The 144179-nt window shown below is 30.8% G+C and overlaps 14 protein-coding genes, 1 long non-coding RNA gene, 1 other non-coding gene and 2 pseudogenes across 17 annotated transcripts; 7 read left to right on the top strand and 11 right to left on the bottom strand.

Moving 5' to 3' along the window:
- Positions 1–4966: 4966 nt before the first annotated feature.
- On the bottom strand, positions 4967–5677 carry LOC112705317 (protein C2-DOMAIN ABA-RELATED 7-like). Its single transcript, XM_025756151.1, has 3 exons — positions 5567–5677; positions 5370–5465; positions 4967–5275 (listed from the first exon to the last, which is right to left on the bottom strand). Exons 1-3 carry the CDS (start codon positions 5675–5677, stop codon positions 4967–4969), a joined length of 516 nt encoding a protein of 171 aa, XP_025611936.1.
- A 6468-nt stretch (positions 5678–12145) lies between these two features.
- Positions 12146–12865, bottom strand: LOC112705318 (protein C2-DOMAIN ABA-RELATED 7-like). The gene is made up of 3 exons (XM_025756152.2): positions 12749–12865; positions 12546–12641; positions 12146–12451 (listed from the first exon to the last, which is right to left on the bottom strand). Exons 1-3 carry the CDS (start codon positions 12863–12865, stop codon positions 12146–12148), a joined length of 519 nt encoding a protein of 172 aa, XP_025611937.1.
- A 2754-nt stretch (positions 12866–15619) lies between these two features.
- On the top strand, positions 15620–16227 carry LOC112705319 (uncharacterized). The gene is made up of 2 exons (XM_025756153.1): positions 15620–15927; positions 16038–16227. Exons 1-2 carry the CDS (start codon positions 15620–15622, stop codon positions 16225–16227), a joined length of 498 nt encoding a protein of 165 aa, XP_025611938.1.
- A 379-nt stretch (positions 16228–16606) lies between these two features.
- LOC112707234 (cyanidin 3-O-galactoside 2''-O-xylosyltransferase FGGT1-like) lies at positions 16607–18336 on the top strand. Its single transcript, XM_025758904.3, has one exon. The coding sequence runs from the start codon at positions 16867–16869 to the stop codon at positions 18247–18249; it is 1383 nt and encodes a 460-aa protein (XP_025614689.1). The 5' UTR covers positions 16607–16866; the 3' UTR covers positions 18250–18336.
- A 2987-nt stretch (positions 18337–21323) lies between these two features.
- Positions 21324–22889, top strand: LOC112707235 (cyanidin 3-O-galactoside 2''-O-xylosyltransferase FGGT1-like; annotated as a pseudogene).
- Positions 22890–23723: 834 nt separating this feature from the next.
- LOC112707236 (mannosyltransferase APTG1-like) lies at positions 23724–25434 on the bottom strand (annotated as a pseudogene).
- Positions 25435–25904: 470 nt separating this feature from the next.
- LOC140173067 (uncharacterized) lies at positions 25905–26643 on the bottom strand. Its single transcript, XR_011864807.1, has 3 exons — positions 26346–26643; positions 26121–26254; positions 25905–26040 (listed from the first exon to the last, which is right to left on the bottom strand). It is a non-coding gene; the product is annotated as an uncharacterized lncRNA (long non-coding RNA).
- Positions 26644–42120: 15477 nt separating this feature from the next.
- LOC112705321 (protein C2-DOMAIN ABA-RELATED 7-like) lies at positions 42121–42860 on the bottom strand. Its single transcript, XM_025756154.1, has 3 exons — positions 42750–42860; positions 42553–42648; positions 42121–42429 (listed from the first exon to the last, which is right to left on the bottom strand). Exons 1-3 carry the CDS (start codon positions 42858–42860, stop codon positions 42121–42123), a joined length of 516 nt encoding a protein of 171 aa, XP_025611939.1.
- A 1146-nt stretch (positions 42861–44006) lies between these two features.
- On the top strand, positions 44007–45724 carry LOC112707237 (cyanidin 3-O-galactoside 2''-O-xylosyltransferase FGGT1). Its single transcript, XM_025758906.3, has one exon. The coding sequence runs from the start codon at positions 44307–44309 to the stop codon at positions 45675–45677; it is 1371 nt and encodes a 456-aa protein (XP_025614691.1). The 5' UTR covers positions 44007–44306; the 3' UTR covers positions 45678–45724.
- A 7073-nt stretch (positions 45725–52797) lies between these two features.
- On the bottom strand, positions 52798–57530 carry LOC112707238 (homeobox-leucine zipper protein ROC2). Its single transcript, XM_025758907.3, has 7 exons — positions 56281–57530; positions 56090–56191; positions 55475–55675; positions 54191–54368; positions 53657–53934; positions 53419–53514; positions 52798–53278 (listed from the first exon to the last, which is right to left on the bottom strand). The coding sequence occupies exons 1-7, from the start codon at positions 57097–57099 to the stop codon at positions 52901–52903; spliced, it is 2052 nt and encodes a 683-aa protein (XP_025614692.1). The 5' UTR covers positions 57100–57530; the 3' UTR covers positions 52798–52900.
- Positions 57531–85031: 27501 nt separating this feature from the next.
- LOC112708416 (uncharacterized) lies at positions 85032–86749 on the top strand. 2 transcript variants are annotated; one of them, XM_025760574.3, is made up of 3 exons: positions 85032–85723; positions 86032–86073; positions 86447–86749. In XM_025760574.3, the coding sequence occupies exons 1-3, from the start codon at positions 85289–85291 to the stop codon at positions 86585–86587; spliced, it is 618 nt and encodes a 205-aa protein (XP_025616359.1). In that variant the 5' UTR covers positions 85032–85288; the 3' UTR covers positions 86588–86749. The 2 variants fall into 2 exon arrangements, with proteins under 2 accessions (XP_025616359.1, XP_025616360.1); XM_025760575.3 differs by lacking the exon at positions 86032–86073 and having other exon boundaries at positions 85130–85723.
- Positions 86750–98975: 12226 nt separating this feature from the next.
- TRNAG-CCC (transfer RNA glycine (anticodon CCC)) lies at positions 98976–99046 on the bottom strand. Its single transcript has one exon. It is a non-coding gene; the product is annotated as a tRNA-Gly (tRNA).
- Positions 99047–100078: 1032 nt separating this feature from the next.
- Positions 100079–106960, top strand: LOC112707239 (protein disulfide-isomerase 5-4). The gene is made up of 15 exons (XM_025758908.3): positions 100079–100318; positions 101029–101119; positions 101302–101396; positions 101866–101923; positions 102571–102755; positions 102872–102929; positions 103354–103394; positions 103543–103617; positions 103930–103986; positions 104590–104656; positions 104774–104917; positions 105210–105431; positions 106147–106299; positions 106379–106456; positions 106545–106960. Exons 1-15 carry the CDS (start codon positions 100278–100280, stop codon positions 106620–106622), a joined length of 1443 nt encoding a protein of 480 aa, XP_025614693.1. The 5' UTR covers positions 100079–100277; the 3' UTR covers positions 106623–106960.
- Positions 106961–107199: 239 nt separating this feature from the next.
- LOC112707240 (early nodulin-like protein 9) lies at positions 107200–109721 on the bottom strand. The gene is made up of 2 exons (XM_025758909.3): positions 109369–109721; positions 107200–108042 (listed from the first exon to the last, which is right to left on the bottom strand). Exons 1-2 carry the CDS (start codon positions 109571–109573, stop codon positions 107429–107431), a joined length of 819 nt encoding a protein of 272 aa, XP_025614694.1. The 5' UTR covers positions 109574–109721; the 3' UTR covers positions 107200–107428.
- A 14405-nt stretch (positions 109722–124126) lies between these two features.
- Positions 124127–129682, top strand: LOC112707241 (uncharacterized). The gene is made up of 11 exons (XM_025758910.3): positions 124127–125162; positions 125913–126008; positions 126576–126679; positions 126967–127229; positions 127526–127648; positions 127881–127969; positions 128139–128244; positions 128416–128513; positions 128720–128980; positions 129147–129230; positions 129325–129682. Exons 1-11 carry the CDS (start codon positions 125058–125060, stop codon positions 129337–129339), a joined length of 1344 nt encoding a protein of 447 aa, XP_025614695.1. The 5' UTR covers positions 124127–125057; the 3' UTR covers positions 129340–129682.
- Positions 129683–130560: 878 nt separating this feature from the next.
- Positions 130561–133585, bottom strand: LOC112707242 (COBRA-like protein 10). Its single transcript, XM_025758911.3, has 2 exons — positions 132438–133585; positions 130561–132265 (listed from the first exon to the last, which is right to left on the bottom strand). Exons 1-2 carry the CDS (start codon positions 133426–133428, stop codon positions 130842–130844), a joined length of 2415 nt encoding a protein of 804 aa, XP_025614696.1. The 5' UTR covers positions 133429–133585; the 3' UTR covers positions 130561–130841.
- Positions 133586–134719: 1134 nt separating this feature from the next.
- Positions 134720–138230, bottom strand: LOC112707243 (DDRGK domain-containing protein 1). Its single transcript, XM_025758912.2, has 8 exons — positions 137849–138230; positions 137614–137722; positions 137198–137304; positions 136775–136876; positions 136522–136680; positions 136310–136366; positions 135628–135664; positions 134720–135153 (listed from the first exon to the last, which is right to left on the bottom strand). The coding sequence occupies exons 1-8, from the start codon at positions 137966–137968 to the stop codon at positions 134948–134950; spliced, it is 897 nt and encodes a 298-aa protein (XP_025614697.1). The 5' UTR covers positions 137969–138230; the 3' UTR covers positions 134720–134947.
- Positions 138231–141380: 3150 nt separating this feature from the next.
- Positions 141381–143577, bottom strand: LOC112707244 (protein translation factor SUI1 homolog 1). The gene is made up of 5 exons (XM_025758914.3): positions 143334–143577; positions 142659–142747; positions 142238–142443; positions 142106–142159; positions 141381–141606 (listed from the first exon to the last, which is right to left on the bottom strand). The coding sequence occupies exons 2-5, from the start codon at positions 142693–142695 to the stop codon at positions 141562–141564; spliced, it is 342 nt and encodes a 113-aa protein (XP_025614699.1). The 5' UTR covers positions 142696–142747; positions 143334–143577; the 3' UTR covers positions 141381–141561.
- Positions 143578–144179: the final 602 nt, after the last annotated feature.

Consider the following 144179-nt stretch of genomic DNA (forward strand, 5'->3'; position numbering starts at 1 on the left):
CTACAGATAGTGGAAGAAGGGGATGCGGCAGAAGCAGGGGTGGAAGAGTTTGATGACCCTATTGATGTGGACAGCATCGTGAGAAAGCTCCAATCATCACCATCTAAAGAAGCTGATGGGCAAGAAAGTGAGGAGGATGAAATGTATAAACCTCATGCGACTGACTCGGAGACTGTTTTAGATGAGGACTGTTCCAGTGTTGATGAAAAAGATGAAAGGGTTAGGGGAAAAAGAAGCATGAAAGGAAAGGACAAGGTTCTGCCAAAGAAAAATAGCAGTGTGAAAGAAGGAACAGGGGTAGAGTAAAGTTGAGTTAAAAACAGAGGTGGAGTAAGGAGTGCAAGTGGTAGTGCTGCCAAAGGTGATGGGCCTACTGTGAGGACCAGAGAAACTGCCAAGCCCAAAGAAATTGGGCCAAGAGAAAAGCCCAAAAAGACCAGGCCTGCTGCGAAGTCCAAAAGGAATGGGCCTAATACAAATCAACAAAGAAGTAGGCCTACTGCACATGCTGAAGAAGCTGTGCCTACTGTGCAACTCAGGGATATGCCTCTAATTGGACTCTATGTGAGTGAGGAGATTTTAGATGATGATGATCCGATTTATAAGTATGCATCAGAGGAACTTCACACACCAGTGTTTTCAGATGATGAGGGAGAGAAGCATAAGTTTCCAGTTTTTAATGAAGAGTATGGTTTCAGGGAGGGTAGGTTCGAGATTGGAACCAAATTTGCAACAATTGATGGGTTCAAAGAAGTGGTAAAAGATATGTTCATTTCTGAAGGGAGGAAACTGATGTGGATAAAAAATGATAAGGAAAGGGTGAGGATTGGCTGCAGGGGTGAAGATTGTCCATGGCTAGCACATCTATCCTACAACAAAACATTGTTATGTTATCAGGTAAAGACATACAAGGCAGAGTATACATGTGCTAGAGACTTGGACAGTAATGCTGCTTATCAACACTGGGTCAATAAGAAAGTGGAGAAGAGGATGATAAGTCAACCTCATATGACAACTAATGAGGCAATTGACTTTCTTAGAGAAGAGTTTAATCTAGTGTTGCATCCGAAGATGGTTTACAGGGCAGTGAAAGAGGCCAAAGAGAGGATTATGGGAAATGAAAAGGAACAGTATGGGAAGCTTAGGGACTATGGCATGGAAATCATTAAGAGTAATCCGGGCTCGACTGCAAGAGTAGATGTGATACCAATCCCTCAATCCCTACTTTCTTTGACAAAATATATATTTGCTTTAAGGGTTGTAACCAAGGCTTTAAGGCTGGGTGTAGGCCTTTCATACATCTAGATGGAGCGTTTTTTAAGACATACTATAGAGGCCAACAACTATCAGCAGTGGCACAGGATGCGAATAACCAATTCTACGTAGTGGCATATGGAGTTGCAAGATCAGAGACGAAGGAATCATGGAAATGGTTCCTCACCTTGCTTCAGGAAGATCTGAGTGATGCACATCAATTTGGTTGGAACTTTATGTCCGACCAACAAAAGGTTAGACTTCTAAATTACTGCATATTAGTTTAGCATTTTAAGTTACTGCATATTAGTGTAGGATATTAATATCATGCATGTATGTGATAGAAATGAAATTTCTACATATTAGTGTAGCATATTAAACCACTGCATGTATGTGTTTGAAATGGAATTTAGTGCATATATGTGTTTGCAATGGATATTACTGCATAGTAGTGAATGAAATTTTGAATACTGTATATATGTGTCTGCAATTGAAGTTATTGCATATTAGTGAATGCAACCCAAAACCCCAGCTGCTACCTCTACATTCAGACCCAAGCAGACAATCAGAAGGTCCCGAGCAAGTGCAAATTCACCTTCAAATCCACCACCAACTCCACCCCCAGATACAACCCAAACTCAAAACACCAGTGGCAGTGTCGCTATATCAGAGGAGACCTTGAAAACTGCTGGCAGTGAGGCCATAGGAATGAATTTAATCCCAACTCCTGGATCCAACAATTAGAAAAACTGAACACTACTTAATGAATTTATGTTTTTTGTCCTAGTCTTTAGTATGAATTAAACAACACTGTCTACTTATCGTAGTTTGGCAAACTTGTTTATATGCCAACCACATATTTTGTTATTTTGTGGCAAATCTATGCTGTTATGTTTTGGATTAAGACAGATACATTGTTGTTTATATTTTGGTCATAATCTATGCAGAATTACTAGCTTATATAATAGCTGATTCACATTAAATTTTTTTCTTGTTCAACAATGACAATTTTCATTGAATAGCCAACAATGACAAATTTCATTACATCATCAACATTGTACATCAATTCATCATCTTCACCACTTTAAGAAACATACAGCAACAACAAAAACTACACTAATCAAAGCAATATGCTATATACTCATTTTTTCCTCCTTCTCCATACATAACAGTTTTCTCTCCAACTCTTTCATTTTTTTCTCCAGTTCCTGACTTCGCATCAGTTAAATTTTTTTCTAATTCCTGACTTCGCACCACATGATCTTCAATGTCTACACCTCCAACATCATCCACAGCACCCAATGCTTCAGATTCCATGGCCCTAATTTTTTTCAGGTGTTCATCAAGTCAGACAAAGTACCGGCAACACCGTTCTTTAACTTGGAGCAATTTTTTAGATAACGCCATAATTAGACACAGAACACTCTCATCCAACTACTATCAAAATAATCGCTCACCTTGAAGAATGGACACCCGAGAAACATCCTATTAGGATTAGATGCTGTTCTTGACTTGTAAAGAATGACATAAACGCCGCAGAAGCACTTCGGCGCAACCCCATCTCAATCACAACCTCCTGCAACAGCGCCTGAAGATCCATGTCCAGCTCTTGTGCATGAAGAACCCCCCTCACTCATCATGGACGATCGCACAAGCAGCGGCCATGACTTCCCCCTTGCATTTAGATGAAATAGGGCTCACTGGTGGAAACGGCGTCGTTTGGCACTTAAGGGACGAATTTGTCCACTAATATTTCCTCCCAATCCACCTCAGCAAGTGTAACGGCCACGTCATTCACTGCCCCTACATGTCAGCTGGCTCCGTTGCCGTTTTTGCCCCAAAACGGACAGAGAGGTTTAATTGTCGGCCGTTTTAGAACGTGGGGGATCGAAATGTATTTTCCAATCTTGAGGGACGAAAATGTCCCTGTTTTAAAAGGTCAGGGACCTATTTGTCTTTTACTCTAAAATTTAAATTTGCAATAAATTAATTCTTGACATTTTAGACAAAAAAATACCGTGAACAACAAAAAAAATTAATTAAAACAAATTAAGGATGAGATGCTTAAATACATATTCAATTGATCTTTTGCTTAATTTAAATACCAAAAATTAAAGAAAAAATTCAATGTTGATTAAGATTTTTTTTTAATAAGGTATTATTTTGGTCTTATCATTTGGATTCAATTTTAATTTTATTTTTAACATCTTTAATATTTTATTTAAATTTTAAAATATTTTAAAAGGATTCAATTTTATCTTTCCATTAAATTTAATATGAATATATAGCTAACAAATTGAATGGCGTAGACAACATTAACAACAACAAAAAATTTCTTCTTATTTAACAATAGTATTAATTAAGTCATTTCTTCTTATTTCTTTATATAAAAGAAAACAACCAAAAAAATTTTATAATACTTTTTTTATTTTTTTATGCAAAAAATTTCAAATTTTAGCAATCAATTATTAACCTTCCAGAATCAAAGAAAACTTTTTTATATTAGAGATTGTTAGCGAAATAATTTTACTTCTGTATAGAAATCAAATATTATTAATTCTTTAATATTCTAATTGTTCGTGTCAAATTTAAAAGCAAAACAACGATAAATTTATTTAAAATTTTTTAACATTAAAATAGAATATTTGAAATGTTAAAATTATATTAGTATTTAATTCGAACGTTTGCACTAAAATAATACTTTACTTTTTTTATTAATAAAATAAGTAAGCTCACAAAAATTTTAAGATAAATCTATAGGTCAATGAGAAAAATGATGAAAGCATCAAATAAGTTTATGGAAAATTGAAATGTTGGATTTGTGGATTCTTGAAAAATTGTAATTCGCTATTTTGTCAGGGACCTAAAAATCTATCACTACAATTGTTCAAGGTCTTCTTTAATATTTTCTTTCCTTCTTGTGGAAACATATAAATCAACTGTAAAATTTTCTCAAAAAGTTATTTTGTATTTTTTATTTTTATAGATTTATAAATCGAAAATTTTCTCAAAATTCACCGTGTTAGACATATATATAACTATTAGTATTATCTTTTTCTATCAGCTTAAATTTTTGAGATGCATGATTTTATGACATGATATCAAAATTTTATTTTCAAAAAGTCAAGAGTTCAACCCCAAAAATTGAAAAAAATAATAAATCAAGCAATAAACTCAAAAGAAAAATTCTTGTTTTTGAGATGAGTGATTTAGTAACACACCAGTCTTATTATTTGTTTTGTAGTTAATTCTATAATAAAAAAATTTTCGTATAACATGAAAAAATGTATAATAATTTATTTAAAAAATTAATAAAAATTAAATAATATTTTATTATTAAATAATTATCTAATTATTTTTAAAAAATTCTTTATTCTCTTCGGTAGACATAACAAAAACTTTATTAAAAAACAAATATGAAGAATACTTTTGTCCAAATAAAAAAGTGGACTGGTAACATTATATTTATTCAAATAGACAAATATCACTACTATTGTAAATCTTGATTGCATATTAAAATACTATTTATACACCAAAATAACTACACTAAAATTAATCATTATATATTTATATATTTATATATATATATATAATTTAATTTATTTTTAATATATATTTTATATTATTGATTAATTTTAGTTATTAATTTTGGTGTATACCTGATATAATTGTTTCGTATATACAATACAATCTTTTATAATAATGAGTTGATTCAAGATCTTAGTCCAGATAAACCTTTACAACCAGGAATATCACGCCACTCAATCTCACACTCTATTTCGCCGCACTCAACATTTTTCAATCTTAGTATCATATTTTGGACTATACAGCCATTGCGCCAAAAGCATGTGCTCTCTTCAGCAAGACAGTTAGTCTTATTTGGTTGAATTTTCTTTACCACACATCCATCTGGCAATCTCTCTAACCCCATCAAATAATAGCACCCAATATACGGCCTTAAGTCTATAAATGCATCTCCCATTTCATCGTCTGCAGTGAATGTGTCTTTGTCATAAACTTGCTGCAAAGCCAAACATATATAATAAACAGGGATCATTCATCGTTATACTAGTCTCATCATATATATATAAAATTTTCTTGAATGTAACACATACCACAGTTATTGGAGTTGCAACATCCTTAACATAAAGAGTCAATTCTTCATTCCATTCTGGATTGATATTTTTGCGTATGAACGCAGTTTTCAACTTCTGCATATGTATCAAATTAAATAATCAATTTATTGCATTGCAATAATATTGTATTATTTAAGAATGTATATTTAATGAGAAAAAAATAATTAGATTTTGACCTGTTCTTCCATTTTGACAACAACATAAGGGTCACTAGAAAAAGTATCGCGTTTTGCGAGATTAATGCCTCTTTTAATCCTAAGTTTGATAAGACCAAGTATATCTTCCATTGAAATACTCCTTGTTGTTGTAGACACCGACACTTAAAATCACCAGAGGGACAATAATTAAGATCTTGATGATGATGTTGATGGTGCTCCTCTTGTTATCTACCAAGAGATGATTTGAATTTGAGAATTTGACGTATATCTATCTCTAATATATATTAACATTATTAATTAAAATCAAGAAGAAAGTGATAACCTAAAACTAAACAAGAATATGTTGTACGGTTATAAATTACAATCTATTAAACAGAATTACCACCAGTTCAACAACTGAACCTAACTAAAAGAATGTGTAACATAATGTGCATACAATGTTGTTGGTTGTTCGATTTTTAACGATGTAAAACATTAACTTTAAAAGTTCCGTTATAGAGGTGAGACAAAATGGGTCCGTCGTTCCACAAATGGTTATTTTTCTGGTCGTGGCTTTCCCACAATGGAATACTGGTCCTTGTTAGCTTATGCAAAAATGGGCTTTATTGTTGTTTGGTATTTGTAATGTATATTTTGGCTATTCATTTAATTTGTGAAACATTTTTTCATAAGTTAATAACCTTAAAATATATTTCATTAAAATATTTTTTTCTACCAAGGGTAAGCATTTTTTACCTCAACCAAATGTACACTTGTTATTGGCTTATTGTTAATTTGTTATCCAACAGAGATGCTTGCACTTTAAGTTCATTAAATATTGCGCCAAAAATTTTATTTTTTTATTAGGGTGTTAGCTAAATTTGTTAGCATAATATAACTATAGCCATGGTCTTCGTTAATTATATATAGCCAAAAAAAAAATTATTCGGTATTTTTTATTTTTTATTTATTTATAGACGTATAAATCTATTAAATTTTTTTTTCAAAACATACCTATTTTATTATCTCTTGGAAATACCATTTAAAATAGACATAATAAATATATATAAGACTTGGCCTCTTCGCCAATTCAACTTTAATAATGTGTTTTTGAATGACCAATTAACTGAATCTGTGTACATGATTCAACAATCAGCCTCCTAGATTTACAAGCAATGATCCCAGTCTTATGTGCAAATCAGATAGAGCCATTTACGATTGAAGCAGGTGCTTGGTTTGCTACTCTTAGTTTAACTTTTTAAGTTGGGTTTAAGTATTAAAATCGTCCCTAAGATTTGGGATGAAAATTAAAATTGTCTCCGACATTTTTTTGTCATTAAAATCATCCTCAATCTTACAAAACATTATAAAATCGTCATATTTTATTTTAATTTTATTTTTTTTACTAAATTACCCTTAATAATTAATATAAATAATAAAAATAATACTAAAAAATAAAAACAAAATAGCCCCACATCCCTTCTTCGTACCCCCTCCCACCCCATCCCCTTCAATTTTTTTTCCTTACAACTTCCCATCCCCTTCCATTAAAAAAATTATTCGGTATTATAAAAAAAATTAGCTTGGAGTGCCGATCGTCTTCAGCGCGACGCATCCAGATATTCTCTTGTTCTGTTTCGGTGTAATAAACCATTGACATATCTATGGATTTATGTTGATTGTTTATGCTTGCAGGAGAATACCATATGTGGTAGTTATGAAGCACAAGCATGGGGCATGTGCATCACTACTGATTCCCTCGTTTGCAGAGCCCCTTGTGTGGTCCTCTCCATTGAAGTTCATCAACGAACTTAATCAAGAAGCCAATTCAATTCAATTCCACCTACTCTGCATCTGTCTCTCAAATTGGATTTAACAAGACATTATTTGTTTCAGGTTAGCGAATCAGCATTATGCTGCATTTGCTTTGAGCAAGAATGCACAATTGAAGTCAAGAACTGTGGGCACCAGATGTGTGCACTATGCACATTAGCCCTATGTTGCCACAACAAACCAAACCCTGCCACGATTGCTCTTACGCCGCCGGTTTGTCCCTTTTGTCGAAGCGCCATAGCCAGGCTGGTGGGTAATGACTGAGGCCGCAGGGGACAGTGGTGATAATGGGGAGGATTTTTTTTTAAATTTTTGTTTAAAGGAAAAAATGTTTAAAAATTTTTATTTTTAGACAAAAGGACGATTTTATAACGTTTTGTAACGTTTGAGATGATTTTAATAATAAAAAAAAGGTTGAGGAAGAATTTAATTTTTACTCCAAATCTTAGGGATAAAAACAGTACTTAATCCTTTTAAGTTGTGTAGGTCCCCAATGTTAGGATTTGGTTGAATTAGTCCCACATTACTTAGGATAGCAAATAGAGTGGGAGGCCTAGGCTATAAATATGAGGCTAAGTTCTCCATTTATTTTTGCACCAGTCGGAAACACTTTAAACTTGTATCTGATTTTTCTTTTCCTCTATACTCTTTGATTAGAGAGTGTTGTGAGATGTAGTTAGATATTTGCTTTGAGAGAGTGTGGGTGTACTGGGGTGCCGGTGTTAGATAGAAAGAAGTCTATGTGTTGTAACAATTTTCACATAGTGATATTCTCTGGTTGTCATTTGACAATGGCCGTAGTTTTTTCTCTGGTAATTGGAGTTTCCACGTTAAATTCTTGTGTTGTGATTGTATCTATTTTATTTCTCTGTCAAAGGTGTTTTCTCAAGGGGCAATGGTGTCTTATTCCCAACAAGTGGTATCAGAGCTTCGGTTCGGTGGGATTTATTCTTAGTATGCTTTGTGGTTGCAGCCTAGTCTGACCTTCCACATCAGAAAAGAATTTTGTCCTGTAACTTGAGGTTGAGCTTTGGTTGCTGTTGTTGTTGCTGGAAGGCAGTGTGACACTGTGAGAGTGCAGTTTGGAAAGGTTCTGACTAAGGAAAGACCTGGTATTTAAGTGTGTCCATTGTGACCCACCTCTCTTTCCTGGGACCCTTCCTAGTACATGGTCTACAATTGAGTTATACTATTCTAGTATACGGTTGCAACAATGTCAGGATATTCAAGTACTGTGAAGCTTGAAATAGAGAAATTTGATAGAAGAATCAATTTTGGCTTGTGGCAAATACAAGTCAACGATATGTTGATACAATCAGGTTTGCACAAGGCATTGAAGGAGAAGATCTCTGGTTGCTCTCTCTATGAGAGAAGATGATGTTCTCTAGAAGACAAGAAGTATCCTCATGGTATTACCGCACTGCCATGGATAAGGATGAGTTGTGGCAATCGGGTCCACAATTGCACACGGGCATTGGTTGGCGTTGAGATGCAAGGTGTGTGGCGGAGTTAGGTCGATGGCTGAAGAACTTCCAGGAAAAGCCAATTTGGAAGTTGCACCATGAATTTTCAGCAAGGTTTCGATCTGTACCAAGAAAAAATGCTTGGAGTGGTCTAATTCCAAGTGAGTATACTTTTATGGTGGAGTATGATAGTTCTCTGAACTATGATTGTCGGTATAGACAATAGCAGCAAAGAATTGTCAGTGTTGACAATGGAAGCTGAAGATGTGTGACTATTTCAATCAAGGTGGAGATTGTTAGGATTTGGTTGAATTAGTCCCACATTGCTTAAGATAGCAAATGGAGTGGGTGGCCTAGGCTATAAATATGAGGCTAAGTTCTCCATTTATTTTTGCACCAGTCGGAAACACTTTAAACTTGTATCTGATTTTTCTTTTCCTCTATACTCTTTGATTAGAGAGTGTTGTGAGATGTAGTTAGATATTTACTTTGAGAAAGTGTGGGTGTACTGGGGTGCCGGTGTTAGAGAGAAAGAAGTCTATGTGTTGTAACAATTTTCACATAGTGATATTCTCTGGTTGTCATTTGACAACGGCTGTGGTTTTTTCTCCGGTAATTGGAGTTTTCACGTTAAATTCTTGTATTGTGATTATATCTATTTTATTTCTCTGTCAAATGTGTTTTCTCAAGGGGCAATGGTGTCTTATTCCCAACACCCAATATTAAGTCGAGTTCACACAACTTAAAAAAATAAAAAATAAGAAAAAAGAAGTGGCCAAATAGTCATGGAGAGAAAGAGTGAGAAATAAGTCTTTTATTTTTTAAACAAAAACAAAACAGAAAGAGAGTGAGAGATCGTTGACGGGAGAAAAAGAAAAATTTAGAAAAAAAAAGGTAAGTTATTTTTTATTTAATTAAACTGATAAATTTGTTCTATTTTTTATGAAATTTTAATATGTTATTTCTGGTATAAAGATGAACATTAGAATATAACTTATTAGTTGTATTGATTTTTATTTTGTCTGATTTAAAATATTCATTTTGTAGAGGATTTATGTTGATTTCATCAATTTTGATGATGTATTTTGTTGATTGTTGAGATATTCTAATACTACTAGAAAAACTAATTGTGTACCAATTATTTTGATAGCGAAAGATTTTTTGACTAGATTCTATGGATTTTTTTTCTTGTTAAAATTATGATGATTAATTATTTAATTTCTGCCATTATATTAGTTGCTTGGAGCATCTTTGATATTCCCATCTTCGGGCCGGGCTTCTGTGACAGAGGCACTTGTGAATGAGTGCCAGACTGTGTTGTTGCCGGGGCCGTACAGCGACCATGTGATAAATGCAAGAATTCTGGGAAGGAAATTGAAGGTTGGGGTGGAAGTGGAACAAGGCGAAGAAGATGGGTTGTTTAGCAAAGAGAGTGTGTGCAAGGCTGTTAAGATTGTAATGGATGATGGGAATGAAGTTGGAAGAGAAATCAGAGATAATCATACCAAAGTTAGGAACCTCTTGTTAGCTCCCAATTTTGAGTCTTCTTGTCTTGATGATTTTATCCTCCGGCTTCAGGATATGCTTTAAGATTATGTATATGTGTGTTCATATATGGAAGCCTTTTATTTTTACTTCAAGAAAATCAACACTTAAATATTATTATTGGCTTATTTTTATCCAATAGGGGATGCTTGTACTTCAATAAATATAAAATAATTAAATCACCAGTACTCTTAACCAAGGATCAATGTCGATTTCCCTTAGACTGTCACTCCTTGGACAGTAGGACGATGCAGCTGCCATGTTCGATAGAGGGGCGAGAGTGAAGGCTCTGTTAGACATTGATGAGGATTAGGTGACGTGAATCTAAGTTAAGAGAGGCAGGGAGTTAGTGCTTGTCATCAAGACATCACTGTTTGAATCATGTGAATTGGTATGGGTTGTATTTGGGTCGGGTCAGCTCTGTCCGGATCTACCCAAGTCCAATAAAAGAAAAAAAGAAAAGAAAAGAACGGATGAGATACTTAAATAAAAGAGGAGTGGCTGGAGTGCTAAAATACTACTAAGTTTTGTAATTTGTAGTCGTTAATTAATTATCATTAATATTTTTTAATAGTGTAGAATTATTTTTTTTAGTTAAATATTAACCAAATTTTAATAAAAGTGTTATTTTCTAGACTTTTTTAAATAAAATATTCAATTTATTTTAAAAAAATAAAATAAAATATTCAATTTGGCTTCTGCTCAACTTAAATACCAAAAATAATGTGGCTGGGGCTGTGTACTAATGGTAAAGGTGTTTGTTTTCTAACATGTCACACCAGGCTCGAACCTAGCTGGGGTCCGGGGATGATTGAAGAATGAAGAGCCATATATTATATGTGTGTAAGTGACTGAGTGTGTTAGTGTGTGAGCAAAAAAAAATATAAAAAATAAAAAATATTCAATTCATCAATACATTAAGATTATTCTCTTTTATTAATAAAATAAGTAGGCTCCAAAAAAATGTAAGATAAATCTATAGGTTTACGAGAAAAATAAAAGCATCAAATAAGTTTATGAAAAATTTAAAAATAAAAAATATTATTTACATACTAAAATTAGTCATAAAAATAAATTATTGCATTAAATACATATATAATTTAACTTATTTTTATATATTTTTTATATTTTAATATATATTTTATATTGGTAGTTAATTAATTTTAGTGTACATCTAATATCATTGTTAAAAAATTATAAAATTTTGAAAATTGTAATTTGTTATTTTGTCATAGACCTATAAATCTAATATTACAAATTTTCAAGGTCTTCTTTAATATATTTTTCCTTGTGGAAACATATAAATCAACTGCAAAATTTTCTCAAAAAATTATTTAGTACTTTTTATTCTTTACGATCGAATCTAGAAATCCATAGAAAAAAATTTCCAAACAATGCACCGGTTTTATTATTTAATTTTTTGGCCAATTCTATAATGAAAAGGCCTTTAATTTGTGTTAAAAAAAAAGAGTGCATAATCTATCTTAAAAATTAATAAAAACAAAATAATATATTTAACTAAATAACTATCTAATAACTATATATATATCAAAAGAGAATCTTTATTTTCTTCACTACTAGACACATAACAAAAACTTTATTTAAAAAGAAGTGTGAAGAATATTTTTGTCCAAATAAAAGTGTAAATCGCAAACATTTATTCAAATGGACGAACGTCACTATTTCCACATATATGTGTGTGTGACTGTGTGTACTGTAATCTTGATTTCATATTCTTTTCCATACAATAATACACCTTTTATAATAATGAGTTGATTCAAGATCTTAGTCCTGATAAACCTTTACAACCGGGAATATTACGCCACTCAATTTCACATTCTATTTCGCCGCACTCAACATTTTTCAGTCTTAAAATCATAGGTTGGACTATACTCCCATTGCGCCAAAAGCATATGCTCTCTTCAGCAAGACAGTTAGTCCTATTTGGTTGAATTTTCTTCACCACACATCCATCTGGCAAACTCTTTAATCCCATCAAATGGCACCCAATATACGGCCTTATGTCTATAAATGCATCGCCCATTTCATCGTCTGCAGTGAATATGTCTTTGTCGAAAACTTGCTGCATAGTCAAACATATATGACAATCATCATAAATGTAAAATCACAAAAATGAAAACCTTCTGCACTAATTTTCTTGAATGTATAACACGTACCATAGTTATTGGAGTTGCAACATCCTTAACATAAAGAGTCAATTCTTCATTCCACACTGGATTAATATTTTTCCGTATGTACGCGGTTTTCAACTTCTGCATATGTATCAAATTAAATAATCAGTTTATTGTATTGCTACAATATTGTATTATTTAAGCATGTATATTCAATGAGAAAAAAAAAAAGAAAAAATATTTTTGACCTGTTCTTCCATTTTGACAACAACATAAGGGTCACTAGAATAAGTATCGCGTATTGCGAGATTAATGCCTCTTTTAATCCTAAGTTTGATAGCACCAAGTATATGTTCCACTGACATATTCCTTGTTGTCGTAGACACCGACACTTAAAATCACCAGAGGGGTAATAATTACGTTCTTGATGATGATGTTGATAATGCTATTGTTTATCTACCAAGAGATAATTTGAATTTGACGTATAGCTATCTCTAATATATATTAACATTAATTAAAATAAAAAAGAAAGTGATAACCACAAACTAATAAACAAGAATATGTTGCACAGTTACACATTATAATCTTTTAAATAGAATTGACAGTTCAGCAAAAGAATCTCAAAATACAAACATTAACAACTGAACCCAACTAAAAGAATATGTAGTTACTAATTAGTGTCGTGTATGTGCATACAATGTTTTTGCTTGTCCGATTTTTACTGATCTAAAATATTAACTTTAAAAGTTTCGTTATAAAGGTGAGCCAAAATGGGTCCGTCGTTTCACAAATGGTTATTCTGGTCGTGCCTTTCACACAATGGAATACTGATCATAGTTAGCTTATGCGACAATGTGCATTCTTTTTTACTATTTAATTTGTAATGTATATTGTTGAACACTCATTTAGTTAGTGACCGCAAGAATGTTCCTAAATAAATTAAAAAAGTGCTAATAGATAATTAAGATCTATATTCTGGAAAAATCATCATCTATTTTAACCTCTTTAATTAATGAGAAAGTGGACCGTGGACGTGGACTACTCCACTGACCTCACAATGAATTAGATGGAGCCATGGTAATACTACGACGTGAAGAAAGATAATATCCAATAATGACTAGTGTGATCGGCGACTTGTCTATTAGCTATTTTTTTATATAAATAATGAGTAATACTTTAAGTCATTACTTAACAAATTTAGTGAGAAATTTTAGTTTTTAATAAATTTAATCACTAAATTAATTTATAAATTTTATTTTATTAAATAAATAAATTTTATTATAAAATTATTCGTTTATATTAAGATAGAGATTAATTTTTTTTTAAATTATTATATCTTCTATTAAATAATAATGACAAAATTGATTGTCTAACATTTTTTAAAAATTGGATATAAAAAGTAATATATTTAACAAAATAAAAAATAAAAAATTAATTTATTAATTAAAATTTATTAAAAATTTAATTAGTCAACATCATTTTTTAAAAAAACATTTGAAACATTACCCTTTTAATACGAGCAGTCCAACCAGCCAAAAAGAAATAGAACCCTATGAACTGGTGCGCATGTTATCATAGTTTATTGTTTTGGCCTTTGAATAATTAAGTTTAATATAACAACAAATAGAGTTAAATGTCAAAGTAATCTCTGAAGTTGCATTCGAGCCTTATAAGCTCATATTCATTTCTAAAGTTGCACTCCGAGACTCAGACTCGTCCTTCTGGCACATTCCATCCATCTGTCGCTACTGGAAAGCTGAGTTGGCCTTCTTCATAACACGTTAGTAAAGAAACGGCTAGCTGACGTGACAGAGAAACTTTTCTGATTCAATTTGGTCCTTCAATTCAAGTTAAAAATCCTGATCCCTAATTTTAAAGAACCATCTTCATAGTGCTCACACTCTTCTCTTCTCTTTGGTTCTCTTCTCTTGTTTTCTCCATCTTTAAAGCCAGACTGTTATGGCCAGCGCGAACAATCCACAATGAGTTTAAAAAGCTGCAGCATCCCATCTTTGAAGCTGGAGTACACCGAGTTGTTGTGAGAATTTTTTCTCACACGAATCCCGACTGCATTGAGTTCTCGGATGGTCCCAATCCTATACTTTCTGAGGTGCAAGGATCTCCTCTTGATCTTGTTATTGTTGATATCTGTGTAGAATGTGTGTTGGTCTCTCATCAAGAGGGCCCATCTTCTTGCTCTTCTTCATCATCATCTCCATCCACTACTACCTTCACCTCTTCATTCTCTCTTTTCTTTCTCGAAAGCTTGGGTGTTGTCTCAATATGAATATCATGAACTTGAAGAAAGTTGCAAAGACATTTTTCAAGCCTGGCTTCATCCTGACACAAGAGTCTGAGTGATTGAAAAGGAATTTAGTTGTCCAAGATAAGCAGATCTTGGTGCACCCTCACAAGCTTGTCAATGCTAATCTTGAGCTCTTGTTCTGGATCAACTGAGCTCTCTGATTTTTCTAGCAAGTGAAGTATACACCATGCCTCCACTATGATACGATTTGCGTATACAGTAGGTGCATCATATAAGTTTTGTCACATAGGTTTTAGTAACCATATTTTTATTCTGTTGTCATCATAGATTTTCCTAAATAAATCTTTCATGTTTAGATTAGTATCCTTAAGATACATTGTTGCATATGCTTTCTTATACTTCTCTCCTTGTGTTGTTTTTAGATTAAACACACCAAATGAAAACATCTGTGCCTTGTAATATCTATGAAACTCCGACTTTTAATAATCATTATACTACAGTTGACCCATGGTGCACCTTCAGACTAAAACCTATCACTATCACAATGCTTTTATTTATTCAAGCACCATTTATTTGTTTATGTAATTTGAGTATTAGAAGTGGATTTCCATATTGGATTTAAAAAATTTTCGTGTATTATATAAGTGATTAATAAAGTGGTTCCTGCATTAGTTGACTTTGCCCAAATTACAACTCTTGGCGCGACCACAAAAAATTTGGTGATTCCATTGTTGGTGTTCTTCAGGAATGCATCCAGTCACAAGGGTCAAGAAGAAGCTCAATTAGTGGACGCACTAGTGAACAAATTGAGGACCTATTCAATTCAAAATAAAGATTAAAATAGGAAAAGAATATGCCCAAGAAAGATCTACATATTAAGCAGGCTGCAACTCTGGTGGTCAAGCTTGAAGAAAATTCTCTGTTCTCATCTGAAAATATTTTTGGAGCTGCATCAAAATACTCAGAAGTATTGTCATTGTGTCCAATGAAATCCAAGAAGGAGAGAGTTGTTTTATATAGTAATCGAGCTCAATGCCATCTTTTACTGCAGCAACCTTTTGCTACCATCAGTAATGCTACCCATGCACTATGCTTTCATAAACCTCTCAACCGTCATGCCAAAAGCCTTTGGAGAAGAGCACAAGCTTATGACATGCTTGGGTTAGCAAAAGAGAATTGATTGGATGTCATTCTATTTATTAATGAATGCTCTCAATCAAATGATTATGATCTCTCACAGAGACAAAATAAAGTTCCAGATTATGAAACAGATGCATGCTGCTTGGTTATTTTGAGAGGCAGCTATTAAGCATGGAGTGTCCATCGTGGGTTGTTCGAGTTTCCAGCTGCATTGCTCGCGTTGGCCATAACCGTCTGGCTTTGAAGTTGGAGAAGACAAGAGAAGAAAACCGAAGAGAAGAGAAGCATGTGAGCACTATGGAGATGGTTCTTCAAAATTAGGGATTAGAGTTTTTAACTTGAATTGAGGGACCAAATTGAATCAGAAAAAAAAAAAAACATTATTTTTAAATGTTAAGAACCAGAATTTATTTATTTTAGTTATCACTGAGACATTAATTTAATTTTTTTTAGTTTAATTTTTTAATTTATAAATCTAATAATATATTTTATATCATGTTTTTAAATATTAATGACTAACTAATAATAAAAAATAATAAATTTTAATTGCCTCCTAATATTCTTCTTGTATCCCATTAAATGAAGGGGTTAAAATAAAAATAAGAACAAAAGCACTCGTGCAAATTAGAACCACAAACTCAACAAATAATCAATTCGGATCCCGCTAGGGAGAAATTGACTATTTGTACAATGTGTACCCATCCGAGTACAAAGGATAATAAACATCTTCTCGAAAAATTAATTTAATTTTTGGGTTCATCAAAGATCGAACTCTTGACCTTTCGGATCTAGCATTTTAATACCATGTCATGATACCACTCATTCCAAAAGCTTCAGCTGATGGAAAAATATAACACTAATTATTATATCTCTAATACTCCATAAACCTCCATTGTACACATTGTATAAATATTTCATTGGCTCCTCATACTTTCCCAATCAATTCATTTTTCTGCTGCCATGGATGGAGCTTCTTCTCTACACATAGCAATGTATCCATGGCTTGCCATGGGGCACCTCACCCCATTTCTTCACCTCTCCAACAAGCTTGCAAACAGAGGCCATAGAATCTCCTTCTTCGTACCCAAAAGAACAATATCAAAGCTTCAGCACCTAAACCGTCACCCACACCTCATCACCTTCATTCCCATCATTGTTCCTCATGTCCCTGGCCTCCCCCATGAAGCTGAAACCACTTCAGATGTCCCCTTCTCCTCAATCACACACATCGCTACTGCCATGGACCTCACATACAATGACATAGAGCTTCTCCTCAAGGATCTAAACCCACAAATCGTTATCTTTGATTTCCAACACTGGCTTCCAAACATTGCAAGAAGTCATGGCATCAAGTGTGTCCAATACTTCGTAGTTAACCCTGCAACTATAGCTTACCTTGCATCCCCAGCTAGAATGCGGCAAGGAAGAAACACAACCGAATCGGATCTCAAGAAACCGCCATCTCCAGATTTCCCTGAAGCTTCGATAATCGATCTTCGTGCCCACGAGCTTCGAAACATGGTTGCATTCAGAAAACTGGAATTCGGAAGCGGTGTTCTCTTCTTTGATAGGCTCGGCACTGGTTCGGCTTTATCAGATGCAGTTGCGTTCAAAGGTTGCAGAGAAATTGAAGGTCCTTACGTGGATTATCTTAAATCGCAATACAAAAAACCCGTTATTCTATCGGGTCCTCTTTTACCTGCACAACCAAACACTGCCTTGGATGAAAAATGGGAATCATGGCTTAGTAAATTCAAATCAGGTTCAGTTATTTACTGTGCACTGGGAACCGAAAGCCCTATGGAAAGAAACCAAGTCCAAGAATTGTTACTTGGACTTGAACTAACAGGTTTTCCGTTTCTGGCAGCAATTAAACCCCCTGCTGGGTTTAATTCCATTGAAGAAGCGTTACCGAAAGGTTTCGAAGAAAGGAATAAAGAAAAAAGTATTGTACACGGTGGATGGTTGCCCCAGCAGTTGATATTGGGGCATCCTAATGTTGGGTGCTTCATAACACACTGCGGGGCAGGTTCCGTGACGGAGGCACTTGTGAATGAGTGCCAGCTTGTGTTGTTGCCAGGGCCGTACGGAGATCATGTGATAAATGCAAGAATTCTGGGAAGGAAGTTGAGGGTTGGGGTTGAAGTCGAAAAAGGCCAAGAAGATGGCTTCTTTAGCAAAGAAAGTGTGTGCAAAGCTGTTAAAACTGTTATGGATGATGAGAATCAAGTTGGAAGAGATGTGAGAGAAAATCATAGCAAAATTAGGAATCTCTTGTTAGCTCCACATTTTGAATCTTCTTGTGTTGATGGTTTCATCCTTCGCCTTCATGATATGCTTTAAAATTGTGTATGGAGGTATGCTTGTCCATAAAGGTGTAAGCATTTATTTACGTCAATAATGTTTAGATAAAGAAACTTTCAAACACAACTTTTAATATTTTTGGTTATTAAATCAGTATAAATATTAAATTATTATTTTATTAATTTATATTTATAAATTTTAAAAAATTTAAATATAAATATTTATATAAGGGGTGATGAACGTATTAAAATGCAACCGCGTATAACAATATATTTTGTTCGGATTTGTCGTGGAAAATGACGTTGTCGGCTGAAGGATGGGTGGCGGCGGCTGGCATCTGGGCGACAGTAGACTGCGGGGGAGGATGGACGACCGGCAGCGAGTAGGCAGCGCGAAAGAAATTATCTGAGACTTGTGCGGCACGATGGCATGTTCGTGGAGAGGTGTGACACTATCGGTTAAAGGATGGGCGGCGACGGTTGGACAGCACAAAAGAGGCTGTCTAAAATTTGTGCGGCGCGATCGGATGTTCGCGGAGAGATTGGACGACGTCGGCTAAGGACTGGGCGGCATCGGCTAGAATCTGGGTGGCATTTGACCGGAAATCGAAAAAGTGAAACAGTGGCTGAATTATTCTGCAGACCAAAATTTATAAATAGAGTAGGGAGGTTAGTATGATAATGGGTGTATCTGATTTGGTTTAATTTAAAATTTTTATTTTTTAAATTTTAAAATTTAAAAAATTAATAATTAATTAATAAAAAATTTTATTCTATTTTTTTTATTACATTGTTTACATTGTTTATCTCCCTCATTATTTTCATATTTTTTTTATTTATATATCAATTTAAACAGTAATACTAGAAAAATAAAAAAAATAGTCAAAATTTATCTTATTTAATATTTATTAATTATCGTAATAATTAATAAATACTAAATAAAATAAATTATAATTATTTTTAATTAATTTTATTTTATTATCAAATATTTCTGAATTTAAATTGGTTTTCTTCGTTAGACATTGTTAGTGTACTATCGTGTTGCATTATTGTTGCTTATTGTCTCGGCTTATTGTCGAAAACGAAAGGTCATTCTTCAAAAAAAAAAAAAATCCTGACCAATGACAGAAAAAAGAGAGTAATTACTGACCAAAAGAGAATTTATAAAATAAGTAAATAACTAAGTTTAGTATAATAAACACGTACAGTACTTATGACAAAAGCATTATTTTTAAAATAAGAAATTGAATAATAACAACAATAATGTCTGACTAACACTCTCACTAGATAGGTGGGTAACATAAGATAGAAAAATATAAAGCAAAATAATCAAATCAGACACCTATCTATTTAATAGTTTATTTATAAAGAGAGGAGTGTTAAAGGATAATAAATTTTATGATTTATAATCATTAATTATTTATTATTAATATTTTAATGATATAAAATTATATTTAATAATATAAAATTATTTTTTTATTAATTAAATATTAATTAAATTTTAATAAAAATGCTGGTAGCTAAATTTTTTTTATTTTATATGTATAGACAAATAAAAATGTAAAAGTAGGTAAGACTTTGCTTTCTGAAAAATAAGTTATTTTGAATATCCTTCATACGTTTTGCATTTATGCTTATAATAATACGAGGAATAAAAAAAAAGAGGCGAGTTATTTGGTGGTTAGAAGATTTGTTATCATCATTACATCACGAAGGATATCCATAATCTGATGACTTTGCCACTTCTATAACAATTTTTTAGTAAAGTTTGGAAATTCTAATTTATTCTTTTAATTATTTTTAATATTTAAATAAAAGTGTAAATATATATATTTTTAAAAATATTTAAAAATAAAAAATTGCATAAATTTTATTTAAAAATTAAAAAAATAATTAAAAGAATAAATTAAATTTTCAATTATTTTTTATTATTATTGTTCAATACCTTTTCCTTTTTATTTTTTCACCTTGTTGCTTAAAGAGAAACAACAACGATAAAGACAAGTCGACGATAATAATAATAATAATAGTAATTTGTTGGGTTTTTCTCTATTTTTGTGAGGTTTAAGTCTAACTTTTTTAGAGTATATTCTTGTACCCTAGTGTCACAATCTTAATTCATTTTTTGAGGTTTTTTGAGAGAAAGAGAGTAACCACCAAAAGAAAAAAAAAGAAGGGAGAAAATAGCATTCTCATTTTTTCCCAAAGCAGTAAATTTCAAATGGCAGTTTCTCAATTGTTCGTCGTTGGATCGGCTTGAAATTTAAACTACGTGTTCTTATCATCTTGTTCTTCATTCTAGTCGGTGGAGATGTTGATTGGAGGTTTGCAGTAGGAGAAATTAGCTTCGCAAGAGAGAAATTAGGTTTTCCGTTTTTACACAGAGCAACAATCTTGGAATGACAGTTTCTCATTATTTCACCGTTAGATCGACGTGAAATTTGAACTGTAAATTCTTCACATTTTTTTCTTTATTCTGGACGGTGGAGATTTTAATTGGAGGTATGTAGAGGGAGAAATTGGCTTCGATAGTAGCTCTATTTTTGGGTATATTTTATCTTCTTGCTTCTCATTTAAAAGCTTTAGTGCTTTGATGTTTTGGCTGGTTATATGCACGTTTTTGTGCTTTGTTTGAGACTCTCTTGTATCTCATTTGATTATAGTGGAGCTATTTTATTGGTCTGGACGACCCGTGGTTTTTACCTTTCACGTTGAGAGGGTTTTCCACGTTAAAATCTCGGTGTGTTCTTGTTATTGCTTTACTTGCTATATTTGCTTGTTATAGTTGCTTCCATATTATTCTTGTGTTGGACATTTGTGTCGTTTCCGCTGATAGCTCTTTCATAACAATAATAATAATAATAATAATAATAATAATAATAATAATAATAATTTCCCTGAAGTTTTGTTCATGTTTAGTGTTTGGTGGGGAAAGAGCCCGCAAATTTGGACGTTGCTGGTTGCTACTTGATAAGGACTAGGGAGGGGCTCTGTGTCTAATGTAATACTATATAATAAAGTCACATTATTCTTTTTTTAAAACCAGATAGAAAACTTTTTTGTTTTGAAAAATTCTTTTTATAATTAACATCAGTCCCGCGTGAAAATTAGAAACCATTATTATACTTCTTTTTTATAGAGAGTGCAAGACTTCAAACTCGAACAAATAATCAAGCAAGTCACCAAAAAAAAAAACAAATAATCAAGCAGCGCTATTGCATAACTTCTCGTCTGCCATGGCTGAAGCTTCTTTCCTGCACATAGCAATGTGTCCATGGCTTGCCATGGGGCACCTCACCCCATTTCTTCACCTCTCCAACAAGCTTGCAAACAGAGGACACACAATCTCTTTCTTCATTCCAAAAAGAACGATCTCAAAGCTTCAACACCTAAACCTCCACCCACACCTCATCACCTTCATCCCTATCACTGTTCCTCACGTCCATGGCCTTCCACATGAAGCTGAAACCACTGCAGATGTTCCCCCCTCCTCAATCACACACTTGGCCACCGCCATGGACCTCACACACAATGACATAGACCTTCTCCTCAAGGATCTAAAACCACAAATCGTTCTCTTTGATTTCCAGCACTGGCTTCCAAACATTGCAAGAAACCATGGCATCAAGTGTATCCAATACCTCATAGTTAACCCAGCTACCGTAGCTTACTTTGCATCCCCAGCAAGATTGGGCCAAGGAACCGAATCAGATCTCAAGAAACCGCCATCTCCAGATTTCCCTGATACTTCTTCAATCGAGCTTCGTGCTCACGAACTTCGAAGATCGGCTGCATTTAGAAAACTGGAATTCGGAAGCGGCGTTCTCTTTTACGATAGGCTCGGCACTGGTTCGGCTTTATCAGATGCAGTTGCGTTCAAAGGTTGCAGAGAAATTGAAGGTCCTTACGTGGATTATCTTAAATCGCAATACAAAAAACCCGTTATTCTATCGGGTCCTCTTTTACCTGCACAACCAAATACTGCCTTGGATGAAAAATGGGAATCATGGCTTAGTAAATTCAAATCCGGTTCAGTTATTTACTGTGCACTTGGAACTGAAAGCCCTTTGGAGAAAAACCAAGTGCAAGAATTGTTACTTGGACTTGAACTAACAGGTTTTCCGTTCCTTGCTGTAATTAAACCCCCTATGGAATATGATTCCATTGAAGAAGTGTTACCAGAAAGGATTCAAAGAAAGGACAAAAGAAAGAAGTGTTGTATACGGAGGATGGGTGCCGCAACAATTGATATTGGGGCACTCTAATGTTGGATGCTTCATAACACACTGCGGGGCGGGTTCTGTGACGGAGGCACTTGTGAATAAGTGCCAGCTTGTGTTGTTGCCAGGGCCGTACGGAGATCATGTGATAAATGCAAGAATTCTGGGAAGGAAGTTGAGGGTTGGGGTTGAAGTCGAAAAAGGCCAAGAAGATGGCTTCTTTAGCAAAGAAAGTGTGTGCAAAGCTGTTAACACTGTCATGGATGATGAGAATCAAGTTGGAAGAGATGTGAGAGAAAATCATAGCAAAATTAGGAATCTCTTGTTAGCTCCACATTTTGAATCTTCTTGTGTTGATGGTTTCATTCGTCAGTTTCAGGATGTGCTTTAACAGGGCTAATGTTTAGCTATTAGAAATGCATGTGTATGAATATATTTGTTGTTTAATTTATTTTTAATATATATATATATATATATATTATAATTTAATATTTATTTTATATTAATAGTTGATGTTAGTGTATATATAATTTGATATTTATAAAAAAGTGTTTAAATTTATGTGTATATTTATTTTTATTTTTTATATAAATTTGTGTATGTATTATTTAGAGTTTGCATAATTTATGTAAATAACAACAATATGTCGCGTTTCAGGTTCAATAATCATAAAAAAAACTCTAACTCACATCAAACTGTAACTTTTTTTTACAGCAGTCTTTCAATTTCCAAATGTATACTCATTTTTTCTGTTACATTGTCGTATCATCGTTAACTCTTTTTTTTTAGTTGCGTCGTCATTGTCACTATCAGAGATGCACCTCAACATATTACAAAATTTTTGTTTATTTGTAACAATTTTTTTTTATTTGTGGAGGTTTATAACCCCACCAAATGATTTGTGGGAGGTTTCTAAAATTTTCGAAATTTAAAGTGCCACGAGGTCTGTTGTGAGGGATTTTATATTAAATTTTTGTGGCAGTTTAAAATTTTCATAAATTGATTTTTTAATTTAAAACAAATTAATTATTTTGTGAGATTTTTAAACCTCTACAAATTCTGTAATTATTTATTTTTAATTTCAAATCATTCATTAATCTCATCTCATTTACATATTTTTAAATTAAAAATTTATTTTTTAATATAAAAATTTAAAAATTAAATCTTTTATAATACAATTCCTCAGTATAAGACATAATAAATAAAAAGCTTAAAATGTTATCTTTAGTAAAATTTTGTACAAATTTTCATTTAAAAATATCTATTGCCAAGTTAGTAGCTACATTATCTTCAATAGCATTGCTATCTAATAAATTGATAGCTAATTGGATGTACTCATTATTGGAATAAAATAATTGTTCAAGTTCTTGCTCTTGATACGGCTCATTTTTATACAAAACTGTCGATCATCTCTAACTGTGTTAGGAAGGAATTTATAAATTATCTAGTGCAAATTTTGGAAGCAAAAAATACAGTTGTACAAAGTTTTTAAATCACCAAAATTTTCAAGAAAAACCTGAAGAAATGACACCTTCAACTGTGGATAGCGAGTCCAAAATTATGCATGGCGAATAATCATTCACTGCCTTGTATAAACGTAGACAACAATCGATACTTGAAGTTCGCGATCCACCTTGAAGTGAGCATTAAAAAATCTTCTTTCCTATTATTAAAATCCCAATATAAACAAATGATTAAAAATTACCCTCAATAATAATAAATAACAAAAACTAAGTAGCAATTTTTTACAACATTATTATTATTACCTCTCTATAATCATATGAATTTAATAAGTTCTTCAATTTTTGTTCTTCCAAATCAAATAAAACAATGTGGTTCTGCAGGGACATATTTTTTGCATATCGGGATAAAAATGAAACAGGATCCATCAGAAAATGGTCAGACTCATCAAGAAATTTTTCTCTCTTCACTGTAGAACACAATAAAATTAAAAAGAACTGTTATCTTATTTCAGTCCCAATGAAGATTACAATAAGCCACTCCCTAGAATTGTGAATTCCAAACCTTGGTGTGCAGTCTAGGAATCGCATTGGTAGGCCGTGATGCAGTACGGAATAGTACTGGGTGGCATGGCAAGCAGTTAGGAATAGGATGTTTTTCACTTTCCCATGACTAGCTTCTCTGGCAAAGTGGTTTGTAACATCCTCAGGTCCCCTCTGTTTTGAAAGTAAAGAATATATAATTTATTTTTCATAGATGTTCACGAAAAAATCATTAAGATAAACCCCTCAATTGTAAGAATGAAGAATAGTGACAATACCTGGTGAACCAAACTCATATACAGAGACATTGGAATATTGGTAGCAAGCAAAAATATGATAGCAAGTACCATCTTCAGAGAACAATTGGTACGCTTCTTTAAAGATTCTTTTCCTTTATAATAACCAGGCAAACCAGGGTCTTCTGTCATAGCCAAACAATAACCAGAGTAGATCACAGCTATGGAAAGAGTGGGCAACACAAACCTGTACTTCATAGTAATTATTATCATAAACTAATTAAAACCAGCAGACCATGTATACACTTATATATGCATGAATAATTTTGATTGAAGTACCTGAACTCCTTGTGACCTAGTACACTGTATAAACCCAGAACCCAAGCAAGAAGACAAGCGTATATCCACTATTTTGAATAAATGATACCAGCTATGCAAAATGGTAAAAAAGAGAAGATCATCACTGAAAATCCCTGAGTGAAGTATCAGTGCCACTTGTGAGTTCCATAATAGTCTCCACCCGAAGAAAGAAAATTGAATTTTAGAAAATTAACTGGTACTAGAATCCATGTGCCATACATGATACGATCTAATAAGCAGGTAAGTCCGAGCACCAGCATCCTGATACAAAATAATAAAAATAATTCGCCCTAAATCAGACATTTGTGATTGATATTTGAAAGCTGAAATGTTAGATTAATGTGACTGCAGCCAATGCAACAAAATAAGTTCCCTGGAATATATTGTTGGAATAAGATCCTGTCACAACTCACAACTGAACTCTTATTATGTATGAAAAATTAAAATTCGGAGTAAGCAAGCATAATTTATAGCAAAAACAAAAGGAAGATTAAATTCTTGTAACTGATTGCTTTCTCAACAGAGCAATAAGCAGTTTCAAACAAATTGTCCTATCTGAGTATAGGAATCGGGTAACTAATTCACCGGCGCTAGGATCAGATAAAACTTTTCTCTTTCATCTACAAACTTCAATGGATTTTTTTATACGTTTGCCCCTTGGCATGACTGCATATCAATAAACACTAAACTGTTAAGCATACAAAATAATTAGACATTATACTAATAATTAAACATAAAACTGTCAAGCACATAATAAATAAAAAACTTAAAATGTTTCCTTTGATAAAGAGTTTATATAACATGACAGTGTTAGAAACATGCGTCTTTTGAAGTTTTGAATTACATGGTGACCTCAAAATTTGATTTGTAAGTTATGAGACTATCTCTTAACAATTAAGTGGTTACGTACAATGGATTCGTTCATTCGAATTCTGTTGAGGTAATCAATAAGCCTTCTTTCTGATATGTGGTTTTCAATCCCAATTCTTCTCTTTATCTGAATTTCTGCTTGCTGCTCATTTGTGCAGACACAACCCGTCAGGATATGAATCTAGATTAAGGGAGAGAAAAAGGATTAAACACAAGCCAAACCTCTATTTCATTTTCTATTTCTAGTGTGAGACTGATTTGTTGGTGAGTGTATTCCAGACCGAGCAGCATCCATTGTAGACACGGTGAAAAGCCTTATTGCTTCTTTCACATGCTCCTCAATAGCAACATGAGATCTGATGCAGGAGAAATTGAGTTAGACTGTCTAAGATGCAGGTACTATATCAAAAGAAAAGCCAATTATCGTGGATGTGGAGGGTGCAAAACCTGGATCTAGGAGGTGCGCGGAGACTGGGTCGCGATAGGAAATAGAGGAAAGATGTGGCCAGCCGCTCATGCAAGAGGAGGTCACACTGGAGACGGCGACAGCAAGGTGTGTGGGTAGGAAGAAGTTCACTGGGGAAGCCAAGAATGACGGGGGAGAAGAACGCAAATTGGGGGGGGGGGGGGGGGTAGGAGCACAAACGGAGAACCAAGCCAAGAACGAATGGTCTCCTGTAGGGGTGGCAAGTGGGGAAGCCTGCCCCGCCCCGCCAGAAGCTTACTCCGTCCCGCCTAGTGAGACAGTATTAGAATCCTAATCCGCCCCGTTTAATGGTGGGCTGGCGGGCCGATGGATTGGCGAGCTGGTGGACTAAACCCACCAAATAATTTCTTTTATTTTACTTTTAACTATTAAATAATATATAAAGGCATAAAAAATCTCTTCTATTTTTTTATTTTTAATTATTATAATTTCTAAAAGTATAAACAAATTATAATTTTTATATTCACAAATATTAAAGTCTTTGTAATTATAAATATTGTTCCCAAAACAAAATAAATATAAACGAAAATATAATTATAAATATTGTCTCTAAAACAAAATAAATATAATCCAAAATACTCATTTTCATCTTCATTCTCTTGTAAGTTGAGTTTTGGTAAAAAAAATTGTAAAAATACTCCTTGCTAAAAAAATTCTAAGCCCAACGAAAAAGCCCGCCCCGCCCCGCCAAAACCTGCGGTTTAAGCAGTGCGGGTTAGACAGACTTTCACTATTTGGCGGTCTCAATTTTCCAGTCCAACCCGCCTTTTTTGGCGGGTTATGCGGGCCGGCCCGATGTGTTTAGGCCCGTTTGCCACCCCTAGTCTCCTGCAACTCGAAAGAGAGAATGCGAGTGGTTGGCGATGTGGACCTTGGCAATGTCAACGACATTATAACAATGTGCAATCAGAGGAGGACTTGAATCTAAGACGCGCAATAGGATTGGGACTGGAGGAGGGAGAAAACGTAACAGATGACTTGGTTCAGGATAATGGCAGGGGACAAGAGGATGAACACGACGATTCCACACAAGCAGGATCAGAGCTGGGAGCTGACAGGATGGTGGTAGTGAAGTTCACAGTGAAGAACAAAGACCGAGTTGAGAAGAGGAAATGGCAGAGAATAAAGAGACTTGAAAACTAGTTGTAGAGTCAAGTGCCCAATGCAGTGATGAGGAGGATATCATGGCTATTTTGTAGGAGCAGAATGAAGCAATTGCTCTCAAGCGATGGCTGGCAAAGCAAAAAGAAAAAGTTCAAAGAAGCCGGCCAAAAACTTAAAAATAGGTGTGTAAAAATATTATGAAATGATTTTAAGTTCATGGAATGTTAGGGGGTTGGAAGGTACTGAAAAAGTTAGTATGCTAAATAACTATAAAAGAAAGTTTAGGTTGGAAATGTTGGGGTTGATAGAAACGAAGAAGGAGATGGTGACTAAATTTGATGTAGCTCGTATCTGGGGTAGTGACAATGCTTGCTGGTAGTTTGTAAGCTCAATCGGAGCGTCTGGAGGGTTGTTGTTAATATGGGATGAAGTGGTTTTTAAATTAACTAACTGCTATAAAGGGAATAGATGGCTGTGTGTAGAAGGGATTGTGGTAAAAGAGAATTTTCATTGTGCTCTCTGTTTGATGTATGGACCGCATGAGAGAGCTGAGAAGGTCTCCGTTTAGGAAGAACTGAGTTATATTGCAGGGTTGTGTCAAGTGCCGTTCTATTTTTTAGGGGACTTTAATGAAGTTGTGCATCTGGAAGAAAGAAAAGGAGCGACAAGGTTGTTAGCATCTACAGGAGATTTTAGAGTATGGATAAATGATATGGAATTATTTAGTTTGGCACTAAATGATCGTAAGTATACATTATTTAGGGGACATTCGTGCAGTCGTATTGATAGGAGCCTGGTTACATTGGGGTGGCTTGATGTATACTCGAAAGTGCGTCTAAGGGGAGGTCCAAGAGGTTTATCAGACCACTATCCCTAGATTATGGAAGACAGCAGAAGATTTGATGGCCCAAGACTATTCCATAGCTTGGACTCCTGGTTCACTCAATAAGGATTTTTGAGAATGGTAAAGGAAGAATGGATGGAGTTAAGTGATGTTCATTTCTTAAAAAGGATGAAAGATCTGTCACTACTACGTAGATGGCACAAGCAGCATTTTGGGGATATAACTGAGAGAATAAAGAGGTTTGAGAAAGAAATCAAGAAGGTGGATGATATGGTTAGTAGTGGACGGTATGATGGTACAATGGAGGCAAGGAGGAGGGCATTAGTCAGGTATTGTGAAAAGTGGTATGTGAGGCAGGATGTTCACTGGAACCAAATGTTCAGATCTCGGCATGCTAATGAGATGGATAGGAACACAAGGTGCTACCATAATATAGCCTCGGTGATAAGAAGGAATAACAGGATTGAGTCTTTGGTAATCCATGGGAGGCTAGTGAGGAATCAAGTAAGAATCAAGGTTACGGTTCGGGATTTTTATAAGCGTTTGTACCACTAGGAAGACTCTCCAAGAGTGACCTTCAGGGATGGATTGGTTAATTGGCTAGAGAGGGGAGAAGCTGAAGCCCTAGAGGTGTTACCGTTAGTGGAGGAAGTGAAAGAAGCAGTTTGGGATTGTAAATCTTCTAAGGCTCCAGGGAGTGACGGGTACAACATGAATTTTATAAAAAAGTGCTGGAATGAGTTTGGAACAGAATTCACTGCAGCTGTGATGAGCTTTCTTGAGACAGCAAAATTACTAGAGGACTCTAATATCACATGGGTAGCGTTGGCTCCGAAATTCGTTAGGGCGAATGAGATAAAAGATCTCAGACCTATCAGCATGGTTGGGTGTGTTTATAAAGTTATCTCTAAGTTGTTGACACGAAGGATGAGGAGTGTAATGCCAAGTTTAGTTGGAGAATCGCAGAGTGCTTTTGTGAAGGGGAGAAAGATACACGATGGAGCTTTAATTGCATGTGAAACTGTACAATGGTTGAAAGTGAAAAAGAAGGCATCAGTGATCATCAAGCTGGACTTTCAAAAAGCCTATGATAGAGTTAAATGGGACTTTATTGATACCGTGTTAGAGATGATGGGGTTCGGTAGAACATAGAGGTCATGGATTAGAGAGTGTGTCAGATCGGCTACTATCTTTGTTCTAGTGAATGGGTCACCATCCAAACCTTTCCAAATGGAAAGGGGGCTTCATCAAGGAGATCCATTATCTCCGTTTTTGTTTATGTTGGTGGTGGATGTGCTTAACAGGATTATAGAGGAGGCGGTAAGGAACAGTCGCATATCTCTACTCTTAGTTGGTCGGAATAATATAGAGTTATCACACTTACAATTTGCTAATGACACTATATTGTTCTGTCCGCCAGATGAGGAGACAGTCATGAACTATAAGAGGCTGCTGAGGTGCTTTGAAATGATGTCTGGGTTGAGCATTAACTTTGAGAAGTCCAACTTGATACCAGTGAACTACAGTCAAGAGTGGGTGGGACGGATGTGTCAGCTACTTGGTTATCAGGAGGCAGCCTTTCCGGTGAGGTAACTGAGCATTAGCTTAGGAGAAAATCCGTGTTTGGTAAAAACTTGGAAGCCGATTATAGATAAGGTGGAAGAGAAACTAATCTTGTAGAAAACGAAAGTCCTTAGTAAGGCTGGTAAGCTGGTACTCATTAAGTCAGTAATCAATAGCCTGTCAATTTATTATCTGAGTTTGTATAAGATGCCAAAAGGGGTTGCACGAAAAATTATCTCACTGCAGAGGAGGTTCTTTTGGGAGAAAGATGATGGATGACCAGGTATGGCACTTGTGAAGTGGGAGATGATCCAGGCACCAAAGAAGCTAGGAGGGCTGGGGTGGGTGATGCGGTGGTCCATAATGTTGTTTTACTGTTTAAATGGTGGTGGCGGTTCTCAAAAGAGGACTGTCCTCTATGGAAGAAGATAGTGTGTTCTTGTAATAATTTGAACCCAAACCACTTGCTGTCAACTCAGAAATTACCAGAAAGGGGTGGCCCGTGGAGAGACATATGTCAAGTGCAAATAAAAGAGCAACATGTAAGACAGAAGATGATTGATAGTCTTGCTATGGAAGTAGGGGATGGTAGATCCACCAGATTTTGGGAGGATACGTGGCTCCAAGTGGGAAAGCTGAAAGACTCCTTTCCGAGACTCTTCTTGATTTCAAACCAAAAAGGATCAGCAATAGGGGACTGTGGGTTTTGGGATGGGATATAGTGGGTATGGCAATTCCAATAGAGGAGGAAACTACGTCAGTGAAAAATAGATACCTTAGACCAGATGCTCCAGGTCTTGCAATCTGTTAGATTGTTAGCAAAAGTGCAGGATAGAGTAGTGTGAAAATTTGATAAGGAAGGTGTTTATTCTACTAACTCATTTGTGCAGGTTCTGCAATAACAGACTTTGGATGAGGAGTTTTTAAGGTACAGATTCATAAAGAAAATTTGGAAAGGGCTCGTGCCTCCTCGAGTAGAGTTGTTCACTTGGTTTGTAATGGTAGGCCGGATCAATACAAAGGATCGACTTAGCAGACTGGGAATCCTACAACAGAATGATAACTTGTGCATGTTGTGTAATAAAGAGGTAGAAAATATACAACATTTATTTGTTACTTGTGAGTACTCTTGGCAGGTGTGATGTGCCTGGATCTCGGAGTTTGGACAGAAATGGACTGCACCCGGTAATTTGAAAGAGCACTTTGAGAGTTGGAGGTTCATGCTGGTGAGAAAGGAAATGCGCAAGTATTGGATTGTTGGGTTCTTTTCAGCTATATGGAACATTTGGCTACGACGGAATGATGTCATTCATCAGAACAAGACAACAAGAGTTGTAGATTGTGTGGCTCAAACATTTTCATGTGCTACAGAGTAGTGTGATAAATAACTCATGTTGTTGATGGCTATGTCGGAGATGACGTATGAGTTATTTGTTTTGTTTTTTTTTGTCTAGTTCTACTCTATTTTTGTGTTGAGCTTCTTCTTTCAAAATAAATAAATAAATAAATAAAAATAACCAAATTAAATTAGTCTAGTAATTAACTTACGCTTAAGTAAGTATTGAAAAATTCGAATCTTGCTTTATATATGTAATAAGTAATAACTCATTAGTCAATAATAAAATTTTAAACAAAGCTTTAAAAATTAGGGAGAAGAGAGACAACAAGAAAGGAAAAAAAGAAAAAAAAAGAAAGTTGAAAATCTATTAGTTTTTACCATCTCATGCGTGCATGTTATGGTGGGCTACAAACTTCAATTTCACATAGATATCTGGATCCATTTTCACATGTGACTAGACTCATTTTCATGAACCAAAAAAAATATATTGGATTTATTATTTACGTTAACTTCTATGAAAATACTTTTTAATGATTTTTTTAAAAATAAATTTAAAATATAAAAATTATTTTATATTTAAATATTTAATATTAAAATTTTTTACTTAATAATTATGTTTAATATAATAATATAAAAATATTTTTTATTTATAATATTAATAACACCCAAATAAATCTTAATATATAGAATTAAAAATTAAAAAATTAAAACATTTAATTAAAGGTTAATTGATTATGATAGAACTAAAAAAAATTGAATTAATATTTAATAAAAATTCATTTTTAATAAATTTTACATTAGATTTATTTAACAATTTATTCAATTAAATGTACGCGCACATGACACATCTTTACATGTATATATACAATCTTGATTTCATAAAACAATACACCTTCCGTAATAATGAATTGATTCAAAATTTTATGATGGAAACCTTAATTGTTCTTATTCTTAAGATAGAAGTGTCATCTTCGATAAATGATTTTAGGTTTATTAGCTTTTATAATGTGGTATATAAATTATCACAAAAGTTTTTGTTAACGGATTTTTGTTGTTGTTGATAGTTAGCTTGTTTTAAGGTGATTTTATTTTAGGGAGAGGATCTCCAATAATATTATTATTGCACAAGAAATTTTTTATTTCATGAAGCATATTAAATGAAAAAAATATATTCTAACTTTTAAAATAGATCTTAAAAAGGCTTATAATAAAGTGGATTGGAAATTCTTTGAACAAACTCTTTGAGATTTTGGATTCTCTAACTTTATTATTAGACTAATTATGAATTATGTATCATCTTTTTTCTTTCTATTGTTTGGAATGACAGTAAATTAGATAATTTCTCTTTAAGGCGCGGTCTCAGACAAAGGGACCCAATGTCACTTTATTTTTTTGTTTTGTATATCGAGCGACTAATATTAAGGACGGACTCACGTTAGTTTGTGTGGAGGCAATTGCTCCCATCAAGTTTATAAAAGACAACAATAAATATATATATATATATATAATTGTTCCATAGTTATAATTTATTTGTCTTTCACATCTAAAAAAAATTAGATATGCGCAGTGACGATTTTAGAAAATTTTGATAATGGGACAAAATATATATAATATAATAAAAAATTTTATAATAAAAATATTATGTGTGTATAAAAGTCAGTTATCAAATTATTCATTAATCGTTAGGTATTTATATATAAATATATGTATTTTTAATTTATTTTTAATTTGTATTTTTTATTTTAATATGTATACATGTGATTTTTTTTATGTACATATAATATGATTAGTCTTTAAAATATATAATTTACAAATTAAAACACTAAAATAATAATTTAAATGATAATATATAATTTAAAATTGGGTAAAGTATATTTTTTATTTATGAAGTTTGGCAAAAGTTTCAAAAATAACCTTAAATTTTATTTTGTTTCAATTTTGACCCAAAAATTTTTTATTTGCATCAAATATACTCTTGACGGCTAAATTTTCAAAAAATTTAAGATTAATCTAACAATAATGTATGAAAATTATGCTTGATTTGCTTGTATTGAGAGTTGTTCTTATGAAATTATTGTTGAATTAGTCTTAAATTTTTTGAAAAATTAGCTATCAGGGGTATATATTTGATGCAAATGGAAAATTTTTGGAATAAAATTGAAACAAAATAAAACTTAAAGGTATTTTTGAAATTTTTGTCAAATTTCAGGGACAAAAAATATACTTTACCCTTTAAAATTTTATTATTTAGGTTTTATATTTTAAAAAAATTGAATAATCTTTTTCTTAATAATACAATCGAAATATCTCTCTTTGTATGTAGAATAATACTACATATTCAAGTTTTTGGTTAATTAAGTCCAACCAAATTAGTCTAAGATAACAAAAATCAGTTATGACTAACATTATTCAAAGTCTTATTGTTTAGCTTGATTATACTTAGTTCATAAAAAGATTTAAATGTGTAGTATTACTCTTAAATGTGTAGTATAATTAGAAGCAAATTTTTACTAAAATTCATAGTTGAAAAAGTTTTTTAATTAATGCAGTTATTACAAAAAAATTAAAATTAATATAAAAAAGATAAATAATACTCTTTCGAGTCGATTTTTAAAAAAAATATAAATTTTATTTAAATTGAGAATTGATCATTCTAATAATATCTAATATAAAATTCTTAAATTGACTATGAAATACCAAAAATTTAATAAAAATTTATTATGGGGTCAAATTTAATAATTTAGTGGGGACAAATAAGTTTTATTATCATATACTACTCAAAAGAATTTTAAATTGTAGTGGGACGTTTGCCCCACACTTATACACGTGCATCCCTCGCTGAATGTGTGTAAAAAAAATTGTTATTAAATATCAATATAATAATAAAAATTGTTATATCATATATATTTAAAACAAATAATAACAAAATTAATAATAATTCAATTAGCTAGTTACCTAAAATTAAATATATTTTTTTAAATATAAATAAGATTATTAGTATTTAGTAGCTTTTTTAATATAATATATATTAATTACTTATTTATATTTTATTATTTTATTTAATTTAGTTTTAATCTTACATATAATTATTTTTTCGAAAATTTTTTACCATAAATATTAAAAAATGTCAATTTTGCAATTAAATGCTAACATACTATTTAAATATTTGCATAATATAAAGTTTTATTTTTCTTATAATTTTTTGTCTCTCACACAATTTTCGTAAAAATTCAAAATTAGCTAATTCGAATTATATTCTTTAATTATTGAATTATAATTTTTTGTTGTATTATATAAAAAATAATTAATAACAATATAATTTAACAGATATAAAATATTTAACAAGACATTAGTATTAATAATAAATATATCACGAAATAATACCAAAACATTGAAATAAAAAAAATACTTCTAATATAAATTAATATATTTTTTAATATATTAATTATATTTATTAAAAATTTGATTAACTAGTTTAAATATCATATATTATTTTTTTATTATTTTTATATATTATTTTTGTCTCCATTATTATAATTTTTTGGGTTCATCACTGACTAGTATGTTATATCAATCACCAAGTAGATAAGGATAGTTGAGAGCCGGTTGCTGTCTCCAAAAAAATTATTAAAATTTCTCACTTAATGTTCGCTGATGACTTATTATTTTTTTGCAAAATTAGGAAGAGTCAGGTGCAAATGATAATGGAGGCTATGACTAAGTTTTGCAAGGTTTCATGTATGAAAATTAATGTTATTAAATTTAAAGTGCTTTGCTCAAAAAATATTTCTGCTAGGTGAAAATATATTTTCATGGGAGTTTCTTCCATTATGTTTGTTCATGACTTAGACAAGTATTCGGGAGTTAATCTCAGTCATTCACGGGTGACTCGAGCATTTTTTCATGACGTCTTTAACAAAATTCGTGAAAGATTAGCCAATTGGAAGGGTAAGATGCTTAACAGGACGGGAAGACTCTGTCTTATTAATTCGGTAGTTTGTCTATTCTCTCATACTGTATGCAGATCTCTCTTTTTTTCAAAAAAATAACTGATAAAATTTCTTCCATGATGAAGAATTTTTTCTGGAAAGGTCAAGCAAATAACAAGGGTTTAAATCTTACTAGCCGAAAGATTTTGGTTACTCTCAAAAAATATGGAGGACTTGACACAAGAGATGCATCTTGTGCTAACATCTCCTTAACGGAAAAATTAGTGTGGCAATTTATTAAATAACCTGATAAAGTCTGGGTCAGAATGTTGATAGTGAAGTACATCTCTTCTCACAGAAATCAGTGTAGTTTTAATTACGTTAAAGGCTCCCATATTTGGAAGGATTTATGCAAAGTCTTTGACTATTTAAAAGAGGGTTTTGATTAGTGTATTGGGCTGCTTGATCAGAATTTCTGGTTTGATCATTAGAGGAGGGAATGAAGCTTATCTACAGAGATGGATTATGGCCATATCGCTTACTCGAACCTTTGCATTTCAGATTTATAGTTTAATGAAAATTAAAAATTTTGATGGTATTCTAGCATCCTCTCTTATAATCCAACGACTCAATCTGGCTTAGAGGCAGGTTGATTTCAGTTTAAGGTAGAATTTAAGGTGTACAGTGCTAGTAATGGTTATTTGTAGTTGATTAAAAGGAGGTTTGATCGGCAAGATTAGAAAAATTTGGTTGTAGCTTTGACGTCAGCAGGTTCCTAAAAAGCATAAGTTATTGGCTTGGCTCTATTTCAGGGATGCTCTTCTCACTACTACATATAGGTACAAGAGAGGTATGAAAAATTCTAATCTTTGTCCATGGGTGCCTTGCCTTCTCAAAAACTGTCTTACATTGTGTTAAAGATTGTGTGAAAGTTCAGATTATTTGGCAAAATCTACAAATTGATCTTCAGCCTCGACATATGTATTCTAGGTTCTTGGAAAATAATAAGAAGCAAGCTTTCAAATTTTTTGTAGGTTTTTAGTGGATTTGACGAGTAAAGAATAATAATATTTTCAATCTGGATATACCATGGTCACCGAATAAAATCATAGGTTTGGCTCTAACTTCAGCACAGAAACTTAGGTCTTTTTTTAGATGAATCATATTTCTTTGTCCCCTTCTATTATAGTTAGATATTGCATTCTCATTATATGTATAAGATTAATTATGATGCTAGTTTTTTATAGTGGTGGAGACAAAATTGGCTTTACTTGTGTGAGCAGGAATTAGAGTGGTAATTGACAACGATGAGACTGCATGAGAGTTTTAACTAGTAATAGTATTTTTTATGGAAAATTATTTGCCATTTGAAAAAGTTTTGTTCTTACTTAAAATGTTGATCATAGAAATATTATATGTGAAACTAATTGTGTGAAAGTTTACACTCTTAAGCAAAATAGAAAAAAAATGTGGAGTTAAACACTTCTTGATTCAAAAAATTTATAATATCATACATTAGAGTTGAAAGACAAAATTTAATACTATTTTAAAGAAAGACAAATAAAATAACAGACATTATAACAAAGAGAACGCTAACAATAAATCAGAATCATGTTCTCACAACACCTTAAAAGAAATTTAAAGAATTCATTATTAGAAAGCTTGCTACTACTAGCTATCTTTAGGCTTTAGTTCTTTCTTTTTTTTTTTCTTTTTTTTTCTGTTCTTTTTCTTTTTTACTTAAGACACTAAAAAAAATCTCAACATCAATAAATTTAAATCTTTTTTCTCAACATAATCACATCTTAAGAATATAGCGTCAAACTCAATCTTTTTTCCACGTGAATAGTTTGTAGTGTTGGGAATAAGACACCATTCTCCCTTGAGAAAACATTTTTGATAGAGAAATAAAATAGACACAATCACAACACAAGAATTTAACGTGGAAACTCCAATTACCGGAGAAAAAACTACGGCCGTTGTCAAATGACAACCAGAGAATATCACTATGTGAAAATTGTTACAACACATAGATTTCTTTCTCTCTAACACCGGCACCCCAGTACACCCACACTCTCTCAAAGCAAATATCTAACTACACCTCACAACACTCTCTAAACAAAGAGTACAGAGGAAAAGAAAAATCAGATACAAGCTTAAAATGTTTTTGACTGGTGCAAAAAACAAATGGAGAACTTAGCCTCATATTTATAGCCTAGGCCACCCACTCCATTTGCTATCCTAAGCAATGTGGGACTAATTCAACCAAATCCTAACAATCTCCACATTGATTGAAATAGTCACACATCTTCAGCTTCCATTGTCAACACCGACAATTCTTTGCTGCCATTGTCTATACCGACAATCATAGTTCAGAGAACTATCATACTCCACCATGAAATTATACTCACTTGGAATTAGACCACTCCAAACATTTCGCCTTGGTACAGATCGAAACCTTGCTGAAAATTCATGGTGCAACTTCCAAATTGGCTTTTCCTGAAAGTTCTTCAGCCATCGACCTAACTCCGCCACACACCTTGCATCTGAACGCCAACCAATGCCCGTGTGCAATTGTGGACCCGATTGTCACAACTCATCCTTATCCATGGCAGTGCGGTAATACCATGAGGATACTTCTTGTCTTCTAGAGAACATCATCTTCTCTCATAGAGAGAGCAACCAGAGATCTTCTCCTTCAACGCCTTGTGCAAACCTGATTGTATCAACACATCCTTGACTTGTACTTGCCACAAGCCAAAATTGATTCTTCCATCAAATTTCTCTATTTCAAGCTTCACAGCACTTGAATATCCTGATATTGTTGCAACAGTATACTGGAATAGTATAACTCAACTGTAGACCGTGCACTATGAAGGGTCCCCAGGAAAGAGAGGTGGGTCACAATGGACACACTTAAATACCAAGTCTTTCCTTAGCCAGAACCTTTCCAAACTGCACTCTCACAGTGTCACACTGCCTTCCAGCAACAACAACAGCAACCAAAGATCAACCTCAAGCCACAAGACAAAATTCTTTTCTGATGTGGAAGGTCAGACTAGACTGCAACCACAGAGCATACTAAGAATAAATCCTACCAAACCGAAGTTCTGATACCACTTGTTGGGAATAAGACACCATTCCCCCTTGAGAAAACACCTTTGACAGAGAAATAAAATAGACACAATCACAACACAAGAATTTAACGTGGAAACTCCAATTACCGGAGAAAAAACCACGGCCGTTGTCAAATGACAACCAGAGAATATCACTATGTGAAAATTGTTACAACACATAGACTTCTTTCTCTCTAACACCGGCATCCCAGTACACCCACACTCTCTCAAAGCAAATATCTAACTACACCTCACAACACTCTCTAAACAAAGAGTACAGAGGAAAAGAAAAATCAGATACAAGCTTAAAGTGTTTCTGACTGGTGCAAAAAACAAATGGAGAACTTAGCCTCATATTTATAGCCTAGGCCACCCACTCCATTTGCTATCCTAAGTAATGTGGGACTAATTCAACCAAATCCTAACATGTAGAGAGAGAATTTGATACGCGAATAGAAAAATGGCAAATTTTGTGGTATTTATAATTTTAGTGTTGAATTTGTTGAACTTATTTTTTATAGTAAGATTTAAATATTAAAAAAATTATTTATTTTTATATTTTTAATTTAAATATTAATTTTTGAGCAATGCTAGGGGGTCAGCAATTTTTGTGATTGTTAGCCATCAACTAGCCATCAATGATGATTTGATGGTGTGAGATTGGTGTGAAATTTCATCCAATGGCTCACTTTTCTCTGCTGGTTACATGCTGGCCAAAATTCAATAAAACTGCTGATCCCCTAGACTTTTCCTTAATTTTTATCTCTTTTTAATAAATTAGATAAATATATATAGGCATTATAGCATATACCTAAAAAATTAATCAGAGTTACATGTAACAAACCAAAACCGTTAGTAAAATCCAACAATTAAAATTCTCCACAAAAACACTCACAAGAGTGCTGAGATAGAGAACCATACCCCATAAAATTGGTGAATGGACAATAGATAAGACCCCTGTTTTTCTTTATCTTTCAAACTGAACTTATATATTTTTGGACACCTGCCCATCTTTTGCATGCCTTTTTTACGGAAAAAATATTTTATTGATAGAAAAAGTCATACGGCACTACTTACAGATAAGGATGGAAATAGGTCAAGCGGTCTGTCAGGGATCTATAGTCTGGTCAGTATTTGGCCTGATCTAGCCTAACCTGATAGGAAATAAGCCCAGGTTCAGGCTATTAAAAAAGCCTATATTCTTTAAAAGGCCAGGCCTAGACTGTCAGGCCGGCCTACGCCTGCAAATATATATAGAGAATTTTATTATACTCGTAAAAATGCTATTTAGAAGGATTTGAACTTAGGTCTTCTATGTTATAATGATACCTTTATCTACTCAACCATTTGTCTCTTTAATTATATAAGTGTATTTTGTATCAATATTATTCATAAATTTATTATTTTATATTTTATAATTTTAAAAATTAAATTATATCTTAAATTTAATTATTATTAAAAAAAACAGGCCTATTGACAAGCTTCAGGTCAGGCTAGATTTAACAACAGGCCAGGCTCAGTACTCATTAAGGCCAATATACTCTATTACAGGCCTGACCTGTTAAGAGTAAAGTCTGGCCTGGTCTGACCTGTTTCCACCCCTACTTACAGATAATAGAAATAGATTATATCTAAATCTAGAGAAAATAATTAGATATATTCTATTTTAAATTATAAACTAAAAGTTCAAACATCAATTTCAAAGAATTTTAAAATATAAAAATATAGACAGATCTAAATTTCTATAAATTTTAAATTAACACAAAAAATGATGTAATATATTAAAAAAAATTTTGTTTAATATTGAATCTTCTTCTAATCTAAAGATATTTCTATAAAAAAACTGAACTTTAGTGTATTCTTTAAAATTAAAATACGCACATCATTTATAAAAGGATAATAAAATAGCACAAAAAAACATCACATGAGATATTAAAAAGAAAAATAAAAATAATCAAATTAAATTGGATTAATAATTAATTTATTATTTTTTTAAGTAAGCATTAAAGAATTTAAATTTTATCTTATATATATATAATAATTCATTAGTTAATGATAAATTTTTAAAGAAAAAGTATGAGAAGTCAATGTATATTTTATACAATGTGTACAATGGAATTAAATTGAAATTAGAATTAAATTAGAGGTAATTAATTAATTTTGAGTAGTTTTCAATTTAAAATTTGAATTAAATCATGATTCCGTTAGTAATGACAATTAATTAATTTTGAGTAGTTTTCCATTTAAAATTTGAATCAAATTATGATTCCCGTCAAAATCAAATTAGGATTATCTCCCTCTCTCAATACGGTGTAAACTCTTCTCTCACTCTCTCCTCGAAGCAAAAGCCGTACAATGTCTCTATAGTTACCAGTCGCCATCGGACATCGTGCCGACACTCTTCCAACTGGCGCCATCATCCGCACAGGCCACCGTACGTAGGGAGGTCACGCATATTGTGTGAGTCGAGCTCGCAGCACGGCAGCGACCTGTACGTCCAGCGCCTCCATCGCGACCGGTTTGTGCCTTCTTCGATGTTCACTTTCTCTTTGAACATGGATGGTTATTGTTGGGTGTTTAGTTGTAGACGATAATTGCTGGTTATGATTTATACACGTTCACATTGGATGTTTGTTTTTGTATGATTTTAGATGTTTATTCTTCGAATAATTCAACAAGACCTAGACAGCAGCACTGGGATGATGCGAGCGCGGGGTTCGGGGCTGCAACTCACGTCGGCGACGCTGACAGTTGCAGGTCATGAATGTTCGGCCGCGTGAGGAGTGACGGAAGTTCTTCCGACGAGGGCGTTGGCGCGAGGAGGTGAAGCGCCACAATTGCGGTTGGCAAGAACGAAGGCTATACGTCGCATAAAAACAGAACAGTAGAACGCAGGTTGCTGCGCACACGGCGGGATGGCGGAGAAAGAGAGATTTTTTTTGCAGAACAAACAATGAGATTTTTTGAAAGGTAGGTAATGGTGGGTGAGGAAGGTTAATGTGAAAGAATTTGGAGTAAATTAAGGTAGATATTACAAAAAGTAACTAAAAATTAGGGATAATGATGTTTAATTTATATTATTAATACATATTGGATTAAATAAACAGTCTACTGTACATATTGTATAGATATTTTATTATCTTTTTAGTCGGACTCATTTTTAAATAAAGCTCCTAAAATTAGGGAGAGGAGAGCCAACAAGAAAAAGAGAGAGAAAGTTGAAAATCCTATGCTATGCTAATGCTTGGTAGTGAAGCAGCTATTAGTTTTTACCATCTCATGCGTGCATGTTATGGTGCGCTACAAACTCCAATTTCACATGGATATCTGGATCCATTTCCACATGTGCTATACTTAATGTTTTGAAAACTAGACTCATTTTCATGAACCAAAAAAATATTGGATTTATTATTTACGTTAACTTCTATGAAAATATTTTTAAGTAATTTTTTTAAAAAGAAATTTAAAATACAAAAATAATTTTATATTTAAATATTTAATATTAAAATATTTTTTATTTAATAATTATGTTTAATATAATAATATAAAAATATTTTTTATTTATAATATTAAAAACACCCAAATAAATCTTAATATATATAATTAAAAATTAAAAAATTAAAACATTTAATTAAAGGTTAATTGATTATGATAGAACTAAAAAAAGTTGAATTAAAATTTAATTAAAAATTCATTTTTAATAAATTTTACCCCAGATTTATTTGACAATTTATTCAATTTCCTCAATTACAAAATGTACACGCACATGACACATATTTACATGTATATATACAATCTTGATTTCATAAAACAATACACCTTTCCTAACAATGAATTGATTCAAGATTTGATTAGCTCTGCTAAACCATTACAGCCAGGAATATCACGCCACTCAATTTCACACTCTATTTCGCCACACTCAACATTTTTCAATCTTAGCATCATACGTTGGACTATACTCCCATTGCGCCAAAAGCATGTGCTCTCTTCAGCAAGACAGTTAGTTCTATTTGGTTGAATTCTCTTCACTACACATCCATCTGGCATACTCTCCATTCCGATCAAATGACACTCAATATACGGCCTTAAATCTATAACTGCATCACCCATTTCATCGTCTTTAGTGAATGTGTCTTTGTCAAAAACTTGCTGCATGGCCAAACATATATAAATAAGGATCATTCATCATTATACTATTCTTCTTCATCATATATATAAACCACAAAAATAAAAGCTTCTACACTAATTTTATGGAATGTAACACATATATACCAGATATATTGGAGTTGCAACATCCTTAACGTATAGAGTCAATTCTTCATTCCACACCGGATTAATATTTTTACGTATGAACGCAGTTTTCAGCTTCTGAGTGTATCAAATATTTTCAATTAATGTATATCCAATGCGAAGAAAATAAACAATTGCAAATATAATTGACGAAATCATCATAATTGATGATGTCTAACCTGTTCACCCATTTTGACAACAACATAAGGGTCGCTTGAATAAGCATCGCGTTTTGCAAGATTAATGCCTCTGTTAATCCTAAGTTTGATAAAACCAAGTATAGTTTCCATTAAAATATTCCTTCTTGTTGTTGACACTGATACTTAAAATCAACAGAGGGACAATGATTAAGATCTTGATGATAATGTTGATGTTGATGATACTCTTGTTGTCTAGCAAGAGATAATTTGAATTTGACGTATATCTATCTCTAATATATATTAAAATTAAACTGAAGATAATGTGATAATTAGATAATATAACCAAAAACTACTCAACAAAAATATGTTGTACAGTTATAACTTCCTATCTATATAAAACAGAAATGACAATTCAGCAAAAGAATATCAAAATACAAAATAACAACTGGACCGAACTAAAAGAATATGTAATTAGTGTCAAGTATATACAATGTTGTTGCTTGTCCCACTTTTTTTACCGATGTAAAATTGATATATATCCTTTGTCATTTAACTTAAAAACTTCGTTCTAGAGATGAGTTAAGATGGGTCCATCGTTATCCACAAATGGTTATTCTGGTCACCGTGCGGCTTCACACACAATGGAATACTGTTCATAGTTTTTTTTTTTTTTTTTCCAACAATGTGCATTGCAGTTTGGTATTTGTACTATATAGTATTTTTGAATATTCTTTTTTAGTAATGACTGAGTCAAGAATTTTCTTAACATATATTTTAATAAATTAGTATCCCTGAAATATATTCTACTAAAATCATCATTCGTTACGGTCTATTTTAATATATATCCTACTGAAATATATCCTTTTTATTTTTAACTTATTCTTCTTCATTTATCGAAATGAATAATTTACCTTCAGTCTATGAATAAAAAAGGAGTACTAAAAAGTCAACAAATTTTATGATTTATAGTCATCAATCAATTATTATTAATATTTGTAATGATATAAAATTACATTTAATAATATAAGATTACTCACTTTTTTTTTTCTAGACTTTCTCATGAATAAATTTAGAATAACCTTTTAACAGCTCAGTATTTGATAACTACTTAAACATGGTCACATAATTTTTTTTTTTGGGTAATTAACATGGTCACATATTTATTTTCCTTTAAATGTGCTTAGCTTGATTTTTTTTTTTTTTTTCAGTTTTGTTATGTTTTTCTCCACATTTAAACGCGGATTAGCATGATTCAAAAAACAAGCCTTTTTGGAAATTACCATGAAACTCAAACAAAGAAGAACGGACTTTCAAGTTTCAATGCTAAAACAAACACTCTGCAGCAAAAAGGTTCCCCGGAGATCCAATAATGAAGTCCAGAGAAAATAAGGGGCTCTGGCCTAATTTCATGTAGGACAAAAACAGAGGGAACAAGCGTCCTCCACCAGCAGCGCCACCTAATGTCATAACGTGTTGACATTTTTTAGTGTAAGCACAGTATACAAATCACATATAAATGAGAGAGGGAGGGAGAAGATCATAGCTCATATTTCATAACCAGAAAGCACAGCTTAACTAATATCACAAAACTCCGCCATGGATGCTTCTTCTCCTCTGCACATAGCAATGTTTCCATGGTTCGCAATGGGACACCTAATCCCATATCTTCACCTCTCCAACAAGCTTGCAAAAAGAGGCCATAGAATCTCCTTCTTCACTCCAAAAAGAACACAATCAAAGCTTCAACACCTAAATCTTCACCCACAACTCATCACCTTCATCCCCATCACTGTTCCTCACGTGGACACCCTTCCCCTCCATGCAGAGACCACTTCAGACGTTCCCTTCTCTTCCTACAAACACATCGCCACCGCCATGGACCATACTGAGAAAGACATAGAGCTTCTCCTCCAGAATCTAAAGCCGCAAATTGTTCTCTTCGATTTCCAACATTGGCTTCCAAACTTGGCGCGAAGCCTCGGCATTAAGAGTGTCCAATACATAATCGGTAACCCAGCCACTTTTGCATACCTTTCAGCCCACACAATAGGAATTCATTTTACTACAGAAAACCTTATGAAACCGCCTCAGGGGTTTCCAGATTCATCTATCAGGCTTCGTGCACATGAAGCTCAACGCGTTGTAACCGCCAGCAAGTTTGAATTTGGTAGCGGTATCACTCTCTATGATCGTTTCAACACTGGTACAAAATTCGCCGACGCAGTGGCCTACAAAGGTTGCAGAGAAATCGACGGTGATTATATAAACTACATGAAATCCCAGCTCGAGAGGAAACCAATTATGCTTTCGGGTCCTCTTTTACCAGAACCAACCAACTCAACCTTGGACGAAAAATGGGATTCATGGCTCTCAGGCTTCAATACTAAACATGTAATTTACTGCGCATTGGGAAGTGAATGTTCTTTAAACAAGTCTCAATTACAAGAATTAGTGCTCGGTCTTGAACTAACCGGTTTTCCGTTTCTTGCGGCGCTTAAGCCACCGGTTGAGTTTGATTCGATTGAACAGGTGTTACCGGAAGGGTTTAAAGAAAGAGTTGAAGGAAACGGAGTTGTGTATGATGGATGGGTTCAGCAACAATTGATTTTGGAGCACCCTTCTGTTGGGTGCTTCATAACACATTGTGGAGCAGCTTCCATAACCGAAGCGCTCGTGAGTTCGTGTCAGCTCGTGTTGCTGCCTGGGCCTTATAGTGATCATGCAATTGCTGCGAGGAATTTGGGGAGTAGGTTGAAGGTTGGGATTGAAGTTGAAAAAGGTGAGGAGGATGGGTTGTTTACCAAAGAGAATGTGTGCGTAGCTGTTAAGACTGTGATGGATGATGAGAATCAAGTTGGAAAAGAAATAAGAGAAAATCATAGCAAAATTAGGAATCTTTTGCTAAGCAATGATTTTGAGTCTTCTTGTATTGATGGTTTTGTTTGTGAGCTTCAGTCTTTGCTTTGAATTTGAAATAGTTGTTTATGAATAATATATCATGTTTAATTTCTTGATCTCCTGAACTGATAGTGTATTGATTAACTTTGGCCAACTCTCTTTCATTCTATATAGTTTATATCATATATGAAAATCAAATAAATTAAAACATCTCGATTATTATATACTATTTAACTGAACACTACTAGCTTTTATTTGTGAGATACTTTTATTTCAACTCATTCAATGAATTATTTTATCTAGCTATCTAAAGAGTGGAACGAAGCCATGGAAAAGAGGATTTGATAGTTTTCAAATTCAATTGAAATTTCACCAAAATATTAAGTGGATGCAACTTTATATATGAAATTTCAGTAGCGTTATCATTAAGGCTTTGTTTGGTTGGAAGGAAAGAAATAGAAAGAAAAGAAATAGAAAGGAAAGAAGAGAAAGGAAAGAAATTGAGTGAAATTTTATTTTTTTCGATATGTTTAAATGAAAGAAAAATGAGAAGAAAAAAAATAGTATATAATGTTATAAAAAGACAATTTTATCTTTAGATATTTTAAAATATATTAAAAAATAAAGGGTAATATTAAAATATTGATACAAAATATATTTTCCTTCGATTTTTCATCTATTATTGGAAAAAAAAAATTTTCAATGAATCCCACCCATTTTTTTACACTATTTATTTTTTTCTTTTAATTTTTTTATTCAACCAAATAAAAAAAAATAATTATTTTTCTTCTAATTTCTTTCTTTCTTATTTCCTTCCTCCCATATTCCTCTCAGACAAACACACCCTAAGTGACAGGTATACATAGGAGATGCCACTGTCAACTGAGTCTCGATATATAATAAAACAAAACAAACACGGTCCATGCATGTAATTTCATTGGAATCGTTCAGAACAAGCATACACCACGTTGTTTCCTCTTGCTAACTGCATGTAATCTCGTTGGAGCTTGGTCAGACGAATTTACACGTCATATTATTTCCGAGCATGCTAAGTTTACGCCAAAAATTTTGCTACTAAAATTAACTATCGATATAAAATATACATTAAAATATAAAATATATACATATTAAAAATAAACTAAATTATATACATATAATAATTGATTTAATAATTAATTTTTAACATATATATAATATTTTTGTACAAAAATACTATTTATACATAATTTTAGTCACTAATTCCAGCAGTTAACTATATATAAATACGATAAAATAGTATATACAGATACTGTAAATACATGAAATGAAACGCTAAAATAAAATCCACCCATTTTTTTATTGCGTCACTGTTCTTCTCTTTTTCGATGCACGATTTATTCTATTTTGGGTGCAATCCTTTACTATTCTCTTCTTCGATTATGTTACTGTTTTGTTAAAAATAAATTTAATGGTTAGAATTTAAGAATGAATAGAAACTATATTTTGAATAAGTTGTCTATATTTAGTTTTAATTTAAATTATTTATTTATTAGGATGTATTAAGTTTAAACATCAAAGAAAAGTATAAATACATATGTAATTATTTCATAAAAAACAACACACAAATACATTCAATACATTCTTCTTTATTTTATATTCTTCGTGAGTGTGTGCATTGTTCTTTTATTTTCCAACAAAATGGTATTAGAGCCACTTATAAAATGTCTTCGTCAAAAGAAACTACTTTATCTTTTCAATACCCACAATTATCTAAACTTAACTATGATATTGGGCAGTCCGAATGAAAGTAATTTTCGGTGCTCAATGAGTGTGGGAGATGGTTGCAGAAAGGTTATGTAGAACCAGAGAATGTGGACAAGCTAACAGAAGCTCAGAAGGAAGAATTAGAAAATAAAAGAAAGAAAGATCAATGTGCACTTACTATCATTCATCAAGGCTTGAATGATGATATGTTTGAGAAGATTGCTGATATAATCAATGCAAAAAAAGTTTGGAATACTCTTCAAAATTTTGTCATAGGAGTTGAAAGGGTGAAGAAGGTTCGTCTTCAAACTCTAAGGGCTGAGTTTGAGTCTCCAATGATAAAGGAGACTGAATCCATTTCAGATTATTTCACCAAAATTTTGACGATAGTGCACCAAATGCAAAGGCTTGGAGAAAAATTAGAAGATGTTCGTGCTGTTGAGAAAATTATTCGTTCTCTCAACTCAAAATTTTACCATGTGGTGGTAGCCATTGAAGAGTCCAAAGATTTAGATACAATATCCATTGATCAGTTGAATTCCATACGGGGCCATGAAGAAAGAATGGATAAAGGTAAGCAAGAACGTGTGGAGCATGTCTCGCAGGCAAAACTTTCGTGGAATGTTAGAGGAGAAACCAACGAAAATGGAAGACAAGGATGAGGTCGAGGCCGTAGACGAGGACAAGGACGTGGTTACGAAAGAGGAAGAGATGAGAAAAATTATTCTCAAGAGAAAAGAAATCAAAATTTTTTCTCGAGGTTGTGGAAGAGAAAAAATAGTTGACAAAAGACACATTGAATGCTATTCATGTGGAAAGAATGGACATTATTCTTGGGAGTGTCAGACATTCAAAGAAACAGAAAATAAACTTGTGCACAGTGAAGATGTTGAAGAACTAACATTATTTCTTACGCTCAAGGAAGATCAAAATTCTGAATATAGTACGTGGTATCTTGACAATGGAGCTAGCAACTATATGACAGGTGATAGGAATAAATTTGTAGCACTCGACACCAACGTAAAAGGACATGTGTTTTGGTGATGAATCAAAAATAGAGATCAACGACAAAAGAACGATTCTATTCGAGCTGAAAAATGGAAGTCATAAGATTCTTACCAATGTTTATTACTCCCAAAAATGAAGAATAATATCTTGAATATTGGGCAACGTATGGAGAATGGTTGCAAGATAGTCATGGAAGATCGCTATCTTTGGCTTAGAGATAAAAATGGAAATCTTATTGCTAAGGTTTCTATGACAAGAAATCGTATGTTCTTGTTAAACATGAGAAGCGGTGGAGCTATATGTTTGAAGTCATGTATTGAAGATCCACCATGGATTTGGCATATGAGATATGGACATTTAAATTTTGGTGCGCTCAAAGAATTGGAAACAAAAAAGATGATAAAAGAAATTTCAACAATTGATCATCTTCATCAGTTATGTGAAGCTTGCTTACTTGAAAAACATTCAAGAAAGAGTTTTCCAAAGCAGTCCAAATCAAGAGCTACCAAGCCACTTCAGCTTATCCACGCGGATGTTTCTGAACCTATCAAGCCTTTGTCACTTGATAAGAACGCCTATTTTTTCCTTTTCATTGATGATTATTCAAGAAAAACATGGGTTTATTTCTTGAAGAAAAAGAGCGAAGCATTTGAAGCATTCAAGAAGTTTAAAGCCCTCGTTGAAAAAGAAGGTGGCTATGAGATAAAAGCTCTCAAAACTGATAGAGGTGGAGAATTCACTTCAAATGAATTCAAATTAATGGGCTATTGTGATAGTGATTATGTTGGGGATATTGACGACAGAAAGAGTACTACCGGCTTTGTTTTCTTTTTAGGAAATAATGCAATTTTTTTGTGTTCAAAGAAACAACCTATAGTCACTCTTTCAACTTGTGAAGATGAATATGTTGCTGCCACTGCCTGTGCATGTCATGTAATTTGGCTGAAGATACTATTGAAGGAACTTCATCTTGAGCAAGCTGAATCCACCAAGATCATGATGGACAATAAATCAGCAATTGCCCTAGCAAAGAATCCAGTGTTTCACGACAGAAGCAAGCACATAGAAACAAAGTATCATTTCATTCGACAATATATTGAGAACATGCATGTGGAGGTTGAGTATGTGAAATCATTTACTCAAGTTGCTGACATCTTCACAAAACCTCTGAAATATGATGCTTTTCAAAAGTTAAGGATTATGATTGGAGTCAGAAAATTATCAAGTTTAAGGGAGAATGTTAAAAATAAACTTAATGGTTAGAATTTAAGAATGAATAGAAACCACTTTTTGAATAAGTTGTCTATATTTAATTTTAATTTAAACCATTTGTTTATTAGAATGTATTAAGTTTAGACATCAAAGAAAAGTATAAATACATATATAATTATTTCATAAAAAACAACACACAAATACATTCAATACATTTCTCTTTATTTTATATTCTTTATGAGTGTGTGTGCCTTATTCTTTTGTTTTCCAACATGCTCCTCACTCCTCATTTTCTTCTCTTCTTCGTGCAACGCTTCACTCTCTTCTTCTTCGATCATACCACCACTCTTTATTCCTCATTTTTTTTTCTCTTCTCCGTGCAACGCTTCACTCTTTTCTTTTGAGTGCCATACCGTTTATTTTTCTCTTTTCATCAATAAATTATTTTGAATGCATTACATTGATTTATTTTGGTTCTTCTTATCTTAAAGTTTTGATTTTATTTTTGTTGGCCAAATTAAAAAAGTTGCTACTTGTTAAAATAAAATTTGAATTCAGATTCAGAATTTAATAGAATCTACAAGTTCGAATGATTCTTTATTTGATTTTAAGTGTTTTTAATTTGTTAATTATGAAGTTTTTGATTTTTCATCCCGAAACTACTGTTAATAATCAAACACCTTTTTAACTTGTTTTTAACCGTAATGAGGAATCTAGTTTGGTTGAGGGTGATGATATTATTTTGACTTCATTCTCAAGTCTCAAGAGGCTAGTATTGGAAGTTGTAGCCATTGGACCTTTTCTATAGGAAATAGACTTTAGGAGATAGAAGATTATATATCGATAAAGAAAAATCTAGGGATTGGACCAGCAATTTTATTAAATTCTGGTCAGCATGTAACTAACAAAAAAAAAGTAATCTTATATCAATGGATAAAATCTCACACAATTAAAAATATTATTAATGATTATTTAATGATTACAAATTACAAAAATTACTGTCCCTAACACTCTTCTTTAAAATCTGAGTATAATCAAATTCACTCAACATAATAATTAAACTTAGTATAGCATGATAATTTTTAAGACTAATAATTTTAATATGCACAAATTTAACAACAAAGTCATCACTAATATAAGAATCAGATTTAATATATAGTTATGCCCTAGTCACAATTTGGAATTTGCTACTACTTTGAACGCGTTTAATTTTAACTAGATTATGTAATATGATTTTGGAACATATTTGATTATCACATGATTATAACATGAAAATAACTTTGTTTTCGATTTTTGAGTTTGACTATATAATAATTTTTATTTTGTGTACATTGCTGATATATATATACTCTATTTAGTTGTAACAAATTAAAAATCTTCCATGATTGCCAATTCATATATGTAAACGAAAAGAAAAATTTTACTACAAAAATGAATAATTTTAAAAAGTATTATAAAAACGTGATATTTGAAATTTGTAACTTTGTCAAATACAAAACACACATAGGACATGTACTTTTCTCATTTTTTAAATATAATCAAAGAAATCAACACATTGGATGTAGTGTATGTTTAATTTATCATAAATACAAAGAACACTATCTAAGATGTAGTGTTTTATTTGAAAAAAAAATATTAATTAAATGCTAACTTTGTTAAATTAAGTTGTAATTCATCGTTTTTTTAATAGTTTTAATTTTAATTAATATACTGATGATGATGTATGTTACCGTCTGATTTACACAGTGAACAACGCTAAGAAAAGGTTTCTTAACAAAGAGGAGGGGTGTTGCGGAGAAGAAGAAATATGGGCTTAATGGGTTAATAGTCAACTCTGCTTTCGGGTCCTCTTTTACGAGAACCAACCAACTCTACTTTGGAGAAATAATTGGAATCATGGCTCTCAGGCTTCAATACTAAACATGTAATTTACTGTGCATTGGGAAGTGAATGTCCTTTAAACAAATCTCAATTGCAAGAATTAGTTCTCGGTCTTGAACTAACAGGTTTTCCCTGCGCTTAAGCCACCGGCTGAGTTTGATTCGATTGAGCAAGCGTTAACCAACAGTATATCTGCCAACTTCTGCCATTATAATTATGTTTCATAGAAGTGTGTTCATAGATGTGTCTAATAAAAATGTTTTTTTTATAACTGTGTTTAATAGAAGTGTCTTTATAAATATATTTTATGGATGTGTCTCTTTATATATGTATTTAAAATATATTAATTATTAGACACATCTACGAACATACTTCCATGAATCATAAATATAAATAAGAGTTGGCAGAAGTTGGCGAATAATATGTTGGTACCCTATACTTTTCCTTTAAAAAAAGAGTTGAAGGAAGGGGATTTGTGTATGCTGGTTGGGTGCAGCAGCAATTGCTTTTGGGGCACCCTTCTATTGGGTGCTTCATAACACATTGTGGAGCAGCTTCTGTAACCGAAGCGCTCGTGAACCCGTGCCAGCTCGTGTTATTGCCTGGGCCTTATAGTGATCATGCAATTTCTGCGAGGAATTTGGAGAGTAGATTGAAGGTTGGAATTGAAGTTGAGAAGGGTGAAGAAGATGGTTTGTTTAGCAAAGAGAGTGTGTGCAAAACTGTTGAGATTGTAATGAATGATCAGAATCAAGTTGGAAGACAGGTGAGAGAAAATCATAGCAAAATAAGGAATCTCTTTTTAAGCAATGGTTTTGAGTCTTCTTGTGTTAATGGTTTTTTTTGTGGGCTTCAGTGTTTGCTTTGAATTTGGAGTAGTTGTGTATGAATAGTGTATTAAGTCTATTAAATTTCCCCAAAACATTAACTAAACGCAACGGTATATATCAAATTTTAATATGTTGCATTAAGTGACACACTTGCATGCATGAGATGCCACTATCAAATGTGAGTCCCAATAAATAATACAACAAAAAGAAAAGTCCACTGCCAGCTTTACCTTTTGTAGCTCGTTCAGAACAACCATTGCATGTAATTTCATTGGAGCTTGATCAGACAAATATACACGTCATATATTTTATTCCATCTAATTGAATATTGATCATATTAATTTTTTTGGCACATATGAAATGTATTTACAATTTAATTTGATAATTATATCACTAATTATTTTTAGTGTTTGAACTCGTAATTTTAAAGTTATAAAAAAAAACAAGTCGATTATTGTTTCAAGGCTTCCTTTGCATTCATACATATCAATATTCATCTTAAAAATGAAAATATATGCCTAAAAAACCACAACAATTCCATTAAATATTAAGCTAAATAGTACAATACAAACAATGATCCCAACGGTCATTTAATGCAAACACAGTCTACCTGAATCATCAATTATACTGCCAATTGTTAGTGTAATTATTATACAACACGGCATCTTTTATACTGGTGACAGTGTCTGAAATAATATTTTTCATGACAATAACTGATTCAAGAGAAAAAAATTGTTTAATGTTGTGACTCTCAATTGTATGAAACGCAATAGTTAAAATGCTTCCACCTTCACCCTTTTCATCAATATAATCACTAGGGAACCCACAAGGAAGGATAGAAAATCCTGATGGAAGGACCATTACCTTGTTAGGGTTTGCTCCATTTGCAAGAGATGACAAAGCAAATTCGTCTAGTGGAGCATAAACAATATAGGACCCTGTTGTGTCTATGTAGCTCTCTTGAATGTAAAAGATCTCAATCTTGTCTTCAGATTTCTGATTCATAATAACAAGTGCAATTAAAATTAATAATAACAACTAAACTCACATTTACTTTACTACAAGTGGCAACACTTGATTAGATGTTAATGTAAAATTAATTTGAACAACAAAAAGAAAAAAGAATTGGTTATTACCATTGCTCGCATTAAAGAAACACGATTCCCTGGATTTGTGCCTTTGTTCATATATGCAAATTCCCGAATTGTAAGATTACGTGAAAGTATATCCCACTAATAATTGTTCATCAAAAGCAGGGAATGTGAAAGATGTTAGAAATTATATATTACTATATCAAGATTTATATAAATTTTTTGGCTTCTGAAATTATTGCAATTAGAATTTTGGTTAATATATATAGTTGAGCATCTATACCTTGTTTCTTGAATCCTCGTGACGCAAGAAATTGAACAACCGTGATGGTGAGACTTTAAGCCAAAGACAAGTGCTAAACACCACAGTTGTAGCAATAGGTTTCCCAGGATCCTCAATGTTATTCCTGATCATCACCCTCACATCTGAAGAATCAGATTCTGAAGATATTAATGGCATCCATTGATTCGTCATTGAAGCATTGATATCACCACAAAAGGTTCTCACAAGTCTGTCTGCCAGGTTAAGGAAACTTGTCCTTCCAGCTTGTGGTATTATAACTGTGTATATGTTTATTTCATCAAAAAAACCAAAAGGAGAACATACATAGTTAAAGTAAAACAGTATCTAAAGTTTAAACTATTAATTAAAATCACATATATATAGACTATCAATACAGTTATTTTCATATAAAGTTGATAAATAAAAATTATTAAATAAAAATTTAGTCAAATATATTAAATGATTTATCTATATATACTTGTATCTTAATTAAGAATGATTTCGAAAAAAAAGTTAAGTGCAGTAGATGTTTACCTCCATAATCCACATAAATTGGAGCTGATTTAGCCTCCATAATTTTAGATGATTCAGTGTGCTTAACTATAGAATTAATCCAACGAGTTGCACCAAAACCCAAACCCGTTGTTACTAGTGGCCGGAAATGGTTACTCAGTTGGCTATGGTCTGCTTCCACATGCTCCACCCATATAACCTAACATCATCAAATTATAGTTTAAAACAAATCAAAACTGCACAAACCTTTGCTTTACATAATCAACTATGAAGAAGAAAAATTAATTTCATGAGTCATGACTAAGGCCATGTTTCCAAATCTTGTAAAGTTTAAAGGCCAACAGAATAGTTTTTTTTTTTTCTGATAATTCTAACCATCAGTTCAATTTTTTAGTCTATTAATTTAATAACATATTTTTAGTCTACACTTTTAAATATTATTGACTAATTACTGGTTAAAAATAATAAATTCTACTAACTTTCTAAATTTTTTTTTACCAAAAAAAGTCTTTCACTTGAAAATTAATAATCAAGTTTCCGTTAAAACTAGAACTCGATTTATAATCAAAACTAATAATTATAAGCTAAAAATGAGTTTATAAGAAAAAGGCCATATTTTGAAGCTTATCATTTTAAAAAAAAAATTATTCTTTTAGAATTATATTGATTTTATCAAATTGATCTTAAATATTAAAAAATCTAAAAAAGGATTTTATATCTATTTTTGTAATTGTACCCTTAAAAAGAAGCTTTCTTTATATATTTCAAGCTCAATAAATTATCTTAAAATGACATTTTAGCTAAAATATCCAAATATAAATCACTTGCACATAATTGATTATTTTAGAAAACAATTATACAAAAAAAAATCATTGAAATAAATTTATTTTCAACATTTCTAACACATCATGAATTTCATATTAAATTAAAGACGTATAATATCTTTATTTTACTTTATATACTGAGTTAATTAATTAAGCTAACGCACTATTATGAATAGAGATAAATAATTATATTATAGAATAAGATATTAAATATAATGAAATTAGTATATTTTAGAATAAATGAAGTGTTTTATGAATAGTATATGTCCATAATAACATTTTAAGTTCCTATACAATGCAACCATTTACGGTAATAAATAAAGTAATAAATGATCAGAATGCATACACTACTAAGCTTGTCATTGGATAGAATAAGAAATTTGTACCATGTCAATTTCCTATTCCATCTAATTATGAAAAATAGGTTTTACTTTAATATATGAAATAAAAGTGAAGACAAGAAATAAAATAAAATGAAAACCTTAGAAAATCCGTCTGGCATTGGCCTAATCAAGCAGCCTGATGGTCTTCTTCGGAAATTGGTTGCTAGAGATGGAAAATGCTTCTCAAGGGACACATCAACAACACCCCACATTTCATAAGGTAATTGCTTGCAGTACCTTGCAAAATAGCACTCCCTTGATGGCACAAATGGTGTAGGCAAATGATATTCCGCGAACATCTACCACAACAAAACATGGGACACAAAGAATTAGAATATAACAAGGTTTACTACATTATTGATTTTAGAAATTCCCTGGATTAGCTCCATAACTCACAATAATTGTCATTTTAATTTAATGGAGAATAGATAATTGCTCTTTTAACATTAATGGTATCATGTAGTATAATGCAATTCATATATTAAGGATTTCGTTGGGATTTATACAGTTTACTCCAACAAATGAAGAAATCTTTTGCAAATTCAAATAGATTTGAGAATAGTGAATCTCGTTATATAAATGTTTAACCTTTTCATGCAAAATTCACATAGTAACTAACTCAAAGGTTCATGGGGTAATGAATTAATAAACTAACAAGATATTACACACTTAGAGAACTAACAATTAAGAATAGACTAACACGCTTAACTTACCACTTGCACTTTCCCATCATAACTTTCTTCCGCTCCATTTGATAAGGTTCCTAGCACCGCTGCCCTGGTGACAATATTGTCGAATGCTTTGGACCATTGATTCTGATGAAATAAAATTAGATAATACGAGTGAGTGTATGTGTGTCAATTCTTTGTTTTTGTAGGGGAAAATGAAGAAATAATAACGTTACCACATCCATAAGCAAGTGAAGCAGTTTGGTGGAACTGATCTCAAGGTACCCCATATCACGTGAAGCTTCAGTTTGAAGAGCTTCCTTGGGAACTCCACTGAGAGATAACGGAACAAGCTCCCTTCGAAACGAGTCAACGGTTGGCAACAAGTACTGGGAAGAAGAAGACTCTTCTTGTCCAACCTCAACAAGCTTCATAATCTCCTTCATCGATTCAATTTCTTGAACCTCACCGAACTGCCTCAAGTACTCGATATCGTTAAGCGTTTCGAACTTCTTGTCCTTCTGTGGGACCCACAAAGGCTGCCCTTCCAGGGCTATTTTCGACAATTCATCCATCGCGGACTCAGCAAGGGCTATGATTTCTGACTTTGTTGGCTCTGCGTACATTGACACCACCAAGAGAAGGTCACTTGCTCGGTTGAATCCGCCGCCGCCACACATGTTGCTGTTCATCATGCCTCCCGTTGGGAAAATTGGATCTGATTCTTGACGAGGAAGAGGAGCATTTGCTGAAAAAGAATGAAGGTCATAACTTGCTCCATTGAATCCATCCATGTTGTTCGTGCCTCTGTTTGGGAAACTTGGATCTGATTCATGAACGGGAAGAGAATTTATTGAAGAACAATAAATGTCTCCATTAAATCTGCCACAGCCGCCGGAGGAAATTTTGCTGTTATCCATGCCTCTGTTCGAAAAGATTGGATGTGATGATTCTTGATCACGAGGAGGAGCATTTGCTGAAGAATGATTCCACCGTGTTATTGTTGGAAGTTCAGTTACATTGATGTTCCGTGAACAATCATTCTCACAATCCATGATGACAAAAAAAAAATTTGGCAAAAGTGCATAAAGCCTTAAAGTCTTGAATCTTGCTGTAACTTATTTTGAAATTTGAATATTCAAAATGGAATTTTTTATTTTAGAAAAAACTTAACTAACACAGTCAAAATACATCTTATTATATTATAAAGGTGAAAATTTACATGCGATCAGTTTCAATTAATGATTAAAAATGTTAGATGATTTTATTTAACTAATTTGATTAAATTTTCATCTAATAACTCTTAATTATCAATTTTATGTGAAGTCTACTGTACCTAAGTTTTCTCCTATTATAAACTAAAGAAATAAAAATAAAAAAAAGTAACAAAATAAAAATGTAAATTAAAGTACTCAAACACATACTCTACTTATTACTTATTAATACCTATATACTCTCTACTCATGTATTGTTTTAACTCTGCCAATTATTCTCATTCACCAAAAATTTTTACAAAATTAATTTTGTGTATAGACATAATATAATTTCATAGTATTTAGTATTTATATTTTATGATAATTTTATTTAAATATTTATAATAAATATTTTATTAAAAAATTACATCAAATTTAAGATAATGCTCTCCTGCTTTAATTAAAAAATTTTAAGTTTAAATAAATCAAGAGAGATACAATATAAAACGCTCTAACTAGTTAATTTTTTATTGGTTAATATTAATATATAATCTATATTATAAGTCTAAATTTTAAATTAATTACTTTGCTAGTTGCTACTATCAAATCCTTTATTGGAAGTTTAATTTATAGATAATTGAATTTAGCTTATCTAATTATAATTCAATTTATATATAGTCGTAAAGTTGGATTAACCACATTTAAAATATTTATTTGAGGTAAAATATGATTCGGTTCAAATTAAAGTTTAGACGGTACAAGGTGTACTATATAATTCCCAAAAGTATAATAATGCATACCAATTTTAAACTATCATTAAAAAAATTATATTTCAAATTAAAATTCTTAACTAACAAACTTGATTTTAGGATTCTGTTACAACAACACAATATAAATTTATATAAAAAAACATAGCTCATTGAATGAATTTGTTGCGTGAATAATTCAAAAATTAAAAGAAAAATAATTACCATTTAACTATCTAGCACAATTCCTATGGATAATAAATTTCTATTCAATTACCACATCATTTCGTCATCATTCATGGTCATTTGTGGATATATGTTAAATGAAGACTCTATTTTCACGTTAAATTCTAATATTATTTTTGCAGGTAGATATACGATAAGATTGATCACCATAATAAGATGTGTTCTATAATAATATAATTTAAATGAAATATTCTTCCACGTCCTCTTATGATCATCATAATATTATAATTGCAATTTTTTCCGCTGTTATTATATAGTTAGCATTATTTATATTAATCAACAAATTATATATTTCAACCTACCTACTATCTAATAATTCATAAACATTTCTTCACAACACTTCTAGGTCCTAGAAAGGTAAAATTATAACAAATACTAATAAAATAAAAATATTATATACAATAAAACTTAAAGCTAAATTATAACAAAAGAAAACGAGTGAATGAACAATTTTATGCTATTTTTTTAAGAAAAATATTAATCAAAAGAACGAAGGAAGTGAGCCATATGTTCACGAAGAAAAAAAAAGTTTATTTAATAATTAAATAAGAATTGAGTATTTTAATGCAACAATATGAGTGAACTAATATAATAGTGTCACTATGAATTAGCCTGTAATTGCACATTTTGATGTTATTCGTATGAACTTTGTATAATGTTTTTTTACTTTGAATATGATACTTTGTCAAAAAGTTTTCATGTTACTACTACAATTTGTTAAAGAAATTTTAATTTGCATTTCATTTTTTATATATATCCAAGTCTATTTGTGATTAAATTTAGAGTAATAAATAGTTACCAAAAAAATTTAAAGTAACAAATGTGAAGAAGACTATGCATATATATTTTAACCTGTCTAATAATTCATAGCCATCGCTACACAACACTTCTATGTCCTACAAAGGCAAAATTATATATACAAGAACAAAAAATTAAACAAATAAAAATATAGCAAATATAGTAAAAATTAATCTGAAATAGGATGATACCTATTCATCTCAAAACCTAAGCTTCTTACAAACCAAGTTAGAGTATATAATTACATATAGACGGTGATGATAGAAAATCAAGGAGAACGACTAAATAAGTAATTTTATGTTTTTTTTTTCTTTTTTAAAGAGAAATTCCAAAAATAGAGTGAGTGAGTGAAAGGAGTCTGTGAAGAAAGAAAGAGGGTATGTTTAATAATTAAATTAAGAGTTAGAGTATCTTAGGACAAGTGGGCAACAATAATTCAACTGACTGTTATACATTGATGCGGCTAATAATAATGCTAAGTTGACGTTGGCTTGTCATTAAGCATAGCATCCAAACATAGAACATTTCATTCTAGATGGAGTACATGATTTTGAAAGAAAATATTCGTGATAAAATATATACATTAACAGTTCAACTATCACATAAAAATATTAAATTTATAGATTTTGTAATATAAGATAAATAGTTCAAATATTAGTAGTTTTGCAGAGGAGATTTTTGTGGAATAAGGAGAATATGAAAAATAAAATACATTATGAAAAAAATTATGTGTTATGTAATATTTTTTAATCTGTCTTATATTTATAAGAGAAGTTTGTGAAAAGATATTTGTCAATTAAATATTAAAGAGTGTTAGTGAAGAACACATCTCTAGAAGCTTACTATAAGTGAAAGTAATTATACCCTCAGACAGTTGTGCCAGCTCATCTCCAATTAGTTAAACTGCTAACTAACTTGTACAGTTCTAATTATCACATTTTATACACACACTCTTATATGTACATTGATGCCGCATTCTGTAACTATTCATCTATAATCTAATTTTTTTCTCTAACTCATCAATTCATAATGTTCTCTCTATTTCACTGCTTTCTCTGTTTTCTCTGTTCATCTAGCTAATTCCATTGATTTTAGATCTTTTTAGCTATTGATACCTTACAAAGAGACATATGTGAGGGAGAAGATAATCAAAAATTTGTCTATAAAAATAAGAGATGAAAGAAGTATTGGATTATTGGAGAATATCTGATTGTAAAGTAATGTTTTAAAAAATACTTTTTAATTTTTTTTGGGATTCAAACGAAAAAAATCTGTTATAAATAATTGTGGGGTTTGAAATGAATTAAAGTGGATACAAAATTTTTAATGGATGAGGGAGTTGGAATTAGTTTACTAACTCTAATAGAAAAGAGAGGATCAAATTATATAAAAATTTAATTAAAAAAATATTTATACTATTAATTTTTTTTGTGTAAATTTTGTCGGCAGAAACACTTTGAAAAAATATAACAAGTTATAGTTTGATTAACTTTATTTGGAGAGGTTAATAAAAACGATGTTGAAAATGTTTTTTATTTATTTTTTAGTTATGAATTTATTCAGCAGTGTGATATATTTAAGTGTTTGCCTCTAATAATTTATACACTGTTGCAGATATTCTTAAGCAACATTCCGTAATTGGACAAAATTACATGAAAAGAAGGAAGAGTAAATGTAAATCAGATAGTTGCTTTTTTTTGTCATCTAAAATATTTTGATAAAAAAAAAATGAGAGATATTTAAGAGGATCATAGCCCCTGGGGTGAAGCCTCACTTAAGAGTTAAGAGGGGCAATAGCCCCCTAAAACTCATTTTTTTTTTCATAAATTATATAGGAATTTTAATTTAAATTTAGTCTCTTTTATATTATAAAATTAATTTTTGTTTTTTTCTAAAATTTAGTCTAACTCTTCTGTTGATGGTTCTCTAAATTTTTTATAAAAAAATTAGTAATAATTATTCGTGAAAAAAAATTAGTTCAAATGGCATAATTCTTTTCCTTTGTCATTAGAGTTACTGTGTTCAATATTCATTAACTTCTTTGATTTCTCAAACTCCTAACGTTTTATAAGCAAATAAAAATAAAACCAAATCTCCTAAATAGATTCAGTTACTAGAAAAGAACTTTTTTGACTTTTCAAAAAAATTACTTTTCAACTGAAAAATAAAAAACGCTAGAATTAGATCTTTTTCTTTATTTAGTTTAATATTATTTTATATGTTATTGTTTATTTAATTTAATTTTTTATGTTATATAAAAATATTAAAATATTCAATAAGTATTAATAACATTATATTTTTATAGATTGATAGAAGAATTTATAAATTATAACTTAAAAATTTTAATTTATTTTCAAGCTAAATTCTAAATCCAAATGATTATATTTTTTGCACCATCTTTGTAAAGTTATTGAAAGTTCCAATTATTGAGGAATAAATTGTATTTACATTAAAAATAAAATGGTTAAAAATTTAGTTCTAATTCAATTATTAAAAAATTTAAATTACTCAAAATTTAAAGAGTATTATTGTTAATTATTTTATATTTTTATTTATTATTATATTCATAATAAATTTAAAGAATAATTATATTTATAAATTTTATTTTAATATAAATATTATTATGTAATTTTTATGTTAAATTTTTTATCTCTTCAAAAAAAATTTTAAACTCTGCCACTAGGTAGGTTGGTAAAAAACTACTAAAATTGGTATGGTGCCATTTTTTTTTGTTGTTGATAGTAATATCATACATAACTACAGATTAAGGTTATTAATATAGTTCTGCTTGTGTTTTTAGTTTTTTTTATTGGTCTTTATGCTCCATCACTCTATGTATGAGCTCCTTATTTAAAAAAAAAATAAATAGTTCACATATTAGTATTTTATCCTTTAAAACGTAAAATGTAAATTTATTAAGTATCATTATTATTTAACTTGGGATGAATTCTATTTAGTTTATGTTAGAGGACAGATTTATATATTTTTTTAAAGGTTAAGTACGATTTTTGTCTCTAAGATATAGGTCAAAAAAAATGTTTGTCTCTAACCTTTTTTTTGCATAAAAAATTGTTTCTAAGGTTTAAAACAAAATTTTAAAATCGTTTTTTTTTTCTTAAATATTAAAATTTGGACCAAATTATTCATAACAAAAAAATTATCAAATAAAAATAAAAAAATTAAGAGAAATAAAGTGTTTCTACTTCCTACGAATGAGAAAGAGAAGAAGAAGAAGGGAAAGGAAAAAAGAAGAAGCAATTGTACACAGTTCACCTATGCCTCAGCTTTTGCCACCACCTCCGTACGATTTTGGTTTTTAAGGCAAGGACAATTTTAAAACAAGTTAAACTTTAGAAACGATTTTATATGTAAAAAAAATTTAAGATAAAAATTTTTTTAACATATACCTTAAAAATCAAAATCGTACTTAATCCCTTTTTCTTAACATTCAATTACTTTAGATTAATTATTTAAATGGTTGGAGTTAAATTAAAAAATTTTAAGTTATAAAAAATTGTTTTGTTTTTTAACAAATGATCAGGAATTGTAAAAATATTTACTATATAATTTAAGAGAGAGGCATAACCCATGGGTGTTAAAAAATACAACCCGATTTCAAAAAGTGTCCAAAGTTAATTACAAACAAAAATTAAGAAAAATGATTAGGAATTTTTTTGCCTAATTTTTCTATACGATTTGCTTATTTTGGATTTAATCAAATTTTAAAAATAAAAATTTAAAGAATAAATACTGTTTTAATCTTTAAGAGTCAAAATTGTCCTTAATTTTCTTTTTCAATTTAAAATAGTCCTAACATTACATTTAGTATTTTTTTTTCTTAAAGATAAATGTTATTTTATTAATATAAAATAAAAATGTTTCCATAAGAAAGTACAAAAGAATTGGGTATTTCCATTTATCACTAACTAAAAGACTAAGAGCTTAAAGAAGAGTAAAGTAAGAGTAAAGAAAATTAGCAGTATCTATCAGGTATGGTTCACGAGTTCACGAGTCCAAGTGCTCCAACACAGCGCCGCTATGAGGAGGGTCTTTTGTCTACCGTCTAATTGAGCCGTTGCCCAAGATAAGACTCGTTGCCACCAATTGAAAAATGTCTCTTCTTCTCTCATCCATAGGTCAGGTGTTATTAAGCTTAGTCTCCATATTATTGAAGATAGGGAGGCATTGGAACAAAGCATGAGAAATTGATTCAGCCTTCAACATGCATCTTAGACAAGTGGCAGGAGTGGATGCGAACGGGCTGTGGACTTGTTGCAACACTGGAAGCTTTTCATGAAGACTTTTCCATAGAAAAATCTTAATTTTATGTGGTAATTTCAACTCTCAAATGCTATTCCATACTCTGTTGTGTATGCTCTGGAGCATCAATGAAATAGGAGAATGAAAGAATCCATAAGCAATTTTGTATTAAAATCATTTATTTTTAACACAATAATTTTTCAAATGATATAAATACCCTTTTATTACCACCACACCATTGTTTTCCTCTCCATGGTCATTAGTCACCGCTACTAACAATACCACATTTTAAATTCTTCAAATTTAACAACTCATAATTTTTTTTTCAAATTCAACATCAACAACAATAAAAGACAAAGAGAATTTAATTTCAAAAATCATTGAATCTTCATTTAAAATTATTTAAGATCCTAATTTAAAATTTTTAAATTTTATTTTTAAAAAATTAGAAACTTAAATCTTAATTTTCTTTTGATGACAACAAAAGTGAAACTGCATAGTGGCGGTGTGTGATAGTAAATGTAGACGATGATGACGATGGCAGTAAAGATAGACAGTAACGGTAATGTATAAAAAAATTAAGACAGAGTGTCATAGAGGTGGCAGCAAGAAACAACACAAAGACACAGAAAGAAAAAGAGAAGTGCGGGAGGTGATTCTAAGAATACAAAAAAATCGCCAGTGGTGATAACAAAAAAGAAGATAGAGAGTCATTTTATTTTAATTATCAAATTTTATAAAGAATAAATTTATTAAAAAATTATTTTAATATTAAATATAACGTTGGAGATTATTTTAAACAAAAAATTGTTAAATATAATTTCGATTTTAACTTCAAATCTTAAGAACCTATATAATATTTATTACAAAACTTAATTATTTTAGACCAAAGAAAATAATAATATACACTTAGCAGTTATCATTTCATTTTCATTTTCATCTGTTTAAAATAATTGAAAACTAAGTACAAATAACATGGAAAGGCCATAGCTGTTACCATTTATTTTCTTTTTGAGTTTTGACTTTTTCATTCAATAAACATCATTTACTTTTTTTTTTTTTAAATACAACCTCTTTATTCTTTAACATCTTTTTTCTTAGTCAAATTTAAAGTATTATATAAAATATAATCTTAAATTTTATTTAATAAATAAGCAATTTAAATGAAAACTAATTATTATCATGATAATAAATGTAGTTTGACGAGACCTTTTAATTTGTAATTTTTTTGGTAAACTAATTTGAAATGTTTTAAAATTTATATAATAATGTTCTTTTTTTTTCTTGTCTTGAGATAATGTTCAATAACTGTAATGCACAATAACAAACTAATTTATTCCCGCCTGCACGTATATAAGGCCCATATTAGATTGGCCCAATTAACTAATTTAAAGGTTATTCGTTGCAACAAAAACTTGATTACTTAATTACCCAAAAAATAAAAACTTGACTAGTTGCTCATGACCTGTGACCCACAAACAAAATTACATTGAAAATTTGAAATGCATATTGAGTAGGAGGTCAACAGCACAGGGCGGGGCAGGAGATGTCTCCCTATTCTCCATTTTTGCCCTCAAATTTACTTTCCATCTTCGTCTCTATTTTCTGTCATGAGGAATATTGCTCTCCATCCCTATTTTTTACAGGGCCTCATTTTTCGCAAAGACCTCATTCCCTATCTCTTTAATAGTTTTGACTAATTATTAATTTCTATAGAAATAGAGCTAAAAGTATCCCTCCTATACAAAACAGCAAAATTTTATACAAAAAGTCCAAATGTCAAAATGGTGACTTTCAAAATGACTTAATAGGAGACGTCATGGTGAGCCAGAGCACAGAGCAGTGGAAGAGGTGGGAGTCACGACATCAGAGAGGAGAATGTATACGAAGATAGAATTGTGGAAAGGAACGCCACGAATATAGAGAACGACATAGTGAGGATGATGGAACGATGAGGGGTGACAATGCGGTGAGACGAAAAAGTTGCGAGGAGGTAGCTATAGAGAGGTTGGATAGAGTATGGATGACGTTAGAGATCTGTGAACTAAAGAAGGGTTATACAAATGATGATTAAGAATTTTGACTCTCTCTCTCTCTCATGTGAAATGACTAAAAAACATATATGAAAAATAAACTATTAAAAATAATTAAATAAATTTAGAATTTCGGGAATTAACGGAGACAAGGCAGGGATCCCCGCGTCCGTCTCAGGGGAATTTCTTCCTCCATCTCCATTCTCGCAGAAAAAATTTTCTACAGTCAAATTTTTATTCGGGACAATTCTTGTAGGGATCTTCGCATCTTGGAGAGTTTTACTATCCTTAATATTGAGTAATATTACACATCTAAATTTTTTTATGAATAAAATCTAACTAAATTAAATAATAAAACTTATAATAATATTAGTTATAATTAATTTTTATTAAATTAGGCCAATTTTATTAGATTTGATTAACAAAAAGACTTGAATATATATATATATATATATATATATATATATATATATATATATATATATATATATCCTCAAGGTATTAATCATAGCTAAAGGCTAAAGACTCTCCTAACAAGACATGAAATCCATTTCTTAACAGTGAATCCGATTATTTGTGTATGCAGTCATTATTGCTTGATAATTACGAATAAAGTTCTATATTTAATTTAAGTAAAATATTTAAATAAATTTAATTAAATTGTTATAACTATTTTTAAATTATTTGTCTTTTTTTATTAATATTTAAATTGTTGTTTTTTTCTTTTTTATTATCGTCGTTACCGTCACTATTATTACCTTCTCCTTCTCCTCTTTTTTTTTTATTTGATTTCTTCAATTATTTTTATTCATTTTCATTTTTCTCCTTTTCCATCATCATCATTATTATCATTATATCATCATCTTCATCATCGTCATTTTTTATTATTATTGTCGTTATTATTATCGTTATCATTGAATTTTTATCATATTAATGACGTCTGATCTAAAATTAATTTGGATATATTTTTGTTCATAATTAGTCTTGTTTGTGTACTTACTTTTGAACTGAGTTGGCGTATGTGTCGCAATCATTATTAAATAATTTCGGTGTAAAAATTAATAAATTTATGTGTATTTATTAAGAAATTTCGATGTTCTGCATAATTCAAAACTCAGCACACGCGAAGAAGAAGAAGGAACAGGACGAAGAAAAATGAGAAATGCAAAGAAAAAGAAGAGAGAAGAACACGAAAAAGAAGAAGGAACAGAAAGACGAGGAATGATATGTTTGCGTTAGTGAAGCACGCCTATGTACCCGTTGCGTGTAATAAAAATAGTTTTTGTTGAGTTTGGGACAACTTAGTTGGATTTGGTTGTCAAAAAAACTTGAATATATAGTATGACTGGATAATTATTTAATGTTAAAGATTTTTTTTTAAAATTTGAATTAATTAATTAAGATAATACAATTAGAAAAAAATGATCATTTATCTATAAAACTATTCGATTAAAAACAAGTATTTTGTGAGGATATGAGTAATTATTGTTTAAATATAAATTTAAAAACTTTTTCTAAGTTACATTTTAAAGTATATATATAGAATTTAATAAAATTGACAAAATTATATTTTAATTTTTTGACATAAATGTATCTAATAAGTAGAATGTACTAGAATTTGAAAAGTGCTACTAACTTTTTTAGTGAAAAAAATAGAGTTAATATTAATTATTCAAACACAAGAAAACACCCAAAAAAATGTTAATCATCACTTAATATTTCTCTTAATTTTGTATTAATGTAAAAAATTTGCTTTTGAAAGGGATAGAATAACTAGCTAGTTTTACTTTTACCAATGAGGAACTAGATTCCCTTTGGGATTTTGAATCCTCCCAAAGAAGACCAACACAATCTAAAGCAGATATATGCAATCAGTGTCTCGCAATGTCAAGGCAAAATTGTAGTACTTACAATTGCCATCATTATTATCAATTTATCATTATTATTATTATGTTACTCATCATAGCTAGTGTCTAGTGAAGTAGTGATGAATAGGAGGCCTTTAATTTCATCACTTCCTCGTGCATGCATCATATTCATCTCTCACCTTTATCTCATTTAATTTAATACACAATATACAACATTTACCCAAATTTTCAAGAATCAGATAAATATTGGTGTTTCGGTAATTTTAGTCCTTAAGTTTAATTTTAATTATAATTTATATAATGACTCAAAATTTTCTCAATCATAATATATACTTAAAATTTCCTCAACATATTTTTACAATAAAAATCAAATCAATTTATAAAGATTTAAAATCATTGTATTGACCAAATTAAAAAAAAGGTAACACCTTATATTATTTGATTTTCTTATATATATTTTTAACTAGGAAACTATTTTTTTAAATTAATATTATTAACTGATTTTTTTATTTTTTATTTTAAATTTTAAAATTTAAATGCTAAATCCTAAACTTTTCGTAAAATAAGAGTCAAAAAAGTCATTTTATAATAAAAAATTAATTAATATTAAATAATTAAAATTTAATTATTTATGCTTATTATTTGGATATAAATATGCTTCTTCAGTTCTCTCAAAAATTACACAACTTTTTACTGTGTCGTATAAATTTTATTATTAAAAAAGAGCAATGTTAGGGGCAGCAACATTTGTGATTGGTAGCCATCAACTAGCCATCAATGATAATTTGATGGTGTGAGATTGGTGTGAGATTTCATCCAATGACTCACCTTTTTCTGCTGGTTATATGCTGGCCAAAATGCAACAAAATTGCTGGCCTCCTAAACTTTTTCTTAAAGAAATTTATATAATAATTTAATTTTAATACATTGTCAGTGTAAATTATATTTATATGTGTATTAAATTACATAACGTCACGCTAATAAAAATAATTTTTTTTATATTGATCACGTAAATGATCATCCAAAATAATATATATGATACACTATATATACATCAAAATTAAATTCTTTATATTAATGGAAAGTTTGGAAACTGGATTTAGCTGATGGGAAGACAAATGCAAAGACTTGCTTAAACTGCATTTTGCAAGTATTGTATATATGTTTGTTTCGTGGGAAAGTGAGTTCCATGGCAAGTAACTCATTTGCCATCATGACCCATATGCATGTGATCGATCGATGTATGTTCAGCAATTGAACTTATTATTAATGATGCTCTCAAGTATATATTATATATGTACAAGTTAGTACAAAGAAATTCAATTACTACTACTCCGTTCCCTTCTCTAGTTGCATATTTTGCTACAATTTTTCTACTTGATTTATTTTGATACATGGATATACACCATAACCTACGCTCCTTTTAAAATTTTATTAGCCTCTTAAAAATATTATCTATTCAAAAGATTAATGGTGCAACACAAGAAAAAAAAAACCTAAACAACATATAAAAGAATAAATATACTATGTATCCATTAAAATCAGTTATTAAAATTAATTATTATTATAAAATATATATTAATAATGAGTTAAATAGTATGATATATAAATATATAATAATTAATTTTAATGGCTATTTTTAATATATAAATAATATTTTTTGAAAAGAGAATTATATAGTATCTAAATCCGAATTTGATGAACCCTTTCCTAGAAAAGTGTAATGACTTCTTGTTCATCCTAAACGAGAATGGTTGTTTGTTTGTCCTTTCTAGTTCTCTTACTAATAATAATAAGTGTCTGCATTCTGAACACATAATCGGTAAGAACTGCAAATCTTTGGCTGCAATGAAAAACCGCATAACACCAAATAAACACCCATCATGAGTTCATGACAGAAAAACGCTAATTCTTTCTGACTTTCACAGATTCCTGCTGGAGAGCTGAAAAAGACCATGATTCGGATCAAATCCCTATATTTATTGAGGCAATTCTTGAATGCTTGACAAAGGAATATTTTTCTTTCATAACATCCATATATATCCAATATTAAATATTTTTCTGAGTGTAATGATAAGTATTTGCCTCATTAATTACTAGCAAGGTAGGGATTTTATTTATTTGTATACTAGCACTTGATTCTAAATCATTACTAGAATGAATATAGCTTTGTCTACTATTCAATCAACCTAATGTTGGTACTCATTCTTTTTATTCTGGCCATCTTTTTTTTACTTAATTATCTTTTCCAAACTATGCAGAATTTATTCTTCTTTTTTTGATAAGCGCAGAATTTTATTCTTTTAATTCGTGTTACCACACTGCACGAACTCTGAAATACAATCCATTAGATAATAACAAAACACTTAAATGTCACGATAAAAAGAAAACAGCTAATTAGATATGTATAATTGAAATGATAACTCTTTTTGGAGTAAAATTCTATTTTAGTTCTTTTATCTATATCTTAATTTCGATCCTAATTTTTAAAATATCTTTTTTTTTATCCAAACAATGTTCTTATTTTATTTTATTATATTCTAATTTTCTAGTCAAAATTAAATATTTTTTGACAAAAAAAATACATCAAGGGCAAAGCCTCTCTATAAAGAAGGGGCAATTAAAATTTTTGTTAATAAAAAAATTAATTTTTATAAAGATAACCTCCTAAATTATATTACACAATCTCTTTTTTTAAAAAAAACTAACTTCTTTTTCAAATTATAAATACAACCCATTAAAAATTTAGTGTAAGCCCATAAAAAAGTCCAAATATCTTTGTATTGTATTTAGAAAACATTACAATCTAAATTATTTAAACAATAAAATATAAATTTTATTATTCTCTTCCCAATACACTCATCTACCTAGAGAAGCACTTTTACTTTTGTAGTAGCTCATAGCAACAGTAACATTGTCTATTCTTCTCTTTTATCTCTTTTAATTTTTTTTATCTTTTATTGTTTAAGATTTTGATTTTTTTCCAAATTTAAAAAAAAATCTAATTCAACAGTGGTTTCCCACTTTTCTTTAAAAAAATTATTTTTATTATTTCTTTTACTGTAAAAATAATACTATTAAATAAATAACTAAGACACATAATCATACCTTATATATAAATAATAGAATAGATAAAATATATTTTAATTTTTTTCTTGATTTAAATAAATTAATTTTATTTTTCTGTTAGTGTTGCTTGATTGTATTTTTTATATTTAATTTTTTATATATTTAATTATTTATGTAATTTACTATTATTTATTATGTTTGTATGTAATTATATATTATTTTATTTATTTAGTTTTTTATTTAACTATTTAATTATAATTTTGTATTATTGATATTACAATGCTAGTATTATTGTTCTAAATTTTAAATATCTTATTTTAAATTAAAATATAACTTTTATATTTTATAAAGATTATAAATTTATATTTTTGTTAAATATATTTTTAATTATAAAAATTTATTTAGGCACTTGAATTATGATCCCTCTAAATAATTAGTTTAGCTCGGTCCTGAAAATATCTCTCTATTCCATTATCATTTTTTTAGATGACAATAATATAATCATAATTGTAGTGACTGTAGTAATAATAGTTATAATGAATTGAAATCAACTTAAATTGATTGAGTGGTCAATTTATTTATTTATTTAAATAAATATTAAGAGTTTAAATTTTGGTTTGTATATATAATAATTTATTAACCAATAATAAATTTTTAAATGGAAGAAACTCAGATATGCAGGAAATTAGTTTGCTCTTGATAACTAAAAAAAAATGTAGTGAATTAAAAGTGAAATTGACAAAAAAATATGACTAAAAAAATATTTTTGGATAAAAAATTTTAATTTTGACTAAAAGACAGAAATAAAATGAAATAAAATATTTAAAATAAAAATATAATATTTTAAATATTAAGAACAAAAATAAAATTTTATTTAAATGTTATGAACTAAAATAATATGATATTTTTTATTTTGAAAGTGGAAATGATAAAGTTAGTTATACTTATACACGATAACGATTTTGAATATATTATTTCTTTTATTTAAAAATTTATTATTTATTATCTATTACTTCAATATCTTCGATCTATACCTACATTAAAAGGGATTTGACTACAAAATATTACTTTGAGGAATCAAATATATGTAAACTATCTCTCTTAAATATTAAAAATAAAGGCATATAATTGAGGTCGTATTATTTTAAACAATTATTTTTTTAACAAAATGGAAGTATGGGATAGTATAGTACTCCACCTCTCTACTAATAACTAGATTAATAGGCATATTAATGTACATCTTTGCTTAAATTGATGATAATATACATCTTTCTATTAATATTTTTTAGATATAATTTAAAAAAATTAATTAATTATATATGAAGAGTAATTTAATTAAGTAATATATAGAAAAGAAGAAACTATCATTTTTACTCACAAAAGTTGAAAACGTTGACACATCTATTCATAAAAGAAGAAAATTACCATTTTTATCCATAAAAGAAGAATTTTTACTAACAAAACTATCCACAGTGAAAAAAATTTATTTGAAATTTTTAATTTATCCTCTAATATAACCCATCTCTAACTTCTCCTCTTACTCCACACCACCACTTTTCCAATTCCAAACTCTTCCTCACCACCACTCTCATCCCCAACTACCACCATCACTCAAGACGCCTCCCGTGCCTCCGACAAACGTTCCAAAAACGACACTAACCCGGCGCCTCTAGTCTTCCCTCGTTCCATATCTCCCTACGTTTTTTGTTGGAAATCCGATTACCCCGTCGCGTGAAACTCCTCCAGTGATACTCACGACTGAATCTTTTATAGCACACCTCAGCTTGGTCCAACTTACGCCGAGAATTCCGAGTTCAAAGGCGAACTGAGACCGTCCAAGAAGCGATTGAACAAGTTCTGAAAATTCTCGAATCTTTTCAAAACCAGATTGGTATGGATAGTTGACCCATTAAGAACCGAAAAAGCTTCGCCAAATTGAATTTATAGAACAAAAATAAAAAATGGATAAAATTAATACCGAGGTAGTATTTGTCCTTGATGTGGCCTATGCGGTTGCCTTGGTTATCCTCCTCAACAGTGTTTAGGGGCGCAACTTAGCGATAATACTTCCATGTCCATGGTGTTTGTTGATGTTGCTCAAGACTAGGGTATTGTTGGAATCATAATAAATTAAAATTTTGCGAAAATTTTGGGTGGTGGTTGCAGAGTAGAGAATTTGGGGATCTGAGTGACAATAGCGGAGTAGTGCAATAGGGTAAGAAACTAACGGCAACGTTGAAATCTAGTGTTTTGGATCTGGGAATGGAGAAGAAGGAATTAGACACCACCAATGCTATGCTGTTCTTTACCCACTCATTCTTCTATATTGCTTTACTAATCCAATTTTACATTTTTATTGATCTATTTACTTTAGTTTGCATTTCTGATTGAATTTCTAATTTCTATTATGCAGCACAAATTCGTACTATAGTACACTTGTAGAACATCTGGAGTTCAAAATCACAAAGGCTTGCCTTCGGAGATGACAGCGGCTGTTGAGGTTAGGCGGCGGCGACGGCGTACTTCTCTGCCGCAACATCGTTTTGTGTTAATCGGTCCAAAAAGCTTGCGGATTTTGGATGGCGACAGTGATGGTGGTAGTTGGGAATGAGAGTGGTGGTGAAGAAGAGTTTGGACAGTGGTGCGATTTGAGATTAGAAACACATTGGTGAAGACAAGGGTAATTTAAAGTTTTTTTAGGTAATTTTTTAGTGTTTGAATAATTTTATTGTGCGAAACTCATATTTCATAAATACAAATAATAATCCTCCTTTTTTATGGATAAATATATCAATATTTTTAATTTTTGTGAGTAAAGGTGATAATTTACTCTCTAGAAAATCATAGGTTCAAATTCCATTGTCACGGTATATTAAAGAAAAAATCGAAGCAACAACAATTATTTTAAAACCAATAGAGCATAAAGTGAAAGTAGTTAGTTGTTGATCATTTGGTTCAAGTGAACATGAATATTGAAACTTATTACAAGCTTCACATGTGCTTGCATCTAGAAAGCAAAGGATAGGGCACACGTGTATGAACCCATGTGCCATCTCATCCCAATCTTTATTTTATTTTTACGTGCATATGTTTATGTCTATTAGTCTTGACAAAAGGTAGGATATATATAAATATAATAATTAATAACAAGTGTTGAAAGAATCGTTCCTCTAACTATGACCATAATCCTTTGATTGGATTACATCTTTGAAAAGGAGAATACAAAGGTATTTGACCTAATTTTAGGAAATTTTCTTCAGAATCATGTTAGTTGGGTCCCCACTCTCCATCACCAAGTAGTGGCCTCAACACAATGCTCATGTCATTGGCATTAATTAGGATTAATCTAATATTTTTTTTTCTTTTCCTCATTTGAATTTACATCTAAACTTGTAAAGGAAAATTATTGTCTCATATATGGATGACTTATACTGTCACCCACAATTTGGCTACCACATCTTAGGCTTGTAGCCTTGTCATCATCGACCATGATTCTACCAACATACATATAATGATCATATATTATATTTGATGATTTGAAAGATACCCAACAAAGTTATATATATGAGAAAGAAAAAGGTTTAGAACAATCTATTTATCTTTTTTTTTTAGTTTATTTATGTCACAAAATTATTTTTTCTAAAAATTTAAGTTTATAAAAAAATAGATTTAATAATTTTGTAACATGATATCAGATTTTTTATAACTGAAAATTTAGAATTTTATCATTGTTATCTTCTAAATAAAAAATAATATAAAATAAATTAAAAAATAAGATATACAAAAAATTTAAATAAATATAAAAGAAATTATTATATGAATAATATAATTATTCATAATTTTTTTATTAGTTTAAAATTTTAAGAATAATAATATTATCACAGTTCATTTGCCAGAATCAATTATACATTATCAATGGTATGCATGCAAATCAAAGTTAGTGTATTATTGGCATTATTTTATGGAGTTAAGTCCTACTACTTTGATCTCTAAAATTTGTGAGTTGCACGGATCTTTGACTTTTTAATTACTATAATTTGGTCTTTAGATTTAAAAAAAATATATTAATATAGTATCTCCTCAACACTATTAGTGAAATAGCTCAAATCTTATCATGTTAGACATACTAAGGTCCAGTTTGGATAAATAACTTAAATAAGTTCTTTTGAAAAAATGAGCTTAAAACATAAAGACTTTTATTAAAAGCAGCTTATAAATAAGTTATTTTGTATTTGGTTTTTTAGTTATAAAAGTACTTATTTTAAAGTTGTAGCGTTTGGATAAATAACGCAAAAGATAAATTTTTTTATAAAAGAGAATGAATATTAAAATAACCATGATAACAAATATTTTTCAATATTGAATGTTGATTTTACATAACCTAATCACTAATATTATGTATGATATGGTAGGTGAAAATAAAAAATAAATATAAAATGTGTGTCAATGTATATTTTATTGCTGTTTTTTATTTTTTATTTTTACTCCTATTAGAACTCTCTTCTCTTTTATTGAGGTCAAGAACTTGTTATAATTAACTATGAAAATAATAATAAGCTATAAAATTACATATGAAAAAAATAAAATTAAAACTGAAATTTCATACCACACTTAAATACAAATTTAATAATAAAAAATAGTGATAAAATGATAAAAAAAAATACTTAGAAGGAATATATGCAGTAAGTTGTTCAGATGTAATATTGTCTGAAAATGTGGTGGAAGATCAATACTTCCATCAGATGTTTCATTAAGTAAAAATGGTGAGACTTGGAACATTGCGTGAGAATGATGGTAGAAGGCCAGTGCTTTTAGCAGACCTTGTGTGAAAATAGTGATGAAGGGTCAGTATTTTTTATAGAGTCAAGAAGGAAAATAGATTTTTTTTATTTTAAAATTAATTTTTTTTAAGTAAGTGGTAGAATGACTTCTCGAGAAGCAAGAAGTCATATATTTCTACTTCTTCAAAAAGCTGCAAATTAACTTTTCGGGAAGTTAAAAGTTTTTTTTAAAATAGTGCCAAATACATAGATTGTGATTTTTTATAATCCAAAAGTTAAAAAAAGTAGCTTCTGCTACTTCTCAAACGGACTCTAAAATAACGTTGTACACGTTTTGATGCTAAAAGAGTACTAAATAATGTTATTTCAGGGTTTGAACAATATTATAAAAGCAAAGAGTATAACATTTTAGTATTGTTCAAACCCTCAAATCACGTCATTTAATACCTTCTTTAGCGCTAAATTGCATACTACGTCGTTTCAATATGCCTAACAAGGTTTGAACTATGCCACTAACAGTGTTGACAGTACAAAATCTTAGTGTATAAAAATTATTTCTCTTGGAAATTTTATATATATATATATATATATATATATATATATATATATATATATTGAATACTTCATTATGAGGGCATAAATTAAATTATAAGGTCGGAGAAAAATTAAAGTTTGGTGGTGATATATATGTTTGCATAGAAGATTACAAATATCTGGTTTTGGTCACACTTAAGCGCATGCTCCATCTTTAGTTGTCTAGCTCAAAAGATACAGAAACGGACAAAAATTAGTATCAAGAGGTGTGTATACTTCTTTTCAATAAATTAATTCGAAAATATTGAGAATTAATTCGCAACATACATTTGCCTAAAATCAGATTTAAAAAAAAGGAAAGGGGGGGGGGTGGCGCTGTGTTTTCCCACCTTCAAAATAAAAATGGATTGGTAAACAAATAATATTTTTATTGAAACACTGGAAAAGACTAACTACATGCAAAGTGTTTTGATTAGTTCGGCAGAAGAACACTGACTGTGATTAATATATTGAAGCATATTCGAAAGTATACTCACTTGAATTTTGGTTTGTTTTGGATAGCCACAACTAAAAAATTATTACATATTAGTGTACAAAAAAATCACCAAATTTTTCAATTAAGAAACATTTTATTTTGTAAGGATTCCTCCAGAAGTGGTTATACAAAACAATATTGAGTGCTAAAACACTACTACCCGGACTGATCAGATTATATTTGACTAAAATTAAAATTCCATCTACACTAAAAAGAATTAAATTGGATTGAATATACACGTTTTTTACTTTTAGATTTAGATCGAATTGGACCATACATGTAGATGTGAGACATTTTAAAATAATTAAAAAAAACTTTGATTCAATTTTTTTATTAATTTTTGGTCAAATTTATGATCTATCAGATCGAATAGGCAGATTTGATATTAATATCCAATATTCAATCTTACATACTTACGAATCAGCAGGTTAAATAATATCTATCTAATAGCATGATAGATTGGATATTATCCACAAAATTCAAATCAAATATAATAATTGTATCTGTGAGTTTTGGACACTTGGACGTATCAGATTCCTTTTGTACCTTTAATGGCATATTTTTTTTTTTTGAAAGAGAAAGCTGAATAACACACTGAATGAAGCATACAACCGATAAGAACAAATAAAGGACAATATTATGAGACCATAAGCAATTCTTATATCATTTTGAGCATAGCGATTAGTAATATGAATTTACCATACCACTTTCTAACACAATAAAATAATCTAATATAGTTTATTATATTTGTTGTCTTATTCTAAAATATTATATCATTTCTGAGTAACTAAATATTCCATATAAAAAAAAATCCAACTAACTACTTCCTACACTGCTACACATATCTTTGAGTTTTTTCAGTGTCATATTAAGTTTTATTGAAACATCTTAACTAGTGTTGATTCAAATACAACATAAATGCACAGGAGAAAAATATTAATCAGTTAACATTTCTCAATAAATTAAAGGTAGCTTTCTTTGGAAAGCGAAAAATATGATTACACAACTAGAACTTTTAATACAACTCATCATGAAAAAACATACATCCGAAAACTAATCAATAGCTATATTTTGTTTGATGCTATACATACAAGTTTTTTTGGCTTACAAGTCTTATAAATTGGTACAAGCCTAACAAAATATACGCATTACACTCCCACATTCAAGAGTAAATAAACGCACGTTATTCAACCACTTCCTGTTTCTAAAGCACGCTACTCACCATATATTATGAACGACTCTTCTTCTTCTTCCTCCATGAAAACGAGTTTCTTACCAAAGTTGAAGATAATGGAACTTCACAAATACACCCAAACGATTACAGAAATACACCCAAAATTCGTTGAAGTACACCTTATGCATAATTTAGAACTCTTTCTCTTTCTCCTCTTCATCTTCTGCTTCTTCTTCTTCAAAAACAATTTCAGAGCTTGATGTCAAAAAACAATGAAAATCGAGAATAACGAAGAAAGAAAATAGAGAGAAAAACACGTAAATGAAAAAGGAGAAAGAGAAGGCAAGAAATGAAAGAAAAGAAGAAGAAGAAGAGGAAGAGGAAGAAGAACGTGCAGTAAGAAGAAGAAAGTGTAGTGAAAACGTGCAATAACGGTTCGAAGCGCGTTAATATAAATGACTTATAAAGACTTGTATAAAAAAACGCTTGTATGTGGAGAATTATTCATTTTGTTTAGCTTCTTCAAAAAATAATCGAACTAAATTTTTAATTATTTTATAAAATTTAAATAAGTCTCTCAAAATTAATTCTTCAATTAATTTTCTTTTGCCAGAAAAAGAAACAAACTCACCCTAAAGGCCTAAACATTACAAAATCTTGATCACCCCCTCCAAGTAAGAGTCGATGAGTTTGGCCTTCAAAAATGAAAATGCTGCCTGACACATTGGCCTTTTGGCATTCTTTAGTCACATGATGTTTTATTATGGTGTTCATTGTCACCTTTAAACTTACACCAAGTGGTGGGGCGTTACAATTTTCCACTAAAAAAATCTTCAGATACGAAAAAGTGCAATGAAAGAGACTTTGCGGTATAGAACACATGTGTTTTGTCACCAAGATTTAATTTTTGGAAAAATTTTCCATGTGTTTCTATGGTCCATTATTTTTCTTTTTGGTCAAACCCTTTTGTAGCTCCTCTCCTTTATGAAGTTAGTAGTGATAATCAAACGGATGAATTTAATATAATATTTCCATGTCTTCTACTTTGTTTTGATTGTATCATTGGATGAGTGTGTTCTACAAGTGAAATTATTACAAACTCATGATGGAATATATTCGTTTATGTATGTTCTCTTGTCAGCTTAATTAAATTTTTAGAAAAAGTAATTTTATGATATGGTATTAGAATTTTTATAAATAAAAAGTACAGAATTCAATTTTTTTTTAATTTTTAAAAAATAATTAACATAAGACAACTAAAAAAAATATTGTAGTTTTCGTAAGAACCAACATACTAATTGTACTCCAACAAGAAGAAATTTTCTCTTACTATTTCGGTATGAATTGAATATAAACTTTCATGTTGCATGCCAACTTGCAGAGAGGCTAAAACACAAATGCCAAATTGCATTGTATGAGCTGTGAGTTTATATTAGTACTTAAAATCTTGTAATAATAAAGAAAAAAGATATGTTTTTCACATACAAAATTTCCAGTAAACGAAAATATTCCATGCATGCATAGGATATTATTATATCAGGCCATAGTGGGTATAAATTAAAATAATTATATGAAATTATAATGTGAAGTTATCAGGAAAAATAATTATGTAAGTGTATTCTTAATTTGAAAAAATGAATATTATTCCTCTTTAATAACATGTTTTCTTAAATTATGTAAAATATGAAAGAATTGTGACAGCAAATACATAACAAAAATATTATTTGTACAAAATCAAAATCAACCACTAAAATTAATTACTAATATATTTGTATATAAATACATATGTAATTTAATTTATTTTTAATATGTATTTATATTTAAATGTGTATTTAATACTAGTGTTTAACTTTAATGACCACATAACATAATCGAATAAATAATAACTTAACTCCATAAAAACAACTGATAAGTTATGCTAGACACAAAAGCTTAATTACTTTTATTTCGTCTTCTAAAATTGTTATTATTAGTTCTGGTTTTAAATTAGTTTTTTTTCTCTCATGTCCAGAACATTTTCAAAACATATATGATTGAATCTAAAATAATATTTTTATTATTATTGAATTCAAATTAGTAATTTTTAGCAATTAAAATTTTTTAATATCTTTGTAGGAATTAAAGTAAAATAAGCAATTTCTAAATCGACTAAGACAAATATTTTTTTACACAAGTTAAAAAAGAAATTCACAACATAAAAATATAAAATATATTTAACCAAAAAAAAAGAAAGAAAAATCTCACAAAAGATAAGACAGATGAGATTCTATAGTAAGACAAACCTATTAAAGAATTGTGAAGAATATGCTAATAATCAATTAGAAAGTAATATTTTCCAACAAAAGTATAATAAGTTAATGATATAGATTGTATCTTGAAATGTCACTTTATTAATCAACAACAATAATATAATTTTACATTATTTCAAAGTTTATTTTTATTTAGACACTATTCTATCATATATCATTTGTCATGATACCACTCTTTTTAAAAAATTTAAATTAATAATAAGAGATATATAAATGTCGTTATTATGGTTCCATCCAATGATGATGATGCGTTGTTTATATATTTCAACGGCAAAAAATGACAGTCAAATAAATTATTAAGAGTAAACTACTAAAAATATACTTGAATAGTTTTATCATCCATAAAAATATATTTAAAATTTATTATGAATAAAAATATATTTACATAATTTAAAAAAGAACAAAAATGCCTAAAAAATGTTATTTTTTGTAAATAACAAATTTAACAAATCACTTATACATTTGATTCAAAATTTTATAAGAATATTTAGATAAGTGTTTAAAATAATATACACAAAAAAGGAGATAAAAAATTGATTTTTATTTTTTAAAAATCTTATTAATTGTTGACGAAAAAGTTACAAAAAATATATACTTAACCAAAAATGACTAAATTTTAAGAATAAAATATCTCATTTTTTTAATTATACTTGCAAAAAATTATATTAAAATTCAACTTTTAGATAAAGTATTTTTTGAGAATACATATTTAATGTTGATATTTTTGTTGTGTTTTTAAATTATTTTAAAATATTTTTGTCAATAATAAAATTTGAATGTATTTTTGTCAATAACAAAATTATTCGAATGCATTTTTAATATACCAAAAATAATATCCATTATTAGAGATATGATATAATTATTATGTTATTTCATTCTATCAATTAAATTTTTAAGAGGGATAATTTTACGATATAATATTAAAATTCTATATTTAAAAAGTTTAAAATTTAATTCTTAATAAATTTTAAAAATATATAAAATAAATAAAAATATAATTATTATTATTAAATATTAAAAACATAATTACTTATATTATTTTTTTTTATCAGTTTAAATTAAAAAAAAAAATCATAACAGAAACTATAACAAAATTTAAGTATTACAAAAGCATTAAAGAGCTTCAAATTTTTCTTTTCAGAAAAGTTCTATATTCATCACTCCAAAACAAACTCTAAAGATTAATTAAAAGTGACAAGCAAACAAATTAAATTCTCATGATTTTTATGGCTGCTTCTAACATTTTCAACATGTTGTGGCAAGCAGGGGGGGCCCTTTCTTTATGACATTTTTTAATTTTGTCCGTTTGTAATTCAATTGAATATAAATTTTATATATACACAATTGCTGACGTACCAATTAAAATGCATTTTGATCATTTTTATACGTATTGATAATTTGATATAATTTGTGAAATTTAAAAAACTAAATTGTACAGTCTATTTTAGTCATATATTATTAAGTCACATTTTGTAAATATATTACATATATACTTTAATTAGATGACAGAATGACACGATAAATAAATAAAAACCCTTAATTTAGTAATCAAAGAACGTGAAAGAAAATTGAAATTTCATAATATAATATCAAAATTTTTAATTTAAAAATCTACAATTTAATTTTTATTGATGTAAAAATAAAAAATTTTAATATAAAAATCAAGAAAAGAGAAAAAAACATATTAAAAAAACTATAATAATTTTAAAATTAAGTTCCAAAAAATAATAAAAATGGATGGTTACAAAAGAAACAAACGAAAGTAATAATTGGACGGTAGTCATTTTCTTGCGATTCTTAATTATGTGATGTATTGATATACATTTTGCGTGTGTATGGGTTATGTGTCATGCACCAGCTTGTTATTTACAATATTGCAATACCCAACGACGAATAAATAACTATTAAAAGGGAATTAACGTTGTAAATAATTTCAATTCTTATAATTTTATGCTTCATTCAAGTGTAAACACAAATATACTAGTATTTTTATCCGTCTTATGAGAATATAAAATTTTTAAAATTACGTTAATTTTATTCTAACATTATAAATTACAGTACAAAAAATTTGTAAAATTAAATTATTTTTACAAAAAAATCATTAAAGACAAAAGTCTCATAGACTAAAAAATTAGGGTCTCCGTAGATAAAATTATTTTTAATCACAATATTAGTATTTTCTTTAAATTATATGTAATAAATATTTAAAGAAAAAAAAGTAAAAATATAAGTTAGAAAGATAAGCAACAAAATTTTAAAACTAAATAAAAAAATTTACATATAATAATAATATCTTTTATTTGAATTATATTATGTTGTTAATTTTATTTTTTGTAAAACAAAAAATAAAAAAATAGAAAATGAGAGAAAAGAGAGAGAAAGATAAAGAAGGAGAATGAGAGAAAAAGTTTGTTAATTTTGTAAGACAAAATTATTTTAATTGTAATGAAAAATATATTTTGATTTGTCAAATTACTAATATAAATTATAAATTATATATAGAATAGAAAAGATAGAGAGAAATAAAAAAAAGGAAGTAGATAAGAGAATATAGGAAGAAAGTTTTTTAATTTTAAAAGAAAATATTTTCTCTCAATTTTAATAAAAGAGGGTTATATGACATATTTTAATTATTAAATTAGTTAGTAATATATAATATATAAATATAATATTTTAATTTTAATTTAATTTAAATTCAATTAGAAAATATTATATTATATATTTTATTGTTAAATTTATAATTAGTCATTGATAATAATATATAACAGAAATAAAGTGATAAAAAATAAGAAAATAGAAAAAAAGAGATAACTGTTTAATTAAAAAAATTAATTATAATAAAAAATAATATAATAATATATTTTAATTATAAAATTAATAATAGATAAATAACATGAAAAAAAGTTGATTTAAAATCTTTAGCCATGGGAAAAAGTTAGGTTGTGTGTTTAGGAGGGGCCGGGTGACCAGTGAAAGTAACAAGGCACAAAATGGGCAAATTTAAGTAAATTAAAGTGTGTATAGAAATATTTTTTTATAGAAAAGTATGATTCGAGAAGAGTCAAAGTATTTGTTCCTTACCAATTAAAAGTAATCTTTTTTGTCTCTCCAAATTGGGTTATGTACATATATAGGGTTTGTTAGTTTGGGATATCAATCTTTCATTATTTCACATGTGCAAATGGAAGATGGATTATACATTATGGGATTTAATTAAGTGATTTAATTAAGATGGATTATTTTAATTAGGTATATGGCCTTTTGGCTTGCTTGGGATCAGAGTTTCTAGAAGAACAATATAATCATTTTAATTATACAAAAAATTTACAAATTTGTTTTATTGATTCATCAGCAGATCCATGACTGAGATGTTAGTCAGCATTTCCCATGTGCTTAGAGAAGCTAATTAATAGTTTCACTAACACAAATCATAATTGTTGTAAATCTAATAATTGAGAGGTCAGGCTTACTACTACGATTGGTAACCTCCTCTTACAATGATTCAAATTATTGGAATATATCATGAAATTATGTTTTCTAAAAATTTAAATTAATAACAAATATATAAATAATTATATTTTAATATATTTTTTAAATAATTTTTTAGATTTATTTAATTTTTTATATAATTCTTTTTTATTTACTATATATATATATCAAAGAGTAAATTTTAAATTTTTTTATTATAAAAGTTCTTATTTTTCACGTGAGTGATGTATGTTGTCACATAAATAAAGACTTTAGGTGTGGACAAATTTTCTTTTCAGAATAAGAGTGAAAAAAAATAGAAGAGGAAATGATAGATGAATATTATATATATATATTATTTTTGTGTATGTTTTTCTTTTACATATTCCAAATTTCATATTAAAAAGTAATTGATAAAATATCAATCTTTTATTATTCTTACTCTATTTGTAATACCCTACACGCACATTATATTGTATTAAGCTACACCTAATAAAGTTCACGGGAAATTCTACTATTTTTTGTCTCCTTAAGTTATTTAAATATTTATAATTAATTAAGATTATGTGGTTGAGCAGCATGATGCTTTAGTTGAGAGAATTTGAGTAATTAAAATAAATGACTTGACTAAAGATACTTATTAAAGTATTAATTAAAAAATTAAGAAAAAAACTAAGGTGGATATAAATACATAATAAGACACACTTTAACAAGTACTTGATGTTCATTATATTATTGTTAAGGAATAGAGTAAAGTCACTATTAGCTTTTTAAAGATTTTGACTTTGAATTTTTTTTAAAAAAATAATAATAATTTGGTCTTTTAAAATGGTAAATGGTGAATATATAATTTTTTTTATTAATTTATCAACTAAAACTTAATAGAGATATTTATATGTACTGTTAACTATTTTGATGTGTTTATATATAAAAGATAGGTATATAAATTATAACTTTTGAAATGAAACTTAACTTGTTTTTAATAGGATTTGTGATAAATAGAGAGTAGTTGATAAAAGGTATATAAAAATTTTAAAAATAATAAATACTTAACTGTTTAAAACTACATCGTTTTCATACTCGTGTGACAATAACGAGACATACACCACTGTAAATAATAACATAATACATAAACAATTATATCTCGTTTCACACTATTCATTGATAAAAAGACATATATGTTCATCATTTACTATTTTAGAGGACCTAATTAATACTTTTTTTCTTCAAAAACTAATTAATATATGTTTAATATCTTTATTAAGAATTTAATTGTTACTTTATTCTAAGAAATAATATTAGAAATTAAAGAACATTCACCCCAATTAAGCTTCACTAATACTTTATGGTGAATTATTATACTGATTAGGGATGGCTAAATCAAAGCACTAGTGGGAAGTTTAGTCCAACACAGAGAAAATTTGCCCAAATCTTTGTTGGCGCATACCTTATCTAATTAATAATATCTATCTATCGCCGCAAAGGTCAAACACACACACAAACAGAGCCAAATTTAACTTCCCCAACTTGTATGAGCTTATGACCCACCTTAAGATTCCAAAGTAGTTGTCGCTATATTTAATCACATTTATCTAATATATCATTAGTATAATAAATTGAGTTGGAGTAGTAACTACCTCTTGGTCTCTGAAGACTAAATAAATTCTTTAAAGAATATAATAAACCACTATCATAAAAAGAAAAAGTACTATTTTATATTATCACATATGCATATAATAATGCAGTTATTATAAATAATGTCTAAAAAACTAAACATATGTATGTGTCATGAATCAATTTTTTTTTAAGTTTAAGATGTTTTTATTTTATGTTAAAATTCTATTTTTATTTTGAGGAATAAAAAAATAAAAATTGAATATTAATTTTTTTAATAAAAATTTTGACACCATATCACACATTATTTTTCTTAACAATTAGTATGACATATATATGAGTCCTGTGATTGTTGGTTAATTCTTCTTTTATATTTATTTTTCTATAAACATGTAACTTATTATATAATAATATTTCTCTGCTATATATATGCTTTAATTTCTGTTATTGAAGACTTGGCCTCTCTTTAGAACTGGCCACCAAACTCCACAATCTCTAATTATACATCATTCTTCACATTCTTTATCTTCTTCTTCTTTTCTTTCTTGCTTTCTTGCTTTTTTTCTCACTGAGAGAAACGAAATTGAAAAATCCGGTGGGTTAATTAGCTCCAATAATGAGTTCCATAAGCGAAACCCCTTCTTCTTTTCTCACCACCAAGAACATAACCGGTGAAGATGATGATGAGTCCCCAGAAGAGAGTGGTTGGACCACTTACTTTGAGGATTTCTTTAACAACAACAACAACAACCACAGCTATTGTTCTACAATATTGTCTAATAATAATAATAATAATAATTTATCTTCTAGTGTTGTTGATTGTTGTTGTTGTTCTTCTCTTGTCTCTGATGCTGCTTCTTTGTATGCTACAAAATTTGTTGATGACACCGTGCAAGGTAATAATAAAAATAATAATAAGGAATTATGTATGACTATGAGATTGAAGAAAGGTAGCAGATCAGGTTTAGTGAAGAGGAATAAGAACACCAGAAAAGGTTTTATTGATGATGCTTTGGAAGATACTGCAAGTTCTCCTCTTAATAGCCCCAAGGTTCATTTTGCTTCTTCTTAATTCTTTCTTTCTTTCTTTCTTAGCTTGTTGTGACCTTTTTTACATTGTCATTTTTCCTTTAATAAATTTAGTTCCTGTTTTATTTAATTAAAATTTTATTTTAATATATTAAGTAAAACAATTTTATATGTACACCTAATATTCTATCAACAAAAATAATTACATTAATTATATAAATGGTTATTTAAAAAACAAGAATATAATTAAATGATTGTGTAATTTACACCATTAGTATATTAAAATTAAACACTATTTAATTATGCTACAATTTATTCATGATATTTTAGATTTTATATGAAGAGAAGGAGGAACAACACCTTTTTCATCAGGTTAGATTTCAATTTCTCCATTTACTTTGATAATAATAATAATAACCTCTCTTCTTTCTTTCTTTATTTGTTTTATGTTAAAATAATTTTTAAAAGATTAAATTTTAGCTACTAATTTTATCTAGGTAAGGATCATCAAAATGATGATAACTTACTATTTCTATTCTTTTCTTTAATTTCTTGTCTACAATAATATTTTGTTATTTTATACCGAAAAATGGTGCTATGTTTTTATTTCAGCGGCGTTCTATACATACATACATACATACATGCACATGTTGTTGGTAGCTTTGGAATTGAATGATTGATGCATTTTCCAAAATAATCCAAATAACAAGTTGACATATATTGGTATGTTTTTGGTTTTTTGTAGGAGAAAGGAAATGGCTCAGGAATAAGAGATGAAAGAAAAGAATTGGGTTTTAAGAAGAGGGATAGTGACTACACAGAACTGAATAAGAAGGGTTGCTTAGTTCCTTTGTCTATGCATGGTAATAAAGTATATCTAGGTTGACTAGTTTAATTTTCCAATGCTAAGAAATCGCTCTCAAATTTGCAATTTTCTCTTCTTTAATTAAAACCATGCACACACATTTAATTTTTATCATGTTGAACAGCGAACCTAAATTATGTTGGTGTATATATATTAATTGAGCCTTTATTTATTTGTTTCCAATTATTCCACTCTTCCTAAGCAATATTGAAATTAAGAGTATATACGCAAATAATATATAGAAAAGTGGAAAGAGTGAATGATTAAGAGGGTACGCCATTTTATTTTCTAAGGTAGGAAGATTCTCCAAGCCTTTTATTCTGATAGAGAGCATTGCATATCAATCATGTTGACTACTGCCATAAAAACATCTTTATATAAAGATTTTTTTATATAAAAATAATATTATGAATTATTAGATAATTTAATTAATATATTTATTTAAATATATTAAATTATTTAATAATATAATATTATCTTTATATAAAGATAATTATATTAAGCGTGTAACTTTGTAAGAAAACCTCCACAGAAAAGTGCTGTTGGTAGCCATAAATTAAACAAACATGGATATCAAAGCAATTAAGCAATAAAAGTTTTTCTTTTATTATTGTAAATAATTATTTGTTGTCTGATTCAAGACATTAAAGCACATAGGATTAAGAATTCGTTTCGATAGGTCTATAAATATTTTTTTTAATTTTTAATTTATAAAAAGTTATAATATTAATATTTAGTGTAATTTTTGAAATTAAATTATAATTTTTTTAAAAATAATTATTTTATAATAAAAATTTTTTATTATTAATAATTTAAAATAAATATTTTTAAAATTAAAATATTAAATACAAAATAATTTATAAGTTATTCTAATATAAATATTTATTGTTTAAGTTTTTTTTAATTAATTAAACTATTTATTTAAATTGAATTTAAGAAAGATAGAAAACGGGAAAGAAATTATCATTATTGGGGTTAGAGATAATAACGACCAAATTACACTCTCTTTATTTTGCTTTTTCAATATAAATACACAAAGCTATGCAAATTTGCTCTAAATAAATTAAAAAAAGACATTTTGATTTTTAAATATTTTTATTAAGAAATATAAATAATTGTTTTTATTATTCTCTTGAGAAATATATTGGTTAAATAAGAATGTATTTGACTCGCACGCATATTAAAAATTTTATTAAAAGTGATGGAGGACCAATTTATTTTAAAGAAGTCATTATTAAAATTTTCTAGAATAATTTACAAAACAATTTGAATATTTATTGTCTTGATAAATATTAGTGCGGTTATATATGGGGAAGAAAAAGAAACACACCAACAAATTTCTTAAAGTCTTAAACTTAACAGGTGTATGAAAATTAAATTCAAATTACAGTATTTGAAATAAAAATAATTAAATTAGTTTAAATAAAATTTAATTTAATTTTATTATTTTTTTAAATTAATTCCAATAAGTCTAATTAAAATTTTATTTTATTATAATTTCATTTAAAAATTAAAATATCTAAAATAATTTAATTATTTTTTATTTTTTTTATCATTTGTGTTTTTTCGAGGTCTCCCACCTTTTAATATACATTCTCTTTTTTTTTATCATCTTTATTTTCTTTTCATCTGGTTCTTCAACTAATTTAATATAATATATACTTTTTTCTTAAAAGCTATATTATATAAATCTAAAAAAATATTTTCATATATAAATTTTATGTATTTAATTTAGATTAATGACACCAAATATTTGTTAATCTATTATGTCTGAATAATTTAAGTGAAATTGTATCAATTATGATACTAGTAAAATGTGGCATAATTTTAATTTGTCCCATTTTAATGATATTAATTAATTATTATAATTTACTATTAATAACTGACTTTTTTTTTACTTGTTATGTTATTAGATTATTCAATAAATTAGTTTTTAATAGTTTATGTTTATTTTTTATTGGTGGTTTGTCATTGAAATCAACCATAAAGAATCATTTAATTTTTTAATTAATATTAATATTTTTTAAATTTAATATTTTTAGATTAATCTATTTTTTTTAAAAAAGAGGCCAATACATTTTAGTTGAAGAAAATTTTAGTTGAAAATATAATTTTTTAATTATTTCATATAATTTAATAAATAATTATATTTATTATTTAAATATAATATTATATTAATAAAAAATAAAATTATCTATTATTAAATTTTAATTCATTTAATACATATTCTAAATACTAAAATTGAATTTAATTTTATATTTTACTAATTTATTTTAAATATTAAAATTGAATTTAATTATGACTAAAATTAAATTTTTAATAAAATTTAATTTAATTTTATACCACTAAAAATTTTCAAGTAGACGGTAAAAGAAGACTATGTTCTATATGTATGTGCTAGGGCAGTTTTGGTTTATTGAATTTCAGTTAATTAATGTTGGTTGGGGTCCTTATATCTGGATGTATAGATGTATTATCACTGGTCTAGTATTATTACCATATAAAATATATTAACTGATTTGATAAAAAATTTTAAAGAGATATTTATATTTTTTAAAATAAAAGTTTTTTATTTTATATTTGATAAATTAAAAAAATTATATATTTATTTTTATAATTTTTAAAAAATATGAGTATTTTTTAAAAATTTAATATAAAATTTTTAAATATAATTTATACTTATCAAAATTAAAAAATTTAATATAATTTTATATATTAATTAATATTTAAATTTAATTTTTATATTAATATTTATTATATTATTTTTAAATTTTAAAAATTATTTTATTAAATATATTTATTATTGTTTGTACTCATTAAAAATATTTTTAATTTAATTTATTAAATATAAGTACTATAATTAAAAAAAATTATCTTTTAAAATTTAATTTTTATAAATTACGTTTAGAAAATAAAAACTTTATTAAACCAAGCCATAAAGGTTTGTTTAAAAGTTTACTTGATAATAAGGATTTTAAGTAGGGAAACTTTTTTTTTCTTTTATAAAAATCATTATTTTGAATAGTTTAGGCAAATAAGAGAAAGTATATAAATGATCATATTTTTAATATATTTTTTTAAAGTATTATTACATATTTAAGTATTTTTTTATCTAAGTTTATCTAAATAAATCCAATACTAACAAAAGTCACTTTCATTAAAATACACGTGCTTTTTCTTCTTCTCCTCCTTTTTCTTCTTCCATGCACTTCTTCTTTTTCTTCTTCTTCATTAAAATACACGTATACGTTCTTTTTTTCTTTTTTCAAATTCACGCATACCTCCTCATCCTCTTCCTCATCCTCCTCCTCCTCCTCCTCCTTCTCCTCCTCCTCTTTCGCGCATGCAGATTCTTTTTCTGCTTTTCATCTTTCTCCTCCTCCTCTTTTTTTTTCTTCTCTTTCGTTATTGTCATCACCAACAACACCAACATTTTGCTAATGAATTATTTTTTCAATCGAAATGAATGGAATACAATTGCTAAATTGAATTGAATTGAATTGAATTGATAATCTCTAAAATGTAGACACAGGTGTTTTGAATTTGATTTTATATAATGGATAATAATCCATTCATTTAGTACTATACAATTGTTTTACCTTAATGACGTGTTTGGTTCATTATGCAAAAAGCTTTTTTGAAAATTTGATTTTATATAATTTGATAATATTCTGTTGATTTAGTACTATACAATTGTTTTACTTTAATGACGTGTTTGGTTCAATATGCAGATCTAGAAAGCTGTTTTGAATAATTTGATTTTATATAATTGATAATATTCCGTTCATTTAGTACTATTCAATTGTTTCACCTTAATAACGTGTTCAATTCATTATGCAGAAAGTTGTTTTGAAGTTGATTTTATATAATAGATAATGTTCTATTCATTTAGTACTATACAATTGTTTTACCTTAATAACGTGTTTGGTTCATTATGCAAAAAGCTATTTTGAATTTGATTTTATATAATGAATAATAATGTTTCGTTCATTTAGTACTATACAATTGTTTTACCTTAGTAACATGTTCGGTTCATTATGCAGAAAACTATTTTGAATTTGATTTTATATAATGGATAATGTTCCGTTTATTTAGTACTATACAATTGTTTCACCTTAATAACATGTTCGGTTCATTATGAATTGAATTGAATTATTGTTTTGAATTGAATGGACGCAGGTATTCTTAATTGAATTGATAATCTCTAAGAGAAGGAGAAGAAGAAGGAAAAAAAAAACTTACATGTGCAAATTTGGAAGAAAAAGAAGAAGAAAAAGAAGGGAAGAAGAAGAAGAACCTGCGCGAATTTAGAAGAAGAAGAAGAAATAAGAGGAGGAGGAGAAGGAAGAGAAGAAGAAGGAGAAGGAGAAGGAGAAGGAGAAAGAAATAGAGAACAAGAAGAAAAAGAGTGCGCAATTTGAAAAGTTGTTACAATAACTTAAATAAACTTGATAAGAATTTTGTTTGAATATAGAGTTTTATTCATTTCTTTATGCAATAATATCTTGAGTTTGAATAAATTTTTTGTACCGAATTTTTTTCTTTTTAATTAATTTTTTTGAGATCTAATGAAAAATAAATTTTAGATTTTTTTATTATAAAAATTCTGATCACGTCATAAAATTTCTGTAAAATAAAGTTATTACTTTTAAATTATACTTTTCAAACGCCTCTATATACATGACAAAAAAAATATAAAAAAAATTATAGTATCCAAAATAAGTCATAGAATTTGTTTTTTTTTTTTTGTATAATGATAAAATATGTTTCTAAAGTAGGTCAACTAATGTGAATTAGGCTGGATATCTATCTCCAATAAATTGCCTAACAACTTATTTGAATTTTTCTTATTAAATTATAAGAAGGTAAATTATTTTTAATTCATATGATTAAAACATACATAAGTATATAAGTCAAAATTAAATTGAAATAAAACCTTATATATAGTTTTTTTTTTTGGCTCCATGCAAGCACTAACTATCTATAATTCAATAATGTAATTTATATTCGCCACAATAATCATCAATCTCCAACCGCTTGACTATCATCTTATTCTACTCTGATGATCATATAAAGGGCAGAATAACATTTATTAATAGAGGAGAATAAGGATTAGAAGATTTTGAAATTTATAGTTATTAATTAGTTATTAATAGTATTTTTAAAGATGTGAGATTTTATTTAATAGTGAAGAATTATTTATTTTTTTATTGACTAAGTGCTGACCAAATTTTGATAAAAATGATGGCTTCTAGACTTTTTCTTATTTGATTAGGTGCAGAGGTGTTCATGGATCGAATCCGATCCGCATATCCGCAGTGTTTATCCGAATCCAATTCGAAAATTGCGAATATGGATCCGATCCGCAAGGCTTTCGGATCGGATCGGATCGGATCGGCACACTAATTGGATTGTATTGCGAATTTTGTGTTGATATCCGCATATTTGCGTATCTGCAAAAATAAAGAAATAAATAAGTAAATATTTTTTGTATGTTTTATTTCAACTAATAACTATCATATATATTGTATTATTTTAATTTATTATTTAAGAAAAGTATGTCTAATATTATTTTAAGAGTAAACATATTTAAAAGAATAGAAAAAATAAATTTTATTAATATTTATTTAATAAAAATAAATTTTTAAAAATATTTTTATGTCTTGCAGATATATTTGATATCCGATCTGATCCGATCCACAAATGTGCGGATCGAATTAAATCTAACCTTAAAATTTATAGATATTTAATTCGATCCGATCCAATCTAATAATTTTAGTACAGATTGAATCAAAATTTTAAACATATCGATCAGTGTTCACCGTGCTGGTGCCTCAGCTTGTTTCTTTCTCAACGATTATGGTTTAACAAATCGTTAACGTACAAAGCTAATTAAAGCCATGCAGATGAAAGAAAACCACATTTGGCTGGTCAGATTCTTCCCTATTGAGCATCTTTGTATATTCAAAACCATCATTATTATGTTTAAGATTACTATAATGAGAGTGTGTGTATGTGTATGTGTATATATAATTTTATATAGTTTAATAATTAGTTCCGTGATATTCTAGAACTTAATTAGTTACGCTTAATTAACCTACGTTCAACAACTCTATTTATTGCAATATATTCTAAGAAACTAAATATACAGGAGGAGCTAGCTTAGGATGGTTGGAAATATAATTAAATTATAAAAATATGAAAATACAAGTACCGACATATATGCACAAAGAGGAACAGCTAGGTATAACTCAATGGATGGGTCATGGGTAGGTATATAACAACATCTATTTTTTTGGGTTTGGTTGTTCCAACCAACCAAGCAAGAGGAGAGTGTATATATACTGATTATATATCCGTAATCAGTAAATTAATTTCTAAATGAATTAAATTATTCTTTCCGTCTATAAAATTTTATTAAATTTATAATTAATTTTTTATAATTTAAAAAATTTCAACTAAATTTTTGTATTATTTTAATTTTTATAATTAAATCTTTACTATAAAAAAACTATTAGAGCTAATACAATATTCTTCTCTAAATTAAAGATACTTATACTTAAAAACTAAATAATCTCTAAATTTAAACATCTTCTTATTTTCAAAATATTCTATTAATTATATATAAATTTAATTATAAATTTAATAAAACTATATGAAGTAAAGGAATACTCTAACCTTCTATTTACGACATATCTTAGCTAATAACTAGTTAGTTTAGTAATTTTCAAATGAGTTCGAAATTTTAATAAAGAACAAGTATAGAGAATTATCTTTTAGTTAATTAAAATTAACTAATTTGTTATTGTAAATTTTTTTAATTCTTTCTTTTGGAGAATTAAAAATTAAAAATTAAAAATTAAGATTTTAAATTAAAATATTTTTAAAAACCAATTGATATTAACTTAAAAAATGAATTTTTTAATTGAAGTATTTTTTAAATTGATTATCATTGTGTTAATTAAACAACATTTAAAGCTAGCCCCTCATGGGGCTGAGTCCACCTACATATATTTGCTTTTTATTTAGCAATCACCGTTAATTCTCCTGCCATTGGGGTTTAAAACTTTTAATAGGTGACTGCTGGGACTAAAAAAACTTGTAAAACTTGTTTTCGTTGGAAATATGAATTTTACTCTCCTTATAATAATAATAATAATGTGAAAATGTTATTTTTTTTTCGACAGTATATTTACAACTCAACAATTATTTATACTAGCATCTTATTGTTGGGGCACTTTTTATACGCGGCAGAACTTGAAATAAAATTTTGGGATTAAATAGAAAATAATTGTTAATATGTTATTGATATAGATCCCATTTAAAATAAGTTCGTCTAACCCTATCTTTCTGATTTGGGTGATATTGCTAAATTTAAAGCCTTTTTTCAGGATCTCGTTTAAAAAAATTAAGGTTAAACTAATCAGATGTAACTTTTTGAACTTTTGAAGGTTGTATCTCACTTTCTTCGTTATTCATTAAAATAGAAGAACTATCTACAGATGTTAATATTGTAAAAGTTATATGTTCTTCTTCTTAAATATTAACCTTCCTCTTAAAAAATACATCAATTCTTTAATTTTTCATAATTATTTTATATAAAAATTTGAATATATATCTTGTAAAATATGTAAAAAAAGAAGTTATTAGAAAGACAAATATTAAAATTTATAATATTTATTGAATTTTTTTATCAATTTATACAAATACGATAGTATCAATACTTATTGAATTTTTTAATATTTTTTATCATATAAAAAATTAAATTAAATAAATAGTCAAATATAAAATAATATTAAATTATATAAATAAAAAATACCTAATTTTTTATATTTGAACTCAAAGGTAGAGGAAGTGTTGCTTATTGAATAAAGAGTTGCGAAATGCAAATACACTCAATTCAGTCTAAATCCAACATATTTTGAATATTTAAAACTAAAAACTATTATGCAATAGAAACAAGATATAAAGATTGAACTTTGATATTTTAAGTTATAGTCAAATATTTGAGCCAATTTAATTATTTTTATTTTTTAAAAAAATATTACTAATTCTTTTAATAAAAGTTTGGGGGGTGATAGCCCCTTTGTCTGAACTTAGTTCTGTCCTGCTTTTATATATGTCTTACAGACCGCTTCTTCTTTTCCTTTCCCAAAAGAAATTAATTTTAATAGTGATACTATGTAATCAAGTTATTTTGATAACTAAATTTAATTTTAATAAATTAAGGATTAATTAAAAAAAAGACATAAAAAAATTAATTAAACTTAGTTACAAGAATAACTCATTCATCCAGCATTAGCATTAGCATTTCTCTAATTTGTTTTTAATAGTGATACTATGTAATCAAGTTATTTTGATAACTAAATTTAATTTTAATAAATTAAGGATTAATTAAAAAAAAGACATAAAAAATTTAATTAAACTTAGTTACAAGAATAACTCATTCATCCAGCATTAGCATTAGCATTTCTCTAATGAGCAGATCGATGCATAATTTCACCTTATAATATATACTAGCATAGTTTCTTTTACACTAATAACATTATAGAATTTGTTTTTGCCAATGACAATAATGACAAACCTAATCTATTCCAAAGGTCATTAATTATATAAATATATACTAGCGTAATGCATGTGTTTATATATTAGCTCACCTTTTATTTCTTAAATGTATATTAAAATATTAAATTTGTAATTAGTCAAGATAAAAAACATTTTACAGTATAATTATAATATTTTATATTCAAATCTTAAAATATGAAAATTATTTTTTACAAATATATATATCGTGAAAAATATACATTTTAAAAGTAAAAAATATATGCGTACACAAAATATCAATCATTAAATTAAGAATCGTATATTTATACACAATATATATGTAACTTAATTTATTTTTAATATATATTTTATATTTTAATATGTATTTTATATTAGTAGTGAATATTAATAATTGGTTTTAATGTATGTTTAACATAGTTGTTAGAATATTCATAGCATAATAAGGACAATTTATCCGTTATTATTGTTTAAAAAATATAATTTAATTTATACACCAAATATTCTTGACATATGTATGAAAAACTAAAAATATGGTTATTATTAATTAATTTTTAATAACAAAATAAAGAGAATGTATTTTTAATCATTAAAAAATACTGATATTAAAACGGTAAATTAATTATTACAAAGGATGTGAACGTGCGAAATTGTTGTCGTTTTATAAATTTATAATAGAATATATATAAATATAAAAGGTAATACAAATACCTAACTGTAGGGTGATATAATAGTGTGGTGTCAGTAGTAGTTAGAATCTCGATTTAACTCTTAAAATCTTTTGATATTACGATTTTAAATGAGTTTATTGATTTTACGAAATTTGTACTAAATCTAACGATTTTACGATTTAAATCTTGTTAAGATTTTACGTTTTATATTTTTTATTTACTTTTTCGATTTCACGTAACCTTAAGTGTCACTATGATTGTCAATACTACAAACACTTGGTAAAACTGTGACTATAGCTAAACTAGTCTCGCTAGAAAGCCAAAACTGCCAAAGTACCATACTCCGATTTATTTAACCCGCATCATTTTGTTCTTTCTCCCTTTTGAAAAAATGTAAAATGGTATGTAGAGAGGTAGAGAACAGCCAAAATAAAAACATGATGAGATCCATGGTCATGGGCATATTAAAAATGTGCTACACCTAACATAATAAATGGTCGGGGGGAATTGGCTTTATTATTATCACCAGAACAATGGGATCCACGTACAAATTAAGGGTAATAAGGGTTTTGTGTTTGTCTGTTTTCTTTCGTGTATGCTCTGAATTTTGGGCGTAGCAGGTGCAAGCTAGCTAAGCTAGTTTCAAGTTGTATTATGAATGGAGCACATTCTATTTGGCATTCACACAATCACACCTTTTATGGAGGGTATACACAGGACAGTGTTGTCTGCTGCTGCACATATATTTTGCTATGTCCAAAATTGGAATCAATGCCCTCCTAATCACATGCTTTTAATACTATAAGTTATATTATTGTGTGTGTGGTTTTTTAAGTTTTAGATATAACCATTTTTTTTTAGTTTAAAAATTTGACATAATTAATTTTATTATATTATTAGAATATATTATATATGATCAATTAATTTTTATTAGAATTATTTAACATATCTAAATATTTATTATATGATATTATATCTTTATTATTTGGATTCTCTTATATATTGTATCGTTTCACACAACTTGAATATATACAAATTTTTTTGTTTAATTATCTCCCTTACCTTTCTAACATGGTATCAAAGTCATGATACCATTCTTGAAGAGGATAAATTATTTTTCTTCTGGTAGAATCACTGTAATTTTTATACTTTTCTTCAGTGCCATTTTTTCCCTCCTTTTTGTCAATATTTTGATGTTTTTTCACATCACTCATTAGCTCATTAATTCACTACTTATTTAATTATTCTCATGGAAAAACCATATATTTTTCGTTATCTTCCGATAATTTGCCATTTCTTCGTACTTTGTTACTTTTTAGCAGTTTTCCAGTAGTTTGCCATCTTTTAAGCAATTCTTCTGCAGTTAGCCACTCTTGTGGCAGTTATGTTTGCACTTTCTTTGTGACAATTCCGTCTGCGTTTTCTTCCAGCAGTTTTGTCTGTCCTTTCCTTGAGGCAGTTCCGTTTGCTCTTCCTTCTAGTAGTTTCGTCTGTGCTTTCCTTGCGGCAGTTCCGTTTGCTCTTCCTTCTAGCAGTTTCGTCTGTGTTTCTTTGTATCAGTTCTGTCTGTACTTCCTTGTGGCAGTTTTGTCTGCGCTTTCTTGTGGCAGCTCCGTCTACACTTCTTTTTGGCAGTTCCGTCTACATCCATTTTAACAGTATATGCCATTTTTTTCTTTGTTTCGTTATTTTAAATAAGTTTCAAACTCAAGTTGTCACTTGAATTTGAGGAGGATGTTAGAATATATTATGATCAGTTAGCTTTCATCAAAATTATTTAGCATATCTGAATATTTATTATATGATATTACATATTTATTATTTCGATTTTTTTAGATATATAATAAATACCCTTTTATATTGTATTGTTCCATACAACTTGAATAGATACAAATCTTTTTTTATTTCTCTCTCTTATCCTTTCTAACATATATAATATTAAAAATTTTTATAAGGGTAAAGGACAAATAAGTTCTTCAGCTTTTAATTGGTGGACATTTAACTCCCTGAGAAATAGAAAATACAAAACGATTTCTGACCTCTCAAAACGCCATACAAATTGGTCCTTCCGTTTCAATCTGCTCTCTAATGTCAAACGGAAAAGTCTGATGTGGCGTCCATGTGGCGATAACGAAGTGATGTATCTGTTACGGGGTAAGATGAGATGTTGACATTCATTTAGAGGACAACTAGGTCCTTCTGCTCTGACGTTTTGGGAGGTGTCCTAATTCTCCACATTAGTCCCAGACGCCATTACACTTGTATAGTTAGGGGTTTGTTGCGTCTAGGGCGTCTATGGTCAGTGAAGGAGGTTCTTCGAGCATCCAACGAGTCCGATTACCGTCGCACATTCGTTGCGTGGAGGCTGGAGACGAGAAAGACAACAATACTTCGATGTGCAGGTGTGGCGTGTATGCTGTACTGTACAAGTCCAGGACGCTAACTAACTCCAACCGATTGTTTCTTGGGTGCCCTTTCTTTAAGGTAATATGTATGGTTCTGTGAAGCTTAAAGCCGGTTTATGTGTTTAGCTGAATTTTGATTTTGTTGTTGATATTGTAGTTAAAAAATCCATCCCACTAAAAATTTTTTGTCTGACTTGATGATCTAATATACATGAATTTTTATGTGAATATTTTCAAAAAATTTAGAAGTTACTTTTTTTCTTTTACATAGATATTTCTATAAATAAGAGTACTATTATGCCGTTATAATTTGGTTATCATTTAGGTATTAAGTATAATTATGAGAAGAAATTATTGTAATTGCAATCAAGTTATAATGTTAAAGTTTGTTCATTTATAATCTGAACTCATTACTTAACCAAGTTATAACATACAGATCAAGTATATACAAATAAAAAAATTATCCAAAAATTTATTACTAATTATATTATTGTGTATTTTTTTTAGAGATATAAAAATTTATGTATTTAAATTTTTTAGACAAGTGTTTTAATGATAATTTTAACCGTTTTAACATAAAAAAAACACATACAAAATTTACAATTAAGTCATATTATTGCATTTTTTTGTTAAAGATATAAGAATTTGTATTTTTCCATACTTAAATTTTTAGAATAAATAATTCATAAAATTTAAGATATTTATGATTATGCGTCTCTTCATGCTTAATTTTTTTTTATTATTTAAAAAAACCATAAAAATGATACCAGCTGCGCATCCGGGGAATCGAACCCCGGTCAGTACCGTGGGAGGGTACTATGATACCACTACACCAGATGCGCTTGATACTCACGGTTCAGATGGTTTTTATTAAGATTAAAATTTACACTTTTGTTTTGGAATTGAAAATAATAGATGTTTTATTTTGTAGCGGATGTGATGATCACTTTTATTTATGTAATAATATTAATATGAGATAAACATTTAATCTTCTATATTACTAGAAGATACGATCTTATTTATAAGTTATTTCAAACATGAAATTATAAATTTGATTTTTATAAACTACAAAAAAATTTACTGACATCTAAACATAAATTTTTATATTTTTATTTGTCTATTATTATGTAATACAAAGTTTTTTCATACCGTGACAAATAAATATTAAAGAGTATGATCCGTCACTGAAGCAAAGCTATAAGATACGTGTTATTAAAGATGAATATAATTCGATTTTTATTATACGATGATTCACAATTTAGTTTTATTTAACTTAATTTTGAGTTTGTAAAAGACAAATTTAATCACATCATTGCTGATTTAATGACCGAATGTTTATAAGATTAATGTTATCATCACTCTAATATTTACATAAGTCATCTTTTATCTCTCAAAAAAAAAAAAACCATCAAAATCTAAAATTTATATCTCATATTTTATATTTCTACATTTTTTTAATATTCTATATTTATAAGATTATCATATCTCTTAAATATTTATTAATTAATTTTTAACTAAAAACTTTCAAATTGAATTATAACTCGGAATCACAATTTAACCTCATATTCTCTTTTAAGAGCTATATACATAAGAAAAATGTTGATGTTAGAATACAGTAATGATACAAATTGGCGCAAAATACAGTAATGTTGATACTAGAATACAGTAAAAATACAGTAATGTTGATTTGCATTCGGTCTTTACTTGTTCGATTATAATTTGGTTTAATTCTTAAAGACGAGATGGACTCAAAAGTGAGATAGTTATAGTTTTACACTAATACTAATAAAAAAATAAATAAGATTAAAAGAAGACTAATATAATATTACATAGTCAGAGCAGTAGTAGAGAGTGAGAGCGGAGTTTTAGTTAAAAGGTTCGGAATACTATAACTTAACCGAATAGTGTATGCTAACACTTGAAGGAAAGAAAGCTTAGCTTAGCTCTTTCGATCTATTACGCTACCTTTCTCCCTTTCAATTCTCAAATCTCATTCTCTGAGATTTGAGCTTTCTTCTCTCTTTTTCTTTTTCTTTTTCTCTCTGAATTTTCAGTTCCTCGTAAGTCGCAGCCATGATTTCCTCAAGCAAACTCAAATCCGTTGATTTCTACAGGTAAGGATCTCATTCATCATTTTAGTTTTTGTTTTTCTCATTTCTTTTATCCGCATTATTGCATTCGCGTTTGAGCATCAGCAGGTTCATGTTATGTCGACGTGAATGCATCGTTTCGTGTTCTTCGCGTTTTAATCTTCGGTTACAATGCCGTCAATTTTCACTGATTTGATCGCAAATACGTGAATGTGAATTCCTTGAGATTTTCGTTATAATTCATTGGTGCTGGTTTTAAGCTTCTAATGCAACGGTTTGGTAGTGTGTTTGTGTTTTAGCTTGTAGTTGTAATTTGGAATGTTGTTCGTTGCATTTAAAGCTCCGTTGAGTGTGATTCTGTGCGAGATGAACTGCATAAGAGAATGAGGATGTGGTGTTTGTTCTGTTTCTGCGTTTACATGCAAAAATGGAAGGCACAAATATATAAGTGAATGAAGGATTTAACTTTGATTCACTTCACTTCAGCGTGTGCTGTTTACTATCGTCAATTCGTGATTTGGCACTTTCTTGTAATTGAAAATCTCAGAAGTTTTTAACCGACAATTTATATATGAAGTGTAAAAACGGTAAAAGAAATGGTGATGTGTTATATAAGTCTCAATGAGTGGTTTAAAATTTTAATAATAATTGTAATTTATGATTTGTGGATGCAAATGTGACATTTTCTTTTAGCTGATATGTAAATTACTCCAATGTCTCTATCCTGTCTACAGAAAAATCCCTAGAGATTTAACTGAGGCATCACTATCTGGAGCGGGGTTATCCATAGTAGCAGCTCTCTCCATGATCTTTTTATTTGGAATGGTCAGTGGTTTTACAATTCCAGCTCAGGTCTTTGAAATGTTTAGTAAACGTGTTATGTATGCACGATTGCACATGTTGATTGTGTTCTCAATTGATATTTAGGTCCTATGCTTCACAATTTGGTTTTGAAAAGTTTGATCTTGGAATTGGTGTTTGATGTACATCATGCAACCTTCATGCAGGAACTCAGTAATTATTTGTCTTTCAGCACCACTACATCTGTGATTGTTGACAAGAGTTCTGACGGGGAGTTTTTACGTATAGATTTCAATATCAGGTAGAAGCCTAAATAGGTATTTTCTATCTTTGTTTTAATATATGATGTTTCTCTAAGGCATTTGCTCTCGAGTCTGTGTATACTATTGGTGGCTTCATGGTTTTCTTCACCTAAGCTTGGTATTCTGCAAAGAACTTGGGCTTGTGTCAGCATGTATTTGTAAACTGTACTTTTCATATTAATAACACTCCTTTCTTTCTCGTCAATTCACTTTGAAATTAGGGAGTGTGGATGTGTGATGGAGGTGTTGAAGGACTTTTTTTTCCAATTTATATTTGATGTATAATGAATGATTGTGAGATTGGTATTAATCAGGGATGGGCAACATGATAGTGTCTTGTGATTTTTCTCTTTCAGTTCATTTACCAACTGTTATTCTGTTTTTCTGAGTATGTTCAGTTAATCCCATAGCCATTTATCCTTTTTTCTGTCTATCACTTCTTGCTGATTGCTCCAAATTATCTTGCAGTTTTCCTGCACTTTCATGCGAGTTTGCATCGGTTGATGTGAGTGACGTGCTGGGAACAGTAAGTTTCTATTCCATTTTTCAGTCTGATCATTTCTAGCAAAACATATTTGTGATTGTGATTTTAGAAGTTTTTCTTTGGGTTTTGAATACTTGAATGCATCATAGACTCTCTACATGGACCATGGTGTGGGTTCAGGTGCAGCACAAGAAACATCAATATGTCTATTTATCTATTATTTTCATTTGAAGTCATAAAATCTTTCTATTAGCTCGAGTAGACCTATTAATGGAGATATTGTTTAAAACTAAGTGACCAGGTGAAGCCTAAACGTGAGGAACCTATTAATTCAATAGTTTTTACTATATTGTGAATTCATACCATAAGAAACCTCTAGTTAACGGCTAGATAATGTCATAATGGTATTTATTTGTCCTTGAGAATTTCCTATATTGTTTTATTGATTAGTACTCTTCCAAAATTGTGCGTGATGTACTTATCATAATTGTCTCTGAAGTGTAAAATCAGGATACTAAAACATGAACAAGTACTTGAAGTAGACTAATTTTATGTTTGCATTATTCTTTATATTAATTATTAATACAAAATGTTCATTTTCTCATGCATGTTATGATTTCCTATGATATCATACCATATCATAGGTTACTTTTATCCCTTGGCCTTAATTTGTGACCTCTTGTTTTCAGAACAGACTGAATATAACAAAAACAGTTCGCAAGTTTTCTATTGATACAAATTTAAGACCCACTGGGGCTGAATTTCATTCAGGGACAACTGCAAACATCATTAAACATGATGAGCAAGTAGAGGAAGAATCAGTTGAAGGTTCTCTTACACTTACATCACGCAATTTTGATAAATATTCTCGTCTGTAAGTGGGTCAATTATGTGATTCATTCATTTGGTTTTTATGTGTTTAAGCTGAGTATGAGTTGAATAGTTCTTTTTCCAGATGCATTTACACAATTTTCGAAATTTTTTTGTCAGGTTTCCAATTACAGTTGTGAATTTTTATGCTCCTTGGTGTTACTGGAGTCAACGCTTGGTAATTATTTTACCTTAATTTTTTATTTCTTCCTCAATTCAGAAAATAGGATGGTTCTTGGCATCTTTTTTTTTCCCCCTTCATGTTATTTTCTAAATAGATCTTATTTACTGCTTATATATCAACAATTTCTCATTATTCCCTAAAGGCAAAAAAATTAAGTACCAAGTAGCATTGGTAAAGGCTGATTTGAGCGTCTAGTTTAACCTCACCAGCATCTATTTATATTCAGTAATGACTAATGTGATGTCATGATTCAGAAGATTGAATGATATGGCATGCAGGGGTAAGATCTACTTAACATGTGCCCATGTTGGTTGGCTATTTACTTAGTCATGATGAGAAATTATGAAGAAGTTCTTCCATTTAATAATTGGTAGTTTATATATATATATATATGACACTTTCATCTCTTTCCCCTCAGAAACCTTCATGGGAGAAAGCAGCTAAAATAATAAAAGAGAGGTACTTTATCTTTTAATGTGCTGTTCTCACTTCCTAGAATTTATACTTTAGAAGTCGTACTCTTATTTATCTTTTCTATAACTACAAGTTATCTTAACATCATTTTACAAATTCAATATCCGTTATGTACAATTACATTTGTATGCAGATATGATCCAGAGATCGATGGCCGTATTGTTTTGGGGAAGGTAGATTGCACAGAAGAAGGAGATTTATGCCGGAGGTACTATTAAAATTCAAAACTTTTCTTGCTTTTGTTCCCCTTCAAAAACAAAGATTCAGCTAATTTACTTATCTCCTTCTATAATCTTTCTCTTTTCTTAATTTGTAATTTAGTTATCTCCTTGTTCACAAGATGGACGTGAACTTTTATACTTATACTTTTTCAAGTTGAATATGAATTTGAAATACATGTTCTTTATTGTAATGTGATTTTTTCTTATGTCATTTTTGTTAGTTTTTGTGTTTCTGTAATTTCATTTGGCATCCTCATGTTTATCTTTTACCATTCAACCATATTTTTCATCAAATGCAGCCATCACATACAAGGGTATCCATCAATTCGTATCTTCCGTAAAGGAAGTGATATCAGGTAATAATACAAATAACTTTTTTTTTGTTTCAGTTTTTGAGCAATAATAAGTAGCTCATCTCTGTATCCCTTTAGATATTATGTATCTTTTATGGTGCTTGTTTATTTTCTAGATATTGCATTTCCCATGGATATGATATTACTGTTTTGGTGCCTCTAAAAGATTATCGGAGTAGTCCTAAAACTCTGTTTAGAATGGGAGAAACAGAAGCAGTAAGAAAATGTAAGGTTGCAAGTGTTAGTGTAGATCGGTTTAACATTGAAAGAAGGGTCTTAGGGGATGTGTGTCCTGACACATGTAATGGTAAGGAAAACTTAGATGTTGAGGGGATTTTCATCCATCAACTTTCCAATTTTACATGTAGACAATGTCTATTCTATTTCAATATGTTGTTATCCCTCATTCCCTCGCACTTAAACCTATGTCAATTCATTTCTAACAAAATCTACATGATCAATATGCATATCTTTTTCTTTTTCTTTCTTCTTCCTTTTTTTTATGTGTATCCTCCTGAATATTGCAACTCTTTGGCCTGTGTCTCTGTGATTAGTTTTAGAGATTTTGGATTGAATATAAGTTTAAAAATATGCTTCCTATTTCAGAGATGACCATGGAGATCATGATCATGAGTCCTATTATGGAGATCGTGATACAGATAGCCTAGTCAAGGTACGTATTATATTTTCTTTGTTCTAGTAAATTTGAATTAACTTCCTGTCTGCATGATGATATTAAACATATCCATTGAAAAGTGAAACTTAGCTGATATAAAGTATTTCACTACAGACAATGGAGAAGTTAGTGGCTTCTCTCCCTGCAGAATCTCAGAAGCTAGGTTTGGAGGATAAATCCAATGGAACAGAGTACAGAAAAAGACCCGCACCTTTAGCTGGGGGATGTAGAATTGAAGGATATGTGCGTGTCAAAAAGGTAAACTCCCAGAGGGCTAAAGCTAGCCTAACACAGTGATGCAAAGCAAAAATTGCTTCCTAGTTTTCACTTTTCAAATATGAGCATCATATAGGATTTCTTACATTGCTTTCCAAATAACTGATGCTTTTGATTCCTTGCTTGTTTTTACGCTTGTATTTTTCATCCATTGTATTCTTTTGTTTATATCAAAAGAAAAATAGTAAACTAAATTGGGAATTTGACCTATCTTTACTGAAAACATTATAGATTTTAATATTATGCTGAATGCAAGCTGTTTCCAACTCTGCAGGTTCCAGGAGATTTGGTTATATCAGCTAGATCTGATGCCCATTCTTTCGATGCTTCTCAAATGAACATGTCACATGTCGTACACCATCTATCTTTTGGACGGAAATTGTCACCTAGGGTTTTGAGTGATGTGAAGCGCTTGATACCTTATGTTGGTAGCAGCCATGAAAGGTTGAATGGTCGGTCATTCATCAATACACGTGATTTAGGAGCAAATGTTACTGTAAGTTGATTCTAAGTTGGCTTTCAACTTTCCTAATTTGAGCATTTAACATTTTATGCATGGCATCGACATATAGTACCTTAGACTCTAAATCGTTCATTAGAATATCAGTATATACCATACTCCATTATGGAACATTGGCACGTAGCTTAGGGCTTCCCCCTTTCTCCTTCCCTCCCTTGGCTGTCAAGCAAGTCAAAAGGATGAAACCAGTTTAAGCAACAGTCTTAAATTTTCTAGTAAATAATTTTGATATGTTACAGGTGCTTCTGCAATCTGCAATGACCAGCACATAAATTGATGAGAGTTTTGCTCCCTATATATATGTTGAAGTTGCATTCAGTAAAAGACCTCCTTATATTCTTAATCTTTGCAACTGTTAGTCTCACACTTTAAAATTTGTGAATTACTTGAAACTAAATTTGATCCGGCAATTATTTTTTTTCATATGTATCAGTAATACCTGTTTGATTCACCCAAAGGCACAAATAGAATGAAAGCCACATGGAATGGAGGCAATAAATCCATTTAGAAGTCCCCTTATTAGTTTTTAGTCTCAATTAATCTAAAACAACTAATCAGTTACAACTGATACAATATCTTTCATTTGTTGATGACCCTGTTCGTAGTCATTTCTTTCTGAATGAATGCTGATAACTAGAGAAAGATGAGTGTATATTGCAGCTTTATTCAACCATACAATATATATCTGCAGATGGAGCATTACCTCCAGATAGTTAAAACAGAGGTGATTACTGGAAAAGATTATAAATTAGTTGAGGAGTATGAATACACAGCACACAGCAGTGTAGCACAGAGTTTACACATTCCTGTGGCAAAGTTCCATCTTGAGCTCTCCCCCATGCAGGTATTCGTATGGAGATTCATAGTTTTGACTTGAGCTTATTGCTTCCTTTTTAACCGGCAAATTATGTTTTTATGTGCAGGTCTTAGTAACAGAAAACCAGAAATCTTTTTCACATTTTATAACAAATGTCTGTGCTATCATTGGGGGTATTTTCACGGTTTGTATCAGTCTTCTCAGACAGAGGCTTTACACTCGTATTATTCACTAATTTTGTTGTTCACACACAGTCTTCTCTTTGGTTTCAGGTAGCTGGAATTTTGGACTCGATTCTGCACAACACTATTAGACTAATGAAAAAAGTTGAGCTTGGCAAAAACTTCTGATAGATAGTTCAAAGTTGTTATCTAGAGTAGGGCTTTTGATTTTGCTAAAGCCATTTTAACTAGGAGGCCTTTTAGCACATTGTTCTCTATAGATATGCTACAAAAGCATAGAAGTGTGACCTGAGTTGTTAATTCGGTCAAATGATCATTACCGGGATTGCGAGCTCCATAAATGTATCCTGGGCTTTCTATGTTTAAGGGTCGTGTCCTGGATTTCTGCTTACACCAAATTTTTTGTCCTTGTTTGTATGGTTGAGAAAAGACTCTTAGGATTAACATGTTACTTCATTCATTCATTCATTGTTTATTTCAATGTTCTGTTAAATTAAACTAGTAAAGCCTTCATGGATCACCATTGCTCCAGTGTTTTCATACGAGCTCTTCCCTCAGCTTTCGGCAATTTGATGATCGGTTAGACGGTTACAGGATGATTCTCTGTTTATCCCTTTATTTCGTTCTTTCCCTTTTTCCTTTTGGCAGCAGAAGGGAGCATCATCATCAACATTGCAACTAAGGCATAACTTGGTGTCATCTGAGTTTGAATAAATTCACTACTATAATAGAACCATCTGGCATATTTACAGTGAATTACAAAATGGTTTTATTTCAAGTTCGACTTATTGAATATTCATATACCATCAAGTATGAATCACACAAAAGGGTGAACATTGTCACCTTATTACCCATGTCCCACAAACAAATGCCAATGGCGTCCCCACTCAACGTAGAAGCAGCCATGGAAAATATATAACATACATATGCCGAGAAAAAAAAAAGTAGAAAACTAAATGGATCATATTCTCCACTTAGAATGATAAAACCAGAATAGAAGCCATGAGTGCTCCAAGAGAGCTAACAAAGCTGAGAAAGACTGAAGAAGCGGCATTAGGAGGAGGTTGGCTGACAGGAGCAGAAGTTGGGTTTGTCAACGAAGTCCCTGGTGGTGGAGGTGAAACTCCTTGCAGAGGAGGTGGAGTCCCCATAGTCCCTGTTGGTGCAGGTGGTGGAGCACCTACAGTCCCTGCTGGTGTTGGAGGTGGCGCACCGACAGTCCCTGTTGGTGGAGGAGCACCCACAGTTCCTGTTGGTGGTGTAGGGCCAACAGTCCCTGCTGTTGGTGGTGAAGGAGCAATTGACTCTGTTGAGAGAGTGGGCAATGGAGAAGGAGAAGGAGAAACAGCAGTGCCTGTTTGGTTGGTGTTTCTGTTGGTCCTGTCAGCCATCACAATCACCACTAGTTTCTCATTCTTGGCACAGTTGTCTTTGTTTCCGCTTATGAAATAGTGTGGCCCTGATTGCTTCAGCTTGATGACTGTATGGCCGTCAGAGAATTTTTCAGAAGATCCATCAGTGTTGCAGCTTGCATAATCTTCACTACTTACCTGAAGCACCGAGTCTTGACCAGATTGGTAATTGAACACTGCAATTGGTATCAAATTGAATGTTGAACTATGTCAACGTACCATTTACTTATTACAAAAGTTTCCCTGTTCTAGCCATATTAGCTTTAGATGCAACAACGAAAGTATAGAGGTTCTTTATTTAAGAAGAGGAAGAAGGTGTTCTCTTTACATCCAATTCATACCATTATCCTTAGAGTAGTTGTGTTATTTGTTTACTTGAAATAGATGTTTATTGATACCCAACCAAAGTTAAGGGTTAAAGTTAGGAATTGGATGTCAAAGTGACGATTAAACTAAAATTTAAAAATGATAAAAATGAGTGTCAATATAGTATACAAAGAAGTAAACGTTTAAAATCGCATTTGTTTAAAGAGTAAAATATTATTTTTGTCTTTAATGTTTGAGGTAAGTTTTAAAGTTGTTCTTAACGTTTCAATCGTTCTATTTAAGTTCCTAACGTTTTAAAATTGGCTCAATGTTATCCTGCCGTTAGGGATCCGTTAACAGAATGGACGGCATGACAAAATTGAGACGATTTTGAAACGTTAGGGATTTAAATAGAACGAAAACGTTGGGAAAAAAACGATACATAAAAATAAATTTTAATTTTATCCTTCAATAATATCAAATTTTTACTGTATATAATATTCAATTATTTTTTTAATCACATATAAGTAAATTACACTTAATCACACTACTTTCATTCTAAATAATTTTTTTTATATTTTTATATTAACTTATAACTTTAAGTGTAAAATTACAAAAAAAATAAATTTATTTAGAATGAAAGTAATGTGATTAAGTGTAATTTACTTAGATGTGATTAAAAAATAGTTGAATACTATATACAGTAAAAATTGATATTATTGAAGGATAAAATTAAAATTTATTTGTATGTATCGTTTTTGTCCCCAACGTCTTTGTCCTATTTGATTCCTTAACGTTTCAAAATCGTTTCAATTTTGTCCCGTCGTCAATTTTGTTAATGGATCCCTAACGACAGGACAACATTGAGTCAATTTTGAAACGTTAGGGACTTAAATAGGACGATTGAAATGTTAGGGACAACTTTGAGACTTACCCAAAACGTTAAGAATAAAAACGATACTTATCTCTTGTTTAAATAATACTACAACTATAACATAGAGTAAAATTATATATTTTCTAAGAAAACAATTACTTTCACTAATCATACTAAAAATATAGTCACCAAAAAAAAAATCATACTAAAAATATTTCATGTTATTTAGAGCCATATTAGTTCAAATCTTCCCACTTCTATTCCATACCTTTGACAAAACCAATGATAACAATATAACTATGTGATTAAGATAAGAACTCACCTAGGGAGTCTCCTATTTGAAATCTGTTCTTTTCTGCCCATTGATTGTAAGAATTGGAATTGGGGTCACTTGGAACACTCCAACCCTTTTGACCCCCTACTACAAACTCATAAGCATTACCCTTGTTTACCAAGAGCAATAGACAGAACAATCCCAATAAGACATGACCCACTTCATTAGACCTTAAAACATTGGTAGTAGCCATTGTATAGGGTCAAGGAAGAATTGTGAAGATGCAATGGGGGTGTTGTTGCACTTGCAACAAAACACTGCTTACTATGTTGAAGCTAGAAGGGTGCAATAAACTGAAACATCATCAGGGTTTATGTAGGTATGAGAATAATGCATGTATACTTCACAAACTCTGGCTATGAAGATTTTGTAACTTTTTCTTATTCTCCCTCTCTTGGGGTTTTCTTTGATTCTAGAGCAAAGCATAAGTTCTCTTGAATTGTTTGGACTCTGAGTCTCTTTGAAGGTTGAATGTTCGTATTTCATTATAATAAACTTCGTGATTGGATTTATGCTTTGCTTCGCTGCTATATGAGTTTTTTTTAAAATAAAAATTTAGGTGGTGGTTGTCTCAAGTCACATTCTTAACCTTAAAACCTGTCAGTCTCATCATCAACTTTGAGGTCTAAAAAGCTTAAAATATTTCTAATACGATGCTTTTGTTCTGGTGAATGTGATTTATGTCCATTCCATTTTAGCGCCACGCATGTATGTGGTATATTTTAATGAAGTATTTTATTTACTATGATGACTTGTTCGAGCAGTATATCAATTCCTACCTTTATGCTGAGATATGGAAAAGAGTGATAAAGAAAGGAAAAAGAAAGGAAAAGAAGAAAGTGATGAAAAGATTACCATTTATTTTGGTAAAGGCTTGTATCCTAAATACTAAATATTAAATTTTAAATTTTAAATACTAATTCCAACTTCTAATAATTTAAAAATAAAATATTGGCAAAAAAATTAGATGATATTTAAAAAATTATTAATTTCCTAATATTTCTTTGGTTAAAAATTAGATTTAGTGTTTATTTATTAAAAAAAATAAGACTTTAAATACACGTTGTAAGATGAGTTATTTTTCAAATTAAAATTATATATTTTGTATTATTAAAATTTTAATTAAAATTATTTTATTTAATTTAATATTTATAATTTTATATATGTAATAAATTATATATTTATTATATTTAATATTATATATTTATTCTAGCAATAATTAATAAATATAAAAAAAACAAATTATGATATGACTTTTAACGTTTAGCCTCAAATATTTTCCTTTTATTAAATATTCTATCCTAACATTTTTAAGCCATTTTTTTTAAATTATTTTACATCGAACAAATAGCATTTTAAGCCATTTTAAGTCATTTTTTATACAAAATAATTTTAAAAAAATGACTTAAAAAAAATATTAGTAGTACTATAAAAGTTTGTAATATTCTAGTATTTTAGGTAAATACGGGTTATAACTATATTTATTTTAATTTTTAAATTATTGTTGACTATGTAAAGTATTTCTTTAATATTCTAAGTTATTAGGACATTACAAACTTTTATAGTACTTATAACATTTTTAAACCATTTTTTTAAAAATTGTTTTGCATAGAACAAAGGGCATTTTAAGCCATTTTAAGCCATTTTCTATGCAAAACAATTTTTAAAAAATGGCTTAAAAAATATTAGGAGTACTGTAAAAGTTTGTAATATTCTAGTAATTTAGGTAAATATTGGTTATAACTATATTTATTTTAATTTTTAAATTATTGTTGACTATGTAGAGTATTTCTTTAATATCCTAAGTCATTAGGACATTACAAATTTTTATAGTACTCCTAACATCTTTTAAGCCATTTTTTAAAATTATTTTGTATAGAATAAAATATTTTTTTGTGGTATAATTTAAATAAATTTATTTAAAAAAATTATAAAAAAATATTCAGGTGTAGTTCGAATTAATCCACTTTGAATTACGTTGAATGGCATGCATGGAAGTAGTTCGAATCAACTTGATTCGAATTACATGTTTCTGCCTAATTCAAATCAGCTGAATTCGAATTATGTTGCTTTGAGTATCAGTGAGTAATTCGAATCTATATGATTCGAATTACATGTAATCCAAGTTCGAATCATATTGATTCGAATTACATTTAAATGGTCATTGGTTGATTGCTGACAAAATTTTTATTTTGGCTGATTTGAGTAAAAAAATTCTCAGCCTGGTTTATTTGGATTTTTTTACCTTTTTTTTAATTCCATTAAATTATTGACAAGTCATACTTGTAAATTATACTTTTTTTTTAATCAAGATTTGAATATTCTAATTTTAAATTTTACTTTAAAAAGTAAAGTTTGAACTCTCACTATTTATTTTATAGGTGAGACCAAAAGAAAATATAAAAAAAAAATCAAGTAAGAGATCAAACTTTATTCTCTAAAATAAAATTCAAAATTTAGAGGATTCAAATCTTTTTAACCATGGGATCAAATTAAACTTGAGACCTTTCGTTTGGACCAAAAATAAAATCATACTTGCAGATCCCATCATATTAGGAGATTATATTCCAAAAAACAAAAACAAAACACCCACTATATTTTTGTGTGTAAATGTTTTGTATTTTTGTTGTCAAGCGGATTAGACAGTTTTCAATTTTAGGCATCACACCCACATTACCATAAGTATTATGGATTCTTAAATAGTAACTAATCTCAGCTGGAATTTGAACTCAGTGTACCTTAGAGCAAGGCAAACATAATTGCCACTCAACCAAGCCTTCCGGTGCGTATTTGAATATCTTGTTGTGGTGTCTTAGCCTCGTTTAGTTTATGTCCATATCTATTAGAGATACGGTGGCGTTTACCAAAAAAAATATTCGGGGACATATATATACTATTTATTTGTTGAAATATAAATTTTTAATAAATACAATCACACACATATATATACATAAAAATATATATAGTGTATCTTTTTTAAGTTGTGACACTAAGACACTTTAAAATTTTAATCTTATCCTTTATCCTAAGATTCATAACCCCCTCTTCTTCTCCCTTCATCAATTCTTACCACCTTTCTATCCATGCCTTCTCCTTTTGTTATTATCGTCGCTGGTTCATCAATTCTTACCACCCTTCTATCCATGCCTTCTCCTTTTGCTATTATCGTCGCTGGTATCGACACTGTCTCCTTTCTTTGTCTGCATCTTTTTCTCTCTCCAACTTTTTCTCTATCTCTCTCCCCTTCACCGATGCTCTTGCCTCCCTCTCAACGTTGTGGTCGTCGCATATTTGGCCACCTCTCTTCTTTCTAAGATCGTTAAATTATGCCAAACTCATTGGGTAAGCTAATTTACCCATTTAAATAGGTAAATTTTGCTTTTAAAATTAAATCCATTTAAATTTCGAGCTAAACAGGCTGAATCTAATTAATCCAAAAAAATGGCGAGTTAAATGGGCTAATCTACGAACTAAATGGGTGGTCCGTTTATTTTTTTACATTTTTTTAAAAAAAAAGCACTTTCAACTAATATTTTTACTGACCCGAACCGAAAATTTGTCCCATCAAGATAATTTTTTGTTAAAATATTTTTTAAAAAATAAAATAAAAAGATAAACAGGCCAACTCGTTTAATCCATCGGGTTTACCATAAATGGTCCGGACTGATAAATTATAGACCGCGAAGGAAGCAGGCTTAAATGGGTCGGGTTGACCCATTTGACAGCTCTACTCCTTTCTTTGCCCGCGTCAATGCATTCTTCACCTCGCCTCCAGAGCACAAGTAAACAAACAAACCGATCAAACCCAGTGAAAACTGAACTGAACTGGGACCTAACCGGACCGGTCAACCCCGTGCATTTTAATTTGGCGTAGCGTCACTTGCTAGGGTTCGAACTTGGCACTCCTGGAAAATAAAGGAATTTGTAACCACCAGCCTAACATGCATTTTGATATTATAAATGCCTTTCTATAAATATATTATAACTTATTAGATATATCCTAATTAATAATTTTATGTTATTAACTCTTTTACTAATGTAAAATCTCCTTACACTTTTGTCTTTTTATTCTACTGAGTAATTTTATATTTAATTTAATTATTTTTTTATTTTATATTTACTCACTTAAATTAATTATTTTTTAATATTTTACATAATTATTAAAAATATTAAATGTTTTTGAATATTCTTTAAATTAAAAAGATAAACAAAAATATTTATTAATCATACCATATTTTTTATATTGATAATCATATAATATTTATTAATATTAACTCTTTTTCAACATATATTTGATTAATATAATTAATTAATAAATTATTAAAATATTAAAATAACTTAATTTTGTATAAAAAATTTTATTATAAAAAAATTAAATTTTATATAATTATTTAATTATAACTGAGTCAACTGGTTCAATCAGTAATCCAACGATTGAACCAGTGACTCGGTGACCCAATAGTCTCACCGGGTTGATTACCGGTTTGGTTCTGATAACTATGCTTTTACCAGAGTCACTGGCGCTGCCTTTGCCAGAAATGCCTCCACCATTGTATCTTGCTAGATTTGCTTTTTTATTTCCACCTCTATTTTTTTTAATAGAAAAATAAAAATCGTATATTTAATTTTTTATTTAATTGAATCTTGATTAATGTTTGTTAGATTTTGTGTAGTTTTGATTAAATTTTTTTATTAATTTAAGAGTTGTTAATGGTAACAGAGAAGTGGTGATGATGGTGATTGTTTAGATGGCAATAGAAAAGAAATAGGGTGCTGGTATTTTGTGATAAGAATAATATTGATATTTTCATATGGTTGTAATTTATTTTTTATCTCTGTACTTAGTTACCAAACAACATAAAAATTGTATTTTATTATATCTATGTCTTTAGTGTACATGTATTTGTGTCTATGTCTCAGTCCATTCATGAACTAAACGCAGCCTAATGGATTGAATGTGTTTGGTGACATTTTGGGAGGAAAACACAGAAAAAAGACTTGTATATATATTTCATTATGTTGGTGTGAATTGAATTTTGACCAAAGATTTATTTGAGGTGAGCATGATAGGAAAGATCTATTAGATGAAGTTAGTGTTATATTTGACCTAAGGGTGTTGTGTTGAGCATTAAGAGCAAAAGAGAAGAAAGTCTAAAGGAAAGGATTCTAGATCCACATGGTAATCAATGGATCCAGAGTTCGACTAGTTACAACAATAAAAGTCGAAGTAACAAGACTTTATGGTTCCATATTAACCATGGGGATTTACTTCTTGATTTATCGACAACAGTTGGAATGAAAAATTGAGATCTTCTAAATAAGCCCATAAAATACAAATTAAGACTTGGTGTGAAATAACAAGTAAATTGAGGTGGTAATCAAGTTGGGTTGATTTAGTGGTTAGCTTACTAGTATGCTTATGTAAGTGTCGAAGATTCGAAACCCGCATTATACCTATAGCAATTTATTGGGTACTGACAAACTCTTAAATTGAGCTTTGACTACCGAAAATTAGTTCTTAGCCTTTCGGAATAAAAAATACCGTGAAAAACTAAAAAAAAAAAGTAACCTTAGGTGGTGATATAAGATATGTTGATATAAGTGGTAGTCAAAAAAGTAATAAAGACTCAAAGTGTGTAGAAGAAAGACTTAATAGATTTTAGAGAAAAGTGAAGGCAGTCGAAAATATTGGTTAAGGATCATAATTAAAACATGTTAAAATATAAAATCTGATCCTATAAAATAACTGTAATGAATGTCGAGTAATTTACTTGAACACCAAATAGGAGCAGGACATGGATGAATTTTTTGGAGGTTAATTTTAACTCTTTAAGTATGAACGTGGAGATAATTACTTAGTGACTAAGAAATAGGATTCAATGTTAAAGACAATTGCCTATAAATAGAAGAATCAAGGCCTATTATACAACTCACTTGCATATTGAAATTTCAAAAAAAATTTCAATCACACTGATGTCAAGAATAGCAATAAAATACAAGTGCATGTAAATGTTTAAAAGATATTTTTTATCTTTGTTAATTTCATTTTATTTTCAGTTTTTTTCTTCTTGTCAATTCTTTAAATTCTATTTTTCATTTTTTTTTGGATTGAGCGTGGGTTGGACAAGGCCAACCCGAATCCCACAGCACAACTAAACTTTCACTCCATGATTCTCCATGCTCCACTCCCTACATTGAAATTCAAATTAAATGTTTGTCCCCTAGATGCTCTCTTCAGGAAGGAATGGAATCAATGAATCTCGCATTCCATGAAACGTTGAGTGGAGAGACTCTGAATTAGATGGGCACACTTTCGGATTCAGACCAATTCGAATCAACCTTGTGTCACCAAATCCCCGCCAAAAGGGCGAGCCTCAGTCACTGCCTTTCACGGTCTTCATGATGTCTCTCCCCACGACTCTATTGTTGGTGTATACTGTCTGCCGCTCCTGCTTGTCGATTCCTGATCTTGCAATAGTATTTCCTCATCTCCATGATAACCTCCGGAGGATTGTTGATGCTCCAGTTCCTATTCAGTCGCCCCATCGCCTCCAATAAAGCAACCTTGTGGGCTAATCAATTTCCCTCCCTCGGAGTCCACATGAAGCCAATTCTGTTGTCTTTGCCCTTTAATTCTTAGATATCTTTGAGAATCGGATCAATTTCTGCAATTTTGCTTTTGGTTTTCAGTGCTTGCACAGTAAGTAGATTGTCTGATTCAATTAGAATTTTCTGTATTCCTAAACTTTGTATCAAAACTATTGCATCCCTAATTGATGTGCTTTCTGCAGCTAGTCTTGAATTTGCCTTTATCTTGTTGGTTACTCCTGCTATCAGCTTTCCAACTCCATCTCTGACTACTATTGCTGTGACTCCCTCACTTGTTATTGCCTTGAAGGATTCATCAACATTAGCTTTTACCCACAGCTCCGGCGGAAGATTCCAGATAATGATTCTTCCTCTTATCCTATTGTCTGTTGTTTCAACATTAAATCCTATTTTGAGAATTTTCTGAACTCTGTCTCCATTAATTTAGCTTTGATTATAGTTCTGATTGGATTGACCTCCTTCTTATAAAATAATGCTTGGTTCCATACCTTCCAAATTTTCTAACACAAAAAGGCTATTCTTCCCACCATTATCTCTTGGTCTATTTTTGCTTCTACTTTTATTTTTCTTATGTTTTCAATGAATCAATCCCCAAAAGATGAAACCATATTTTCTGTCGGATTCAATTGACACTGAGCACCAAACCAGACTGCTCTTGTCCAGGGACATAGGAGAATAGCATATTTTGTAGTTTCTACTGTTGCATTGCAAATTTGAAAATCAGGCTTCATTGCTATTTTTATTTTGAACAATTTTTCATTTATTAGAATTATATTTTGAGTAGCCTTCCACAAAACATCTTGATTTTCTGGGGAGCCTGTATGTTCTACAACTCCTTCTAAAGTTCTTTTCTATCCTTGCTTGATGTTGTTGAATCAGACTCTTGTTCTACAAGCTCTTTCTTTGCCATATGATAACCAGTTTTTATTGTATAAATTCCATCTTGCCTTAATGGCCAAATAAGTTCATCATCTATCCCAAGGATACGGATTGGAGTCTTTAAGATTTTGTCCTTTATCTCCTGCGAAAAAATGGTAGCAATTTTGTGACATCCCATCCCTGTCCCGGCATAATTAGGTCACTCACTCTAGTAACCAAATTATTCCTACCACTGTATATTCTCTTTAGACCCAGTACCCAATTGTCCTCCCATGCCTTTATTTTTCTCCTACTACCTACACTCCACCTGCAGTTTCTAAGTAAAAAATCCCTTCCTTGGAGCATGCTCCTCCAAACCCACGACCCTGACTTATGATCCTTAGCCTCCCAAAAAGAACATTCCGGAAAATACAACGCTTTTAGGATTTGTGCCCAAGGAGTCTCAGGGTTCTCTACTAATCTCTATGCTTGCTTTGCTAGATGAGCAAGATTTTGAATTTGAAAGTCCTTGAAACCTAACCCGCCATCCTTTTTGCTCAAAGTTAATTTATCCCAGCCCTTTCACTGAATACCCCGTTCCTTTTCGGCCGCTGCCCACAAGAATTTGGAAATTCTTGCACTAAGCCGTTGGCAAAAAATTTTTTGAAAATCTAATCACGTTCATGGCATAAGATGGAATAGCTTGTACGACCGCCTTAATTAAAACCTCTTTCCTGACTTGGTTTAGCAGCTTTTCCTTCTAACCTTCCAGTTTGTTAATTACTTTTTTCTTAATCCATGCTAATGCTCTATTCTTAGACCTTTCCCAATATCCTGGCAACCCTAAATATTTTCTTGGATTGTCCCATGATGCGATTCCAAGAATCTCCTCTATATCCACTCTGGTTTTGATCGAAACATGTTCGCCAAAAATAATTTCAGATTTAGCCAGATTAATTCTTTGCCCCGACGCTTCTGTATATTCATTTAGGAGTGAAACTCTCTGGTACACTTCTTCCTCTTTTGCCTCTGCTAGGATAATGCAGTCATCTGTAAAAAGTAGATGTGTAATAATCGGTGCATTGGGCTTGATTCTGAATTCAGATATTTTGCTTTTCTCCTGTGCTTTCTTCATTATAATTGAGAATACTTCAGCAGCCAAGATAAATAAATACGGAGATAAAGGATCACCTCGCCTTAAACCTCTTTGAGGGAATATTTTATTGGTCAACTCCCTACATTGACTCTAACTCTATAATTAGCTCCCCTCATGCATTTCATGACCAGTTGAACCCACTCCCTCTTAAAACTGAAAGTTTCTAGAACTCTTTCCATAAAGTTTCACTTAATCCTATCATAAGCTTTATTCATATCTAACTTGATAGCCAAATTTTCTAATCCTTCTCTTCCTTTTTTTTTCTTAAAGTATTGAATGCTTCTTGGACAATGACTATATTATCCTGGATTAATCTTCTACTCACAAATGCACTCTGAATAGGAGAAACCAGCTTATCCAGCACCGTTCTCAATCTCTTCACCAAAATTTTTGTTATAATTTTGTAAAATTGCAACAGTTAATGGATCTTATCTGATGCAGATTCTCTAGTTGTTTCACTTTTGGGATCAACACAATTGTTGTTTCACTTATCTTTTGTGGCAGAACTTGATTAATGAAAAAGTCCTTGACAACTTCACACACCTCCCCTTTTATGTCATCCCAATGTTTTTGAAAAAATACGCCATTCAATCCATCTAGTCTCAGTGCCTTCATTCCACCCATACTAAACACTGCCTCTTTTATTTCTTCCTCTGACACTCCTTCAGTCAGCCATTCATTAATTTCAGAGGATATCCTCTTAGGTATTTTGCTGATACATTTTTCTAAATTAGTCGTTGCAGAAGCCTTGAACAGATCAGTGAAGTGATCCTCATTTAGCTTTAGCACTTCAGCCTTTCCTTGTACCCAATTTCCTTGAGCATCTCTAAGTTTCTCAATTCTGTTCCCATCCCTCCTTTGAATAGGGGTAGCATGGAAAAAATATTGTTCTTATCATCCTATTTTATCCACTTCAATCTTGACCTTTGACCCCAAATTTTTCCTCTTATCTCCACAATTGCTCTATTATAATATTGGTTTGCTGAATCTATTCTTGTTGAAATTCAGATAGGCTTGATCTTTGGAGTCTTTGGATTTTATCGCTTAGTTTGGCGATCTCTTTGTCCGCTCGAAATTTTTTTCTCCATCTTTTTAATTCTTTCTTGCAATTCCTCATCTTATCAATGAGCTTGCCCCACCCTTGTGTCCTTGATATTTGCTTACTCCACCTATTTCTTACCATTTCATTACACTCTTCATGATCTTCCCAAAAAGCTTCAAATCTAAATTCCTTTGGTTTCTTTTCTTTGGTCTCAAAATTTAGTAAAAACGGGACAGTGATTAAAACTGATGGCTAGTCTTGCCACAAGAGCGGTAGTTTGGTATAATTTTTTCCATTCCCAATTAGCAAGAGCCCTGTCAATTCTCTCCTTAATTATAAAACCATTCTTCGAGTTGCTGAACCAGGTAAAACTCCCACCCTTCAAGTCAATATCCATGAGTGCATTACAATCAACAAAACTCCGAAAACATTCCAATTGACAGTCCGGTATAGTGTGCAAATCCACCTTTTAGTCTTGGCTTAACATATCATTAAAATTTCCTATGAAAAGTTTAGGTACTGAACTGTCATCTCTCGTCCCACAACTTTTTTCTTTGTACAAATTTCGACCGGCCATACGTAAAATTTTCTATCCATTTATTTTTATTTTTATCTTCTATATTAGCTTTAATGATATTGTTACCTCACTTGTAAACATTTATTTTGATTTTAGTATTCCATAAAAGACATAGACCACCGGACAATTCCTGGTGTTTTACACAAAAGGATTCAGTATAATACAATTTCTTCTTAATTTTGTTGATATAATCATATTTAGCACGAGTTTCTATAAGAAGGACTATAGTGGGTTTAATTTGTCTACACAGATTTTGTAGCTCCGAGACTATCGCAGGTTAGCGGCACCCACGACAGTTTCAGCTTAAGCAACTCATGACTAGGGGTGGGGCATGGTAAGGCCCACCTCCCCAGCCATGATTTCCTCAAGCTCTGATGTTGTCCCATACCTCACAATGCTCCTCTCTTCCGCTGTCCCTGTTTGTGGTTCACTTCTTCCTCTCTTACTTGCCTCTCCATGATGTCTACCTCATATTGTGGTTTGAATAGACCACCATTTATCGCTACCTTCTACATCCTCGTGTCTTCTCTTCAGCCTTAAGTTGCAATTGATCTCCTGCACCAGTTCAATTTTTAGCGTCTCTGAAATTTTATTAATTTCTTCTCCTTCCAGCTCATCTTCATCCTCTTCCTTTGGCATTTCTACGAAGTATACTTCTTCTGTTTTTGTTTCATGTCTTGTCTTAATTTTTCTGATGTTTTCTCCTTTGAAAAATTTTGACCTCTCTTTTTGCTTACTTGCTATAATTTTAACACTCACCGCTTCTATATTTTTTTACATTTTCTCTAGCTGTGACCTATTTTCCTGCTTCTACTAAGTAAATATTATTTGTATTGGCCATCTCTTCCTTCAAGATTGAGCCCATATTGTGTTTAGGGCCCTCAGTTACATCATGATCAACCTCCTCTAATCTATACTAAAAAAGGCATTCCTTCCTTTGTTTGCTGAAAAGTTTCTTAGGTGTGGTCTCTTTACTTTTGGACTTGAAGCAACCAGGTGTAGTTCTCTCCCAACTATTAGCTTCCTCCTCTTTCCTTGTTGGGTCTTGACTATTCCAGCCCATTATATCCTTACCCCTCAATCTTTTTATGTTTTGACTAATATTCCCTTTCAGCCCTGCCACCTCTAGATCTCTCTCTTCAGATTTTTCTTTCTCTAGGATCAGATTTTCAGGGATATTGTTCACCTGTCTTTTCGCTCCTAAATCTGTTGCCTTTCCTGGCTTTTCGCGCCTAATTGCCTCCTCTCAGCCGGATTTTTGCTTAGACCTCCATCATTACTTTTTCTACCTCTATTTGTGTCATAATTTTTTTCACTCCATCTACTCTGTGTTTCATATACACGTGCCGCCTTTGTCTCCTTTAGCCTCTCCATTTTCTCATTCCTACTCTTCTTTTCTTCCAAAAATCTTATCTGTTTGGCCTGTACAACTGCTAAATCTGGTGAGTATTTTGTCATTTGTGAATTTCATACCGCCTTTGTCTTCTCCTCCTTACATACCTTCTTGTTATGGCCAATTCTATCACAGTTTAAGTAAAAGCAATTCAGTAATCTCTCATACTTAAAGTGTATCTATCTTTGAGGCAGATTATCCCTGTTCATCTAAAAGACCGTCGGTAGTGGCTCATGCACGTTAATCGCCACCCTTATCCTTAGAAAGGTTCTGAATTCTAATTGTCACATTTTCCACTTTCGAATCTTCTACTTCTATTAAAATTTTCACCATATTATTACCTATTATTTCAGCTGCTTTCTTGTTGATGAACTTTAGAGGCAGCCCATGCACTTGAATCCAAAATTTCATGTGCTCATGTTTTATCTCGTGAATTGATTCACCTTCACACACTATCTTCAAAACTTGAATGTCTTTTTTTGGAAGAAGGGACAAAAGCACACCTGAAAGTTCATACGCTGGATAGTAATACACTTGAATTGTTTAATGAGTCACGCGTGCACAGCAATTATATACTCCGGCGGACAAAATCACCATTCCGGCCATCAGCGTGTGGTGTGGTTAGTTTGAGCGGACAGGTGGCTCTATTTTATCCTTGCTGGCACGTTCACAGTGAGTGACCTGGACATTTAGTGCCAACTCAGAAATTACAATTTATTTACTGATTAATTAAAATAAACCCTTCCTTCTTTTTTATCTTCAGAAAGAAGATGCTATGTGTTGAAACCCTAACACCTTAACCAGTAATTAAGAATATGGGCTCACTCTAGAAAAAATTGAGTTCTTTATTCCTAAATTATGGTAGCGCTGTTGGTGGCGGATCTTCGTTGTTGAAGAAGAAGAAGAAGAAGAAGTTTGAGTACAACAATGGCAAGTATTTGCACAGAATTGAAGCTGTGGTACTCAAGTCTGGAATAGAGTGAAATCCAGACAGATCCTTGTGGTTTGGCTGGACGAAGTAGAAGGAAAATAAGAAATGTGGGGACAGAGGTTGTATCTGAAGAAAGGCCATTGAAACAATCATACCAGAAGATGAATGAGCTTACAGAGTGTGCCATCGAATTGAAAGAAGATGTGCAACAGTTACAAAAGACAGTTAATATGATTAAGGGTGAAATAAAGTGTATTAAAAATATGGTTGTGGGCATTTGTTTAGGGTTGAGTTTTTGAGCATTATTGATCACCTAACCTTGCATTGAAGTTTCTATCAATCAGAACATTTGTTGATTTAATATCTCTGTGGATCACAAGTGGTGTTGATAAATGAAGGGTATCAATTTTCTTTGCAGTTTGCAATGCCAAACGAACCATTCTTCCCCAATTTGGAAGCTTGCTGTTATTGCTCTGGATTTTGGACAAGATATCAATCTCGTTATCAACCTTGTTGTTGCTGATGATGAACTCTGGTGCAGATGCAAAGGAAGAAGAAGAAACCATTACAGCTTTATAGACATAACCATGGCTTCCTTTGCCGAGGAGCTTGCGCTCTGAGAAGCCATTGGTGGCAGCTTTAAGGTCACTGTAATGGAAGTGTTGGATCTTGATGGGTTTTTCTTTTTCTTTGTTGTTCTGTTTTTTTGAAGTGGTGGCGGTGGAAGAAGAAAAAGAAGAAGGTGATGGTGTGAGAGAATTGGAGGTTGAAACTGCGGATTCAGCCCTGTAAGAGAAATTGAGGTACACCATCAATCAAAGTTTCAAGCTTTTGGTGTGAATCAATGAAAGGGTGGAAGAGAAAGAAGATGTTAGGGTTTCACCCTTAATTTTGCCTAATTAATCATTAAAATAAATTAATTTTTTTGAGTTGGCAATAAATGCCCAGGTCACTCACTGTGAACGTGCCAGCAAAGATAAAATAGAGCCACCTGTCCGCTCAAACTAACCACGCCACACGCTGATGGCTGGAATGGTGATTTTGTCCGCCGGAGTGTATAATTACTGTGCACGCGTGACTCATTAAACGATTCAAGTGTATTACTGTCCAGCATATGAACTTTCAGGTGTATTTTTGTCCCTTCTTCCGTCTTTTTTTATCTTTGAAATGTATGTACATCTTATTCTTTCCTACTTCAGCAAAAAACATTCTTTCTGAATTTTTTCATATACCTATTAGTATCTGTTTGCTTGTTTTAAAATTAATTTCTTTTTCTGATAACATTTTTTCCACCAGGTTGATTCTATCTTTATTGAATTTCCTTTGCTCGTTTGTAGTGAATGACTGAACGTGATGACTCTTCCTTCAATTGATTCCAAGCTATAAGTAGCTACTTGCTCTTCTCCTCGCATTGACATGATTAGTTTGGTTGTTGGGTGGTCTAATTCTCACCTAAAAAGATTAAAATCACTCTACCAATGAAAATTCCTCCCTAAAAATGAAAACCAAAGTTTTAGAACCCCCAAACATTCAGTTCATCTTCAATTTTAGTTTTATTTTAAATTTCATGTTTGATTTTTATTTTTCACAGGAACACTAAATTTTTTTTTGTAAGATCTCATTCAGTCAATAACATAATATTTATATTCATTTTTTACTATTTGTAAAATTTATTTCGATATTCATAATTGATAAATTTTAACGTCGAATTTATATATATATATATATATATATATATATATATATATATATATATGTTTTCTAAATTAAGATATTGATATAAAACTTAGTTGATTTTTTGAAAACAAAAAACTCAAAATCCAAGCCAATTACGTTAATATCGTTATTCAACTATGTTGTTCTAAATCAAGTGGCCGAAGATCCACATTAGTATTTTTCAAACAAAGATTAAAAATATCAAAAATGCTATGTCTTTTAAATTTTAGCTTTTAGTAAGTTTTTAAATTTAATAATATATTATTTTAATTTTTTATACTTATTTTTACGGTACTGATTATTAAAAAATTCGAAAATTTATTTATTATTTTTTTTTTCTCTAAAGACCGAATAAAAAATAATTTTTAAAATATATTTAATTACACTAAAAATATTTGGTCAACATAGACTCCACAACATGCTTAGTCATTAAGTACAACTGATCATTATTAATTTATCATGTTACCGCGTAAAAGCTTGGACAAGATCATGACCAAGTCTCTCTCCCATCTTAGAGTATGGTCGGTCTTTTCCATATACAATTGACCAACTCAATTCTCGTCCATTCTCAATTCAGTACCCCAAAAAAAGAAATGCAGATATATTGATATGGTATATTTAATATTCAACAAAATTTTTAAATAAGTCATATTACATTTGCATCCAACAAAAATCATGTTCCTGTTAATCCGATACACCCCTCCAATTAGATTTGTTATTTGCACCCTGCAATAATATCTTTTAATTCAAAACATTTCACTCGCATTTGTTTCTGACCAAAAACAAAATAGTTAAAGCTTACATAAATACATAATGCTTCACTTTAAGAAAAGTAAAGTGATAAAGAAAATCTTTTGGTAAGATATTCTCATCTGGAATAATAAATTCCAACTACCAACAAGAAATAGAAGATAATATAACATTAATCTCTATACATGTAACAATATAATTTGGTAAAGCGTCTAATTCAATTATTAATTGTCTCGATAGTACGACAGAAAACACTCTCATAAACGACACGATTTCTAGCAAAATAACGCGTTAAACGGCGAGTGTTAGGGTCGTGATTCGTGAAGTTAATTAATCTCTTCAATTTCTTGTTCGACCCTTTTGACAAGGCATTGCACTTTCCTCAATCACCATTTTTCACAAAACACTTCTCAACTACCATACCCCACAACACCATAACACATTCTAACTAACAATTAAGTACGAAAAAACAAAAAAAGATAGCAGCTTTCTAGTTTCTAGAGCTGGATCTCCATTGAATTCTTCCGTTGAGAGAGGATTTTGTTTCTGGGTTTTCTTGATCTTTCCAAAGGGTTTCAGCTTCTGTGTGCTAGCATTGATCACTGGTACCAGACAAGGCAAAAATCGTTGCTTTTTGGTCCCTTGATGATCTTTGAGATGTGGGGAGATAATGGAGTTCCTGCTGATTCTTTCTATCAAATTCGTCCTGAGTGCATCAACGATGTTCCCGTTTCAAGATTTAAGATCAAGGTCTGTTCCCTCCTTTTGGGATTCCTTATTTTATTTTTTAAATTTGGTATTGATGAAGAACTAATATTATTGGGTAGTTGGAAAATTTGTGCTGGGATTTTTATGAGCAATGCACGTGGGTATGAGTTTGAAACGGTTATATGAATGTATTAAGTCATTTGAGCTGTATTGAGCTAGATCAGTTACTTGTTCATTTGGAATTTAAGATGATCGAAAACCATACACTCGGGTAAAGATGTTGAGTGGGTTGTCAACAATGGTTGTGATGATGGTGTTTTTATCCATATAGCTTTCATGTATAACCAAAACTCTATCTAATAGTTTAAGCTTTTTGACCATAAACTCTATCTAATAGCTTAAGCTTTTTGAATAAATGGTTTCACGACATATAGTTCCATGCCTTAGGGGTATATTCATTTAACTATTTGTTATTTATTAATACTACATATGGACTAGACTGCTAGTTTTAATAGGTTGATTGCTTTGCTGATAAGATTAAAACTTTTCTTTTAAAAAAAATGTAAAAGAAAGTTGAATTTGAGTATGATACCCTTGGTAATTTGTAATGGATCATGACAAAGACAAACACAAAATTATTGTCCTTGTTGGGTTTCATTCTTGTGAGACATTAAATGACAAATTAACTACATGATTCTGCAACTGGATTCAAAGTTATACTCTATGTATATTTTGATTGCCAATCTTGATTCACTGATATGATTTTCTTTTGTTTTTTACTTGTCTTTCCAGCCCGGTAAAACACTGAGTCCAAGAAAATGGCATGCTGCTTTTACTGAAGAAGGATATCTGGATATAGGAAAGATTCTAAGGCGAATCTACAGAGGGGTAAGTCCATATTTTTAGTTAAAATGCTTGTTCACTGTACTATGATTAAGATATGAAGTTTTGATCCTCTCCTACTTTCAGTTATATTATGTCTGGTGCTATAGGAAGCTATAGCTGGTAAGAAAAACATGGGGTATTTCTCTTTTTATGCAAGTTAGGTTGGACTAACCATATAATATAGTTGAACACTTTTATTTCCTGTTTTGGTTTTCTTTAGAATATGAGATCCTATTACTATGGCTGGCATTGCAGTGTGTACATCAATCTAAGTATCAGTTTTCTTCTTACATAAATCCGTGTTCATTCGTGAAGGACAGACAGATGATAGTGATAGAAAATTCATTTCCCAATGTCTGGTTTTCTTCATATTGAATTTTTTCTTCCTTCATGATCATGAGTGTGCATGTAACAGGTGATCATATATTCATATTACTATTTCTTTTATTTTGGCTAAAATCTTCATCAACATAGGTTTGCTTTGTGCACAATCAAAAGAAATGAACAAGTGTTTCTCTTTATATGCGACTAGGGGGGTTGTTTCTTACTTTAAAATGTTTATTGAATCAGGGAATCCATCCATCAATTAGGGGAGAAGTTTGGGAATTTCTACTTGGTTGTTATGATCCAAAGAGTACATTTGATGAACGAGAACAAATAAGACAGCGTCGAAGGTAATCAAGTTTTCCCATTTCATGATTATATTTGATAAGACTCCTTTTTGTTAACCTTTATTATAATCACAGTATCCTAAAAAATATAAAATATTTATGAAAATGGAATGTCTATAATGTCACTGACTCATTGTAGGCTTGATATGCCTCAAAAAGATGAGAACAATTGCTTCCACACCCTTCATTCAGGGACAACACAATAATACTTATGATTCGAAACTGTCATTTCTGACTTTTAAATATAACAAATCATTACCCGAGCATCAATTATATGTTTCTATTGTCAGGTTAGAATATGCTAGATGGAAGGAAGAATGTCGCCAAATGTTTCCTTTTGTTGGAAGTGGTAGATATATTTCATCTCCTGTAATTACCGATGATGGTCAACCGATTCAAGATCCATCAGTTCTGCTGGAATCAAATCCAGACAAGGGATTGGTTTTAGTTCCTCAAGACAATTATAGGTCTTCAAGCATAGATGCCAGAAATAATTTAGAAAAGGTGACAGACAAGAGAGTAATCCAGTGGCTGTTAACTCTTCATCAAATAGGTTTGTGAATCATTCTTACTATCTTTGTGTTTCTGTTATTAGGTACTACTTATGTTTTAGGCATTCAAAGTCTAAGTTTTAAGTGAAACAATCCCAGCAATTATTTTCTGCATGAAATGCGTTGTTATACAAATGCTATAGCTACCTTAGTTGCCCTTTATTTTGATTTCTTTTAAATGGGTAGGAATGTAGGTACAGTTCTCTTTTGGAAGTTTTCCCATGTGTTAAGATAAAATTGTACCACTATAATATGATTCACATGGTGGCTGACCATTTTCGTGCACAAACTCATTTAGGTCTTGACGTGATTCGCACTGATAGGACATTGGTCTTTTACGAGAAGCAAGAGAACTTGTCAAAATTATGGGATATTCTTGCAGTTTATGCTTGGCTAGATAAAGATGTTGGCTATGGTCAAGGTGAGTTTTTATACAAGTGGGCCACTTGAATCTCACTTATTTGATTCTTTTTTATTATTATTATTATTTTATAGAGAGCAATATTATATTTTGATATTCCTATTGATTTAAGTTTGAAGATCCTATTTCTATCCCAGTATTAGTGATAATTTCATGTAACTGCTTTTTATTGTTCTTTTATATTTGAAAAGTTTATTGACCCTATACTTTTAACTGATTCAATTTGGAACAGGGATGAGTGACCTATGCTCACCTATGATAATTCTTCTTGAGGATGAAGCAGATGCATTTTGGTGCTTTGAGCGTCTAATGCGCAGACTTGTATGTACCTTTTCTCTATGCTCTATTTTATGACCAACTTCTTTTCAGAGTTTTCTATGTGAACATTTGGTAAAAAGACTGAAAATAAATAAATGAGTGTCTGATTAGTAGATTTTCCCTCTAACATGTCTGATTAATGTACCTGATATGTGTTATTGAATTTTTAAAGCGAGGTAATTTCAAGTGCACTGATCGTTCTGTTGGAGTGGAGACTCAACTAAGTAACTTGGCTTCAATTACTCAAGTATTAGATCCAAAACTTCATAAACATTTAGGTATTTTCTTGAAATGCGAGTCTGTACTTTATTTACTGTCCAATTCACAATAGAATTTTTTCTAACTTTTGATGTGTCATTGTTATGTTAACAAATAATTAGTGAAAAATGTATTGTTATGGCTATAAGTTGTTAACGGATGTTTCTTGTTATGCTGTCTTCTGAAAACAGAGCAACTAGGTGGAGGTGATTATCTGTTTGCTTTTCGGATGCTAATGGTTCAGTTTCGTCGAGAATTCTCCTTTTGTGATTCACTATACCTTTGGGAGGTGTGTTTAGCTTCAGTTGTATTTTCGAAATATATCGTCTTATATTTCTTGAACAGAAATCTTAAGTTGCTCTGAGGGGTGTGCAACCCTTGTATTTATTCCATTAAAACTGTTTATAGAATAAGGATCCCTTTAGTTTGAAGAAGACATCTTAGGAATCTATGTAACATGATGATTGACAACTAATTACTTGACATTTTTAACAGATGATGTGGGCTCTAGAGTATGATCCTGATTTGTTTTGGATGTACGAGGATGCTCGGAGAGCTCCTACAAGCGCCGAGAGCTCTAGAGGGAAGGTGAAGTCAATTAGACAATGTGGAAAGTATGAGCGAGAAAATATGAGAACAGGGGCAAAGAACTCCGAAACTCCTCTTCCTATATCAATTTTCCTTGCTGCTAGTGTGTTGAAAGATAAAAGTTCAAAGCTACTACATGAAGCACGGGGTCTGGATGATGTTGTCAAGGTTAGTCTTGGGACATATTTGTTTAACTCATTTGTTCACATTGAATGCTGTCTTAAGAGAATCTATATTTTATCATTTATATTGAACAAGGACCTATTATTCCTTAACAAATTTTCTTCTATATATATAGTAATTCCTCTTTGGTTCTCTGGTTAATTCTTTTCAGATTTTGAATGACATGACTGGAAATCTAGATGCTAAAAAGGCTTGTTCCGGGGCTATGAAACTTCATAAAAAATATTTGAGAAAGGTAATTTGATCTCTTACACTATTTTACCCTTACTTCGATTTTGATACACTATCATCCATCCCCTCAATACAAGTATTTTGCAATTTTGCTGCAGGCCAAGAAAACGTAAGACTGAATATATCCAATGATTTTTTTTTCACTGATCAAGCGAGGTGTTGCTTCCTGCAATGTAACTTGTTATTCATGGAGACAATAATGGAGTCCACCAAATTTGGACTGGAGTTACAAGATTAAAAAGAAGGATCCAAGTATACATCCATCAAAACTCTTGAGGGATAATTGTTGTATTGTGACATAATTTCATTTTTTGAAAATATTCTTGTGTAAAAGAACAAGATTGTATGTGGGACTGAGATTGTAATTTGTACTGTGCAATATATTTGTTGCAAAAAGAAAGAAAAGCAATAAAAAATTCAAAAATACAGGAAATAGTTATCTGTGTTAGCCTTCAATTTCTGATATTTCTCTTCGTCCAGTGGTTAGTTTCTTTGAATAAAAATTTATCATTTCTACTTCTCAATCAGCTTCTTTTGAAAGGAGAATGCCTGGGACACTCGGTATTTTAGGGTTCATATAGCAACTTTCCAGCACAAATTTGTATTAGTCTAGTAATTAACTTACTAATCTACTTAAAAGTCTTGGAATTTGAATTTTATCTTGTGTATATAGCAATTTATTAGCTAGCCACAAATCTTTAAATGAAGCTTAAAGTGCGACGAAAAAAATTGGAGAAGGAATAAAACAAAAAATAATGAAATTACTTCATTTTAATTCTATTATTTTAACGACTGTTCCAATTCTCCAGATACAATTTTATTTAAATCCAATTCAAGTCAATTACATTCAGGTTAATTCGAATCATTTCCAACCATAATCATGCAATCAAATCTATAATGAGACTAAGATATAATAGGGTGATATATATTACTTTTATGTATATTATTTTTATATAATCAGTGTTTTTAGTATGAAAAATGATTCAAAAAAATAAAATTATCTTTTATACTAAAAAAAATAATTTAATTTTGATACGCACGTTGTTAATGTAAAGTTGTTTTAATTTATATTTGCATCTAATTCATTTAATTATGATGTAAGCAAAAGTAATAATTATTTTTTATATTTATAGCATGGTCATTTAGAAAAGATCTGATTAGACGACTGCAAAAAACATTTTACATTATTAGTGAATCAAAATTACTCTAAAAAAATAATATGAAAAAGTTATTTGAATCTCATTTTGATAATCTGATCCACTATATAACTAAAAAGTAATAAAAAAAAAAACAAAAAGTAACATACACTAAACATATCGTCACACAACAAAAGGTCCAGCTAATTGTGTAATAATATATGTATGTACTAGTCATAAGTCAAGCACTGAACGTGAAAGTTCACATTTCGTTTTGTTAACACAAACACACTGAATTACTTCGTCATCATCCTCACATTGTTAGCTATCTTCCCCGTTCGGTTTGTTTGTATGGTCTTTTAATGAGACCAATACAACCCCTGAAGAAGCATAAAAAAATAAAGCATATTGAAGTGTTCCAATGAGACAAAAAAAGAGATGCATGTCAGTGCGTCGCGTATGCATGCATATTAATAAGGTCAGAATAAACGTTCGGTCATGGCGAAGAACGACAAGAATGCGATGATGGTGACAGCAAGGAAACTGATCGGAGAAGACTTGATGCGTGAGGAACCATTAGAAGGAGTAGTTGGAGGGAGTGCACACTCTTCACCATTGAAGTAAACCTTCGTTGGGAATGCATCTCTTCTGATGTTGAATTTCTTCGAATGCTTCTTCTTGAAGGACAGCACGGATTGCTGCTTCCCGGGCACGTGTGGGTCACCGATGCGGCTTCCGTTGGTGAGTCCCACCAAATAGTTCAAACCCTTAAATCCTTGAAGGAAGACGGTTCTAAGGCCTGGGATTCTGGTTCCGTTGAAGGAGTAAACTTCATCGAAATCTCTGAAAGAATTGTTGTGGAACTGAAGAGCAGTGAACCAATCATCGAAGGCGTAGCGCTCCCAGTTGAAAAGCGTGATCCTTGCTGTCCATCCAGTTTTGTAGTCGGAGTTGACGTGCCAGTTGATGCTAACGGGACAGTTATCGCCGCAAGGCATCCGTTTGGGAATCTTGAAATGCTTCATCTTCGCCCACGCTTTCATCTTGGCGGTTCTGTTAACAAACGGAACGAGAAGTGCGTCGGGTGGAATAAGCATGGGTGGTGCCTTTGCGTTGCATTGCTGGTAACCGTCACAACCGCCACAAGCGCAAGTGTTGCAGGGGATGGCGGATTCGTTGTAGAATGCAGAGAATGAGACGCAGCACCTTGTTTTCTGAGGCTGTGGCTTTGTCATGTTGCAAACGATGTGCCAACTTGCGACGGCGGTGTGAATAGCCTGGAGACCTGATGGGTCAGGGTACTCTGCGGGGTCCACTCTGACCGGTGGGCCGCACTTGTAGTGGGGGTTGATGACGCCGTCGATCTTCCATTTCATGGGTGGTGTGAGTGCTGTTCTGTTGTTATCTGGTGGAATCTTGAAAACTTGGAGCTGGAACATTGACCTGGCTTGGTTCCTGTCCATCACAGGTGACAGCACTGTGCCATTCCTGCAGCACCATGGTAGCTTCCCCACCTTTTCATCGTCTTTTCTCTCAGAAGGAAGATCAGAGATAATGGGCCTCTTCTCGCAATTGGCGACTTGGGTGAAATCAAAGTCCCTGTAGTACTGGCCTGCAGGGCCATACAAGCATTCCGAAGGGTCCTTGACGCGCGCGAAGGCACCTTTCATGCTGTAGATGAACTCGCCCCTCTGCCATTCCCACGTGAGGTTCCAGTGGTCCAGCCGTCCCAACGGGTGGTTGTTTTGGATGGTCACCTCAGCGTAGTAGCTCGTCTGGTAAGCTTGTAGAACGTCGTATGAAATGGTTAAATCCCCTTTGCCACGTGGTGGGTACTTTGTCTTCTTAAGTGCCAATGCCTTCGCTTTAGGGTCTTTTCTACAACACACTATCATTGTTGACCCTGCATCATGCATCCACAAACATACACAATATTTTCAAATTAATATGGACATAAAAGAAAAAATTAGCAATTTTGCTAGTTTACAGAAAATAAAATTAATAAACAATTTAAAATATTTGATTAAATTATCTTCATACAAACAAAATTGCATTATAAGTTTCACCGGACATACCTCTGCGAGAAGAGGCGGGACACTTGAAGCCACTATTGATAAGCTTAATGGTCTTAGGCATGGGGGTGGCGCCATCACCAAGACCGAACTGTGATCCTTTCATTCCAACTCTCACCGACATTTGTGTAAAATCATTAGCCGTCAAGATCGCAGTCTTTAGATCCACCATTGGGTTTCCGGCGATCGTGGTGCCGTTCCCCACGGCAGCCGGGAAGTCCTCCGCGTCGATGGGGACGGCGCCGTCCATGGAAACCAATATTTCTCGGTGTTGGAACCCAATGTACATCCTCCAGCCCTTCACCTCCTCGTCACCGACGTTTGTAATCGTGGCTTGGGACGTGAAGGCATATGCTTGATTTGACTTGTTCTTCACGAATGGGTATTCCTTCTCGCGTGATATCAGCGTGTATGTTAGGAAGACGCCATTGCAGACCTGCAGTTCTGCTGGTGGAGGCGGAGGAGCTGGAATTACCTCAACGTCGGTCGCTGGTGCAGCTGTGGTCACGACGGCCCCCTTGACAGGCTTGGCCTTTTTGACGGCGGCCCCGTCTGCATCATCTGTAGCCGCAGCTGCTGCTTTTCCAGCCACGGCGCCGTCTGCTTCATCTGCAGCCTCAGCTGCTGCTTTTCCAGCTGCGGCTGGCTTGTCATCCTCAACCGCGACTAAAGCCGTGGTGGGATTATTGTTTGCCTTGGCTGCCGCGATGTCAGCCGCGGCTTTATCGTCGATATCGGCCTCCCCGTCATCAGCCGCGGCGGGCTTGTTAGCCGCCCCCACAACTGCAGCCTTGGCTGGTTTGCCAATCTTGGCTTCCGCGGCTGTATTATCTAAATTGGTCTCGTCGTCTGCCAATGCCGCCGGCTTGGTTTTGCCGGCGTCAGCACCGGCTGCATTTTGTCCTTGAGAAGGACCAAAGCTCAAAAAGAGAAACAGGAATATCAAGAGTAGGGTTGTGTACGTGGAAGCTGCTTTCCTTTTAGCAACTTCCATCGTTCTCCTTAAAAAATCTGATCAATGTTTTTTTTATTTTATTGTGGGCTAGGATGAAGAGAGGTGGTGATAATAGCGGCAATGATGGTTATAGGAAAATATCGCCGCCGGAGACGGCGAAGCCGAGTGGGAAAGGTTAGGAAGTGAATAAGGAAAACGGTTAATATATGAATTTAGGAGAACCTTGTGATGGTGGAGCTTGGTGCCGCTGGTTTTTGCGATTGTTTCGGGGAACAGGCCGGTATTGTGAATGTGATATTTTTGGTAAGAAAATAAAGATTGCACGCTATGCATGCATGGTATTAGTGGGTGAGAAAATCTAGCGTATAATATATATGTGGATTATTAACAGGTTGATAAGGAACAGGGTCCTATTAAATGAGGTGAACATATAAATGTGTATCTTTAAAACGACATGAGTAAAGCCTAAATATGGAAGTTTATGTTTTTTTCGTCTATCTATATATGTAAAATGTTGTAAAAAAACGTTAATTCGGGTGAAGCGGAAATTTTTGTGCAATGTAACTAAATAGGTTGTAAATAATTTAATTTCAAACCATCAACTTTGGTGTTCTTTTCTTTTCGTTTTTTTTTAATCAACGGCTGTCAAATTTGGCAGTTTGTTATAATACTTTGTCTTTTGGTTTTATTGTCTATTTTTGGGTACGCAGCTCCTATTCTTATTACAGACTCGGTGGGTACAAATGTTCAATTGGTTAAAACGGTTTACCACTCTCCTTGAGCGAATGGAGTATAGTATTATTAAAAACTAATTAAACTAATTTTCCAAGCTAAAGTATTTGTTACATGATAAGGTGACAGTTTTGTCGGTTAGTTAGTTAGGTGTTCACTTGGTCGTAAAGAAAACTAATTCAAGTAGAAGTTTTATGTTATTGAGTTTTATATTTTCCTGCTACCCAAAATATAATTACTTTCAAAAAGCATTTGCTTTCAAGTTTTATAAAATTTATTCTCAATATCGATTATTTAAGAATAATATTATTTACATATATTTGTTAAACTTTGGTCAAAACATTTTCGAATATCAACCATTCCCGAAAGACTCGAAATTTCAAGAGAGTTGTGCTGTAAAAATTTCAAGATAATTTTGTTTTGTAACGGGTTAAGAATGGAAGATTTGAAAATTCCTCAGATAAAACAATACTAAAATAATCCTTTATAATTAGTACTATATATTATTTGCATTATTACTCACATAAGGATATATTCTTTTTTTTTTAATTTAATAAATACTATGCGAGAATCACATGTTACGGAACAAAGAAGGAAATTTCTGAAAAATAGTTTCTGAAAACGAAACGTGGAAACTTCCCATCTATGTATTTCCTTTCTTTCCATACAAATTTTGGCAGAAAAGAACATTCAAATTTTCAGTTATATACTAAAGCTGATCAAAGTCATGTACTAACTTCTATTCAGTATAACATGAATGCAACTTTTCTTTTCTGATGTACATCACATGATTTCCTTCACCAAGTAGTCAAAAACTATGTCAGATTCAGTTGACAGTTATCTCGTCCAAATTACTAATGTCCTCTGTGAATTGAGTTTTTGGCTCTAAATCAATGAACTGGTTCGATTTACTAGCTAGGTGTGAAATGCTAACTCTTCCCTGCCGCTTAACATAATCAGCAACAGCTTTCATTTCTTCCTGCGAGATGTATATGTATTTCCCTCTATCATCCATCACACCCGAAAGACGGCCTGGTGCTCAAAAATAAATTAATTAGGCTTTTGCAGGAATCCACAATATCTAGGACAATAGATGCAAAAAAACCACCATTTCAACAATACATGAATTTTAGTTTTGTGGAACTGAATCTAAGTGACATGATGATCACGGTAATCGTGATTAGAACATTGATCTCCCTAATAGCTGTTATATTCAGCAATAAGCCAAAACACGGAGAGGGGGCCACAGTGCTGTTTTATATAAGCCTAAGCATATGATAAAAACATATTAACATTTTTGAAATCAGGTACACGATTTAAATTGATTTCCACATATTCAAAAGTTTTCCTTATCCATAACAAAAATTTGGAGTTTACACAGACTTGCAAAAGAAATGCAGTACTTAATTTATTGTAGAAATGCTTACAAATGGAACGATGTCAAGAATGTATAAATTTTAACTTCTTTCAAGATGCATGCAATGAATTTAAGAGCAAGGCTCTTACCCATACTTTCCAGATTGGTGATGCGGTTGATACATTCCTGCATTAGTTGAGCATGTTGTCAAGAAGGAAGTCCATCGAAAAATATATAAATGAAGGCAAAACTATAACAATTTGATTCATCTACTGATATGTTGCGTTAATGTTGAGTCAAACAAGGTTATACATATTGCTTTATTACCTAGAGAGCTTAAAAAGGGATCCAAAACCCATGAAATGTTATGGTGAACAGGATTTTTGTTTCTGGTTTCTTTTTCTGAAAGGAGGGAAGGGAGTAGAGGAAGCCTGACTTTCTAATATATCCTTTCACTTTTCTGTCTTTTGCCTCGCATTAAATTATACTGAGCAGAAATTAGATAGTGGGAATTTAATGGTCAGTAAAGTTGGTGGCTTATGATGTATATGGGTCACCATACACTCTAGTGGCATGCATCACTACGAATAGAAGTATAGGATCAGCTTATGTATAACCTAATATTAATAATTTGTGAATTGGCATGTGTTCTCAGTCAGATATCCTTTTGTAACACTCCAAATCAATAAACTTATCAGCACAGCATAATTATTATGTTATAATGCTTTCTCCCAGTAACACTTATATTACATTTAGTGTAGGAAAAACTAAAGGGGCAACTGATGGAATATAAAGGCTAATTCAGATAAAAGATTAGGAAATAAGGAATACCTGCGTTCGCAATTTAAATTCTGCAGCAAGATCTTCTAAGGGAACACATTTCTGCTTCTGAATAATTGAAAAAACAAAAAAGAATTAGAATAGCTACAAAACCTATATTCAAAGGTGATGCGAATCCTAGTTAATGCTGAATATATAAATTTTGACAAATTTAGTAAGGGGGGAAAAGTAAGTGTAGAAAACACAACAGATCAGAGAATAACCTGTATATATTCAACAAAATTGGATAGCAAGTCTTCAGTACCATCCTGTTCTTCTTCAAGGGTACCTTCATCATCAACTGAAAATTCACCTTTCCACTTCTCAAATTCTATTGCCGCAGCCTCCTCCTCCTTAGCCTTCTGAGCTTTGGCTTCCTCTTCCTGTATGAAAGTGAAACACGATAAAGCATATGCATTTTTTCAATTAAACGGTAAGAAAGTTAACATCAAATCAGCAACAAGGCTATTAACCCACCAACTGACGCTCCTTTGCCTCACGTTCTTCATCCTTCAACCTCCGCATCTCTGAGTAACGATCTTGTTTGGCCTGCTTCGACTCTCGTGCAGCATCTTCAGCCTTCCAAAAAGATGTAACACAATGCAAATACTACTCAAACTTCAAAGGAAATGGAAAAACAAGAATTTCAGTCAAATATTCTTCAAAGTCCTTGTATCCAACTCTCGATGATTTACGCATTTGCTTGGGAATTGAAGTACAGATTACATATTCCCAATGCATCTTAAATGCACACAGCACATTTGCTATACAAGGTGGTAACAAGCCACATCAGAAATAACAATCAAGAGAAAAACTAATTCAGTAATTCCTATTGTTTTTAAGTATCAAGATAACTATAGCCGTCTTTTTTGGTCAATATACATGATAAGAAATGGATACCTGTCGGCGAGCTTCCCTCTCTTGCCTTTTAATCTCCTTTTTCTTTGCTGCTCTAGCCTCGTAATTCTCGCCACCAGCAGCTTCATTCTCACTTTCATCGCCAGACTCTGTTTGCATGCCATGTATACAATTGATCATTTGATTTCACAAATGTGTCAAAGTTTCAAGATGCAACATGCATATATGCTTCCAAAACATCGGTGTACACATCAAGTCTTCACATCACATACTAACAGCCTAATGACAAACCGTTCACTAAACAAATATAAAATCCCTAAATAACACCCTAATTCTCCATTCTAATTCGAATTACATCTCCTAGAATTTTAATTTACAAAATAATTGCATTCAAATGCAAAGAAATACGCCGAAACGCAAGTAAAAATGATTCAGCTCAATCCAAATGTATAACAAACCTTCGGCAGTTGCAGGCGGAGCTGTCGAAGTGCTAGCTCCAGATGCAGCAGGTCTCCGACGCATTCGGCGGTTTCCGGCTGGGCGCACCACCGCTTCTCCCCGGGGAGCCTGAGGATTTCGTTATTACAGTTAATCTAAGCAATCCACTTCTATTTTCAAAAGCTAAATTTTATCGATTCTAGGGTTTTGGATTGTAGATGAAAAAATGAAAAGAGAATAGAAAGAGTGGAGCACCTGGACCGGTTCATCGGCGTGAGGATATGGTTGAGAATCCTGGCGGCGTTTCCATAAGTACAGTGGAATCAGTGCTACAACCAGAAGCATCGAAAGTATAGCTACGAAGAGTTCCTCCATTGCTGCTGCAGAATCAGCGCAACGTTTTGGGATTTTTTTTCTTCTTTCCTGTTTTGTTATTTATTTGTTTGGTGTTGGGAAAATTGATTTTCTGACGTTTCGGGAAATTTTATGCATTATGAAACATATACTTCAAATATTGGATGTATTTTTTTTGTCAATACAACACCCCCTAGTCATACACATTACATACTCTGTTTCACCGAGATTCAAATCCATGTGGCAGTTTTAGGAGGCAAATATATTTGCCATTAGCACAAGCCTCAGCCACAAATATTGGATGTATTTAGTTGTTGTAACTTAGTTCAGTCATAAATTAGTATTTACAAGTCATTATAATCAATTTTTATTTTTTAATGTGTATAAAAATTATTTTGGATCACTTGAGAGGTTTATGTACTCGTCCACCTAAATAAATATCATTTTAAATTATTAGCGGACAACAAATTTTAAATTTATAATAAATAGATTCTTGATAGATATTTAAAGAAATCTTTTAAATATATTAATACACTTGTATTTTAATAAATTTTAACGTTGATCTTAATTATACATTATATATATTTTTTATAATTAAAATCAATAATTAAAAATTATTGAAATACCAATATATCGATATACTTTAAAATTTTTCTATAGTTAATTCTTCTATATTTCTAAATTCTTTTATATCTCTAAACACTTTCATTAGGACTCTCCTATCTACCAAAAAAGAAGAAACCTAGTGTTGCTTGGAAGGTTAAAATAGCAATATATCGATATACTTTAAATTTTTTCTATAGTTAATTCTTTTGTATTTCTAAACACTTTCATTAGGACTCCCCTATCTACAAAAAAGGAAGAAACCTAGTGTTACTTGAAAGGTTGAGGTGCGTGAGGCGTCAGCCTTGCATCGTAGCAATCGCCTCCCCTTCCCCACACTTGTTCTTTCTCTTCTTTTTTTTTTTTTTCTCCTATCGATCTGTTTAAAAAATAAAAAATAATTTTTGATCTTGAGATATTTTAATTAGAATTTAAGATATTTAATATTGTTAGTCTAAAAAATGGTTTTCTAAAAGTAGCTTCTATTTTGGTCACAAAAAGTAGAGCACCAATTATAAGAAGATAACTTGCCAATTTATAATGGCGAGATGCTACAAATCTATATAACCATGTAACCAAGTTGGCCTAACATAAAAAAAGTTCAATACCATTAAATGAAACGTGAAATATACGCGCCCAATACACACGAAATTGTCCAACGCTTTTTCTTCTCCACGCTTCTTTTCATGCTCGTTTACGCACGGAACGTCTTCTTCTTCTTCGCGTTCCTCCTTTCTCCTCCTCCTCCTTTTTCGCATTCCTTCTTCTTCACGTGTTTTCTCCTTATCGTCATTCTTTTGTTGTTGTTGCTGCTATATTTTTTGTCTTTTCCTCCTTCTCTCTGGTGAAGAAGCAGTAGAAGGTGAGGAAGAAGAGTTTTGAATAGTGCAGAATGAACCGAACACATTACTCATTGTGAACCGAAAACAATACAATTGTATAGTATTGAGTGAACGAAACATAATCCATTATATAAAATCAAATTCAAATAACTCTGCCTACAATTTACATATTATCAATACAATTCAGTACACCTCCATCCATTTAATTCAATTCAAATTAGCAATTGCATTTCATTCAATTCGATTCAAAATTGAATAATCCAAACTTTGTCAGTTTGATTCGTTTCAGAAGAGTGATTCAAATTGCTCTCCTGTTTACCAAAAAATTGTGAACTCCTAAACACTGAACCTTAAACCCTAAACACTAAAACCAGAACGCTAAAAACTGAACCCTGAACCCATAAACTTTAAATCCCTAAAACCCTAAAACCTAAACCCTAAATCCTACACTCTAAAACCTAAACCTTAAACCCTAAACCTTAAACCCAAACCCTGAACACTGAACTCTGAACCCTAAATATTAAACCCTAAACCCTGAACCCTACCGTAAACCCTAAATCCCTAAAATCCTAAACCCCTAAACCCTAAACCCTCAACCATGAACACGGTGAACCGAAATTAATACACAGGGCGAACCGAAAGTTTGAAACACACTAAACCCCTGTACACTGAACCCTGAACCCATAAACTCTAAACCCTAAACCCTGAAATTCTATCGTCATTCTTTTATTGTTGTTGCTGCTGTATTTTTTTTTTTTTGTCTTTTCCTCCTTCTCTCTCTGGTAAAGAAGCAGTAGAAGGTGAGGAAGAAAAGTTTTGAATAGTGCAAAATGAACCGAACACAGTACTCAAGGTAAACCGAACACAATACTCATAATAAACCAAAATCTTAGTTATGATGAACTGAAATCTTAATTACGGTAAAACAATTATATAGTGCATAAGGAAGAAAACAGAACATATTAGTCTAATTTTTGTTAGACTCCTTTTTGCGGACTAAACCGAAAACATGAAAGTGATGAACCACCTCTTTAGTACTTACCGAACCGAAAAGTTACTCACGTTTACTCAGAGTTACTCACAATTACTCATAGTTACATATTACCAATTCAATTCAGATGTAGATCACCTCAGTACATTCAATTCACTTCAAATAAAATTAAAAATTTCATTCCATTAAATTCGATTCAGAATTCAATAATCCTAACCTCATCAAATTGATGCATTTGAGAAGAATCATTAAAATCGCACTCATTCAACTAATTTAAAGTTGATTTATTCATTGTTTCAATTTAAAAGTACATATCAAAGAAAAAAACGTAGAAGATGATGAACGACAAAGATAATTACGTTGAATCAATCCAGATCCATAATGCAAAAAATAATACAAAAGAAAAAAATAACAAATTTAATTAGATTGAAGAATAAAAAAGAGAAGAAGAAAAAGAAGAACGCAAAAGAAATTTACATTGTATAAAAAAGTTTACATTGAGAAACGTTGATAACGCAAAATAAAGATTCGTTATTTAGATTATAAGAGGCACGTGAAATAAAGATTCGTTATTTAGATTATAAGAGGCACGTGTAAAACAAGCGGGAGTATGGAAAGTAGGGGTAAAAATTACATGGATTCCAGCTTTTCTCTTATAATAGTTTATTTAAGAACTTATGACGACTGGTAATTGATGCAATAAATATAAAATAAAGGATAACTTCTTAGGTGCTTCAAATGCCGGTCGTGGCCATGGTGGCGGCTATACGGTCAATAATATAGACACGAAGCCGAAGTCCCACCTGTATTTCGAACTATCTTCCACATTCGCTGTACATTCGTCAATGACTCTATTCAACCCGCACTCACTATTGCAATAATCTTTTAGAAACGATCAACTCATGCAACCATCGGATCATCCCAACAGGGGAATGTTCGGCACATGATACCCATAAGTAAATAAAAACTAACGCATCCAAGAATCCGAATTCCAATATGAATTTAATGTAGTAATGGACTCTCCATAGCTTTGGTTTATTTAAGATAATAGGACTTAAAGTCATAAATTCCATAATCCCACATTACACATTATAAGAAAGCACAACATAAAAAACACCAATCACATATATGTATGACTCGCAGCGAGCCAGAAAAGACAAACTCAAGATTCCAGAAGCTCAGAAACCATGAATTTTGATATGCTCCTTCTTCACGATACCAGCCTGTCCACGTCCACAAGGGGAGCACAAAAGAAAGGATTTAATCAGGTGAAGAATTAAAAACAAAAAATATTCCCACTAATTCATTGGCCACGTTTTCAATGAAACACGCATAAATTAATGTTCACTCACAAGTATCTTCCACCTTACCTTCTACTACGAGTCTATGATAAATATGCAACCATTCAGAACATCACATTATAACCACATAATCAAATAAATTCTGTAGAGATTTGGAAAACAGTTCCAGTGCAAAGCAAAATCAAAAGAAAATAAATTCTGGAGAAGAATTACCAAAAGCAAAAACAACAAATCCATTATCAGACAAACATGCATACAAAAACAAGCAATTAAGCATGAACAGAACGAGAAGGATAACAAACCAGACAAAACCATGGGGGTCATAATAGATTACTAAAAAAAGGTTCAGAAGATCACTTACACAAACTAATTTGGACTATAGACTAACTGCATAACACCAAAGATGGGAGTTATAGTTTACCTGAACTAGAAAGGTAGACACATTCTTCCTCTGATCACCTTGAAGTTGAATAACCTATTCACAGACAAAAATGTTATTTGAAGCAAGGACTATATCATCATCCAACAAGTAACAAGTGAGTATCACACATACCTGCCCTAACTCTGGGTCCTGAACAACTGTACCATTGCAACAGAACTCCTTCTTAAGGTCTTTAAGTATCTTGTTGTAGCTGAATTCTTTCTTCAATCCCTGAACAGTTGTCAAGCTTTTCCTACCATTCCGCTGCTGTATGCGAATATGCACATACTCTTTTGACCCAGCACCCGAGTCCTCAGCATTTGCCTCAGCAAAAGGATCTACAAAGTATCATCACACACCCCCAACAAGGGTTCATATATTATTTACACAACCAATCACAATACAGCTCGTAACCATGTATTCCACACCAAAATACATGCCAAGTTATTCATCAGCATCAAAATTTTTCCAACAAATCAAAACACAAATAATAATAATAATAATAATCAATCCACATATAACACTTGTACAGAAGTTGCAAGGTAGAACATACCGAAGGTAGTAGGAATCTGAGCGTCTAATTCAGACATGAACCTTAACTCTCTCTCAGAAACAAAGGTCCTACCAACAGATTGTTGAAACCTGGAATCAAAATCAACATGTTAGTTCTATTACTACAACAAAAAGCTCAGCAACAACACAACACATCATCATCAAAAATTAAAAATCACTTTTTACTAATCCTCCACAGGTATACATCAAAATCGAAGTATAGTAATAAACCACCCAGATGATAAAATCATTCCAAATCAGCAGTAACGAGACGATTCGATATTTGTTGAGAAACGAGACTTACCCAAAGTTTGAAACCGAAAATTACCAAGGAAAAAGTAACGGGACCTTAAAAAATAAAAAAATAAAAACACAAAGGGAGCTATTTTCTTAAGTCTAAGAAGGTACAGAAGATATTAACCACGAGAAGGGTAATAATTGTAAGATAGCATATGAATCGCAAGCTAGATCTGAATTACAAAACTTGATCATGCATACTGTTTCTACATGGAGAATCCGATTGAAATCAAACAAAACCCCCAAAAATTTATAGAGAAAATATATTGAATTTTAGCTTCGATTAAGAAAGAACTTAGGGAGAAATTAATTGAAACAAAATTAGATCTTAAAACAATAAAAAAGGGGATAACATAAACGGAAAACAATTAGATGTTACCTGCTCCTAGTTAGGGTTTCGATATGGCAAGAACGAGGGTGAAAAAACCGAATCGGATTGAAACCCTAAATTGGATAAGGCAGAACCTTTCTCTCTCTGTGACGACTGCAGTGTTTCGAAGGAGAGAAAGTGAGAACGAGATTTCATGAAAGAAAGAAAATATAGAGAAACGTGAGCTGTGAGGTTAAGTTGAGCATCACGTGTGAAGTTATACTTCTACTCTCAGAAGTGGCTAATGTAAATCACGCGCTTGGGTGAGTACACGTGTATAAATATCTCGGCGAGTTAGTTAGCTGAGTTGTTGAGAAAGAGTGAGGATAGAAAGATAGAGATTTGGTAGAAGGATAAAGATGTCAATTCACATAAAGCAAAGTACTATCATACTAGGGCATGCTTGCTATTAAGAAAATTAAAAGGATAAATTTTAAATTCGAAATAGTAAATGACTAAATTATACTTAAAAACCCTCCAAAGTTTGACCAAGTAAGTCATACATACATATTTGTATATTTTGGGCCAACGTACGTTTTAGCGGCCCAAGGAGTTATGGTACCTGGAAGCCAGGTCCAGGTTCAAATGTTCAATGAAGGCATTACAAGGCCTGGTCTAATGATAACTATGTAAGTCTTCTTAGCTAGATCAAAAAAGGCCGAAGAATTTAGCTCAAGTGGTATTTCACTCTTCTTTACTATTAAGATCTAGAGTTCAAATTCTAGAAAATACATTTGAGAAAAAAATATGATAAATATGTGAATAATGTGTGAATGTATTGTGTATCTAGGATTGGGAGTTGTCTAATCTATTGACAAAAAAAAAGTTAGATCAAAAAAGTGTCTTCTTAAAAAA

This window comes from Arachis hypogaea, chromosome 8 (assembly GCF_003086295.3).
Source record: "Arachis hypogaea cultivar Tifrunner chromosome 8, arahy.Tifrunner.gnm2.J5K5, whole genome shotgun sequence".
NCBI classification, from domain to species: Eukaryota; Viridiplantae; Streptophyta; class Magnoliopsida; order Fabales; family Fabaceae; genus Arachis; species Arachis hypogaea.

What these genes read in the sequence shown, in the direction of transcription:
- LOC112705317 (XM_025756151.1), bottom strand. Translation starts at nt 5,677, where the DNA reads ATGGAAGATATACTTGGTCTTATCAAACTTAGGATTAAAAGAGGCATT. An exon ending in TTGTCAAAATGGAAGAACAG is followed by an intron (nt 5,466 to 5,566) that starts GTCAAAATCTAA and finishes ATACATATGCAG; the next exon opens with AAGTTGAAAACTGCGTTCAT. An exon ending in TTGCAACTCCAATAACTGTG is followed by an intron (nt 5,276 to 5,369) that starts GTATGTGTTACA and finishes TTGGCTTTGCAG; the next exon opens with CAAGTTTATGACAAAGACAC.
- LOC112705318 (XM_025756152.2), bottom strand. Translation starts at nt 12,865, where the DNA reads ATGTCAGTGGAACATATACTTGGTGCTATCAAACTTAGGATTAAAAGA. An exon ending in TTGTCAAAATGGAAGAACAG is followed by an intron (nt 12,642 to 12,748) that starts GTCAAAAATATT and finishes ATACATATGCAG; the next exon opens with AAGTTGAAAACCGCGTACAT. An exon ending in TTGCAACTCCAATAACTATG is followed by an intron (nt 12,452 to 12,545) that starts GTACGTGTTATA and finishes TTGACTATGCAG; the next exon opens with CAAGTTTTCGACAAAGACAT.
- LOC112705319 (XM_025756153.1), top strand. Translation starts at nt 15,620, where the DNA reads ATGCCCAAGAAAGATCTACATATTAAGCAGGCTGCAACTCTGGTGGTC. An exon ending in CAAGCTTATGACATGCTTGG is followed by an intron (nt 15,928 to 16,037) that starts GTTAGCAAAAGA and finishes ATTATGAAACAG; the next exon opens with ATGCATGCTGCTTGGTTATT.
- LOC112707234 (XM_025758904.3), top strand. Translation starts at nt 16,867, where the DNA reads ATGGATGGAGCTTCTTCTCTACACATAGCAATGTATCCATGGCTTGCC.
- LOC112705321 (XM_025756154.1), bottom strand. Translation starts at nt 42,860, where the DNA reads ATGGAAACTATACTTGGTTTTATCAAACTTAGGATTAACAGAGGCATT. An exon ending in TTGTCAAAATGGGTGAACAG is followed by an intron (nt 42,649 to 42,749) that starts GTTAGACATCAT and finishes TGATACACTCAG; the next exon opens with AAGCTGAAAACTGCGTTCAT. An exon ending in TTGCAACTCCAATATATCTG is followed by an intron (nt 42,430 to 42,552) that starts GTATATATGTGT and finishes TTGGCCATGCAG; the next exon opens with CAAGTTTTTGACAAAGACAC.
- LOC112707237 (XM_025758906.3), top strand. Translation starts at nt 44,307, where the DNA reads ATGGATGCTTCTTCTCCTCTGCACATAGCAATGTTTCCATGGTTCGCA.
- LOC112707238 (XM_025758907.3), bottom strand. Translation starts at nt 57,099, where the DNA reads ATGGATTGTGAGAATGATTGTTCACGGAACATCAATGTAACTGAACTT. An exon ending in ATGATGGGAAAGTGCAAGTG is followed by an intron (nt 55,676 to 56,089) that starts GTAAGTTAAGCG and finishes TTGTTGTGGTAG; the next exon opens with ATGTTCGCGGAATATCATTT. An exon ending in TTTCTTTAATGCGAGCAATG is followed by an intron (nt 53,279 to 53,418) that starts GTAATAACCAAT and finishes ATTATGAATCAG; the next exon opens with AAATCTGAAGACAAGATTGA.
- LOC112708416 (XM_025760574.3), top strand. Translation starts at nt 85,289, where the DNA reads ATGAGTTCCATAAGCGAAACCCCTTCTTCTTTTCTCACCACCAAGAAC. An exon ending in CTCCTCTTAATAGCCCCAAG is followed by an intron (nt 85,724 to 86,031) that starts GTTCATTTTGCT and finishes ATGATATTTTAG; the next exon opens with ATTTTATATGAAGAGAAGGA. An exon ending in AACAACACCTTTTTCATCAG is followed by an intron (nt 86,074 to 86,446) that starts GTTAGATTTCAA and finishes GGTTTTTTGTAG; the next exon opens with GAGAAAGGAAATGGCTCAGG.
- LOC112707239 (XM_025758908.3), top strand. Translation starts at nt 100,278, where the DNA reads ATGATTTCCTCAAGCAAACTCAAATCCGTTGATTTCTACAG. An exon ending in TTGAGCTCTCCCCCATGCAG is followed by an intron (nt 106,300 to 106,378) that starts GTATTCGTATGG and finishes TTTTATGTGCAG; the next exon opens with GTCTTAGTAACAGAAAACCA. An exon ending in TCATTGGGGGTATTTTCACG is followed by an intron (nt 106,457 to 106,544) that starts GTTTGTATCAGT and finishes CTTTGGTTTCAG; the next exon opens with GTAGCTGGAATTTTGGACTC.
- LOC112707240 (XM_025758909.3), bottom strand. Translation starts at nt 109,573, where the DNA reads ATGGCTACTACCAATGTTTTAAGGTCTAATGAAGTGGGTCATGTCTTA. An exon ending in TCAAATAGGAGACTCCCTAG is followed by an intron (nt 108,043 to 109,368) that starts GTGAGTTCTTAT and finishes TACCAATTGCAG; the next exon opens with TGTTCAATTACCAATCTGGT.
- LOC112707241 (XM_025758910.3), top strand. Translation starts at nt 125,058, where the DNA reads ATGATCTTTGAGATGTGGGGAGATAATGGAGTTCCTGCTGATTCTTTC. An exon ending in CAAATAAGACAGCGTCGAAG is followed by an intron (nt 126,680 to 126,966) that starts GTAATCAAGTTT and finishes TTCTATTGTCAG; the next exon opens with GTTAGAATATGCTAGATGGA. An exon ending in GTCTGGATGATGTTGTCAAG is followed by an intron (nt 128,981 to 129,146) that starts GTTAGTCTTGGG and finishes AATTCTTTTCAG; the next exon opens with ATTTTGAATGACATGACTGG.
- LOC112707242 (XM_025758911.3), bottom strand. Translation starts at nt 133,428, where the DNA reads ATGGAAGTTGCTAAAAGGAAAGCAGCTTCCACGTACACAACCCTACTC. An exon ending in TCCCGCCTCTTCTCGCAGAG is followed by an intron (nt 132,266 to 132,437) that starts GTATGTCCGGTG and finishes TGCATGATGCAG; the next exon opens with GGTCAACAATGATAGTGTGT.
- LOC112707243 (XM_025758912.2), bottom strand. Translation starts at nt 137,968, where the DNA reads ATGGAGGAACTCTTCGTAGCTATACTTTCGATGCTTCTGGTTGTAGCA. An exon ending in TCCGCCTGCAACTGCCGAAG is followed by an intron (nt 137,305 to 137,613) that starts GTTTGTTATACA and finishes GCATGCAAACAG; the next exon opens with AGTCTGGCGATGAAAGTGAG. An exon ending in AATTTAAATTGCGAACGCAG is followed by an intron (nt 135,665 to 136,309) that starts GTATTCCTTATT and finishes CAACTAATGCAG; the next exon opens with GAATGTATCAACCGCATCAC.
- LOC112707244 (XM_025758914.3), bottom strand. Translation starts at nt 142,695, where the DNA reads ATGTCTGAATTAGACGCTCAGATTCCTACTACCTTCG. An exon ending in TCAGATTCCTACTACCTTCG is followed by an intron (nt 142,444 to 142,658) that starts GTATGTTCTACC and finishes GATACTTTGTAG; the next exon opens with ATCCTTTTGCTGAGGCAAAT. An exon ending in AGGACCCAGAGTTAGGGCAG is followed by an intron (nt 142,160 to 142,237) that starts GTATGTGTGATA and finishes GTCTGTGAATAG; the next exon opens with GTTATTCAACTTCAAGGTGA.